At 36.7% G+C, this 144,179-nt stretch overlaps 2 protein-coding genes across 2 annotated transcripts; one reads left to right on the top strand and one right to left on the bottom strand.

Moving 5' to 3' along the window:
- Positions 1–49,701: 49,701 nt before the first annotated feature.
- Positions 49,702–91,082, top strand: LOC105034220 (transcriptional adapter ADA2). Its single transcript, XM_010909276.4, is given in 14 exon segments — positions 49,702–49,961; positions 55,826–55,881; positions 62,616–62,794; positions 69,958–69,979; positions 69,982–70,022; positions 70,119–70,244; positions 70,338–70,413; positions 73,087–73,150; positions 73,236–73,291; positions 73,470–73,535; positions 76,178–76,400; positions 77,581–77,791; positions 90,134–90,460; positions 90,711–91,082. Coding segments are annotated over 14 exon segments (1,707 nt in total). The 5' UTR covers positions 49,702–49,908; the 3' UTR covers positions 90,918–91,082.
- Positions 91,083–93,518: 2,436 nt separating this feature from the next.
- On the bottom strand, positions 93,519–124,713 carry LOC105034212 (mitochondrial import inner membrane translocase subunit TIM50). The gene is made up of 10 exons (XM_010909267.3): positions 124,309–124,713; positions 121,257–121,345; positions 120,874–120,910; positions 118,481–118,542; positions 118,261–118,374; positions 105,129–105,233; positions 104,951–105,049; positions 95,605–95,761; positions 95,413–95,515; positions 93,519–93,921 (listed from the first exon to the last, which is right to left on the bottom strand). Exons 1-10 carry the CDS (start codon positions 124,574–124,576, stop codon positions 93,876–93,878), a joined length of 1,080 nt encoding a protein of 359 aa, XP_010907569.1. The 5' UTR covers positions 124,577–124,713; the 3' UTR covers positions 93,519–93,875.
- Between the last annotated feature and the right edge of the window lie 19,466 nt (positions 124,714–144,179).

Raw genomic sequence — 144,179 nt, 5'->3', positions numbered from 1 at the left:
CTTCTGCTCCACTTTCTTTTGAGCTTTATGTCCCAAAGTGAGGCTTGAAGCAAATGGTAAAGGGCTCAACAGCCCTCAGGTCACTAAAGACCTATTATGTAGGGTGATCTTCCCTGCTAACCAGGAGGCATGTCCAGAGGTTGGTGTCCCTACCCACATTTGTGAAGTAGTTGATTTTCTCCTTTGGATAATAGTTCGCTTCTTTATTTCTTGTTCATATCACCAGATCTTTCAACCTAATCATTGTCTAGTTTTCAACTTGTCCACCGTGCTATCTTCTTCAACGATACCATCAAGAGGCTGCAGCAGCTCTTGATTGAGGTGGAGAAGTGGATCGGTAAGGTGGAGGCGAAGCTAGCCCAAGAGATGACTAGATTTAATGAGAGGCTAGTTAGGGTAGTAGAGTAATCCAAAAGCACCAAGGATAAGCTCCGAATCTCCCTCATCGAGCATGAGAAGAGGGAGAATATGCTGGAGGGCAAGGTGGCCAAGCTAGAGGGCCATTGGCCTTCAGAGAGTAAGATCTTGAGGTTGGAGGTTGCTGACCTCAAGGGTAAGCTTCAAGAGGCTGAGAGGACCTTTAGGATGGTCGAGGAGTACCTAACGTTGGATTGTGGTCAGCTGGATTTGGCTGAATATGGAACCAAGCTTATGGGTAGCGCTTTGAGGACTACTATGCTAGGATATATTGATTTGTTAACTAACATCGAGTTATGGTTAGCTAAATTTGGTTGAATATGGATCCAAGGCTTATGGGTAGGGCTTTGAACACTACTGTGCCAGGATATAGTGATTTTTTCTTAATATCGACTTCAGCATCCTCGATGAGGATGTGGCTTCTCCTATCGTCGATCTTCCCATCTTGACCAATGTGCCAATTGAGGAGGTGCACCCATTAGTTAGGATGAGTGCTCCCCAGGGTCTTGAGGTTATCCCGCCCGATGAAGGGAGCTCGAATGTACTGACCTTGGGATTATCCCACTTCTAAGTGAAACCGAATTTATTGACCTTAGATCATGCCTCCTTGGCTTGGAGTCTTTTTTTATGTCATGTAGTTGAAGTTTGGATTTTGAATTTGTTTGCTTTTGAGTGAGCTTGAATGTACTGACCCTGGGGTTGGGCCTTCCTAGCATGAGGTCTTTCTTTATGTCGAGTTGCGAAAGTTTAGGTTTCGATTTTATCCACTTTCGAGTGATCTCGGATGCATTGACTCTGAGGTCGGACCTCCCTGGCCATGAGTTTTTTTTTGTATGTCGAGTGGTTGAAGTTTGGGATTCAACTTTGCCCACTTTCGAGTGAGCTTAAATATGTCAACCTTGAGGTTTGGTCCTCTGGCCTTGAATCTTCCTTTATGTTGAGCAGCCGAAGTTTGGATTTTGGCTTTGTCCGCTTCCAAGTGAGCTCAGATATGATAACTCCAAAGTTGGGCCTCCCTAGCCTTGGATTTTTCTTTATATCAAACGACTGTAGTTTGGGCTTCCACATTGCTCATTTTCAGATGAGCTAGAATATGCTGACTCAAAGGTCAGGCCTCCCTAGCCTTGGGTCTTTCTGTATATTAAGCGGCCAAAGTTTGAGCTTCGATTTTGCTTACTTTTAGGTGATCTTGGATATACTGGCCCTAAAGTCGGGCCTATTTGGCCTTGGGTCGTATGTGCATCAAGTGAATGGCCACTTACGGTGAAAGTTTTCCATAGGAATGGGATTTCTATTATGGTCACCAAGATCTAACAGAAAGAATAGAAAGGAAGAAATACTTTATTAAATCTTGATTCATTCAATATAAAGGACTTGATTGATAATAAGCTCATAGATTTTTTGAGTTCCAAGTTCTCTGGATTGACATGCCATCTAGATGGCAAAATCGGTAGGTTCCTTGGCGCACGACCTCTTCCTTGGCACATGACCTCTTCTATCTGGTAAGATCCTTTCTAGTTCAATGAGAGCTTCTCCTTCTCTCGAGGTTGTGATACCTCGATTCTTCTGAGTACCAGACCAAAATTTGATCACTTGTCACGAGCAACCAAAGATAAAAATTAACTCTGATTAAACTATTTAGTAGAATAGTATGAGTCAGATATCGAGTCTACAGAGATCAAAAGCTAAGTTGTATTCAACATAAAATAAAATTTAAGAATAAGGGGTCTATGATTTATTTTTGATAAGAATAATTTAAAGAAAGTTCTTATAAAATAAATATGGAAGTAATTGACTAAAAAATAAATTAAAAAAAGTTGTATGAGAATAAAAGTCTCAGGGTTTCGATTTCATCTTTAACTACAATCTTGATATTTTCTTTTGAAGTAATCGTTATACTTAATTAAGATATTTTATGATCAGATTTGAGTATAACTTATCTCCCTCGAGTACAAATCATATCTCTCGATCATGATCCATCTTCCTAAAGTATAAGTTATTCATACTTGAATCATAAAATATCTTAAAAAGAAGACAAAGAAGTCTATAAGTAAATCCTTAAGATAGCTTATTTTGCTCGAGCATAAATTATATCTTCTGATTACGATCCATCCCTAGGGATGCATAAGCTATTCAAGGACTAACTATATAAGCTTGAAGTATAATAACTTGAGAGCAATTCATGAATAGAATCAAAATTTCATTGCAAAAGAGAGTCTTACAAGATTTAATTACATCAAAATAAATATATAAGAATATTCAAAATAAATTACAAGATTGAAAAATTAAATACTTTATCTACTCCTTCGAAGACTATGCCTCTAGCCATGTATGATGTCGATTCTGCTCGTCATCACTCTCTTCATCTTCCTTCTTGCTGAAATATTAAAGAAGATGCTACGAAAAGGTGAAAGAGGGATTGGAGATTGAATTTATTGGATCATTTCTATGTTGAGATATTGGGACTTATTTATAGGTGCTAGGAGGCATAGAATTTAATTGAGTAGGCAATATGGGATTAATGAAAGGATGGAAACAAAGATTGGTGGCTAGGTTTTTTTTTAGTAAATTTGTGAGGGCTCTTAAGGATGGAAGGTTGAGATTTATTTTAAAGATTGAGGAACGATGGAGAGAAAGGAAGAGGGGGCGCTTGCTATTTGGTGAAAGGAAGAAAGGGGTGTTAGGAATTTAAGGCGTGCAAGAAAAAAGGTGTGAGGAGTTGTTACACGAAAGAGAGAAGGGAAGGGGGCATTGGATTAGTTGGAGTGCATGGAAAAAGCTTCTCATCATGTGGCGCTTCTTTTCTTAGCCCTTGATTAAAAGAAGCTTGCTTCCTATCCTTTGGATCTTAATATCTCTAAGATTTTTATGAGGTGTTATCATAAATCTTGATCGTTAAGTGGAGCATTACTTCTAAACCATCGGATTACTAATTTGATTAGCCCTTCAATTGGTTGCTCCTAGCCTCTTAGTTCTTCAATTTTACTTTGAATTTGAACCAATTTGGATCTTGATTAGATTAATCTCTCAATTTCCTACAAAAGAAGATAAAAAGTATCAAATTCTATATAATATGGATCAATTTATAAGGGATTTAATGCTTTTATGTCCTAATTAGTGCACTTATCATAGATCGTCGAGGTGAAATATCTTCTCTTTGATGTGAAAATTATAGTAGTGTGCTACTCTCCATTGGTAAGTCACCATCCAGATCTGAGCTAATTTTTTCACTTCTTCTAGAAGGTCCAAGTTGGTTTGTAGTTGTTCTAGATTGTCCTGTTCATCATAACTTTCCACTCGGAGAGAGGGCAGACCAATCTCCATAGGTATGGCAGCCTCTATCCCAAATGTGAGGCTGAATGGTGTCTCCCCAATCGGGATCTTCTGGGTGGTTCAATAAGTCCACAGCATATTGTATAACTCATTTGCCCATGTACTCTTAGCTTGGTTTAGTCTCACTTTTAGCCTTTACAACAGAGTCTTGTTCATCACCTTGGCTTCTCCATTAGCCTGTGGATGGGCCATTGAGGTGAGGCAATGGGTGATGCCAAGCTCGCTACAGAACTCCTTAAATTGGTATTATCAAATTATCATCCATTGTCTGTAATGATAGTTCACTGTAAGATGAAACAATAGATGATTGACTTTCAAATAAAATCTTAAACCTTTGCTTCAGTTATTCAAGGAGATGGTTCCATCTCAACCCATTTTATAAAAAAATCAATTGCTATAAGCAAAAACTTTCTTTGTCCAGCCTCTTAGGAGAATGGTCCAAGGATATCCATCCCCCACTAGGTGAAGGGCCATGGAGCATTGATCGGTATTAGTAGTATGGAGGGTTGTCATTGGATGCTCGTATGTTGTAGATATTGGCTACACCTTCGAACAAGATTAGTGGCATCCTGTTATAGAGTTGACTAGTAGCATCTCTATCAAAGGATCTTGTATGCTAGTGATCTATCCCTCAAGTGCTTATTGCAGATCTTTTTGTGTACTTCTCATAGTGTATAATCAGCCATGGAAGGTTGTAGGCATCTTAGGAGCAATATGGAGAAAGATCTTTATAGAGTTTATCCTCATACAGAATGAAATAAGTGGCCCACCAATACAATCTTCTCACTTCATCCCAATCTGATAGTAATTTTTTGTGGCATATATAATCCACAGTCAAGTTTACTAGCTTGGTCAAAGTTGTACTTGCATTATCGACACAGGATTTTTGATACTAGGCTCTTTCAATACCTCAAAGGATGAGATTTTCTCCAAGCCCGATACTCCTGAGGTGGCAAGCTTTAAAAGTAGGTCAGTCCTGATATTCTCCATCCTTGAGGCTTGTTCAATACTAAAGCTTGATAGTCCGTCCATGACTTGTCTTACTTTCTGTAGGTATTTGATCATATTCAACTCACGTGCCTCATATTTTTCTCGTACCTATCCAACAACAAGTTGTAAGTCACTGTAGACCTTTAGCTACTAGACTCCTAACTCTTTTGTGATCTTGATGCCGGTAATGAGGGCTTTACACTCCACCTTATTATTAGAGGTTTGGAATTTGAATCATAATGCATACTCCATGATCATTTCTTCTAGATGGGTGAGGTCCAGGTGGCTCCACACCAAATTGAGTTAGAAGATCCGTCAATATATAAGGCTCAACCATCTTTTTGGAACCTTCTCCTTTTCATCCATCTTCGATTCCCTCTTCCTCAAGAATGACACATTCAAGGATGAAGTTAGCAAGGACTTGCATTTTGACTAATGGGTTAGATTGATACTTGATATCAAACTCTTCGAGCTCCAGTATCACTTGGCAAGTCGACCTGAGGTATTCGACCTGTAAAGGACTATCTTCATGGGTTGATCTGTTAGCACGACTATTGGATGGGATTGTGCATAGAGCCACAGTTTCCTCACTGAAGTTATCAATCCATAAACTATTTTTCCTAATCAAGAGTATCTCATCTCAATGTCCTTAAGAACTTTACTTGTATAATAGATAGGCTTCTATAGCCTACTTTTTTCATGAATCAAAATTGAACTTACTGCATTAAAAGAAACAACTAGGTATATATACAATACCTCTTCCAGTTTTTGTTTGCTGGGGAGGGGGGAAGAGCCTAGATGTTCCGTCAATTTATCAAAGGTAATTTGGCACTCATTAGTCTATTAGAACTCTTTAACAAGCTTTAGAGCTCTAAAGAATGGGAGAACTTTTCTACTGATCTTGACACGAACCGATTGGGGGTGGCTGTTTGTCCAGTCAAGCACTATACTTCCTTCACCATCCTTGATGGGCTCATCTCTTGCAAGACTTGGATCTTTTCAGGGTTGGCCTTTATTCATTGCTGTGATACCATAAAGTCAAGGAACTTGTCCGATGTCACTCCAAACATTTCACTTGCTAGGTTCTATTTGATTTAGTATTTCTGGAGGGTTGTGAAGGTCTCTATGAGATCAATTACCTAATTTTCAACCTCCTGATTTCTATCAAGTATGTTGTCAATATACACTTGTATGTTCCTCCCCAATTTAGTCATGGAAGAGCTTGTTCACCAACCTTTGGTAAGTGACTCTTGCATTCTTCAAGCTGAAAGATATGATCCCATAGCAAAAAATACCATTGTTAGTGGTAAAAGCAGTCTTCTTCTTGTTCTCAAGTACTATCCTAATTTAGTTGTAGCTTGAGAAGACATTTATGAATGTGAGGGGATGATGGCTGGAGGTAGCATCAACAAGCTGATCAATCAGAGGCAGGGGGAAGCCATCCTTAGGATAAACCATATTGAGATTAGTGAAGTTGATACAAACTCACCACTTCCTATTCATCTTTTTCATCAGCATGACATTAGCCAGCTACTCTGGATAACCAACTTTTCAAATGAAGCTCGCTTCTACAAATCTGCTCAGTTCATCTTCAATAATCCTCTAATGCTCAGGGGCAAAGTTTCTCTTTTTTATTAGATTGATAGGTATTCTAAATTTATATTCAATCAATGGACCATCACTTTGGGGTCTATCCCTAACATATTAACAGTCGATCATATGAAGACATCAATATTTTGTTGAAGGAACAAGACAAGCCATGCTCGGCTTTCTCCCCAAAGTTATAAGCCGATGTGAATGACTTTGGTTGGGTTGTCATCTCCCAATTGGATTGTGGACAACTCTTCAACTGTTCCTCCCACCTATTCTTTCAATTCATCTCGCATATCTAAATCCTTGATGGATAAGATTTGTGTCTAGCCATTTACTTGGAGAGTTGCCATATAGCATTCTCGAGGCGGGACCTAGTCTTCTTTGACCTTGTGCCTTGTTGGGAATCTCCTTAATAGGTGATAAGCTTACACGATGGCTTGGAGGGTGTTTAGCCTTGGTCGACCCAAGCTGGCATTATATACTGATGGGACCTTGACCATCAAGAATTTTAGTGACATAGGCAATTATTGAGGCTTTTGTCCGATCGTGACTAGCAAGGTTATGATCCCTTCTATCCGAACTGAGTCCTCGATAAAGCTTATCAAATGGGAATTTAATTTTTACAGTTGATTAGTGGAGAGATTCATCTTATGAAAAGCATTGTAAAATAAAATATCAGCCAAGCTTCCATTATTCATCAGAATGTGGCATATATCATAGTATGTAATAGTGAGAGATACAACCACCACATCATCGTGCGGGACTAGACCCTAGCTTGGTCCATATTAGAAAATATAATAACATCCCCAATCTTTGGCTTTTTCTGTGTCGAGTCTCTTTCTACTCTGTCAGAATCCTAGAGGGTTCCATCTAACCATCTGCCAGTGATCATGTTGATTACGCTAGTAGTAGGGCGGTCTCCACGTTCTCTTCAGGAGGCCTAGGAATGTTCTAGGCTTCTCATCCACATCGCTATTTAGTATACCTGCCAAACCAATATCGATGGATGAGAGTTTCAATTACATCCTTCAATTGCAGGCAATCCTCAATATCATGTTCGTGGTCCTTATGGAAATGATAGTATTTTTTTGTGTCCCTCTTCTAGGGTGGAGATTGCATCTGCTTTGGGGGTCGTAGCTTTTTCCACCCTCTATCAGTATTTAAGTACTTGGGGCATTGAGAGGGGTATATCTTTCAAATCTTCTCAGTGGACTTGGATATTGATGCCTCCAAGGTGGGGTTCTTGACCTTCGAAACCTCCTCTCTTCATAGTGTGTGCTCCAACAAGGTGAGTCCTTTCACTTCTTACTTTGGCCTCTCTTCTTCCCAATAACGCCCTTTGAGGGCTCGTCGCGAGTGTTCATGGCCTCCTCAATATTGGTATCTTATCTGCTTGGACTAATATTTTAGTGAAGTCTTTTAGCTACCTCTTTTTCAAAGAGAAGAGGAATGAAATTTTGTAAAGTCCGTCCTTCATCGCCAACATGGTGACTGACTAGTCGATGTCCCAGACCTCCAAAGTTGCCATATCGAAAGGGCTCACATAATCTTAGAGTGATTCTCTCTCTATCTCTATCTCTGTTTGAGGTTCATGAGGAAGTCTAACCCCCAGCATCACTTTTGGCTACCAATAGAGTGCTGCGACAAACAAATGGATAAGCTGATCAAAAGAGTGGATTGTGTTGGATTGGAGATCAAAGTACCATAATTTGATGGTCTTTTAGAGGGTCGAACGAAATGTCTGGCATAAAGTGACAATGGAGGTGCCATGGAGCAAAATAAGGGATCTGTAACTCTCCAAGTAGTCAATCGGGTTAGAGGAGCCATTGTATGGCTTCAACTAGGGCACTTTGAATCGTGGGGGAAGTGGTTCATCCATTATCTTCTGGCTAAATGATAGATCCATGTTAAACTGAAATTCATTGATTTGAGCACATCCCTTTAGGGCCTCGATTTGCTGCTACATCTCCTGCAATTTTCTCTTAAGGTTGTCTCTTCGGAGCGGTGCCTCCCTGAAGGCCAAGGGGAGACGTGTGCTAGTGTAGAATCTCTACTTGATTGGAGAGTCAGGGAGCACTTGCACTGGGCTTGACTAAGTTCCGATGGCAAAGTTGGAGAGCATCCACAACGAGCTTGATTAGGATTTGACCGTCTGGTTAAAGAATGCCTATGATAAATTTGACTTGGACTGTGATCACTGTCGTGGGTGATCAAAATAAAAAATCTAACTCAAACTATATAGATAGGATGGGTCGGGATCGTATCTTCAGGGACTTAGGACTGAGTTATATTCGAGTTAGTTAAGGTTTTAAAAAATTTTACTTATAACTAATTAAGTTAGAGTTGAAAATAGATAAGAAAAGTGCAGACTGCAAGTGAAAGAAAATTTGAAGTAATAGAAAAAAATGTTCCTTGGAGATTTAAATTTTTATTTTTAATTATAATCTAGTATTCATTCCTTAAGCCAATAGATCTATGATCGATTTTCAAGCATAGCCTATCTCGTTGAGCATGGATCGTATCGCTTGATCATGATCTGTCTCTACGTAGTCATAGGCTAATCAAAGACTCGTATCATATTAGAAAATTAACAATATAATATTTCAAAAAAAAATTCACTTTATTCATAAAGAAAAAAATATTACAATTATTCAAATATCTACTTACATAAAAGAAATATACAAGATCTAAAAATAAAAACTAAAAATTATTTTATTCGACAGATCGTTCACGAGTCGAACTTGCTCTCTTGCCACGCTTTTCACTCATTCACTGGAGTCAGACTCAATCACTGCTGACTTTTTGGAGAGTGTATAGAGCTGCTCCCTTCTTCCTCTCCCTCTTTGTAAGGCTTTGAAAAGATTCTAGGATGATTCTCAAGGTGGAGGTATGGAGCCCTTTTTATAGGTGTTAGAAGATGTCAAATTTATTTGGCTAGACAATATGGGATTAATAGAGTCAAAGATGGGTGAGGTCTCCTAATCCTTCATGAATCCTCATGCTTCCCTTTTTTCTTTTTAGATTTTAGTGCCTAAAACCCTAGCCGCCCAAAGTTCTCCACATCTCCCTTTCTGTTTTCTTTTAAAACTCTCAAATCCGTGCCTTATCGCATCCCAAGCTCTCATCCCAGACTCATGCCTGCTTCTGCACCATTGCCTTTGCACCCACCTCCCAAAGACCAAATGGTTTAAACCGCATCTCAGGCCCACCTCGTGCGTCTGCACCTGCTTGGACCCACTCAGACCCACGCCAAGCTCGTGCTCGCATGAAGCCACCTGTGCTCGGATCCGAACACTTGCGAACCCGCGACACCATGCCCAAACACCCCTGGTGCATCGTGATAGACACCATGCGGTCCTGTTACCATGCACCGCACGTGGATCTCGCAGTATCCTCCCTGGTGAGCCGTGCATGGACCGCACGGTCTTGTTTGGGCTATGTCTTTGTGGGCGGGTGGTTTTGTGTTGGGCTGCGGCTCACTTTGGACCGGATTTGGGTTGGATTTTGGAGCCCTTTGAGTCTCCTTTTGGCCTCCAATTTGAGTCCAATTTAAGTCCTTTTAACTTGTGAATTGGGCTTTTTGAATTGGTAGACATCTGTCCTGTAAAAGGTAAAAAAAAGTATCAATTTCTAAAGAATAAAGATGAATTAATCTACAAATTGATGCTTCTATTGATATGTTTATTGTACTTATCACACCCCCCAATTTGAAATTTACTCATCCTTATGTAAAGAAAGGATTTAGAGTTAAGTATTGTTTAGCCTAGAGTTTCGAGTTTCACCAGATAATTTTCGAATGGGCCATTGATATTCAGTAGAGCATGAGTGAGTTATGTCGTTGGGATATTAGTACTAATCAATATGGAAGTTAAGTCAAGAGCACTAAATCATTTTTGAATTTTTTTTCTAAATTGCCCCTACTTTTATCTCTAAATCATCTAACTTTTGTATGGACACGTGTAGTATTACTTCCATTCTTCATTTATTATTTCTTTTATATTTTTATTTTTTTTATGTTGTACTGCTATTGAGTGTGCTAATCCCTTAAGTTCTCTGTCTAATCCATATAGCGAGTTTTCAGCCCATGACATCCGAACCAGATGGCTTTAGGGCACTAGGTATAAAATATCTTTCGAATTTACTAGCTCGAATCAAACAGACTATGAGTTAAGACTAGTTTTACAATAGAGCTTCTTTATCCTCCATCTTTTTTGATGAGAAACTTAATACTTGCTTAGGCAAAGAGGTCCGATTACTCAACATGAAGTTCTTGAAAATTATTTTATTTTAAAAATAATTTTTATTTTATGAAAAAATGTATAGTTATCCTACGCTAGCTCATAAAAAGTAAACTCTTCTTTGATGCTGATAGGAGAAATTAGAAGTGCTCACAGAAAACTGTTTATGTTCTAGACTTAACTATTGAACCTATGATTGATTTTGATGATTATCAAAACTTGAGTAATTAGCATTCTAATCATGTATTTCAAAGATTGAATATAGAGCTTTCTAAGTGATAAAGATTAAAAAAATATTTGCAAAAATAATTCTTTCAAAAGAAGCTAAGTCAAGGTAATTCAAGATGAAATTTTAAGTTTCAGACTTAAAGGAGTTGACCACAAGAAGAAAGGAGCCGACCTCTGCATTGCAACGGATTGAAAATAGAGGAAAATTTAAATTCAGATAGTTTAGGAGTCGACCCCAATGAAGAGGAGTCGACTCAAACATATTGGAGAAATCTGATATGCAGACGAGCTGACTCGAAGAGGATTCGAGCTGGCTCTCTCAGAGAAGATAGAGAGGTATTTTTTAAACCCTCTAGATCAAACTAACTCATGACAAACTCGAACCGACTTGAAGTCACAAAGAATCGATCCCAAAGAAAAAGGAGTTGACCCCAAGCATGGGGATAGCATAACGGCTAGTTTTCTGTAATATCTCCAACGACTATTTTTTCACTCTAACCGTTAGTTCAAGTCCTCCAACGATTCAAACTCACTCTCCAATTGTTGTCAAGCCTATTAAGGAAAGCAAGAGGAGTGGATTAAAAAAAAAAATACATTCATGAGTGAACTTCATTGAACATATTTGAGAAAAAAGAAAGAGAAAAATTTGAGCATCAAATTCTGAGAACATTGAAAAGCAATCTTCCATAACATTTTCATCAACCTCTCCAGCTTTAAAGAAAAGTGATCAAACTTCAAAAGAGTAATCTTTCAGTCTCTTCTTCATGCATCAAAAGGTTCTTTTCTATTTTTCTTTTTGTGCTTAAATTTCATATCTTATATTTTGTTTTCTTTATAAGTTTCTTTGGAGAAAAAAAATCTGAGGATTAGGCCCATCCAAGTCTAAAATTGGACTTTATAGATTTTGATTGGTGAGCCCGTAAAATCAACTGGATTGATTATAAGTCCGAAAAATAATCGATGTAAGGTTGTGGTTGGTGATCTTAAAAAATCAACTAGATTTATTTATGATCTCGGATAAAATGAACATGCTAGAATCGGACTGATTATAATAGAATTTTAAGGAGATCTTGAAGAGTGACGTTGGCGTGGAGTTGCACCAAACCACTATAAATTTTTTTATATTTGTATTGTGCTCTCTTTTATTTACTTTGCTTGCTTTCAATTCTTGCTTTATACTATTTTAGACTTTTAGCTATTGCATTGCTTCTCTCATATTTGAAATCCGCTATTGCATGTATCAGGTACCTCACAATCACTCAAGTTAAACCTAAATTGAAGCACATATTTGCTTAGACTTTGATTTAGTCAAAATTTTTAAAAAATCCAATTTACCTCCCCTCTTGGATTGCTATCTTTCTGGGCAACAATTAGTATTAAAGCCAGTGCTCTAATATTTGATTGTTGATTTAGCGATCAAAGAGCAAAAGATCATGACAACTTCGGTTGGTTCATCATTTGCTAAGGGCCAATCCACATCTAGACTGTCTCTATTTAGTGACACAAACTATATTTTTTGAAAAACTAGAATGAAGATATTTATACAAGCTTTAGATTATGACAAGTAAAAAATCATAACTAGAGGAACACACACATCTATAATTATAGTTAATGGTATGTCTATTCCCAAATCAAAAAAGGATTGGATTGAATATGATAAAAGGATGGCTCAATTAAATGTCAAAGCCATCAATGTACTTTATTGCTCTCTAGATGTACATGAATATAATAGAATATCTATATGTACATCAGCCGAAGAAATTTGAGAAAGATTAGAAGTTACTCATGAGGGAACAAGCTGTTAAAGAGTCCAAAATTAATTTATTTATTCACAAATATGAAATATTTAAAATGAAAAAATATGAGTCAATTTCTGATATATTTTCTAAATTTGCTGATATTATTAATGTATTAAGTGATCTTGGTAAAACCTATACCAACTGTTGATGCAGAATTCCGCCGACATTGGAGAAGCTGGAGTTGAGAAAATTGCGTCCGCCGTCGGGACCTGCAAGGAAAGTCTAAACCAGAGTTGAGGGTGCTCCGGCAAGACCCTCCGACGCTCAAGTCAGTACTCTGCCTCAACAGAAATGGAGCACTCGAATAAAATTTTAGCAGAGTTTCGAGATAGAGGAGCTTAGAGAAGAATGTATCTGGAGGTCCCTTTTTATAGATGGAGAGCGTAACTGATTGACAGTGACGTCTGTAACTGCCTGGTAGTGGGCCGTTCGGGGCCACGTAGAGTTTGTTACGGAGAGTAGTGGCGTCAGGGGGCCGTTCAGGGCCACGTGGAGTTTGTTATGGAGAGTGGAGTGATGTCCGTTGTCGCGATTTGCCAGAGAGTGGAGTGGGGTAGTGGCCATTGTCGTGACTTGCCAGAGAGTTCAGGTCAGACGGCTGAAGCTCGGCTGGAACGTCTAATGGAACGGACTAGCTCTCGATCTCAGCAGTTTAAGAGAGGCTCGGATGTTTTCGAGATTGCTGACGAGTCCACTGTTGTCGGATGTCTTGGGCGCTGATGCTACAGGCGGAAGTCATCTGCTGTAGAAGCTCAGACGGAGACTTTCTGTTGGAGAAGTCCGACAAGAGTCCGATTACTAGAGAAGTCCATCTGTATTTTGCCTGATGTAGAAGCTCGTCTGTGGACTGTCCATCAGAGAGGTCTGATTTCATGAGGAATCTGATAGAGGATCGACCGATAGTGGAGTTCGGATGGCGTTGTGGAGGTTCATCCACTGGAAGAGTCTTGAGGACACTGTGGAAGGTCGAATGTTGGAGGAGTCCAGAATTTCATTCTGTTGTAGAAATTCGGACGGAGTCCGGCTCTTGTAGGAGTCTGGATGAAGTCCACTTATTGTAGAAGCTCGGACGAAGATCAGTTGTCGTGGAAGCTCGGATGGAGACTTCTTATTGTAGAAGCTCGGACGAAGATCGATTGTCGTGGAAGCTCGGATGGAGACTTCTTATTATAGAAGCTCGGACGAAGATCGATTGCCGTGGAAGTTCGGATGGAGACTTCTTATTGTAGAAATCCTGCTACTAGAGAAGCTCGGTCATTGACAAAGTTCGAAAAAAGTTTGAAATAGAAATCCGACTGGTGGAGCCCGTCTGTTGTAGAAGTTCGTCTGGGATCCATCCACTATAGAAGTTCGGCTAGGATCCGGCTTTCGTAGGAGCTCGGATGAACTCCGGAAGGCGGTCGACCGTCGTAGAAATTTGGATGGAGTCTGGTTACTGTAGAAGTCCTACTGTTGGAGAAGCTCGGATATTGATGAAGTTCGAAAGAAGTTCGGAGTAAAGTCGTTCGTGGCCGGAAGAAGTCTGGAAGAGATTCGGAGAATAGTCGATCACTGTAGAAAATCGACTGATAGTGAAGCTCAGAAAGTGTCTGAAGCAGCCTAGTAGATGAATGGAGGAGCTCATTATCGAAGAAGTTCGGATGGTATTATGGAAGCTCGGACGGTCGGGGGAGTTCAAAAAGACGCCACACAATGTCAGAAGCCGGAAGAGCCCTGGAAGGGTCGGCCTTTTATGAACTTCGGCTGGGGTTATTTTATACCCAACACTAACCATGAACTTGTGTGTAAGGTTTTAATGTCTTTACCAAAAGAATGAGAAGCAAAAGTGACAGTCATACAAGAAGCAAAAGATCTCACCAAGCTGTCTTTAGAAGAGTTGATAGGTTCACCTATGACTCATGAGTTGAACATAGCTCAAAGAGAGGAAGAGGAAGAGCCAAAGAAGATGAAGACCATCACTTTCAAATCCACTACATATTATATGGAAAATGATGAGTCGGAGGAAGAAGAAGATGAAAAAAAGAGTGAAAATGATGAGGACATAGCGCTACTTAAAAGAAAATTTAAGAAGTTTCTCGTGGGGAGAAGTATGAAGAAGAAAGAAAATGAAGAAGAAAAAGAAAGAAATGTCACATACTACAATTGTAATAAGAGGAGACCTATAAGTCAGATTGTCTCTTACTCAAGAAGCACCCCAAAAAGATCAAGAAAAGAGCAATGGTTGGTATTTGAAGAGATAATGATTATCAAGTTTGAATGAAGAACAGGAAGCGGCAAATCTTTACCTCGTGATCATTGAAGATGAGGTATATGATGAAAACTCCTTTCAATTTATATTTGATGAATTACTTGAAGTCTTCAGTGATTTAATGGATGAATTTAAAAAGTTGAGACTGAAAAACAAAGAACTTAAAAAGTCTAATCAATCTTTGGATAAAGAGAAAAATAAAATATTAATTGAAAAGGAAGATATTTTGAAGGAAAGGGAAACATTAGCTAAGAAAAAAGTGAATTTAGTAAAATCTGAAAAATCTTTGGTTGATAAAAAAGAAAACTTTTAAAATCAAAAAAATCTTTTTTGAAAGAAAATAACAAACTAAAAAAAGAGATTGAAAATTTGAAATCCATGGTTGAAAAGTTTACAATTAGATCTCAAAAGCTTCAATCTATTTTGAACAATCAAAAGATTGTTTTCAACAGTGCAGGAGTTGGGTATAATCCTTTAAGAAAATAGAATTTTGTAAAAAAATAAGTTTACAAAATTTTTACTTGAAAATTATTTCATTAAATGCTTTAAATGTAACCAAATTGATCATTAAATTTTAAAGTATAACATTAAAAGAATTGGCCATACATTAGTCAAACAAATTTAAATTTTAAAAGGAACCATGTACTCTAATCACTATGGACTCAAGATGACTAGGATACCAAAGTTTAGCAAATAATATTGTAGGTGTGCTAAGGATCCAATAGAATGAAAAGAGAAAATTGTTATAAATGGATGCCTTGGGAATGAAGTTGGATAGGTGATGATGGTTGGTAAAGTCCAAACTTTTTTTAATATCATGCCATCATCATTTGCTGAATATATTTTAATTAATTAATTAATTTTGATGATTTATTAGTGCTTGCAATAATTGTGTTCCATGATTTGAATATTTGGACATATTGATTTTACATTAAATTCAAAATTTACATGCATTCTTCTATGAATCATGTGTAGTTAATATAAGCATATGCGCTCTTCAAGATTTAGCATGTTTTCTTAACTCCTCATGTGTTGTTATGTACTTAAAAAATTTAAATTAAAATAAATTTAATTATATATAAATCTATTTGATTGTAAAAATGATAAATAAATTAATTTTTGACATTCTCCCATAAGATGCTTAACTATCTAATTTTTTCTAAAAATTTGCATGGTCTAAGCACTTGAAGATAAGACACTCTAATCATTAGAGATCAAGTACATGATATATTAATTTGCACTGCATATTAAGTTTTCCCCTAAGGATTTGAAATTTTCATAATTGGACCAAAACACACAGAGCCTATATCTAGATTCCTCTCATTTGATATCTCTGATTTGATTGATTATCTTGTCTCCAATTGATCAATTCTTGATGCCTCAAACTTTATTTGAATGTCAATCTTGCCCCCCCCCAACTTGATTGCAAATTCATCAAAATTTTCTAAGTTAAAAATGCTCTGTGAAAAGTCAATCCCAGTTTTACTGGAGTCGACACCTATCTGGAGTCGACTCATTTTTTAAATGGAGTCGACCCCTTTGTCAGGGCAGAATTTTTTAAACAAAGAGATATGTGTCTCTATTTATTTATTCTGTTTCATTTCTTTCAAGCCGAAACCCCCTTTCAAAATCTCTTCTCACCAAATCGACTTCTCCCACTCAAATCTCACTCAATTTTCCATGGATTTGCCCTCCCATGGCTCCCGTGAAGAAAGTAGCCAAAAAAGGGAGGCATTCCTGCTTGAAATATTCAAGACCTAGCCGTTATCCTTCACCTCCTCCCATCCATGAATGCTAAAGCAAGCAAAGAAATGATCTAGGGCAGCCTTTTCAGTCAGTAACAGATCCTTCTTCTCCACCTTCAGCACCGTCTCAGCCGCCTACAAGACCTCCCCCCTCTCCATAGCCAGTTCTTGCTCCCTCTCCACCTCCAGCAGCGTCTTCTCACTTGTAGGTAACCCCCTCTCGATCCATCACCTTATCTAGGGTTGTATGCACTAGGAGAAAGGTGGATTTTGAGTTTTTGGAAAAAGGAGGCTTTAATTTTGGATAGAAAAATTAAGAGATTAGGTTGAAAATTTTTGTGTTCACTAAATGTTTTGACCTGCCCCAACCTTATAAGGGAGTTTTATGCTAATCTAAAATCAGGGCATGGTACACTTGAAACTGAAGTAAAGGGTGTCAAAATTATGTTTAATGCAGCATATTTGGCAAGAATATTAAGAATGAGAGTAGAGGGCAGTATATCAGATAGATTGGAAAGGAGATTAGTTGGTCTTAGTTATATTTTAGGAAGAGAGGTTCAAAGTGAATTAGCAGAGGTGAAAGCAAATCAGTTGTCCACCGAAATGCACCTCCTACATCATATGACCAAAGACTGATAGATTTGATTTTGTATCTGGGTGAGATATCTGCATTATGTACCATGCATTTGAGAGATTCTCTTAAACCTTCCGGCTTTGATGATCAAATTAATGGAAGACACAACAGGTAGGTCGAAGGCATCTCTGTCCTATGGGATGGCACTAAGCTAGTATTTTAGAAGCATGGGGTAGACCTTGAAGGGGAGACCACTTGAGCCCTCTTGCACACAGATACTTATAATGAGCATTCACTTCTTCGCATGAAGTTTCAAAGAGATGGAGCTCGTTGGATTCGTAGAGATGAAGACTCAGATGAGGATAAGGCTCCAACAGTAATATCGATGACAGATGTTTAGACCAAAGAGCCAGTAGCTCAGGCAGGGCAGACAGAGGAAGACCATTCATATGCATTAGATAGACCATCTACTAGACTGAATGAGGATTCACTAGTTGAGAGGGTCTCTTCAAGGATTATTGGAGTGGTTAGCATAGAGATTCAATGACTTACTTTAGAGGCCATTTCATTGCTTAGAGAGGAGGCTACACAATTGGTTCAGGAGATCTCTACACGAATGGTTCAGGAGATCTTTGCAATTAGGGATGCTCAGGGGTAGCCATCTGGAGATGCACATCCATCTTCTCCATCTCAGACTGGATCATCTTCTTAGAGCGATCTGACCCTATCTTTTAGGATGCTGAGACTCATTTTGTAGAGCTATATATCTTCTAACAATCCATATAGGATTTATTTTGGACTCATTTTGGTCTCATATATTTTGGATGTACTGATCACTGTTTATATTCTCTATTTTTGTGATTATATTTTGAAAATCAATGAACGAAAGTGGACCTTTTTTATGAAAAGTCTAGTGTGCAATGATTATGATTGATTGTGTAAATATGCTTATAAGCTTGGAAATTCATAAGTATATGCTTTTTCTATAAAATAAAAAGGGAGAGAAAAATGTATAACCTAAATATACATAATTTGAAAGAAAAAGAGGAAGAAACACAAGAAAACACATTTTCTAGCTCTAATTACTAAAAATAGGAGGAGAAATAACTTTTGATCATAAAAAGCGAAGATCATTGGAATCTTAAAGGAAAAAAATTTCTTGAAACTTAATGAGAACAAAAATTATTGATGATCATTTTCACCTTATTTGTCTTGATCTATTTGTTCTATTCATTTGACTTAGTTTTGAAAAGCACTATTAATCCTTAAAAGACAACTCATTGATAAACATTTATATTTGTGACACTTTTCATGGTTTAAATGTATCATTCTTTTTTAAACATTTAATTGGTATTTTAAAAATATTTTGCATCAATTGATCCTTTTAAAATTGAAAAAGTCTTGCATAATTGATACCAAGCTGAATTTTGAAGTAATTTTGAAAATTGATTTTCTTTGATCTTCAATTGACATCAAATTTTCAAGAAAAGTATCATTTGATTCCATTGGTATCAAGAAAACCTTTTAAAAGAAGACTATTTGGCTTGAATTAAAATCGATTATTTCCACCATTGGTATCAAGATACTCCTTCTTAAGAAAACTTTTCAACCTTGGTATCGATGATATCATCTTTGCCGTGCACCTCATTGTGTTATGTTTTGGCAAAAGAATTGAATAATTGGTCTCAAATCAGTTTGCATTGAAAATATTCCTGATATGATATGTTTGAAGCAAACTATGGAAATTAATATCCTATTCTGAACTTGAATGAGTGATATTTTCTTAAGAAAGGAGAATAGAAAATCTCTCAATGGTTTGCACGATCTATGCTATCAATTCAAAATGAATTATCAAAATAATTTGTTATTTTGATATGAATTTCATTGATTCATCTTATTTAACAAGCAATTGATATCAAAATGATATGATTCATTGATTTTGAATCTCTTAAATTTTTCGAGCTCACAAGTGGTTTCATCCAAATTTAAACGATTCATATAAATTTGATAGGAGCAAAAGTATAATCTGCTTTAATCTAAATTTGATTCAAAATTTGATTTGTGATTTGAATTTGATTTTGATGATACTTTCTAAACCTTGAATCCTAATCAATAAAATTAAAATGATCTATCTTCAATTCTGGTTTGAATTTGATCGATTTGAATTTGAAAGGATAAGATGTATTTCTGCTTAAAGGGCAATACCATCAAGCTTATGTTGCTCAAAATTCCATTGAAACACTTTGTCTAAAGCAAAAAGATGAGAGTACCAAGATCAAATTAAATTGGATACATATCTTTAATTCATTCAAAAAGGGGAGGAAAGTTTCTAAACTCATAAAGGAGATAAAGAATTTATGAAATCTGAAATTAAGTTAACTTTTGAAAGGAGAGAAATACTCTTAAGTATGTTTTGTTCACATAAAATGATCTGAATTTGATATATTTAGTGCATACTTTTCAAAATGAAAGGTAAATCCATGTTAAAATTAAAATAATTAATCAACTTCTGAAATTAGAATATGCTTATACTTGATTTTGATTTTGATGGTTCCTTTTAAATCTTTCCTTGTGCTTTTTGATGCTGTCAAAAAGGGAAAAAATATGTGGATGTTGAGTATATGCTCAAAATATTGGAAATATTTGATGTGATCATACTTAAAAAAAATCTCAAAATGATTGATATATTGAAACTTGAATGCTTGAAGTATGAATTTAAGCTAAAATGATACATTCAGGAAGCTTATGATATATTCATGAAGTTTATATTCATGCGTAGTTATGTTTATCACTTTATGATTCATATTAGTAATTTAAAATTGAAACACTATATGCTTTTATTTATGCACATACTTAAGGTTTTGTCATCATTAAAAAGAGGAAGATTGTGGATTCCATAATTGATTTTGATGATTACCAAATCTGAGTAATTAGCATTCTAATCATGTGTTTCAAGGATTGGATATAGGGCTTTCCAGGTGATAAAGATGAAGAAAATATCCATAAAAATAATCTCCTCGAAAGAAGCTAAGTCAAGGCAATTCAAGATGATATTTTAATTTTCAGACTTAGTAGAGTCAACCTGTCACGCCCCCGACCCGAGATTGTGAATCGAGGGTCGCGACAACCGCCGCATACTCATGAAGAACTCTCTCCATAAGCATGCAAGGCATCTCATCACGATATCAATGCAACGCAGCAGAATAAATTCAAATAATTATTATTCAACTATAATTCAAGTAATTAAATCAAATGTCTTACATCCAATAAAATTTTACTAAAAATAAAATAATAGATCTAAGTTCAATGAAGTTGACAATGCTAAATCTCGCCTCTAAAAACTCTGTCCCAATATTTCTTCCCACGTTCGAAATTAATTATCTGAATCTGAAGAATAGAAAGAAAGGTAATGAGCTAGACAGCCCAGTAAGTAACAAGCATCTCTACCAGATATTTCAGATATTATATAATTTTATTGAATAATGCTGCAAATAAACATAAGAGTATATTTCATGCTGATTTAATACAAATCCAATATTTTCAAATATTCACATATAATATAATCATAAATCTGATTCGATTCAAAACACTCGTAACTCAACAGCCTCGACTATGACCAACGTTTAACCCTCATTGGCGGGGTCCACAGAATACCAGCGTACAACCCCCACTGGCAGGGTCCAGAAATATCAGTGCACAACCCCCACTGGCAGGGTCCACAAATACCAGCATACAACCCCCACTGGCAGGGTCCACAAAGTACCAACGTATAATTCCGATTGACGGGGCCCACTGAAACATAGTTAGGCTGAGAGTATAAATCCGATCTATATCAAAATACTTAGTACCACAATATATATCATAATCTTTTACTAAACATGTGCATAAATCGATATACCATAACATTTCAAAAGCACTTTTCTTTCAAAACATAATTTCATAAATTATGCATAATTTCAGAGAATGATTATTTATTTTCAGAAATAAATATGGAATATCTCGAGAAGATGATTCATTACTTACCTTTCACGGAGCACTGAAAGAACAGATCGACTAACTTCTAGGAGATTCTTCGGTGCCTATTATCCAAAATTATATTTTTATATTAATTTTAATTCAAAATTAAATCTAACAAATCCCAAAATCAAAATCTCGCTTAAAATCAGACCCGTCTCTAAACTCGATCAGAATCATCAGATGAAGCCTTCCTCTACGCTAACCCTAGAGGAATAACTTTAGAGAGAGAGAAATCCATCAAGAGAGAGAAACAAGCTAGAGAGAGAAAGTAGAGAGAGAAAGTCCAATTCCAGAGAGAGAAAGTTAGGGTTCAGACTGAAAGAAGAGAGAGGAACTCTCTCTCTCATCAATTTCAATTTTTTTTAATTTATTTATTTATTTATTTATTTACTTACTTATATATATGTATATAAATATATATATATATATTTATTATTATTATTATTATTATTATTATTATTTCTTTTCTTTTCTTTTTCTTCTTTCTTTTTCTTCTTTTTTTTTTCTTTCCTTTTCTTTTTCTCTTTTTCCTTCTTTCTCTTTTCTTTTTCTTCTTTTTCTTTTTCTTCTTTTTCTTCTTTTCTTCTTTTTCTTGGTTCTTCCCGTGTCGGAACAGGGGACCTTTGGTCCTCCGGCCTTGATCGGCCGTTCGGGCCATGGCCGCCACGGCGGAGGCCGACGGCCGACGGGGCCCACTCCCCCGATCACGGAGGAGCGTGGCCGGCGATCGATTTCGATCGCCGGCGCCGAAAAATTCAAAGAAAAGAGACCCAAAAACAGAGTCTCTTTTCCGACTGTAGATCGGTGACACTCGTCGCCGGCAGCCGCATACAGGAGCATGGGAGGAAGGAGAAGAAAGAGGGGAAGAAGAAGGAGACTCACCTTGGCCTTCGGTGACCTCGTCAGCGGGCAAATCACGGCGAAGACAAGGTGGTGTCCACGGCTCTATTTCGGGAAAATCGGAGAGAAGGAGAGAGGGAAGAGGCCGATGTCCGGTCTCAAGGGGGAGAGGGTATTCTTATAGAGAGTCCTAGGACTCCGAGGGGTCCTAGGATTCCCGATTTGCTTGGGTTTCGCCGGAGAAGAAGACTCCTACCGGGAGTCTTCTTCTCGATTTTACTTTGTTTTTTTTTTTTTTTTGGGCTATAACACAACCCCAAGAAGAAAGGAGCCGACCCTTGCACTGTAATGAATTAAAAATAGAAAAAAATTTAAATTCAGATAGTTTAGGAGTCGACCCCAGTGAAGAGGAGTTGATTTTGGCACGTTGGAGAAATGCGGCACACAGGCGAGCCGACTTGAAGAGGATCCGAGCCAGCTCACTCAAAGAAGACAGAGCTATTTTTCAAATCCTATGGATTGAGCCAACTCATGACAAACTCGAGTTGACTCGAAGTCACAAGGAGTCAACCCCAAAGAAAAATGAGTCGACTCCAAGCATAGGGACAGCATAATGGCTAGTTCTCTGCAACATCTCTAACGGCTATTTCTCCATTCTAACGATTAGTTCAAGTCCTCCAGTAGTTCACACTTGCTCTCCAGCCATTGTCAAACCTATTAAAAGATGGAGAATCAATTGGAAAGCAAGATGAGTGGATTAAAAAAGAAAAAAAATATATTTTTCATGAGTCAACTTCATTGAACATATTTGAGAAAAAGAAAAGAGAAAAATTTGAGTATCAAATTTAGAGGACATTCAAGAGCAATATTTCATAATATTTTTATCATCCTCTCCAGCTTTAAAAAAAAGTAGTCAAGCTTCAAAAGAGCAATCTTTCAGCCTCTTCTTGGTGCATAAATGAGTTTTTTTTTATTTTTCTTTTTGTACTAAAATTTCTTATCTTATATTTTATTTTCTTTATAAGTTTCTTTAGGAAAAAGAAACTTAAAAATTAGACCCGTCCAAGCTTGGAATTGAACTTTATAGATTTTGCTTGGTGAGCCTATAAAACTAATTGGGTTGATTGTGAGATCGAAAAATAATCAATATAAGATTGTGGTTGGTGATCCCAAAAAATCAATTGAATTTGTTTATGATTCTGGATAAACAAACATACTATAATCGAGCTGATTATAGTAGAATTCTCAAGGAGATCTTGAAAAGTGGACGTAGGTATGGAGTTGTATCGAATCATTATAAATTTTTTTGTGTTTGTGTTATGTCCTCTCTTATTTGCTTTGCTTACTTTGAATTCTTGCTTTATACTGTTTTAGATTTTTAGCTATTGCTTTGCTTCTCTCATATCTTAAATTCGCTAATGCATGTATCAAGCACCTCACAATCACTTAAGTTAAACCTAAATTGAAGCACATATTTGCTTAGATTTTGATTTAGTTAAAATTTTTAAAGAACCCAATTCTCCCCCCCCCCACCATAGGTTGCTAGCTTTTTGAGCAACATTAACTTTTTATTGACTTTTCTTAATACTTGATCTCTTAGTATCTCACAAACTCTTTGATCTATTTATTAATTTACTTTAAAAAAAAATATTTGGTTCAACTCGATTCTTGAGCATAATCGGATATCTAAACGCTAAATACTAACTTATTCAAAAAAATTTTAATTTTTTTTATTATTCTCCTTCCAAACTTAATCAACATTGTTCTCAATGGATAAAGAAAAATGAGGGGTGCAAAAAAGGGATAGAAAAGAATTCACCTGACTTAATGTGTTCTTGGTTCAGCATGGGTCATGAAGCTTTGGTTCTCTCTCCAGCCTAGCTACCTGTCTTAAAAAGAAAGTAAGCAAACTAAAAAGGTAAATTGTGTGTAAAAATTGGATTGCCTCCCAAGAGTGCTAAGTTTAAATTCTTCAGTCAGACTTTTATTAAGACTACTTCTAAAAAATTAGATTGCCTCCCAAGAAGTGCTAAGTTTAATATCTTTAGTCAGACTTTATGAGGGAGTTTCACTTATAACTAACTTCGATATGTCCCTCAAGATTTCAAAAAGACAAGACCAATTAGGATGTCTTGTCATCATGACAGTAAAACGTCTATAGAATGTTCTGCGATGATTAGCTTAGATCAATAGAGTGTATTGGATAAGTACGCTATACCAAGATCTAAAAATATTATCATAGTTTTTATGATGACTAAGAAGGGATTGTGTTTATTGGGCTGACAGTTTTGTGTTGGGCTGTGGCTCACTTTGGATCAGATTTGGACTAGATTTTGGAGCCCTTTGAGTCTCCTTTTGGTCTCCAATTTAAGTTCAATTTGAGTTCTTTTAACCTATGAATTGAGCTCTTTACATTGATAGGCATCTTTTCTATGAAAAGTAAAAAGAAGCATCAATTTTAAAAAAATAAAGATGAATTAATCTACAAATTGATGCTTCTATTGATATGTTTATTATACTTATCAGGCTGCCAACTTGGTCATGGCTAGTTGGTTAAGCCTACCTTCGACTGTGTAGGTGAGACTACTGACTCTGTGACGGTCAGGTTGGAGGTAGACTATTAGGGGGTTGCACCAATTATGGGTGCACCATGGCCAACTGTTGTATCTCTCGAACCACGATTGCCAGATTCTGGATTTGTTAGACTAGATGGTTGAATTATTATGATGTAATGATGCGGGAGGTAGTTGCACTCCATCCGGGCTTCATAGGGATGTGGTGGAATGGTGGGAGGCATTAGATGCCCCTTACACAAAGCATTTGATGTTCATCTTTGTGACTTCATTATTGCAAACTTTTTCTTCCAAGATCGAGGATGAGAGGACCCTTTCTTTAGTACCAATCTATTATTATAGGCTCTCGATTGGATCGTGATTGATCTATTGTGACTAAGCTAGTCTTCAAGATGAGGACTTCGGTCAATACCTACAAACAAACCTACTCGTCGAGACTTACTTAAAGGGTTCCCTCCTTTCCTCTTTTGTAGACGGAGGGCTAAATTCCTCTTTTGGAGGAATGGTAGCCGGTCATTTCATAAATGTATATGTGGGGTGAATGCATAGTGCTTATTTTGTTATGCCAGTGATGGCATAGTGATCTTGATGATCTTTTGTCCTTCCCATGAAATTTTGAGAATTCTTTATGTGGGGTGTCCATCGGCAATCTTGGGATGATATAGTTCTAGTTCTACATCGAAGATATTCTAATTGTATAGATCATATCAGCTCTTATGATAACTGATTTCATCATCATTCGAGGTTAATTCTATATCATTTATGATTTATTTTTAAAAATAGAAAGAGATTCATTACTGCAATTTAGGAGGCATAGTTGTATGCTGAGTTGCCAAGCCAGCGGTATGGGTATCGATAACATGGGGCATGCGGTATCGATCGTCGAAGCATTTTTCTCTCTGCTAAGGGGCAAAGACTTATCCTTTAAATAATATTTAATTATTATTTAGACTAGGTCCAATGGACCATGTCAAATCCCATGGTGAATAACACACCACATTACCCTTGTATTTCACCGATTGCACGTTATCCATCGTGCAAATGCTCTGAGATTTGCCTTGATTCACTTAGACCTAGTCCATGCAATAATCAATTATTATTATTATTATATATAAAAATAGGGTAGCTTGCATGAAATTTTGTCAAGTGTCAACTTCTCATGAACTTCTTTCCCTTCAAAAGTTAGACATTTCTACTTGTTAAGGTGTGTTATTTTTAAAGAAAAAAACTTCACCAGAAATTGACACTTTGGAGAAATGAGAATTTGACAAAATTTCACAATAACCAATTGACTACACACATCATCATGTGCATTCAATCCACAACTAACTAATCATTAATTATCTTATGTAATTTCCAAGATTATTGTTATATTATAATTACAATATATATGTATAAATATATTTATAATAGTTAGATTTTTTTAATATAAAATAAATATGTAGATTAAATGCAATAATTTTACTTGACTATTATACTTAAGCGAATTTGACTTGACTGTTTTAATTGCATCAGGCTCATAAATCTAATAGCTTAGTTTCACTAAATTAAAACTAGAATGTTCAATTACATATTGTGAGAAAAGTAAAAAGCTAAATTGAGAATTTTTCCATTTTATATCTTAGTGTGAATTTTAGTATGATGGTGTATTTAAATCATAAACATAGATTTGTATAGTTTTTTTTAAGCTATAATATATTCTAATTGTTATTTTTTTAATTTGTTAAGGTGTGTAATTTTTGGAGGGAAAAAACTTAATGGAAAATTGATACTTTGGAGAAATGAGAATTTAAAAAACTTCATAATAACCAATTGACTACATACATCACCATTACACATATTTGCATGTACATTCAATCCACAACTAATTACTCATTAATTATCTTATATAATTTCCAAAGCTATTGCTAGTATCTATGTATTTATTTAAATCTATATGGAAGACTTAGTATATAAAGGCATAATCTAAACCCTCTTTCTTAGTTGCTGAAACAATTACTTTTTTTCTTATATTGAGTAATAAGTAACTTATTTATTCTATAAATGATATTTTATATATTCTATTATCTTTATGTTTTTCTCTTTATATTGGCATATATTCCTACCAACAACATAAATTTTCTTTTTGATAGAACATGGCTAGGAGGATTGATTTTGTTGATGAAATCAATACCACCAAGAATGAATGGAAGATCTGGATTTGTATTATTAGGATGTGGACCATCTCCTATTTATTCAAGACCTGATAAATAAAATGATATTTCTGGATAAACGGGTAAGACATTAGCTTAAATGAAATAATTTATTTATTTGTTTATTTGTCCATATGTCTTAAACAAAATTGCTTGAATGCAAGATGGGAGGATTTAAGCGACTATCAAATACTCATTGATAAGTAGATTTAAGAATGTTCTCCATAAAGGAACTGCATATATCATATCTAATTTTATGATTGATGATAATAGTGGTAATTATAGAAGCACTAGACATAGATTCAAGCTGAATTTCATGAGTGACAAATGTGACTGAATGTTCAAATGCAAAGATTCTAAAAGAGGGATTTACATTTGTGCCTTTTACTGAGATTGCTTCATCAAATGATGACACTTCCTTGATTGATAAGTATGAACATAATACATTTGAAATAAAGCAATTGTTTTATGCATTCCATATATAGATTTGTATTTATAGTTTTTTCATATTTTTTCAACTTTTTTTATTAGTGTGTCAATAGATGTCATTGGATATGTTGTTCAAAAGGATAACATGATCGAAAAGATTATTAATGGCAAAAAAACTAAATGAATAGATATTCTTTTGGAAGACTTGGAGTAAGTTGTAGAATATGAATTATTACTTTTAATTATTCTTAAAAATCCATAATTTATGATGTGGATTTTAATATAAATTTTTTAATATGTAGATAGAATAGACTTATCTGTATCTTTTAGGATCACTTTGCTGATTATATACAATTATTTTTGGATGGAGAAAGGATAGATCCTATCATTGTGGTTGTCCAAATGAGAAGGATAAAAAAACTTAATGGTAATCTCTATGCATATACTTAGATATTTATTATGTGAAATAATTTTTCTTGATCATTGACATAGTTTGACATACTGCAGGTGGGGTAAGAGTTTCGATTGCAACTTTGTTACAAATGTGATGATCAATACCGACCTACAGACAATATATGATTACAAAAAAAAAAGTAAGATCATGATACTTATCATATTTAACATTACTCAAGAATCAATCATACTGATGCAACTGAATTTAGTAACTAACACAAGCTAGGTACTGTGGATGAGTCTTATTCATAAAAGATAAGTGAGATATCTTCACAATCTAGATACACACTAACGGACGAATTGCTTACACTTATTAAAAGAAAAATAATTGATGATCTTTTAGATTCCAAGGAGACAAACTATGACTATGTATCATGCATACAATAATTGTGACTATTAATAAATTATTAGATATTAATTATCAATTATTTTGATTTTGTGTCATCGGGTTTGTAGCTGTGTGATGTTGCCACAGTAATTGAAGTAGAAACAAACTATGGTTGGTGGTATCTTTTATACAGAAAGTGCAGCAAAAAGGTTGATATTGTGGGTCCAAGTTTTTATATGAAAAGTGTGACAAGTATTACCCGAATGCAATACCAAGATTTGGTCTTAAAAAAATAAAATTTTTATATTGTTGATAATTAATTATTATATCCATAATTAATCTTCTTAAATATATAGGTTTAAGCTTCAAATTAAAGTGATAGACTGTATCAAATCAACGTCTGTTATTCTCTTTGATCATGAAGCTACTCAAGTACTAAAGAAGACTGCAAGTGAAATTAGAGAAAGGATCATGCAAGTAAGTTTAAGTACCACCATAAATATCACTATTAATATATAGTATTGAATGTGTATTAATTAAATTAACCTTTTTCATCAGAATGGTGAGGATGATGGGTATCCAAATGACTTGAATGAGATACTAGATTAGAGGTTTCCCTTTAAAGTTCATATCAAAGATCAAAATATCAACGAAAATTGGCATATCTTTACTGTCACAAAGATCTCCAGTGATGAAGGGCTTATTGAACAATTTCTTGCAAGCTCTATACATGAGTAGATTTGTCAAATTATAAAAAATGATTATGGAATGCTTGAATTAGTTGTCTTTATTACCTTAATAAAATTTTATATCACTCACTAACCACTATAGTGTGATACATATTTGTTTATAAATTGAGCATGATGAGTTTATATATCAAGATTTTGAAAATATAAATGAGACCACGCAAGATGTTGCTGATAACATGAAGGTAATTTATGATTTTAAAAGATTGAATATTAATATATTATTATTTAAGTATTTGAAACAAACTTATTGATATATAAATTTATTTAATTTGTTATAGGATTCAACTTCGTATGAAATTAAGGTGACAACTCCTATCAAGACTCCAAAGAAGAGATTATCTGCAGAAGCTGAATTAGATGGTGCAATTGATATGGAGTCTTTGACAGAGGATTCTACAACTAAAATGTCAACTTCTAAGCTTTAAAAATTCATTAAGATTGAAAAAGATTTGGCTCATGTATCATAATCCTTCGTGTATTTTTTCTAACTTTCCATCAGTGTTTTGATCTTGAGAGATTATTTATGTCTTTAGTTTGAATATGAAACTTTGACAGTATCTGAACATATATGATGAATTTTTAATGCTTATTTTATAAAATTAAGCTTATTACTTTAATCTATTATATTGAGTTGTTGTTAAATAATATTTTTATGGTTTATAATATTATCAAATTTATATGAAATAAAAGATTGTATCTTTGGATGTGATGCAGTTTATCTCAATTATAATTTGTTTTGGCTATGTTTAAAGGAGATTGGTGCGACTTATAGGGCAGTTGGTGCTGTTGAATTTAATATTCTTCATGAAGTCTTCTCACAAATATTTTTTCCATCCGCAACTATTCAACTAGATGGAAAATTGACCATTTTCAAAGGGATGCTAGCTTTGCTATCATACAATCAGAATACATTAGATGATTACTCAATTGACATATAGATCATGGGCATTGAAGAAGGATATAACCAAGAATGGACAAAGTATATTTTTATATCTTCAGTGTTTGCTCGTGCTATACCTATATATAGACTGGATGATAGTGTGGCATTTCCTATAGAGGATTGTAAAGAAGAAGATTATGGGAGTTGGTCAAGTGAAGAAACTATTTGCGATCTAAGTCTATATAATTGTAACATCAAGAGGACAAAATGCATTGCCATGAAGGAGATAGACACTTTGTTTTAGTTTCATAACATTTGCAGCTATCATGAGACTCTGATCTCTATTTGAATTATATTTTATCCATGTCTTTTTTTCTTTTTTGCAATTTTTATGTTTGAAGTTTTGAATTCTCCATATGACGATATTGGATTGTGAAGTATCATTGGGCTTTTTTTATTGTATTTGTTTGGTATAGAACTATCTTTTTGGATCAAATTTTTTAATTAATGAAATAGACTATCTATGATATATCAAATTTTTTTTTGTTATAACTATTTGTGAAATATCTTTTTTTTGTTACGAGTGATAAAGCAGACTAATTAATTTGGCCTCTACATTACTTTTATCTATAAAATAAATTATAAAAACTTTATATCTTTTAACTACAGCATGCTCTACTATTGTTAGTATGTGTACTTCTAAATCAATTGTCATTTATGTCTTATACAATAACTCAAGCATGAGGATGCCAAAACCCAAACGGTATATAACTATGGATTTTACTATAGTGCTCCAAAGGATATTTTGATCTTTTTATTTTTTATTTATTTTTGACCGTCAGATTAAATATGAATGACTTAGATTTCAGTCCGATGGAGTATTCATATGCATGGTGGATGCAGTAAATATTCCAAAGATTAGGACTATTTCATGCCATAATCAAATTATTTTTTTCCAAACAATCTTTTCCTTCTCCATGGGCCACCGAATGGGGGGCACAAAGTGGCAGCAGACGCCAGAGAGGGTGCGCACAGAATCGAGAGTAGAGCAGGTTGGTGGCGCGAGCTGCTGGAGGGTTGGTGGCACGGAGGAGGTGTGGGCCATAGGGGGGTGCATGCAGAAGGGTGGAGGAGACTCAGAGGGTCGAGTGGTGGTGCGAAGGAGGCACAGGGGCCTAGACAAGGGAGCACAGAGGAGCCGCGGGTGGTGTCGAGGGTCGGAGAGGTGCGGGGTTGGTAGCGCGGAGGAGGCAGGGCTGTGGGTGGCGCACATAGAAGGGTAGAGGAGACTCGAGGGGCAAGATGGTAGCACAGAGGAGGCGCAGGGGGGCAGGCGAGGTGAGCGCAGAGGAGCCGCAAGTGGTGCCGCAAGTGGCTCCGGGGGTTAGAGAGGTGGGAGGTTGGGCACGATGAAGCCACGGGCAGACAAAGAAGAAAGAAGAAATAATAATAATAATAAATATTATTTTTTTAAAAAAATAATAAAATATATTTAAAAATATTAATGTGTAATATCATAAATATCCTTTATAATAAAATATTATAAAGGGGCATCGTAGCAAAATCCATATCACTATATGAAAAATGTTTGAGATTTAGTTCAAAAGTGTTATGGAATAATGTGAAGATATTCTCATTAAGGCACTATGGAATTAACTATCTCATGAAAAATGATAACTATTGCCTCAAGCTAATATTCCATTCTTATTAAGTTTTTCATTTTTATATGCATTAAAAATGCTTTGAACTTTTAAACTATAGGTTTCAATGCGCAGAAGAATTAAAACCTTACTAACAATGGATTCTTGATCACTACCCTTGGGGCAGTGTGGAATGGCCTTATCTCATTTCAACTCAGGCAATAAACAAAAATGAAATCATTGTTGGATAAAAAAAGAATTAGAGACCTTCCATCTTTTGTTATTGGTGCTAACTTTAATGAGAATTTAAAAAAATTTATAATAATCAATTAACTACATACATCACTGGGTGCATTCAATCTGGAATACCATATTCAAAGGAGTTATTTATATCTTTGAGGACTCTTCACCTTTCCAATCATTTTTTTTCTACAAGCATTATTTTTATAAACCACCCATTTAAACTTCTAACAATGTGTACTTAAAATGATGTTTACATTCTTTGAACTCACAAATATATTTGCTTTAACATATGTGCATTAGGTTATTGGAGAATATGTAATAATGTATCTTCGATAACTTGATAACATTAATTCATTGTAAAACACAACCCTTTCCATTAAAAACTTTAAATTAAATAATTAACCAACATATTCCCATGTATATATATATATAAACATATGAGGTTTAGAGGATATTTTAGATAAGTTAGTATAGCTCTTTAACTCCAACACATCAGACCTTCCTTACGGCACTAAACATCCCATCTACATTATTTAATCTTCAGTAGCTAACCTAAAATAAAATAAAGAGGTATTACATTGTATGCTGATTTTTTTTATTATTTACTTTTTAATATTTTGCTTAAATATGATCTAATTTTCTATTTATTTAATTAAAAATTTAAAAAAATTGTTGAAAGAAAATATATAGCATAAATTGCTAAATGGATCCGAGAAAAATATCAAGACAAAGAAGGATCATGCTTCAGAAGGAGAAACAATTGAAAACTTCAATCGAGTTCAAAGAGTTCTATTTTAGAACTTATAATATTTTTTTCCTAATTTTTTATTTAATATCTCTAACAATTGTTATCTTTGCATGTTTGTTGTAGAAAATGTATGTTTTCAATGTCCGCATCTAAGTTTGCATCTAGAAATACTATTGGCAGCAATTATTTTCAGAATACTCACATGGTTAACACTTCACGAATGGTGCTAAGAGATATTAAAAATAATAATTAAAATAATATCATATATTATGCATGATACAATGTGATTATAGAAGCACTACGATGCTAATAATTATTAATTTCATATAGTTCATAATTTCTTGGTTGATGATATCAATTGGACCACTTGATATAAAAGATCAAATATTAGAAATAGTGGTTGTAATTCAAATACTTATGGATTAACTACTACAGAACAAAAAATGAGCATGATTGTGCTACCTCCTTCAGAAGAGAACCATACCAATATGAAGAGATCAAAATATAATGATCATCAAAGTTTACTCAGCGTTCCTACAATAAGAGATAGTCAATTTATCAAATACAGCCATTCATTGATTGTTGAACAACATACTATAAAAAATAGAAGAATGCTACAAACTTTTGGAAAGAATATTGATTCAAGCAATATTGAATTAATTTCTTCTAAAGTTCACTTATCCACCACTGATGGTAAGTACTCTTTCTTATGAATTATATTAATTCTCATAATTTTTTACATTCACAATTATCTTATATAATTACAAAAAATTAAATTATTATATGATGTGTTTATGTGATCTCAAGGAGTTCAAATAAATAAAGATAAAGATGATATTGAAGCATGTGCAGTGGACGAAGATAAATATTGATATTTATCTGAAATTCTTTAAGCAAATATGAAATATTAATATATGTAAGCATATTTATATTTTTTTTAAAAAATAATGAGTAGGAAACATTATTGGATTAGATAACATCAACAATGATTTGAAAGTACAAAGTACATCAACATTTTATGAAACTCAAGTTCAGACAGCTCCTAATGGTAATCAGTATTAATCAATTTGCTAAATATTTACTACTTGTAGTCACAAATTATTACCGATCATAAATTTATTTTAATAATAATTAGAAGCATCTAAATCCAATCATCTTATTTGTTTATAGAAAATGTTTCATATAGCATAAATGATATTATCAATACTACTGTAGAAGAAGAATGTATGTCTTAAATATAATTATTTTTACCTCTGTATAATAACGAAGTAAAATTATAATGCTTATAAAAAAAAGTCTAACATCATGGTTTCATATTATTTGAATTAGATGAAGAGTATATAGACACTTTTGGTATAGGCAATGAAGATAATAAGTTTTTCACTACTTATATCATAGATTTTATTAGCATCTCATATATGAAAAATAATATTATTTTTTTTCAAATAAAATGATAGAGTATTGGGATATTGGAGATCCAATATGACCTTGTGAATTTTATAAAGCAATGATGTAGTATGAAGAAAGGATAAATAAGCATTACAATGCCTCAACTCCAAGATTTTCACTATGCTGCATGCAAGAAAAAGTTTAACTCTCTAAGATGGAAGATCTATCAGAAGTTTTAAGTAATCTTTTATACAATAGAGATGCAAAAAGTAAGCATTTCATTGAGAATATTAGATATACAATATAATATTTTTTTTTACATCAATGGGTGGAAAAATTGATAACTCAATGAATGAAGAAAATGGGCCACCTGTGTTTAGATTGCATGGTTAAAATTATCATATGATTGGAAGTCTGCTGCAAATTGAAGGATCCTCTCCAAAATTTGCATAATTATACATATATGACATCGAAAATGAGGTGTCAAAAAGGATATATGCTGTCAGGTATATTATAATAATCTCTTTATTATAGTTTTTAATTAACTTATTGAAGTTTCCTAACTATTATATAAAATGGATCTTTCAGATCGAAAGATAATTCAAATATGCTGCATGCTAAAATTATAGAGGATTTGAAAATATACTTGATCAGCATAATATATTAGTCAAGTCATTCAAAATGGTCAAAGATAGATTTGGCGATTGAGACTTTTCGAATGTAAAATTAAAACTCATAGGAAAAGGAGACCGTGATAGAAGGCAATATATTCTTCCCACTGCATCTGAATTAAAACTCATAGGAAGAAGAGACCATGATGGAAGGTAATATATTCTTTCCACTGCATCTGAAGTTGCAGCACTTGTAGTTGAAGATTGTGATTCATCAGATATCATAGTGGAGACTAAAAGTGGATTGTTAAAGCGAATTTCTAAAATACATCTCTCTTTCATTGCATTACAGTATCCCTTATTATTTCCTAAAGGAGAAGATGGATTTAGAGACAATATCAAGCATAATGAGATAGGCAATAATTCTTCTAGAAAGAGAACAAAAGTGACCATAAAGAAATTTTTTGCATACAGGATATAAGATAGGGAGAATGAAGTTTCAATAATTTTGATTTTCAAAAAATTATTTCAATAATTTTTGGTTGATGGTTACACAATGGTCGAATCTGACCGACTATCATATGTCCAAAATCATTAAAAGGAATTAAGAGTTAAGATGTATAAAGGATTAACAGAAGTAATTTTGAGTGGAGAAACACAACCTGCTTCTCAAGAAAATGTGTAATCTTGCCTTCTTCATTTACTAGAGGTGCTCGATATATGATACAAAATTATCAAGATGCTATGACAATATGCAAATGGGTTGGATATCTTGATCTCTTTATTACATTTATATGCAACCCAAGATGGTCAGAAATAATTAGATTTATATGAAATAAAGGTGTTAGACCTGAGAATAGACTGGACATCTTTTGTAGGGTCTTCAAGATAAAATTGGACCAATTGATCAAAGACATAAGAAAAAAGTAGGTCTTTGGAAGGGTAAAAGCAGGTGTGTTAACTAACTTGAATTTAAATAAATATTTTTAGACAATAACCTTCTACTAGAAAAAATCATATTTTATTTTATTTTTTTTTTACTGTGGTTGCAGTGATATACACTGTTGAGTTCGAAAGCGTGATTTGCCTTATGCTCACATCTTTTTTTTTGCATTCTGAGGATAAATACCCAACTGGTGAAAATATTGATCGTATTATTTCAGCAGAGATTTCAGATAAAAGAAATGATCCAAAGCTTAACAAAGCGGTGAAGAACTTGATGATGCATGATCCATGTGGTCTTTCTAATCGAAACTCGTCATGTATGAGTATTGGAAAGTGCTCAAAATATTTTTCAAAAAAATTTACAGAAAGCACAACTGTTGATGTGGATGGGTATCAAGAGATAATGAAAAGACTATCAAAAAAAATAGTGTTTCTTTGGATAGTAGATATATTATTTCATATAACCGATATATTCTTTTGAAGTATGAAGCACATATCACTGTTGAGTGGTATAATTAGTCAAGATCTATAAAGTATTTTTTCAAATATGTGAACAAAAGTCATGATTGTATAACTGCAACTTTATATTAAAGATCTATAAATAGTGAAATGGAAGAGATTGTAGATGAAATCAACATGTACTATGATTGTAGGTATATATCTCCCAGTGAGACAACATGAAGGATTTTTGATTTTGATATTCATTACAAAGATCCATCCATTGAATGATTATCTTTTCACCTACTAGATCAGCAAATGGTAATGTTCGGTAACGATGAGGATATAAACTCTGTAATAAAAAAATCAGGAGTTAGTTGTTCAATATTCCTAGCATGACTAGAAGCAAATAGGAAGTATCCAGAAATAAAAGAGTTGATATATGTAGAATTTTCTACCAAATTTGTTTATAAACCAGACTTGAATGAGTGGGCCCTAAGAAAGCATGGGTTCTTTATTGAAAAATTTTTTTATGTTTCTTCAGGTAGTGATGAAATGTACTATGAGAGGATCATGCTGAACGTAATAAAAGATTTTAAACACTTCAAAGATTTAAAGATCATGAATGGCATTGAATATCCTTCATTCAAAGAGACATACTATGCACTAGGATTGTTGGATGACAGAATACATCGATGGAATTATAGAAGCAAGTTATTGAGGTGGCACATCTTACTTGAGATAGTTCTTTGCTATGTAGTTGCTGTCTAATTTTGTTTTTAAATCAGAATTTATTTGGGAACATACTTGACACTATCTTTCTGAAGATATTCTTTATAGGCAAAAGATGTTACTCCAGTATGAAGGTACTATCATTGTATACTTTATTTTAACTTGAAATATTTTTATTATTAATAATTGATTATAATGATTACTATATATATTACATAATCTTTTGTATTACAGGTTTACAACTGAGTGACAATGAATTAAAAAATTTTGCACTTGCAAAGATAGAAAATATTTTGCGAAACAATGGAAAAAATCTTTGTAACTGCCCTCTAATGCCTCTTTCAGAAGAAGAATTTTTTTCACATGCACTGTTGGTGCAAAAATCTGCTTGCGCCGGAGAAGCTGGAGTTGGGGAAGCCGTGGTCGCCGCCTGAAACTGCAAAGGAAGTCTAAACCGGAGGTGGGGTTGCTCCGGCAAGACCCTCCGACGCTCAAGTCGGTTTTCTGCCTCAACAAGAATGGAGTGCTCGAACGGAGAATTTAGCAGAGTTTTGAGATAAGAAATGAGCTTATAGAATAACGTATCTGGGTCTCCCTTTTTATAGGCGGAGGAGGTAACGGATTGATGGCGACGTTTGTAACCGTCTGGTAGTGGGCCGCCCATAGTCAGGAGGAATCTACTGCAAGGAGTAGTGGAGTAGACCCGTGGCCATCACTGGGGCGTGCCACGTGGAATCTGCCGCAGGAAGTGGGGCGCGGATGCTGTCGCATCTTGCCAGCGGATGGGAGAATCGTGCGATATTCGTCGCAGGAGATGGAGCAGGATCGCGGCCATTTATCGTGGCCTGTCAGGTAGTAATGGAGCCGCGTGGGTGTGGGATCCGTCGTAGGGAGTGGAGCAGTGTTGCGACCGTTACTGCGGCCTGTCAGGGAGTGATGGAGCTGTGCGGAGTCCGTCGCAGGAAGTGGAGCAGTGTTGCGACCGTTACTGCGGCCTGTCAGGGAGTGATGGAGCTGCGTGGAGTCCGCCGCAGGAAGTGGAGCAGTGTTGCGACCGTTACTGCGGCCTGTTAGGGAGTGATGGAGCTGCGCGGAGTCCGCCGCAGGAAGTGGAGCAGTGTTGCGACCGTTACTGCGGCCTGTCAGGGAGTGATGGAGCTGCGCGGAGTCCGCTGTGGGAAGTGGAGCAGGATCGTGGCCGTGATTGTGGCCTGGGAGTGCAGATCTGTTGGCTGAAGCTCGACAGCGGTCGGAGTCCGGCCCCCGTAGGGGTCCGGGCGGAGCCCTCCTTGCGATTGGGGTCGTGGGTGGAGCCCGGCTCTCGTGGGAGTCTGGGTGAATCCCATGCAGTCAAAATCAGATACAGAGTCCGGCTCCCGTAGGAGTCCGGACACGACCTACCAGCAGCTGACGTTGTGGACGGAGCCCGGCTCCCGTAGGGGTCCAGGCGAAATCTTCCTTGCGATGGGTGGAAATTGTCGGCGGAGTCCGGCTCCCGTAGGAGTCCGGACGAAGGCTGCTTGCAGCTATCAGGGTTGAGGACGAAGCCCGGCTCCCGTAGGAGCCCGGGTGGAGTCTCCCTGCAATTAAAGTCAGAGGGGAGGTTCGGCTCCCGTAGGAGTCCGGACAAGGCTTACCAGCGGTTTGATGTTGAGGACGGAGCCCGGCTTCCGTAGGAGTCCGGGCGGAGTCTACTTGCGGTTGGAGTTGTCTGCAGAGTCCAGCTCCCGTAGGAGCCCGGACGAAGTCTGCTTGTAGCTGTTGGAGTTGAGGACGGAGTCCGACTCCCGTAGGAGTCCGGGCGGAGTCTACTTGCGGTTGGAGTTGTCGGCGGCGGAGCCCGGCTCCCGTAGGAGTCCGGGCGGAGTTGTCATGTAGTCGATTCTGCTGAGAACTTCGGCTGTGGGTATTTTATACCCAACACCAGTCTCCCTACTTTCGAGTTTGAATTTCAAACGAAGGAAGTACAGAGAGAGAGAAGGGCACAGCCGAAACCATCCCTTCGAATCCTGTGCACTACCGCCTCCGGATATTTTGGCATTAAATGTGCGCATGTCGGAGTCTTTTCGAATCGGAGCGGTACGAGGGGACGCTTCGAAATTCTCGCAGGTACACTGGTCTAGGTACGGCGCAATTATAATTCTGCCAACCGTCAGCCGCTTTTAGCCGCCTGCCAGAGGGAGTGGGACACGTGTCGGATGCGGACTGGCCTGGGGGGATTTGCGATCATTATGGTGTCGGATTCCAGGGTCTATTTAAACCCGTCTTCCCACCTTTGGGCGTCCTACTCCGTTCCTGAGTTCTCACCAGCGTCTGTCTCCTCTTCGAGAGTCCTGCTTCAGTGAGCGTCTTCTCGAGCCGTAGCGTCTCCTGTTTTCATCCCTCAGGTCCCTCAGAGTGATATAGGTTAGTGCCAACCTTCTTCTCACCGCCTAGGGGCTTCTTTTCTGTCATTACTTTTTGCATCCCTCCGAGTTAGCCTGCGGTCTCTCGCTCCCCCTCCTGTCCGCCTTCTTAGGATCCTTTAGAGTCCCCCTTCGAGACTACCCAACATGTCTTCTGGCTCTTCCGCTCCCGGTAGTTCCGGGAGTTCTTCTGCTTCAAACCCTCAGGTTCCCGTTTCTGTGGACGAACCTGCGTCTGGGGCTGGGCCCCGCCCGATTTTCGCATCCGGCGCCATTCCATGTTCCTTGACTTCGGAGGAACTCCTTCTGATAAGGGTTCAGTATGGAGTTCCTCTGGAGTACGACCTGGAGCTGTCAGGCCCCTCTGACCGGGCCAGCATTCCCCCTCCCGGTCGCTTTTGTCTGTACCAGGAAGCGTCTCGTGCCGGACTCCGGCTTCCACTTCCTTCCTTTGTCGCTGCCCTCTTCCGTTTCTTGGACATCTCCCTCGCTTCTGTGGCCCCGAACTCCTTTAGGTTTTTGATAGGATTTCTCTCCCTCTGCCACGTAGTCGAGGTCCAGCCGTCTCTCTCCTTATTCAGGCACTTCTATACCTTCAAGCGCCATCCTTCGACGAAGGATTGGTGGTACTTCTCCCCCCAGTTCGGCAAGAAGGGGTTGCTGAAAGGCGCCCCTTCTTCGATCCACAATTGGAAGGAGAAATACCTCTTCGTCCACTGCTCGACCTTGGAACTGGGCCTGCCCCCTTGGGGCTCTCTGAGGGATTCTGTCCGCCGGGCTCCCAGCCTGGGGGAGGACGACCTCCAGGCCGCCCAGAGGCTTCTAACTTATCCCGCTCCTTCCCTTCCTAATCTTCTGAGGGAGCAGCTTCTTTTCAACATCGGCCTGAGTCCCCAAGATCCAGCGAGTATTCATCTTATCTTTTCTTGCCTTTCTTCTCTTCTTCTCTTTACCTCTTCTTCCTTCTCTCTTTTTTTCTTCTTTTCTTCTTCTTCTTTTTTTTTTTTTCTTTTTTTTTTTTTTGACTTATGACTCTTGATTGATTGGTGTTGCCTCTTTTTTCCTTTTTTCCTCTCTTTTTTAGGAATGGACGCCGAAGCAACGCGGTTGCTCGCCACGGGCATGAGGGCCCACAAGAGAAAGGCGCTGCGGCCTTTGGGTCGGCGAAGAGGGCCAGGGCGGAGGAGACGAGCTTAGCTGCGCCCGTCCAAGCGGCCCCGACCATCGACATTCCCTCGGACACCGAGCCAACGGCCCCCCAGGCTTCTTCGAGGAGTCCGCCGATCGGGGCCCCCGCTCCGGGGGTTCGCCCTACGGTGGCGCCCACCGCGGAGAAAAGAAAGAAATCGGTGGCCCGAAGGGCGGGTAGCCGCCGAAACGCTGCAGACGAGTCCCTCTGCTCCGAGGAGGGATCGGAGAATCCCTTCAATGATAGAGATCTGATCAGGCGGCTGATCGACGGCTGCATTCTGTCCGACGTCGTGGAGAGGATCGACCGCGCCGATCCCGAGCAGCGGATTTGGGACTCTTTGGGGTCCTTCCTCGAGGTAAGCGGATCTTTATTTACACGGCTACTCGACCTTTGTTCTAATTCTCTATCCGTCCTTGCAGATTGGGCACCAGCTCTTCGCCTATATCGAGGCGGTGAGCCGCATGAGGAGGGACATCCTCGAGGCGGAGAAACGCTGCCAGGCCGAGGTCGCTCGCCTCCAAGCGAAGATGGCTGAAGTAGCCGCCCTCCAGGAGGCCCTGGAAAGAGAGAAGCAAGCCCGGGAGGAGGAGAGGCAGACCTTGGAGGAGTCGGCGAGGAAGGCGGAGGCCGAGGTCACCCACTTGGTCGAGCAAACTCCGGTCCTGGTCTCGGAGGCCAGAGCCCTTGCGGTGGAGGAATTCAAGGCCTCCACGGAGATGAGGGACCTGAATGTCCAGTTCGGTCAGGAGGCGTTCATCAAGGGGTTCGAGCTCTGCCAAGAGAAGGTGGCCAGCAAATTCTCCGAACTCGACCTCGGCTTCCTTGAGGAGTCTGAAGACGAGGCCGGCCCCTCGTCTGCCGCCACCGCAGTCGCAGCCCCCGTGCTGAGTTCTCCACCTCCCGCCCCTGAGGTCTGAGACCTCCGATCTTTGTACTTTTACTTCGTCGTAATTTTTTTTTTCCGTTTGTCTTCTTCAAAAATCATTCAATAAAGTCGAATTTCTTGTTGTGGACGGCTTCTCCTTCCCCTTTCTCCTTCTTTCTGCTTTTCTTCTTGCAATGAATCGTTCTTTGACGCTTTTACCTTCCGATGGCAGTGTCCTGCAGAAGCACTCCCCTTGCCCCTGGGGGTCCCGCTGAAATCGACGATCCAGCGGTTGAAAAAGGAGGTCCTTCATCTGACGAAGAAGTTGAAGAAGACGGAAGGCGAGCTCCGCAAATCGAGAGAAGGCCATTCTGAAGCCGCCGCTGAGGCCGCCCACTTTCGGAGTCTCCATGTGAAGGCGATCATGGATTACAGCCGGAGGAAGGCGAACTTCGCAAAAGAACTCGAGGAATGCAAGAAAAGCACTAGCGATCGAATTTGGGCCCAAGAAGCCAGGATCAGCGCCCTTAAGGTGGAACTGTCAGCCGCGAAGAGGAAGATCGGCCAGCTGGAAGGAAATTCATCCCGACTCTTGGCCCGGGTCGATGATGAACAGAAATGGTCGCAGAAGGTCTTCGACCTTCAGAAGCAGCTTCAAGACGCCGAGATGAGCCACGACGTGCAGCGGGCTAGCTGGCGCAGGCAGGTGGAAGAGTATAAAGGGAGATTCCGGACGGCGACCGATGAAGTCATTCATTTTCAGAGGCAGCTGGCTAACAGGGCACAGCTTACTTCCGCCCAAGATTCTGAAGAGCTCCAAGCCCTGAGAGGCACTGTTGAGGGGATTTCTGTCTCCCTCGGGGAGAAGACAGCCGAGCTGCAACAAGTGAAGATCCAACTGGCACTTGAGCGGCGGGCCGTCGCGGACACGAAGGCGGAGTCCGAAGTTTTGAGGAAGAGGCATCGAGAGGCGGAGGCTGAGAGCCAGCAACTTCTTCGGGCGCTCCAGGACGCGCTGCGGAAGAGGAAAGAGCTAGAAGGAGAAAAAGAGAATCTGAGGCAGTCCTGGTTGAGGGATGAAATAGATAACTCTAGGTCGGAGGGAGCAGGACCTCCTTAGAGCTCTTTTTGTCTTTCTGTCTTATCATGTAGTTACTTCCTTTTTGTCGTTTTGCCCTTCTTTCCTCGGCCTTCCTAGCTTTATAGTGTGTATATCGGAAATGGAATAAAAAGAGCATTTTATGTTACCTCATCCGTGCGCTGCACTAATATCGCTGTCTGCCGAACCTTTCTTGCCATTTGACTTGCCTGGTGTAGACGTCGTTGGGAGGGGGCTTTCTCCTTTCATCTGATCTTGTTAGCTGGCCAGGTTTCGCCACCATTAACCCTTGCTGCAGAAGTCGTGGATGGAGCCCGACTCTCGTAGGAGTCCGACTGAAGTCTTCCTTGTAGGCGGAACCCGGCTCCCGTAGGAGTCCGGGTGAAGTCTTTCTTGTGGACGAAACCCGGCTCCCGTAGGAGTCTGGGTGAAGTCTTCTTTGTGGGCGGAACCCGACTCCCGTAGGAGTCCGGATGAAGTCTTCCTTGTGGGCGGAACCCGGCTCCCGTAGGAGTCCGGGTGAAATCTTCCTTTGCATCGTGAACAAAACCCGGCTCCCGTAGGAGTCCGAGCCTTCCATTTTGCTCGAGCCGGTGTGAGGTTCTCCTCTCGTTACCAACCTGGCTGTGGGGGCGCGTTAGGGCACTGTAAGGTCTCTCCCCCCATCCGGTCTAAAAGAACCGGGCCTTCGACTTTGCTCATGTCAGGACGAGGTTCTCCTCCTGTTCCTGATATGGCTGTGGGGGCGCATTAGGGCGTTGTAAGGCCTCTCCCTCCATCCGGTCTAAAAGAACCGGCCTTTGACATTGCTCATGTCAGGATGAGGTTCTCCTCCTGTTCCTGACATGGCTGTGGGGGCGCATTAGGGCGTTGTAAGGCCTCTCCCCCCATCCGGTCTAAAAGAACCGGGCCTTTGACATTGCTCATGTCAGGACGAGGTTCTCCTCCTGTTCCTGACATGGCTGTGGGGGCACATTAGGGCGTTGTAAGGCCTCTCCCCCCATCCGGTCTAAAAGAACCGGGCCTTTGACTTTGCTCATATCAGGACGAGGTTCTCCTCCTGTTTCTGACATGGCTGTGGGGGCACATTAGGGCGTTGTAAGGCCTCTCCCCCCCATCCAGTCTAAAAGAACCGGACCTTTGACTTTGCTAATGTCAGGACGAGGTTCTCCTCCTGTTCCTGACATGGCTTTATTTTTGGAGGGATCATATCCAGTCATAATAAATCCATGCCAGGTGGGAAGAGCACGTTAAGTAGAAAGGAAATTAGATTCAAGGTGAAATCGTAAGTGATACATTTATAGTTTTCCCGCTCCTCCTTGAGGCCCTCCGGTGATGGAGTCGATGGTCCAGATGGGAGGCCGGTCCCTGGGTTGCTCCTCCCTTCTCTGCGGTTCAGGCTGTGGAAGGGCTCTTGGCCGGTCTCCTCTACCCTCAGGTCTGCGGCGGATGAATCTGTCGAGTCGACCTCGCCGAATGAGCTCCTCGATCTCGTCTTGGAGCTGGATGCATTCCTCTGTGTCGTGGCCGTGGTCGCGGTGGTAGAGGCAGAACTTGTTGGGGTTGTGCTTTCCGGGGTGTGTGCGCATCCTCTCCGGCCTAGGGAGCTGCTCCCTGACCTCCATTAATACCTGGGCCTTCGAGGCGTTGAGGGGGGCATAGTTGCGGAATCTCCCTGGTGGGGAACCCCGCCGAACCCCGCGGTCCGGGCTTCTCTGCCTGCGTGCTCGGGGTGGAGTATGGGCGCGCTTATGTCCAGGAGGGGATCGAGAATGCGGTCGGGCTTCCTTTGGCCTTTTCTCAACTGAGGCTTACTCGAATCTCCCACTTGCCGCTCCCTAGCTGTCTCTTCGTCCTTCATTTTGAAGGCTTCTTCCGCTCGGGCGTATCCTTCAGCCCGAGCCAGTAAATTGGCAAAATCTCTGGGGTACTTCTTCTCCAGGGAGAATAAAAGATCATTCTTCTGAAGGCCACATTTCAGAGCGGCCATGGCAACTGATTGGTCCAAGTTTCGGACCTCCAACGTCGCGATGTTAAAGCGGTTGACGTAGGCCCGTATGGACTCCCCTTCCCTCTGCTTGATGTTGATGAGGGACTCCGAACCCTTCCGGGGGCACCGGCTGCTGACAAAATGGGCCACAAATTGGTGGCTCATTTGATCGAAGGAAAAGATGGTACCCGACTTCAAAACCGAGTATCAGTTCCTCGCTGCTCCCTTCAAAGTAGACGGGAAAGCCCGGCATAAGATGGCGTCAGGAGCGCCGTGAAGCAGCATCATCGTCCAGAAGGCCTCCAGATGATCAACCGGGTCTGAAGTCCTGTCGTAGCTTTCGAACTGGGGAAGTTTGAAGTTTGGCGGGATCGGTTCCTGCATGATCATTTGAGAGAAGGGAGGGTCAGTGCAAATATCCTCACCATAAGCGGGGGGCGCGTGGCGGAGTTCTTCAATCCGTCGGTTCATCTCCTGGAGCCTCCGGTCCAGGAAATCCTCTCGACTTCGAGTCTCGAGGGTCCTCTGGCAGAGCGGGGGCAGGGATCTTCCAGGGGTGGAGTCGTGGTCTGATTGAGGGCTCTCTACCCTCGGATTTGTTTTCCCGGGAAGGACGGGGCGGCTGGCCCAGGTGGCCCACCCCGCCGTCGGGTTCTGGCATTCCGGAGATGCCCTTTCCGGATGCGCCGACGCCTGCGGTTGCTGCTGCTGCATTGTTTGCACAGCTTCAATGAGGCCTCTGACCTGCTGTGCCAGCAAGTCAAATTGCTCTGCGCCGACCACCGCCGCTGGAGGAGGAGGAGGAGGCTGAGAAACAGGAGGGGAGGCCGGAGCCTGAGATCTGGCTGCGGAGGCCGTGGACCGTCGTGTGGACGCCTTGCGCGGAGGCATCGAGCGTGGATCTCGCGGGGGAAAATTAGGAGTGGATGTCGGAGAGACGATCGGAGGCGGCTCCGTTGAACACTCCTTTAAGAACAAGAGTACTGCGAAGGCACAGCCCTTCCTCTAGCGCCAATCCTGTTGGTGCAAAAATCTGCTTGCGCCGGAGAAGCTGGAGTTGGGGAAGCCGTGGTTGCCGCCTGGACCTGCAAAGGAAGTCTAAACCGAAGGTGGGGTTGCTCCGGCAAGATCCTCCGACGCTCAAGTCAGTTCTCTGCCTCAACAAGAATGGAGTGCTCGAACGGAGAATTTAGCAGAGTTTTGAGATAAGAAATGAGCTTATAGAATAACGTATCTGGGTCCCCCTTTTTATAGGCGGAGGAGGTAACAGATTGATGGCGACGTTTGTAACCGCCTGGTAGTGGGCCGCCCATAGTCAGGAGGAATCTACTGCAAGGAGTAGTGGAGTAGACCCGTGGCCATCACTGGGGCGTGCCACGTGGAATCTGCCGCGGGAAGTGGGGCGTGGATGCTGTCGCATCTTGCCAGCGGATGGGAGAATCGTGCGATATCCGTCGCAGGAGGTGGAGCAGGATCGCGGCCGTTTATCGTGGCCTGTCAGGTAGTAATGGAGCCGCGTGGGCGTGGGATCCGTCGTAGGGAGTGGAGCAGTGTTGCGACCGTTACTGCAGCCTGTCAGGGAGTGATGGAGCTGCGCGGAGTCCGCCGCAGGAAGTGGAGCAGTGTTGCGACCGTTACTACGGCCTGTCAGGGAGTGATGGAGCTGCGCGGAGTCCGCCGCAGGAAGTGGAGCAGTGTTGCGACCGTTACTGCGGCCTGTCAGGGAGTGATGGAGCTGCGCGGAGTCCGTCGCAGGAAGTGGAACAGTGTTGCGACCGTTACTGCGACCTGTCAGGGAGTGATGGAGCTGCGCGGAGTCCGCCGTGGGAAGTGGAGCAGGATCGTGGCCGTGATTGTGGCCTGGGAGTGCAGATCTGTTGGCTGAAGCTCGGCAGCGATCGGAGTCCGGCCCCCATAAGGGTCCGGGCGGAGCCCTCCTTGCGATTGGGGTCGTGGGTGGAGCCCGGCTCTCGTGGGAGTCCGGGTGAATCCCCTGCAGTCAAAATCAGATACAGAGTTCGGCTCCCGTAGGAGTCCGGACACAGCCTACCAGCAGCTGACGTTGTGGACGGAGCCCGGCTCCCGTAGGAGTCCAGGCGGAATCTTCCTTGCGATGGATGGAAATTGTCGGCGGAGTCCGGCTCCCGTAGGAGTCCGGACGAAGGCTGCTTGCAGCTGTCGGGGTTGAGGACGAAGTCCGGCTCCCGTAGGAGCCCGGGTGGAGTCTCCTTGCAATTAAAGTCAGAGGGGAGGTCCGGCTCCCGTAGGAGTCCGGACAAGGCTTACCAGCGGTTTGATGTTGAGGACGGAGCCCGGCTTCCGTAGGAGTCCGGGCGGAGTCTACTTGCGGTTGGAGTTGTCGGCAGAGTCCGGCTCCCGTAGGAGCCCGGACGAAGTCTGCTTGTAGCTGTTGGAGTTGAGGATGGAGCCCGGCTCCCGTAGGAGTCCGGGCGGAGTCTACTTGCGGTTGGAGTTGTCGGCGGCGGAGCCCGGCTCCCGTAGGAGTCCGGGCGGAGTTGTCATATAGTCGATTCTGCTGAGGACTTCGGCTGTGGGTATTTTATACCCAACATGCACAAAATAGACTCATTCATGCTTCATTATGATAGGTCATCTTTGTCTGTGGAACATAATAGACTTTTGTCCAGTCTAACTGAAGAATAAAAAAAAAATTATTACACAGTAATGGATGCTGTTGAAAAAAATAAAGAAAGGATATTTTTTGTTTATGGATATGGAGCTACTGGAAAAACTTTCATTTAAAAAATTTTATCTGTTGCTTTGCGGTCCAAGAAAGAAATAGTTTTAGCAGTAGCATCAAGTGAAATAGCATTTCTACTACTTTCTGGAGGTAGAACTGCACATTCTAAATTTGTAATTCTTTTGAACCCAAATGAAGACTCTACTTGCAATATCAGATAAGGAAGTCCATTAGCTGAATTAATCATTAAGACAAGACTCATCATTTGGGATGAAGCTCTCATGATTTATAAGTACTATTTTGAAGCCTTGGACAAAACTCTAAGAAATATTTTTAAGTTCAGTAATTCAAGAAGTTCAGAATAGCTGTTTGGTAGTAAAATTGCTATTCTCAGAGGTGATTTTAAGCAAATATTATCTATGATCCCAAAAGATCGTAGACAAGATATTGTATTGGCAACCATTAACTCTTCATATTTGTGGAGATTTTGCAAGGTCTTGATCTTAACAAGAAATATGAGGCTTGAAATAGAGAGTTTCAATTCTAATCAAACTGAAATGAAAAATTTCTCTGACTAGATATTGAAGATTGGAAATGTCATTGTTGGTGAGCATAATGATGGTGAAGGAACAATTGAGATTCTTGATGACGTCCTAATAAAGGACATCGATGATCCACTTACAGCAACAATAGAGAGTACATATCCATATCCTTAGAGAACATGCAAGATCCTATCTATTTGCAAGAGAGAGCTATTCTTGCTCCTACTCATGAAGTAGTAGATCTAGTAAATAAATACATGCAACCTTTAGTGCCTCGGGAAGAAAAAACTCATTTGAGTTCTGATAATATTTGCAAATCAGACTGCAATGTTGACCATCTAGATGACATACATACACCTGAATACTTGAATGAGATTAGGTGTTCCGATGTTCCAAATCATGAGCTGAAGTTGAAAATTGGAGTCCTAGTTATGTTATTGAGAAATATAGACCAATCTCTTAGGTTGTGCAATGGGACAAGATTGATAATTACTCAATTAGGAAAATATATTGTGGAAGCAAAGATATTTTCTGGTAACAATGTGGGGCATAAAGTTTTTATTCCTCGCATGATTCTTACTCCTTCTGATTCAAGATTACCATTTAAATTTCAAAAGAGATAATATCCTTTGGCTTTTTCTTTTCCAATGACAATAAATAAGAGCCAAGGATAATCTTTTTCACATATGGGATTATACCCCAAAAGACATATGTTTTAGTCATGGATAACTATATGTTGCAATATCTATAGTCAAAAGTAAGAGTGGATTAAAGGTACTCAAATGTGATAAAAAAGGATAATTTTCAAATACTATAAGAAATATAGTTTATAAAGAAATATTCTAAAATTTAAGCTAGCTAGGTATGACAATATATCATTTAATTATATTTCATTATCTTAATCTATAATCATATTTATCTTTTATATGTGATGACAATATTCAAAATTTTATCTATCAGGTTATGAATATATTTTCTCGATTGGCATGTGGTATTGGATGAATGAAAAAAAGATAATATATCTTGTTGAATCATTTACATCTAAAATATATATATATATATGTACACACACACACACACACACACACACACACACACACACATATATATATATATATATATATATATATATATATATATATATATATATATATATATATATATATATATATATATATATATATATATATATATATATATATATATATATATATATATATATATATATATGTATGTGCATATGTATACATATATATGTATATACATATATATCTATATATATGTGTGTACACACACATATACACACACACATATAAATATACACACACATATACATATACATGCACGCACGCGCGTGTGCATTCACACACATATATATAAAGGTTCTAAAGAGTTATTAATTTTGTTATATTCCCTCACAATTTTTTAAAACTGAAGTGACATTTGCAATCAATATTTAATAGAAGATACTATTTTTAAATACTGAATTAGATGGTACAATTGATATAAAATCTTTAACACTTATATTTGTTGCAACTTTCTACCATTGTTTTTTATCTTAAGAGATCATTTATGTCTTTAATTTGTTTTTGAAACTTTGAACATTCATGATGAATTTTTAATACTTGTTTTGTGAAATTAAGCTTATCACTTTATTTTACGAGATTGAATTATTGTTAAATAATATTTTTATGGTTCAAAAAATTTATATGATTTTAATGTTTTACTTCATTTTTACGTGCTTTATCTTCGAGCTATTACTGTTATAAAGTACTAGATCATTCAAGCTAGAAATTTATTAATCTCATATTAAACAAAGTCTTATTTGAGTCAAACAAAATTGCATTATTATATAAAAAAATTATTCAAACACTTTTTCAATTGTTAAATTTTTGCAAAAAAAGTTAGATATGTTTTTAAATATTAATCATATGAAAGTTATTTTGACAATAATATTAATTTCTAAGTGTTAAAAAATGCTAATTTTCTTGAAATATATAATTATATATAAAGATATTTGAAATCATTAGGTTTTAAATATCAATTATATGAAAAATTAGTGTTGAAAAAAGTTAATTTTCTCTTTGAATTATATAAAATATAAAATGATATAAAATATTCTTTAGATGCCATGTTAATTATTATGAACCATAAAAATATTATGTTACAACAGTAATATGTGAGCCTAATCTTTTTCAATTTTTTAAAATACTATCATAATAGTATTCATATAAATACTATACTATATGTGTGTTGTTTTTATAAAAATATTCACGTGTTAATAAATTTTATTTTGTTTTTGATTTTAAACCATTTATTGATTCTATTGTCTAAAAAAAAAAATTTAATAACACAAATTCAATTATGAAATTTGTCAAGCTCTCGTGCGATTGGGTGCCATACTAGTTTCACATTAATAGCACCAGAGAGGCCACCGTATCCACTTACGTGGCCGAATCATACGGACACGTGCACATACCGCCTTCTCAATGGTGCCAAGTGTATCAGCCCGCGGGACATGTTCATCAAAAACGCAGACGGCCTTCCTTCACCTGAAACGCCGCCACCGTAGATCTATTCACATGGTCGGAACCTCCGGAGACTCGCGGAAACGCAAACACGGAGGCGATCTAGGGTTTGCGTTTGAACCCTCGCCCCAGCGGGGCCGTACACCCCCTTCGATTCCGTCCCCATTCCCGTTCCAAGATTAGGGTTCGGACAATCCGTCCGCTTCGAGCAGCGATGGGGCGCTCCCGCGGAGTGCCCAACACCGGCGATGACGAAGCCAACCAGAGGTCAAGATCTCTTTATCATTATCTCTCACGTTCTAATTTTGATTCTTTCTTGGAGGTTATTCGTGTCTACGTGATGGAGTTTGTGGTTACCGGGAACTTCGGTAGTTTGATTGCGAGAATTTTTGCCGAATTTTGTGTTTTTGAGTTGGCATTTATTAAAATTAGGATTGTGGTTACGAATTCTACATCGCTATTTGGCTAATTGTATATATGCTGAAGTTGTAAATCTTCTGAAAGTGTTATCAATTGATTTCCAGAGGGATTTAGTGGATGAAATTATATGGAGTGGAAAGAATTCTAGACTAATATAAAATTTCTGAGAAGTAATGGATTAGCAACCTAAAAGTAATTTGATTGGTTAAACAGAGGCATAAAGTGATTTTCTTGCCATTCTTTTCGCGATGGCTATGTCTTGAGAGTAAAGGAGACTATGACCCTGCAAGAGTTGATTTAGTGCAAATCTTGTCCCAATAGTTTGCATCGTCTTGCAAATGCACTATGAGGTACTCTGATAAATGGTAAAATTCATAAAACTTGGTGGGTTAGGTTGAATTCATAGAGACACCCAAAAAGTGGTCTTGCCAGTTTTCTGATGGTGACATATTGAATTATACTTTATGTTTAGAAATTTAAATATCTTTTCAGACTATCAGAATTCCCAAATATACATTAGTAATTCAGATATGCAGTTCCCGTGAAGATCAGTCTATTAAATTTGAGCAGGCTATTGATACATTTTCAAATGAAATCTAAATTGAATGAAAATTTAGGAGTTCAAACCTAGCCTGATTTTCAATTGACTAATTTGATTAGCCACTCATTGAGACATGTTAACAGCAAGGCACTTTCTGCTTGTGTTGAATCAATGTGTAGACATGTTCCTAGTATTACTATGAGAAGGGTTTTAGTAGAGGGACATCCTATCCGGCTCATTATTTTTAAAATATGGCAGTAATGTAAACTATCAAATGCCATCATTAGTTTGTTTTGCTTGTAGTCAAGAAGCAATATGAATGTGAAGATGGTGATGAGAGATTATTCATGAAGTAATGAGAATCATTTTTCAGAAATCAGCTACATTTGTTTAGCATGAAATACACAACAATGGGGAGAATTAAATGGTTCATATGAGAATTTAATAGTCCTATGAACCAACATTTTATTTAGCTCATGACTGCTGATACATATATCGTTTTCCTTCTCAACACATACTGTTGAACTGAGGAGAGAAAGAGGGAGGGGAGTCAATTTTATGTGGTGTATTGGTATGTATAAAATTGTTTATATATTTGATCTATCATGATGTTATCTAATATTTTTGAGCCATTTTGATCTGGATCGCAAGTTCTGGATCAACAGCAATGAGCCTAAATCCGTTATTTAACAACTAACTTTGTTGTTAATTTTCTAGCATATGAAAAAAATTAGTGGTCATATGAAAAAAGTTAGTGGTCTCATCAATCATTTTTTCAGAAAATTCAATTCAACCAGCATCAAGTAATACAAAGGGGAGCAAAAAATTCCAAGGCATTATATTCTCAGCCAATTTGTATGAGTTCACAAATCCTATTTACAACAACCTTGGAGAGAAACAAGAATGTTTGGAGAATATTTTGTGATCTCTTTCACTCATTTAGTGTAGAATAAAGCCTATTTTGTAATACAAACATTGACAATACAAGAGAGAAAAAGAATATCTAGTCATTCTATTCTCAAGTGTATGAATTCATATTCTATTTAGAATAGTCTTAGGGAGTAAACAAGCCAAGTTTTTGAAGGATAGTGTGATATAAAAAGAATTGGATCTGGTTAACTAAAGATAAATTGGATACATACCTCTAACATGATAATGTACTGGTTCACTCATATTCTTTCGCCAATCCATTCTTTTGGACTTTTTGTTATTTTTTCTTAAAAACCCTATCCTTCCACAGTCCATGACATCATTTTATTTGACTGGTACAGTGAAGAGCAGACCGAGGCACAATAAGTCCTATAGGCCCAATCTTACATGTTCAGTGATTTATATAGATGTGATTGCATTAGTTAGCACACCAGTTTCCTTTTACGGTATGCGTCATAGCTGTTTTCTTCAAAGTTTAGAATCTTGGTGGGGGACCATGTATCAGTATCATGTTGTTACAATATTAATATGCCTGGTCGGAGGGTCAATTTGGTGTACCAATAGGCTGTATGCCCCCTATGCCAAATAATGGTTCAATACCATTATGGCGGTATTATGGTATGTACTGATTCTACAGACATGGATTTCCTTAATCTAATGAATCCCACACCTTGGTAAAACTGCTAAAAATCAATATTGAGAAGATGAACCGGATTACAAGGAACTCTGGAAAAGGCATCTAATAGCAAACAGACTAGCAGGGAGTTTGTATAGATAAGTTATTTTGGTAGGTAAAAAGGATGTGTGGGAGCTAGCATAGTACTTACAGTTTGAGGGCTGTGGATATGTCCAGATGAGAAGGAAATCATTTTAAGGGGTTTATTATATTATTTTTGTACTATTGTACTCATAAGATACTTAATGTTGGTTATCACATTTCAAAGTCTGAAATCAAATGTAGCAAGTTAGGGTGTTGATTGTTTAAGAATCATGTATGCTTGTATATCTCAATTATCAATACAAAGATATTCATAATATTTTTTTTTTATAATTTGCTAAACAGTCAAATTTTGTTTGTTCTTGCAAACTGTATTGATGTTTTATGGCGCTTAGTAATGTCCCTGTCTCATATCATAGTTTGCAAGGTTGACATACACAAATATGTACATCTCTTCATTTAGGAACGTTTATGAATGACCTGCAAGGCATAGGTAGAATGAAGGTTTGACAAAAATTAGGGGCTTACTTTACCTTTGTCACTAGCTATCTGACTTCAGAAAACCTAATACATCATATATTTTTGTTAATCCAGACGATCAAATGATGAGTAGTCTGCAAGTGCACTATGTGAATTAGATTGTTGCCGAGGATGTAAGCAAACCTATTCTAAATGTCTTATGGGTTTTCTAGACGCTTTTTGGTGGATCTCTAAGTGATTTCCGATGACAAACATGAAATCATGCGGAAAACAGGATATGCAATGCAAATTTTGACAATATATAAAAGTTGATAATCTCAAGATAGTCCAAAGATGTGCAGGAAGAATGTAACTGCAATATTAATGATTTTAGAAACTATTATCTTTTTAAGAAGATTTTACAGCAGATGAAAGCACTGAAACATGACATATGGAGAAAAATGAATAGAGTGAATGTGTAGGGGAATGAGAGAATTAGGACTGCTAGAAAGGAGCCAAAAACATATGAAGGCGATAGCCAAATCTTGGGTTTCTTCTTTCTTTTCAAGTGTATTTTCAAGGAGATTGTACGACAGAATAAATAATTATAATATAATATAAAAAGGAAATAAATAGAGTGAAAGGTCAAGAGAAATAGAGAAGCAATTGGACTTACAAAGGGGAATAAAAGATAGACTTGAAGAAAAGGAAAGGTCAAACCTTGGTCTTTTTCATTATTTTCTTTCACCAAACAAATTAATGAATCATGCCGTCTATTGGCTAAGGGAGTTATGAGACTTCAATTGTTGGTAATGTAGTAGTACAAAAATGGAAAGTAGATTTCCTGAAGAAATCAGCAACCAACCACTAAATAGAACACAAATCTCCTAAAGTGATTAACATGCAACCCTTTATCATCAAACTTATTTGACACCCAAAAGAAGAAAAAAGAATAGGTGGTAATCTATATTCCATTTGCCACTTATGGACTCTGCCTTGGACTCCGATGCAGGCTGCGGTTGTAGTAGCTCTTTTGATGTTATATTGTCCTAAATAATAGCTGATGACTTTTTACTTCCCATATTAACAACCCAAATTGAACAACTCATCATGGAGAACTCCTTATAGCAAAGCAGATTTTGCCCTTTCAAAGAATTTATTGCTTTGGGATTTTTCAGAATTTCATCAATCCAGCAAACATGGTCCAAACAGGCCTATGTAACTCCGTGATTCAATGATTGGGATCCTCCACTTGTGTAATGTGCCTTTGGGTATACACTGTACCCTTGCATTCAACTGCAATAGATAATCCTCTACTATGATTGCATCATGTAGATGTATTTGTGTGTGTACATGCATGTGTGGATAATTTCTGGTTTTATTTAAGTTGTCTGAATCCTTTTTTTTTTCCACTTTGTGTGATACTATTTCATGTTATTGGTTGTTAAGAGGGTTTGTATTCTGGTTCTAGCTGTAAATAATTGAAGTTTGTGTGCATCATCAATATGATTTGAAATGCATTGTGCTTAAGATACATTTTTTGATTTTAGATGTTATTTTTATAACTCCAAAATATTTTCCCCTAAAGAGCCCACAGGTTTGTTAATGTTTGTCTGACTATTACTCATTCTACATATGCTAAAAAAACATGCTTTTGGATTGGTTGATGTGGAAACGATGTAAATATCTAAGTTATTGTATAAATAGAGGGGATGTTGTATTAGAAAACATCAAATTCTGATTTTGGTGTACTAGAGGGCGGGCCTTGATGCAATGGTAAGGTTGCTTTATGTGATCTAGGTGTCACAGTTTCGAAATACGGATACAACCTCTCTTCATGTAGGGGTAAGGTTGCGTACGTCTGATCCTCTTCAAACCCCGCAGTGATGGGAGCCTCATGCATTAGGAGACCCTTTCTCTGATTTTGGTGTACTACGTAGAAAGATCAAAACCCCGTATTTCTGATTTTGGTGTACTAGAGGGCGGGCCTTGATGCAATGGTAAGGTTGCTTTATGTGATCTAGGTGTCACAGTTTCGAAATACGGATACAACCTCTCTTCATGTAGGGGTAAGGTTGCGTACGTCTGATCCTCTTCAAACCCCGCAGTGATGGGAGCCTCATGCATTAGGAGACCCTTTCTCTGATTTTGGTGTACTACGTAGAAAGATCTTGATGTAATCTAAGAATAATTGTGCCAACAAATTGAGCAATGTAAATGTGACATATCACATTTAGAGTCACAACCATTTATGAAGAGATGGGCCCTAGAAATTTATTATACATACTTGGAGAATATTTCTGCTAAGCAATTTAGCTTCCATGTTGTAGACAGAGTTCCTCTGTATGACAGAGAAGCAAGTTAGTTGTTTGGAGGGAAAGCAAAATGACAATAACATCAAAGAAATTGATTTAGGCACTTTGCAATTATGCAAAAGATGCTTGGTTAATGAAAGTCAAGCCTTTTCTTTTTCATTTTTTTTTCTGAGGTTGGGGGGAGGGGGTAGTAGGAGGCCCTAAGGCCTTAAAATCTATTTAAAATAGCATCCAGAAAAGCCAGCAATTACAAGAGGTGATAAGTTGAAAGGGAAACAAGTTTTATTGAGATTGTACAATTAATCTAGATACATTAAGTCATGCTGAAGTCTCCTATAACTACTCTTCTCTTACATGTTACAATAGTCATGTAAATTAAATGACGGGAGATCTAGCATATTGGTGATTTTTTTTGTATAAAAAATATTGGGTATTGTTGTTGGTGGTTTTATGCATTCTTTACTCTTATTAGAAATATTAAATTTTACACTTTACCATTTAAATGGAGCGCTGTTCTATCATTATTATTGTCCTTCCCTTCAGTGTGTTCTCAAATCAAGCATTATATGAGGTTCACATCAATTTACAGACAGTTTTATGATTTTGAAGTCTCATGCATTAAATACTTGTTACCGGATGATGTAGTCACATCAAGTCATAGATTCAAAATGATCACAGTTTATTGCTTATTGTCATTTCCTCTTATATGTTTATGTATCCAAAACTCATATTGTTTATACTTTTGTAGATCGAAGAGAAGACGAGTTGCTTCAAGTGGAGAAACTTTGGAAAACATGGCCGCAGGTTTTCTTGCCATTGAACTTATATAAATTACAGAACATAAGGATTTCTTCAAGGGCTGCACTAAGCAATAATTAGGCAGCCTATTTTTGTTCAGGGACCTGAGCTTGTCATGACAAACAAGATTTTAAATCCCGTGGGATAGGACTGTCCTACTTTTTCCATAGAATGAGATGCACAGCCGTCCCGCCCAGTCTCGTCCCAACATTTGACAGAAACAGGACGGTCCTATCCCGACACATGGGACGTATCCCGTCTTGATGTTCCACAGGACGTCCCGCTGGGATTTGTATCCTTGGTGACAAATAAACACACATCATGCATTAGGCTGTTTGTTTCCTTTTTTATTTTGTTTCTAGTAGAGGGTATTTTCTTTCAACTATCTTGTGATTATATCTTTAATTACAAATATAAAAGGTTTGTTATGAGAAGCATATTGACCTAAGATATAAATCTAATTGCTTAAATATTGTAATTATGTAAACTATTAAAAGTACATATTTGCATATTCACCCCTATTAAAGTGGACTGGTGCTCATATACTACTTCAGAAGTATGAAAGTCGAATATATAACCCTTCAAAATTGAAAATTTGCATGTATGCCCTTACAGCATAACAACATCCTTCACAAAATTAAAGTAGTGCTACTATATTGTTCTACCCTTTTATCCCTTTAAGAAATATGTAAAAATTTGTTTCATTAATTATTTCTCAATTAGAAAAATGAAAAGTGCATGTGTATAATAGGCAAGAAATTTCAGATGTGAATCTTAAAATTTTTAATAAGTTATATATCATCGTGGTCAGAATAAATGATTGACATGTTGATTGCCTTTTAGCCTAGTGTAACTACTGTTAGAATTATGAAAATCAGTAATATGAAATAAAAGGCATATATGCAATAAACCATTCATTTTATCCTACATATTAATGGTGGTTGAGTTTTAATTGAAAATGAAATGACAGAGATTTTAGATTTACCAGGATTAGTTGAGATAATGCTTAAAGATGCATGATTATAGATGAGCCTCGACCTTGAGATTCTCTATGAGTAATTGGTGATTGGTTACAAAGTTGTTCCATTGGTTTTGAGACAAGTAAGCTTACATGGTATCAGTGGGAGCTCTAGTGAGTATAAGCATGGTAATGAATTTTGACAATTAGTGGTGAGGGCAATGGGCGAGAATTTGTAACAAATGTGGCCAACCTTAGAAGAAGGCCTCAAGTGATATTGCATAGATAATGGCAAACTGATAAAATTGTGGGGCAAGTTCTCTAAAATGTAACTATAAAGGGGTAAGCTTGTTGATGTAGATTGGCAGTAGGATTTAAATTTAACTGATAGCAAGGTAACTTAAGATGAAAAGTCTACTGGAAAAATTTTTGACTAGTGGGGCTGATATGGGTAGGGAGGGACCATGAATGGTAAGGGTAGAGAGGGAGTAGCCAAGTTCTCAATTAGGGTATTTTGGGACATTGAATGATGTTAGAAAAGACCAATGCATAAAGGCTAATGCTCATGGAATGACTGATATCAATTTGTGAATATTTTAAGTCTATGGATCATATGAGCTAATTGATAAATTTGAATCCTGAGAGGTGATGAATGTAGCTGATGGGACATGAAGCATATGTGGATTATCCATGATGAAAGACAGACTTGGTGCTCAAAATGTGAATGTAGCTGGTAGAAAATGAGTGGTAGACACGGTTAGTTCGACAAAGTGAAAAGTTTGAAACGAGCAAATATTTAGGAACCATGAGAACTCATAAAATGTTTTAGAGGCTATGAAGCAGGTTTTGATCATGTATAGTGAGAAAAAATGTAGGCTCTGCAGAAACTAAAACAAGACAGAAGTGCATAGAAGAATGATATGGCTGGAATTTGAAATATCTAACCTGCAATAGGTGGGGATCCAAAATGGATTTCAGATCTGGAAAATTATATAAATTTTGAATGTATTTCTGATTTCTATGCAGAAAATTATTCAAGAGAAACCAATCTATGCTTCCAATTACAGTCATTTCCATGATAATGAGGCTCTTTCTTGAGTGCAAATAAAGAATGGAAGCATTATAGACCAAAAAAAAAAAAGGAAAGGGAAATGATAGGAAGAGCAACAACACTCATCAACATTCATTTTTGCTGAAATAGCTGGTTACATTCTCTTGTTCTCCTTTTATTATTCCTAAAGATATGCAAAGGCTTACCACATAGGACTCTTTGTTCTATTATGATATTTCTGTATGTTTATCTTAAGAATTCAATAAGAAGAAAACTATCCTTTGGCTTTGTAAAAATAGAAAAATTCAAATCTCAGTAACACACAACATTGGAGGTCACTGTACTCAACTCAATACATAATTGTAATGCTTAAAACATTCAAATCTCAGATGTGATGAGAAGTAGGACCTGTAGGTAATATTCCTACTCAAAATTGGAAAAAGCTGCAAAATTAGCTTCAATGTTGAATACCAAAATTGTAAGAATATACACAATATCTAGCTAGCCTTTGCCCTAAAGATTTGAATAAGAAACTCTGAAGTTTTTATGATACAACAAACAACTACAAATTAAAACCAAAACAATTAAGAATAACTTATTAAACATAGCATGAATCTAAACTACATTAAGGGATTAAAGCTATTAAAAAATGAGCCAAAATTGATGTGTAAGCAAAATTATCTTTTGCTCTTTGATAAAATTATCTATTGCTATAAAATTGGGAATCTGAGGGAATCTGTCATTCTTAACTAATTAGCAAAATAGTGGAATGAAAAGATCCTTCATATGAGCAAGAGATGGAAAACTTATAAAGGCTTATCTTTGAATGTTTGGTAAGTGATGTAAGACAGTCTATGGGAAAAGGGGATGTGTAAGGATTTAGGGGAGGGTTGAAACCTAAAGGTGGTGAAATTTCAGGTTGAGACATGAATTTTCAATAACATCACTAGCAAGGTCATGTTTTTCAGGGAAATAGGTAATGGACAAGTACTATCTAACCTAAGATGAGGATTCTACGGTTTAAATTGGGAATTTGAGGGTAGTTGCTGTTGAACAATTGAAATCAAGAGCATTGTAATTTTCTGGGAAAAATCTGGTGTGTATAAAATAAGAGGTCTATGAGAAATGATGAATGCTTTTGATAAAAAGGATTGCAAGAAAGGTGGTATGCAACTATAGAATTGAAAGAAGAGAAAAGGGTAAACAGAAGAGAAACAATAGTATCAGATGCTCTGAGACCTAGGAATCAAACATAGGGTTTTGAGGGAAGCATACATTGGGTTTTGAAGGTCTCACTCTTCCATTGCAGAATCACACCACAAGAGAAAAAATTGAAGGAATCATCCATTTCTTCATTAATTGTCCAACTCTGTTACATAAAATATTAAGACCCCTATTTGTAACAAAAGAAATCCTGATAGGTCTTTTTGACTTCCTAAAATGCCCTTGTAACATGGGGTCAGCACCCATGAACGGTACCATGAACAGCATGCTCTGTACCTGGGAACAATACTGCTACAGTTCTTTGTCATCAAGCTATTTTTTGAAATATGAGATCTTTTAATCTCAGCCTTGATTTTGAATATCCCTACTAATAACTAAAAAGAAATAGATATAAAAGGAAAAAATACATTATATTGACACCTAGAACTAGTTCTAAGAAAAATCCCTGAGTTGCAGTCTTCAGTGCACCTGACATGGTTTTGGATCTCCATCATTGAGAGTCTGAGACAATTCAAGTGTTCGTTTCCTTCAAGCTCGATGATGGGACTTAAAGGGTCAAGGAACACTAAAACACAAATCCACTTGGCTTGATGTAATCAAGCTTTTGGAAGAGCACTACTTTATAAATTAAAGTTGGAATAGAACTTGACACTTAAAATGCTTAAAATTCCATTATTTGAAGAGGATTAAGAAGCTACAAAACCAAAAAATGGAAGGGAGGAGGTGGTGGAAGCAAGCAAGGATTCTATGCAATGAGGGATTTACTCTTATCAGCACCAACTAACTGTGCCAAGTAAGGATTCGGGCATTGTATGCGGGTGCAATGCCCCTTGTACTAGCTTGGTATGTACCATGCTAGTGCTTGTTCTTTGACACTGGCACTACATCATTCCAAGCCTCAGGATGTGGCTGAAACTCTGTTAGTGCCATATTCTGGTGAGGCATTAGCATGGTGCATACCTTGCCATTTTGATTGTGTTGTCCGGCACTTTAATCCATGACATGGAGTCATAGGGTGTCTGCATTGAGCAATCACAATATCATACTATCAAGGTTCAAAATCTATGAAAAATTTATGAGTATTTGTGGGTTTAAAAAGTGGGCTCTTATATCGGACAAATAAGTCTTTAAAATATTTGGACATGATGTGTGAAGCTAGTTTGATCATGTAGAGGTATAATTTAAGCGGGAAAAGGGTCCACAAGTCATTAACAGGAAGGTTGTAATGGTAAGTGCCTTTTCCTCTTTAACAGATTATGGCAAGTTACTAGCTTTAAGCCCAACTGTAAAGGATAGGTAATGAAAATGTGACCGAGATATGAAACTAAGATTCACTAAGAAATTTCAACTCAAATCAACAGCAGATGGCTGATACTGGAATTCAGGAATTACATTATTGCAGAGTACAACAATAAGCTCAAAATTTGCATGGGAAGCTGGGAGAGAGGATTTTGAGAAGATTGGAAGCATGATAGATAGCTCCTAACATGATTGATTGGTGAAGAAGGATCTGCAAACTAATTGAAGTTTTGGGACAAAACAAGGATTAACGACGTGGTTCATCCTGGTGATATTGTACACACCTGAGAGATACTGGGTCCTCGGATGCATCTAGGATCCGGGGTCTCTGTAGTCCAGGTTGTCTCGATCTGTCTTGGTGAGAATGGATCAGTTTGTTGGTTTGTAGCACTGGGGATGGCATGGTGCTCTGAAAACCAATTTCTAAATTTATTTTATTCTGCTCCATCCTTGTTTTCAGCAGACATTGAGGATCAATATGTGAACATCTTGGTACAGTCCTGGTGCCATACTGACCTGGCCTCAGATAGTGTGGGCCTTGGTATCAGGATTTAAACCCTAGGGACAAGAGTGCAAGGTTATGGTTATTGTAACAACTAATAAGATTTTGTGTTGGATTGAAGGGAATATACTTGGCATTGAGTTAAATCTTGTCATGTTCAACTAGGACAAGTACGATCATGGAGAGGAGAGGCATTTCTTCCAATCTAAGGAAAAGAGGTCCAAGACTAGTGGGAGGGAAATTGAGTTCTAAAAGACCTATCTGGTGCAAGTTGGATATAATGCTTGAAAGATGTTTGATTCCCTGAGATGACCCATTTTTACAGAAGTGGTGATAAAAAGGTGACTTTGATGAATGTACTGGGAGGTTCAAACAAGAGATTCATAAGCCTCACTAGGAAATGAAACAAATCTCAGTGGGTTCTTGTGAAGTTCAACAGCTGGCCAATCATAATTTATGGAAATTGGCTATCCTTGGCTAGGCCGGTGAGATGATGAACCAATAACGAGGGTGGTGCAACCGTTTGCACCATTGGCAGTTCTCTCCCATCCATGGCCTAGTATCTGACTATCTTAAAGACATTCACAAAGATTTTCATATGATGTCATTCTTTGATACCATGTAAGTTGGTGAAAATACTTGAGTAACTGTGTGGTTATTGAGACAGCCAAAATTATGGTGTTATGAAAAAACTCACATTATGAACAGGACACCAAGCTATAAAAACATGGTAGAATATCATTTTAAGACTCTATGCCATGTGATTGATGTTAGGTATCTTGGATAAAATCCCAAAATGTATTAGCAATAAGCAAGGTTTTAAATCTTATGGGACGGATTGTCCCGTTTTTTTCATGGAACAGGATGCCTCGCTGTCCCGCCCCATTTCGGTGGCAGTCTTGATAGATATCCTCCATCTCTCTTCCCTTCTTCTTTCCTTTCTTTTGTTTTTCTTTTTCTTCTTTCTTTCTTTCCTTTTTCTAAAACATATCCCTTCCTTTATTTCTTTTTCCCTTTTCCCTTTTTCCTTTTCCTCTTTCCTTTCTTTCTTTTTTCGTTCCTTTCTTTTTCTTCTCCCTTCTTTTCTTTCTTTTCTTTTTCTTCTTCTTTCCTATTACCTTTTCCTTTTCTTCATCTTTCATTCTTTCCTTTCTTTCCTCTTTCTTTTTCTCTCCCTGCTTCATGGGTTTCAGGGTCCCGACCTTGTCATGGTCCTATTTTCTCACAGGAACAGGACAGGACGGCTGGGACGCTAAACATTGGCAGTAAGCATTTTGTAATTTGTATGCGCAGAATATGTACATTATGAAATGTGACTGTACTAGGATTAGATATGGTTAGTTTTGGTATAAGATGTTTCACCACAGAAGGCATTCAAGTCAAAATGCTTACTCAGGTGTAATATGAGCTGTCAAAGTTTGATTAGTTCAGGAATTGCAGTATTTGCTTAGATTACATTGCGAGTCTCTAGTTTCTTGTGGTAATGGTGGAACAACTGTTTGTCCCTGTTTGTGGGAAATTGGATTCCATGTATATTACTGACCACAAAGATGGAAAATAGAATTGTTTCCATTTAGGAAATGTTGGGTCTTTCCATTTTCTTCTCCTTTTCGTTGTACCACGTATAACATTATATATAAACTTAGAGACATCGATCTTCTTTTATGTAAATCTAATCTCATGGTAGCTGTGTACTGTTGAGGCAGGTCCTGGAGCAAGTGAAGGGAAAAAGGCTTTGTATCACTGTAATTATTGCAATAAGGATATATCAGGGAAGATTCGTATCAAATGCACAAAATGTCCTGATTTTGATCTTTGTGTGGAGTGCTTTTCTGTAGGTGCTGAAGTTACTCCGCACAAAAGCAACCATCCCTATAGAGTTATGGTTGGTACTTCTTTTACCTCTTTTTCATATTTGCTGCTTGTACTTAACAGTAACTATTAATGTAGCTTGAGAAATTGTTTTTGACAAATGTTTAATAAAGGGTTAAAAAGTTAGTCTTGAATTGTTTTATATTGCTTAAGTTTCACTGTTGAAACCATCTTACATCTGAATCATTTACTTGTCTGTATGTAAAACAAATAATAGTCATATTTTGAACTATCTAAATTGGTAGAGGCTCCCACATGTATGTAAAACAAATTTTTATCAGTTGTCCTAAATATGCTTAACTAGAAATTATAAAATATGAAGATGGGCCTTGGCACAATGGTATGGTGCTCCATTATGACTTGGCACGATAGCAGCCTCTTGCATGTGGGGTTAAGGCTACATACATCTGATCCTCCCCAAACCCCATAATTGTAGGAGCCTTATGCATCAACAACTTAATCTAATAAGAATTTAGAGTAACAATTACAAAAATATATCTTTTATTCAAATGCTATAAATTTTCTTAAAGCATCTCATGCACTCAAAAAAACTCATCCATTTGTACGTACTGAATATTTTTTATTTATAAATCAAAAGATTCATGTCAAACTAAAACATAAATATCTATAATAGCACATGTCAATAACTAATTGAAATAACCACAGCTTTCGATTTTTAAATGAATGAAATTAAGAATCATTAAGCAGAACTAAAATGGAACCGTTAAGCAGCACCTTCCATCATTGTTGGCCGAACTACTTTGAAGCCTAGAACCGAACCAATGGGGAATTGGGACGGTTCGCCTTGTCGGCTTGGTAAATAGGCCAAACCCTCTCTAACCTTGGTTAAATTGGCTCTAATCTCCATTAAACCAGCTCTAATCCCCCCTTCCCTGAGCTCGGTAACAAGCCTCCATTCTACCCTCCTTTGGGCTTGTGATCTTTCGAGACCCCCCCTCTGCCCATGCTTGGTGTTAGTAAGCATCTTCCCTCTCCCTCTCTCCTACCCTCCCTGACTCTAGCAAGGGGTTCCATTGCTCCAGATCCAAGGAGTTTCTATAGATCTTCCTTGGTTTCTCTCGCACTGTTGGAGCCCTAACCAAGAACCATAGGGAGGTCTTGATCTAGCCACCATGGCCACGGCTGATGCACTTATCTCCATGAGGGAAGCTTGGACAGTGAGCCCTTCCTCTCGACCTCACTCTCCCTCTCTTCCTCTCCCTCTCCCTCCCTCTCTGACTCTCTCTCTTCCTCTCTCCCCCTCTTTGGCTCCTTGTATCAGTATGCCCTAGAACGACATGGTATGCACCCATGCACCCATATCGTGCCGAACCGATCATCGATCGAGATGACTTTTAGTATTGGTTTAGCGAACCTTGCCTTTTATAATCTCCTCTTTCTGATCGTCCTGGATAATAAAAAAGATATCAATTGTTTCACGGTCAAACCGATCATTCGTAATGCTTGGTATCTCTAAGATCATCTAATACGCCATGATTTTAGTAATCTTTCACTCATCTTCTGTCTTGTCTCAGCAAATGCAGCACCTAAACCAATTGCCTGAAAATCTGTAAGTCACATCTTCAGTCTTGACATAATAGTTAGTGCAACTTCCATGATATATTCACCCAAGGCATCAATGCTTTTTCTTTGCTTGTTTCTTCCTGGACATTCCCGTTCTCGGCAGTTGGTGTTTCTGTGGCAGTTGAGGTAACTTCAAAACCATCTGGTCTGAAAATTTGATCTACAATCTTGTTCAAGTTATCATTATTCCCTTCCTCATTCAACTCCTTACAAACATCAGTAGGTGATTTAGTATCTTCCTTTCCAAAAATTATACTGAGCTCTTCAGATTTACACTTGTAAATATGCATCTTTGACTAACTAGTCAGCAGTCACATTTCATTGTGTCATTCCAATCAAACCCACTCATACCTCCATGATATGTTACATGGATTTAGGTCCCGGTGGGATGTCCCATGGGACATCGGAATGGGGTACCACCCCATGTGTCAGGATAGGGTCATCCCACCAACATCTCACGTCTTGATTGGGATATCTCATCTCAAGTGTCGGGAGGGGGCACGACGGTGGTGTGTCTTGTCCCACTGGAAGATCGGGACAGCGCCATCCCATGGGATTTAATATCTTGTAACATATCATTCACAATGTTAAGTCCTTTGAAGTCTTGATTCTCGATTCAATATGCAGTGTTTGGTTTTGCATGCAGGGAGCTTCTGCTCCATTGCCATTCCAATATCTGTTTTAACCTGAATAGGGACCATTATCAGCCTTAGAATTATTAGCATTAGTTAACCCCAGAGGTGCTTCAACTCAAGCTTGATCTTTCTCATCTGTCAACTTACTTTTATTTTTGCCTCTCCCTCCTTGGGCTTGGGTTTGTTCTGTTCAAGAAGATATTCTTGGCAATCAGAAAATACTTTAAATAATATCAAAAATTAAGAAATATTATATGAAATTATCATCTTAGCCATAATTACATGAGTTAAATAAGACAAAGCTCATCCAATAGTGGGTAGACATCAATAAAACTGCAATTACCATATTGAAAAAACAGTATTAGTCAGCACAATTGACAACTATAAGAAAAAATAAAAAGTTCATGAAAGAAAATGATACATGTAATTCTACAAACAAAATTTATTAACACAAACACTTGTTCTTAGTTATTACATAATCATTTCCATAGAAATCAGATTGAAATAATGCACAAAAAGTTTTGCTTAAAACGCAGACAACTTTATCTCTGCTTCTGCAATCATCAAATTATATAAATGCCAAATTATCCTTCCATGCACTCCATGGATCTGATGGCTTAACGATTGTAATTGGATCACCATTAATTTCTTTGGACATTTTTTTGCACTTCCACCTCTTCCTCTAATGAGTCTATATCTATTTCTCTAAAAGAGTTATGAAGAAGGCAACATGTCATAATGATTCGACTTTTTATCTTGATTAGCTAGGAAGGACTCCTCAAAATTCCTTAGTGCAGCTTAAGCATGTGAAAGCATCTGTCTAGCATGTTTCGAGCTCCTAAATGCTTCATATCAAAAAACTCTAAGTCTTCACCATTGTTTGGTTGGTTTTCTTCCCACTCTAAATTTAAATGGTACAGATGCCTTCCAAATGGTGCAAGGAGTCCCTCTCCATTTCTGTTTCTAGCATCCACTAGGTAGTGGTAACCTAAATTCAAAACTAGGTTGAGTAAGATGAACATATATAAGTAGCACGGAAGATTCAAATCAAGTTTCATATATTAAAGATGTATTGTTGGCTATCAAATCTTACCATGTGGGACCCTTAACCTATTTGTGTTACTTTGTAGCATCTCAAGGCCCTCTATCATCAGCTGCTGACCTCTCCCAACCTGGTAAAACATAGATGAATTGCATATCTTGCGAGTAAACTCCTAAGATACTGGTAACAGTTTCATTTCTTTTTGGTGCTCGGTATATAGTCATGTTTTCTTTTGGCACACTTACCTTGATGTGTGCCCCATCTGGTGCTTCTAGACAATTCTAAGATTAAAAGAATTTGGTTCAATTTTTGTCATGTTTAAAATAGTTAATGTAATTAATTGATCAAAGAGTCTTTTAGCTCAAACCATTTCCATGTTTCATCTATGGAGTGTGCAGGAATTGGCTCAGTTCACTTGAGCAACTCTCCTTGTAGTCTTTTGATAGCATGCAAGATATTATTAAAATACCTACTTAGTGCCTCCCCTTATCCTACAAATCGGAATTTGTGAACCCTGTTCTTAACATGACGGGCAAGGATATGCAAGAATACAGAACCTCCATGCTTATACTTAGTGTCTCTCTTAACCGCCCGATGGTTCCAAGCATGAAACATAATTTATTGCATGTGTCTATGCATCCTAAGTTGTTCAATGCAAGTGACATCTCTCGCAAATACTAGTTGATTCAGAGTTTCGGATCTCTGAACAAACCAAGGCGCATATCTAGCCTTAGGGATATGCTTCTGATAACGTGATTGCATTATGAAATTGAGTAGGAGGCAAAAAATCAATTCACTAGATGCATAAAATCCAATCACAATACAAGTAGAGCAAATTCTCTTCCTTGTCACTTTGTTCTTACTTAATTTAGGTGAGCCATAACTATATAAAAAAATTGGCTTCATGCAACTGTAACGAGGGACCATAAAAATAAATATATAAATTGCTCTTATATAATAAACAACAAAATCAAGAGGACATTAGAATAATGAAAGCAAGCAAAAGAACAAAAAGGAGCAAAATCTGATTTGGTATCAAATTGATGTTGTGATCCATCAAATTGAGTCCACCTTTGAACTTTGACTGGTTAAGCAACCTACGAATCTCTGTGCTTAGAAGAAAGTGAAGGGTAGGAGAATGAAAAAGGATTCTTCTTGAGTATTCTTGGAGGATGAACATGAAGCAACTAATCCATTGAACATGGCAGTTTCGTTGTGGTGACTGCTATACATCACCATTGTAAGCTTTACTTTAGTTATGGGTCAACCGCACCTTTGTGTTATGGGTCAAGTGCACCTGTGGTGTTCATTGAAGTAATGAATGGGAATGCAGGAGAGAATAACAAGAAATGATAGGATCTGTGGACTTAGACCTTGACAACAAATATCCTAGGGACTGTGAGCATCAAAATATTCAAAACAACCAATTTCTAAGGTTGTCCATAAGTTATCATTACATTAATTTATTTAAAGCTGTTAGAGCACTAGGCTTCCATTTCCTTGGAGAAAGCATGCTAGTCAAGATCCTATAATCATAGTAAAGATATCATAGGGAATTAGGGATCCTCTTTAGAATTTTGCCTAACGAGATGGTCCATGATGGGCATTTAAAAATCCTACATAAAAGATCTATGATATGTTTAGATTAAAGGATGATAAAAAAATGTATTTTTTATCATGCTAATGCTGTTGTTTTTGCCTCCTTTGCTATTCTATATCTTTTGTGAGTATGATATTTTGCACATGGAGAGAAGCATGCGTTCCTAATCTTATTGAATTAGTAGAAACTTGACTAGCTAGATTCTTTATAGTATAGTTGAATGTTGTGTCCCATCAAATAAAAAAAGCAAATCAAATATTATTAATAACATTTATGATGTCCAAAGATGCTGAACAAAATGCACTCAAACCCTCTTTAAAGCAAGAAATAACATTATAAGCTAGGTTCATGAGATATGCTTTTTCAAAACATAGGCCACACATGTGGATATATATGTTGGCTCCTTTCATCAAGCCTTCTAAGTAGGTATTATAAAGAAATTGAGCCTTCCAAGTCTGCTATTAACTAAATCAATCCACCTAACTTGGGATTAGACCTGTTCATAGGTGGGGCGGCTTGCCTAGTCTACTTAAGCTTCGAGCCGTTTGAGCAGGCTTGGGTCTGTTTATTAAACAATCCAGACTTGGGCTTGGGGATTTAAGCCAAGCCCGAAATATTTTTAACCCTAGGTTTTTATGATCAAATCCTAGGTTTTGTTGATATGTAGACTTAATGAGAGAAGATTTAGAATCTTAGGGTACCTTATTGTATTGAAATTGCTGTTGGAAATATTTAGTTATTCATATTAGCATTTTTAGTATTTTTAGAATTAAGAAAAAATGGCTAGGAAGCTTGAGGCCTGGTGCAAAGGCTGAAGCTCAAGCAAGAGCCTTATTCCAGGGAACCAAGCATGGCCTAACATCTTTGTCTCTATCTTAATTTTTCGATGCTCCATTTCATGGTGGTCCTCTTATAATTATTTTAGCTTTTATTCATTCTCAAAATGCTTGCTACTCTATTGTAGAAATTCATCCGTTTATGCCCATCTATGTGAAGGTATTCTTTTGTGTGTTGTGAAACAAAAAGCAACTAACTACTCTTTGTTCTCTTAGTTATCAATATTGCATTATCTCTATGATCCAGTTAGTGTTGTAATGCTTGGTACCAAGGTTTTGAAAACTGGTTCTGGACACTGTTCCGGTCGACTAGCGGCACAAATTGGTACGGCTTTGTACTGGATTGGACTGGCACGAATCGACAAAGGGAGGAAGGGACGAACTGGGGAGGAGGAAAAGAGAGAAAGGGAGGAAAAGAGAAGAGAGAGAGGAGGGGAGGGAAGCAGGTTGAGGCGGCGGAGACGTCGCCGGTGGCCCTCGGAGGGCCGCGGTGGCCACTGTGGCTCTGTGTCGTCTGCGGGAGAAAAGAGAGGGGGGGGAGGAAAGAAAAGGATTGAGGGGGTCCGGCGGAGAGGCTGCTGGAGGGCCTCCGATTGGCTGTTGTGGTCACCGGGCGGCGTAAACGCTACCTGCGGCTCCATGGCCGTGAAACGGGGGGCAATTGTCCCTGTTTCATGGGCTTTTGTTAAAAAGCTTAACAATAATGAAGCCAGCAATGAGTTTGTCGGCTTCACTGTTTCTGAGTTTTTTTAAAAAAAATATTGAAATAGCAAACCCACTATCGGCTTCATCATTCATCATCGTTTTTAAAAAATACGACACAAGGAACAGGGATGATAGCCCTTGTTCTGCGGCCGTGGCTTCGCCCGTGCATTTTTCGCTGCCCGATGGCCACGACAACCACCCAGCTGCGTCGGAGATACTTCTCTGCCGCCGTCCCTGTTGTCCGATAACATCTCTCCCCTCTCTCTCTTGGTGCTAAAGCCCCTATCAGACGACATTGAGCGTGGACGTTTCTGTGGCCCTCCGATGGCCTTGGCAGGCTAGCACCACCCTCCGACGACGTCGTTTGGCATTTCTCTCCCCTCTCTTTTTTCTTTTTCCCTCTCTCTCCCTTGGCATTGGCGTATGCCGCTTTTCAAGATGAAACCGTCCCGATTTTCCACCGATCTGGGTCGGCACGCCCTGAACTACCTTGTTCGGAACGGTTCTGAAAACCATGCTTGGTACCATGCTTTAGTTTGACTTGTGATCCTGCATGCTTCAAACTTTTTAGTTAAATATTCACCCAGATCTTATTGTATAAGTTTAGTTATATTCTGCAAATAATATACACTATAGGCCTTGTTGTTTCTTACTATAAAGAAGTGCTTGAGCTTATTTGGCCTCAGCAATTTGTTTCTTTGAGATTCTTTTGCTGCATTAAAGCTGGTATATATTATTGTTCTTGTTTTGTTACTCAAATTAATCTTCCAACAGGACAACTTGTCCTTCCCCCTTATTTGTCCAGATGGAATGCAGATGAAGAAATACTACTTTTAGAGGTACTTGCAGTCCCATTAGCTGTATAGTTATGCAGAGCCCTTGGCATTTCAAGTGTAACTTTGAAACTAGTCTACATTTATTTGAATTATCTTTAGGGAATTGAAATGTATGGACTGGGGAACTGGGCGGAAGTTGCTGAGCATGTTGGTACAAAGAGTAAGGTGCAGTGTATAGACCATTATACAACAGCATACATGAACTCGCCTTGCTATCCTCTTCCGGTACTAACATTTTTTTCATTCTTGTTTATACTCCATTTACATTATCAGAAAGCACGCACCTTCTGAATTTCCTTTTCCATGCATATTTCATAGGATATGTCTCGTGTTAATGGTAAGAACAGAAAGGAACTTCTTGCTATGGCTAAAATGCAAGGCGAGGGCAAGAAAGGTTGGTAACTATTTTTCGAATATATCAATCCCTTTTATGTTCACTAATTATGGAATACATTTTCTGACATAATTCCTATATTATTTATATGACACTTAATGGGATGCTCTCATACACACACACACACACATACACATATATGTATGTATATATATAGATATATGTATACATATATATGTATACATGTATGTATGTATGTGTGTGTCAAAGTTATGGTTTGCTGTACCGGTTGGTACCAGTGCATATCGACTGTACCGTACTAGTACTGGACCAGATTGGGGGTGTACCAAGTGTTGGTATGCTGATTCAGCCCTTGTAGCAGGCATGCCAACATGGTAACCATCAGTACAGGGTTCGGGTAATGAGAAGACTAACGTCAAACTGTACTTTTTAAATGCTATAAAGCCAATTGTCGTTTCGGTTTCTATAGTACTTTAAGAGTTAAATGAATAGGCTATGAAATGTGCTTTTCCTTTTAATAAGTTCGTGGATTTCTGGTAAGTTTTAACAATGACTTAAAAGTATTAAGAAAAAAAAGTTTAAGGGCTTTGAGATGTCAAAGTGCTAAGGTTGCATTGAGACCTGAATGTACATGTTAAACTCATCATCGTAGGTCATCAGTAAGTTTGCTTGTATGCACTTGTGACAACAAGTGAAAATAATATATAACTATAAAAGTAATCCAGTGATTTTAATTCAATTTCACTTACACATCAATTGCCTTTATCGGCAAAAAAACTGAATGCGACAGCATCTACAAATTTCTCCATTTTGTTGGGACCATTGCTTCAAAATTGGACCATTTAAAACTTTAAACAATGGAGGTTTTATGCTTGTAGGTTGTAGAGGCATGTTAAAGTATTTAGTGCTGATTGATCATATGATATGGCTCACCTTATGGTTAACTGTTAATTATGGAAACATCAACTGTTTTTTTTTTTTTTTTAAATTTTTATTTTAAAGAAATGGAACCCTGAGGATTACAAGGGCCTTAAATCTCCTAGCTATTAATTATAGTCCTTAATTAAGCTTGTCTCCTCTCATCGAGTAGCATTCATATATCAAGAATTATAGTTTTTTAAGACAAGAATATATATTATCAGTATTCCATGTTTTTATCGATCTTTCTGCTTTTTGTATTTTCTAGGAAATACAGTGTGGTAACACGGTACCATAACTAGCAGTCAAATATGTTGTTTTGTAGAGCAATAACTTGATTGAGAATTTCATGTTCTAGTGGGCTATGTATGTTGGCTGATGTGCTTAAAAACTTAATGATGGAAATAGCAAACATTGTCAAACTTCCTAGGCAAAGCTAGGTGGCGGACACCCTTGATGGCCAAGGCTAGCACCTAGGAACCTAGGTGGTTGCTTGGGAAGGAAACCACTTGAAGTCTTATTTATGAATGCCTTTAATGATATAGAAATTAGTATGTAAAAAATATTGTATATGTGCTCTTTTTCCACAATGTATCATCTACATAAAATCTTTTTTCACACTTAAAATGTCCAATGATCAAAATCTACAAGGAAAGCACTTACAGAATTACTGCCATTGCAATAACCAACAAGCTATAGGGCCAAGCGAAGTATCCACACCCATCATGGATTAGAAGAAGGAAGAAGAGAATGGTAGAGAAGCAGCAGCTAACAAATTGCAGGGCAATAGTGAATACAGAAGAAGAAACAAAAACATGAAAAGCAGGGGAAGCATGGGCAAATGAAGAAGCAATAGTAAAAGCAAAGGAGGAAGGAAAATCGAAGGAAAAGGAAAAGAGGAAGATGATGAAGATTGGTCTAAGGCAGAAACATGAAAAGTGGAGAAATCTTGGACAAATGAAGAAGCAATGGTAGAAGAAAAGGGGGAAGGAAAATCGAAGTAAGAAGGGAATGAAGAAGAAGAAGATGCTGAAGGTTGATCTAAAGAAGGAAGAACTGACAAGGATGAAAACAGCAAAAAGATATGTACATTCGTGACACTAGTGCTAGGTGATTGCCATCATTGCTGCTGCCCATCACCTTCGGGTGATCCAATAATAGCCATTGACCAGCCTACCAGCAGTTGCTGGGTTGGTGGTTGTGTCCATTGCCCTCCTACCTATATGTGGTTCAATTAGTGAAAGAAAAAGGAAAGAAACCCTTTGTTTAGTAAAGCTTTAGATAGGCTTGTCATTTCAGCCTGGCTCAATTTGGCCTAGGCGCTTAGCTGACTATCTTTGATACTTCTTCCATAAACATGTTTTTAACATTATTTTTTCTTGTTATATATACATGCTGTCTATGAACCCTCAATTGTAGTTCTTCATGCATATGGGTGCATTTTCTTCTACCAACTTCATGTCAGCCATAATATAACCGAGCTTGCTACTTGTGAATTGTTTTTGGAGAAGTGGTACTTACACCCTTGAACAGAATACCCTCTTTTTTTTTTTTTATACTGGGTTGTTTCTCTAAGTAGGTTTTCTACAATAGCCATGACAGCAGACCAGTCTTGAAGAAACATAGTGTGTGGGGTCAGTTTGGGATTCTTCTTCAGTGTCATGGAGGCATTAAGTCAGGATTCCTTCAAAAGCTTACTCTTCCATTGGAGACTTGCAATATACTGTTAAAGCATTCAACCTTGAAAATTTTGCTGAAGTCTCACCAATTGTTTGGTGCCATTTATGCTGGCAGGAGTTTCAGTGCTTGGGGATGTTACACCAAAAGAAGAGTCTCCATTCTCACCTTCAAGGGTCAAGTGTGTTGTCTGCCGTTACTTACTTTTTTCTTCTTTTGCAAGTATATCTTTTCCCTAGTGTTTTTCTTTTGTTCATGCATGATAGGATTGAAGATGTAAGTGGAGAAGTTGCAGCTGGCAGATCACCAAGTTTAGCTTCTGGTAATATTGATATTTATCTTTGTGTATAAATTTACTTGTTATCTTTTTGCATCATTAATTTAATGTTGGAGCTATTCATATAATGACATTTGATGTGTTTTGTATCTGATATCAAGGAAATATTACCTAATCTAAAATTGGTGTTGTTGTCTGTAACAATATAGATGATTGACTGCAGGTGCAAGTAAGAAGGCTTCAAACATGGGACAACTCAAGGATGGCTCTGATGGAACTAAACTGGAAGGTTGGACATCAACTCAAGATACCACAATAACATATTACTTTACATTCAATTTTTTCATTATCACTTCCATATAGAAGTACAGGTTGTTCAGAGCCCACAATTTCTTTTATCATCAGAAAGATTTTTATTCTTCAAGTAACTGCCTGATCTTCAATAAGAGTTGAGACTATGATGACTTGCTTAATCATGAAAATTAATAATGCAGATACCAATGGATCCACTATCCTTGCTTTCTTGTACACCAAGCAACCACAATATTGCAGATTCTATTTGATTTTAGAGACTCCATTCTTGCTTGACTGTCCACCATCTGCTTGAATGGTTCCAGCCCATAAGTTATCAACTCTCACATTTAATATTATGGTTAATTTAGTTATTGCTGCTAACATTCCTAGGTTTTTAAAGCTGAAACTTTAAGCACTAAATGATGTTGCATGACACTGCTTGCACTCCATATATACAATGTTATGCTTATGTTGGTTCAACAACTCTTAAGTGGCTAATCAAAGAACATATTGTTAGTGAATTTTTACATTCTCTCTCATATTTCCTGACATGTCACAAAGAACACATCTTTTAAAGTTACTACCATGAAACAACCTATCATAGTCTAATTGTCTGTACATTCATATAATCTGATGCTTCATATAAAGAATGCCCCTATGTTAGGTCTTTGGATTTTATAAGAGTGAAATTCTTTGGGACATTGTGGCATCCATGCTATGTGTAAGGTATTACTTCTAGAATTGCAAATACTTACTACAAAATCTCTGGAGTAAAATAGGAAGAACTTTGATTATTTTTTGGCATCTTCATATGTAATTACATTATCTTAATCCCTAATGTGTAATCTTCATCTCTGAATTTTTAAACTTCTATTACCTAGTCTTGCCATCTTTGTATTTTGTCCTAGGAGAGGATTTCTGTCATCTACTGTCGACAGTCCTATCTTTCATTTTCTTACCGTGCTTGACATTTGATAGAGAGAGCAAAAAGGGTTTAGATACTGATACTGATATCGATTCTAGTCCTGAGGCATGCTGCTTTCGTATTGAGACAGTTTTGAATCCATCTTGAAAAACCATTACAAAATTGAACAAAAAATAAAAAATAATAAAAACAAAAATAAATTAAGAAAGAGGTTTCTTGGGGCTTAAAAGTTGAGATTTTCCGTAAGACTTGGGTTTTGAATCAAATTCTCTCACATTAGAAATCACCATCAATTGGAGACCATTATACTTTGCCTAGAAACCCTAGTTAGCTACACAGGAACTGCTCGGTGAATGAGGTTTTGTAAAGCCAATCACAAATAATGTGGACAAGCATTGATGGTTATGGATATTGTTCTTCTTGTTTAGGAAAGATGGGCATGATAGCGTTCAGTCTGCATATCCTCAACTTCCATGACTTTTTGGTTCCTCCAAATTTTATGAAGACTTGGACAAAAGGCTAGCAAAACTAGTGTCTAGAGGGCTGAAGAGAACATGTACAGTCCCTATCTCCTTGTCCTCCCACTCCCTCCATCAATCCAAGGTCCATTTTGGCCCATTCCCAAATCCTCTGATAGAGACCATTCCAGTAAGCTAATAGTCTACACTCAAATGAGCCTGCAACCGGAACCATGTTTCTTTTTCAAAAAATTCCTATCCCACTTGCAATATTTTATTTTAGAGAAACCTTCTGAAATGACTTGAATTGTTGCTCAGTCATCCACACCATATGCTTGTATTTCTTCTGCTGAATTCCCAACTCACTCAGCAAAGGCATCCTCTGCCCTGCTTCCTCCTTTTTGCATGAAATGCTTCTGGACCCAGAAGTGTCTTTTTCCTGTTATTAGTATTTTCCGCTAAAATGACAGACTATAAAAACCATGAAACTTTTGCCCTTTCCCTTTCTGATTTAAGTTTTAACTACATACAATCATCATAGTCCATTGTTACCATCTTGATTAGATAATAGAGGAAGATAACTGCAACCAGAATGTTGGGCCTTATTCTTCTTCATCAATCACTATTATTTATAGATGCATCGGTAAGAGAGTTTTGATGTGTTAAAAGTTGAAAATGCATTATAATAAACTATAATAGATGTCACTGCATTCATTGCATATGAAAATTTACCCTTTTTGTTTGTTTCTACTACAATTTATTTATTTATCATTTTTTTTGGTTTTTTACAATCATCTCACTAATATGCTAATCATTTCTATAAAACTTGCAAATTTATATCTTTTAAATATAGAATGCCAGAAGATATAGGTTTAAAATGTGCTGTTTCCAGTACAAGATATAGGTTCAAAGCATGATTTTTTTGATATTCAATCTGCAACTTTGTCTTTTTTTTCATTTTCTTGTTCTCGGTCTTTCCTTGATCGTTGTCTTCAACATCTATGAAAATTTGTTTTGAGTTCACAATGTCCTGAGGCTGTTACTTTCTGGTGATCACATAACCTTATTTTAAAGGACAGATATCTGAAAATGTTTTGAGACATTAATATGCTGCCTGTTGGAGTAGCAATTTATTGAAATGCTATCACTTAGATAATTGGTGAATATTAAGCAATATTTTGTTTATTATTTAATCCGCTCTGTATTCTGCATCTATAATTTTGAAGTTATATATTAATAATTTTTCACTGGCAGATCCTCATGTGGATAGAAGTGTTGGTGTAAAAAAACCTAAATACACTGGAGATGAAGGCCCATCTATGACTGTGTTAAGTGGCTTTAATCCCAAGAGGCAGGAATTTGATCCTGAGTATGACAATGATGCTGAGCAGGCTCTGGCTGAAATGGAGTTCAAGGAAACTGACACTGAAACTGATCGTGAACTGAAGCTGCGTGTATTGCATATTTATTTGTCAAGGTGTGTTCCCAGTGATTGCATTTATCACATACGTGCAACTCATATTAATTTTAGGAGGTAAAGCTTTTATCATAGCACAGCAGTGTATTTGTGTGGGACCTGTGGGTACAACAGTAGAATGTTCCTAGATTGTGGTTATAGAGCAATGATCAGTTGACCATTTGGTCCTGACACTGCATAGCAAACTGGTGAAGCAAGATTCTGTAAATGCTGTCCTTTTGGCACTTCAGTTGCTGCACTAACTGGTGATACACTATACTAGTTGTCATACTAGTTCTAGACAAGGTTGCAGGTTTCGGCATGCTGGTCCAGCTGGCTGGCATGTACCTTGCTATGTAAGTACAGGCAACCAGCACAATTACAGCATCACGTTTATTAACTCCACACACACACACACACACACACACATATATATATAACAATGATATTCTAAGTATTTTAATTAAATCTGATTTTGCTCCGCATGAAATGTGATCTGTATATCTGATGTACAGCTTAGCACCCATATTTAGTCAATTGCGCACTATGATCTTCTTATGCTTACAATAAAACGTTCCTGGAGGCTGTGATATTAAACAAAAAATTGTAAGCTAGAGCATCAGAAAGGCCATGTGCTTTTGCTGTTGTACAAGAACAACCTGTGAAGTTCTGTGAACAATGATAAATTTATAGAACTCACCAAACCAAGAGATCTTTCCGATTTATTTTAATAGAAAATCTCCATTAAGTTACATGCTTTGTATCATATGTATGCTGTAAAAAATTTTTATAATATTTTATATTATCTAGAAGTAATGTGTGGAAATATTTACATTCTTGTGTGGAAAAACTGATGGCGCTACTAATCTGATATCTCTGCTCTTAAGACCATTTATGATATCTGATGGCTGTGGTTGCATAAGATGCATACTAGTTGTAGCAGTGTGTTTTCTCACTGTGATTACATTTCAGCACTGGGAATGTGTAGTTCTGTTAAGAACTGCTTTAGTTCACATCAACATTATGTATGCTATTTCAAGATATCAGCAGAGTTTGTTATGTTTGTGAAAACATTTTTTTTTTTTTTGGTATATTTTAATAATGTTTGACTAAGGTAAAAGCATCATTCTTGATGATTGTGGAATGTAAAAACTTTAAAGTGAATTTTTTCATTACTTATATATTTGAAGTTTCTTGATAGGCTTGATGAGAGGAAAAGAAGAAAAGAGTTCATATTAGAAAGGAATTTACTTTATCCCAACCCATTGGAGAAGGAACTCTCGAGTGAAGACAGAGAAATATATAACCGTTACAAGGTTTTCATGCGTTTTCTCTCTCCAGAAGATCATGAGGCCCTAGTTAAGAGTGTCATTGAAGAGCGTAAAATTCGGAGAAGAATTCAAGAGCTTCAGGTGCGATGTTATTCTGTAGATAAATTCTTATATATGGCTGCTTATTTGCAACCTGTTACTTGGTTGTTTCTCTTTCAGTTCTTAAATGTCCAAAATTTTTCATGACTTGTAGCCTATTAGGAGGAGGAGATCCCGATTTTTATGTTCTCTCCTGATTTGACAACTATTATTCATTGACAATAATGTGTTGCTCATTGATATATATTTCCATGCTCTTGGCTTACTAAAAGTTTTCACCTAATATTGATGAATTGAAGAATTACTAGTAGCCAAGTGCATGCCCATCACTTTATGACGGTAACTTATAGAAAGATCACCTAAGTAAGTTTGAAAAAAATTATGTTATGTATTCAAGTTGATCCTTACAGAATAAGAGGTACTGTTCACAATTATTTTATAACTATAAAAGGGCGTTTTTTGAATTTTGATTAAATAAATTATTTTCTTAAAAATTATAATAGTACAATAAGTATATAAAATTGAACTGTGTTATTAATTTTCAAGTTCTGTGGGAGTTGGTTTTCCAAAAATGAAACCTTGTGCACAGACATAGTTGGACAGGAGCTTTAATAGAGACTTATAAGATTCTCTTGCTTGAGCAGTATCTGGGAGATATTTTATTTAGGAGGTGTAGGTTACTTATACTTTAATGGTATTAGATAAAAGGAGAGGGAATCTCTCCTTAAATAAAGTGAACTCATGCAAGTGCCAGTGAATGATTACTGTGCGGCCATGCATGGGAAACTTGTGTTGTCAATTTAATACTCCATTCTCAGGTCATCATATTAATAGTACTTTCTTTGTGCTATTTTCGATGATGGAAATTGAATATGGCAATACTGAGACAGAGAGATCAGTAGGAATGGATTCATGATGGCGTCATATTTAATGTTATTAAATAAATAATATGTTGACAGATGACCCCAAGGGCACTTCCATTACTTTTGTATTTTTTGCCTGTTTATTGTGTAATGCCAGCTGGTTAAACTTTTTGAATTTCAAATTTTTTTCTGAAATTGCTGATATTGAATCTTCCTTGATCTCTCCATCTTAATAAAAAGTCCACAATGAAGGTAGGATTGTCAAAAAATGGAATTCAAGCTACTTTAGTTTAGCTTGAAACTTTTGGCTCAGTATGAGCCTGCTAACTAGGTAATGAGCCAAGGTGGAGCATTGCCTAGCTCTTTGGTGTCTGCTTCAATTAAGTTGGAAATTTAAGTAACTAATGAGTTGACGTACACTATATATCTGGTTGTTATATACCTAGATTCTGAGTGTTTGTGTTGGTGGGCTTGCTGATCATCCACTGGAAATATTGTCATGCTGTGTCATCTGGCATGCTGCATTCCGCTGAACAAAAAGGATTTAAAAATACCATTTTAATGAAAAAAATCGAGGAATAGTGAATAGGCATCATTTGAACTCATGTTGAGTGTTAGTATTGGCCCAGATGGTACACATGCCATCTAGGTTGGCCGACACCCAAAACATGTTATATATAAATGAAAAATCTGATTTATATTTATTGATAAATACTAACGTGATGTAGATAAAAACATTTGTACTTCAGCTATAAAATTGTAGATTGAGATTCTAACTTTGGAAATTAGCTCAAGTGATACATACATAAGGACATATGTATGTTTGTTGATACATGTATCTGGACATATGTATATTTTTTGATACATGTATCTGCACACGCCCATGCGCAGGCATATATGCATGTATACATAAACGTATGCAAACATTTACATAAATGCATGCATATATGTAATATATGTATGTAATATATGCATACATGAGCTTTTGGGCACCTGGATTCTTCAGTTACAGCTCCCGCCAAGTCCCTTGAGCAAGCTCTTTGTGAATATCATAAGATTTTTGAAATTAAATTGCTGCCTAGAACTTAGCTCAGTTATAAAAGGAGTCGAGCTTGAGTTAGTTCTAGCTTGCTCAAGCCTGGCTTGTTTACACCCATAAATGAGAGTGGTTACAAGTTTTGGAGAATGAATGATAATATCCAAAAGGATTATGTGTTGTAAAAGGAATAGAAAATCTAATCCTGTCAATATAGTGTAGGCTTTCAAACAAATGTTGTCACATCATTAAAACAATTGTTATTCTTATAGATGCCCTATAGGTATTTGCTAAGTGGACTTGTAGATAAATAGAGAGAGTCCAACCCGAGTTTGGGCGCAAGGGCAAATATGGAAATAGAGAGATTAAGAGATTATTTAATGATTCACATAACTAGGAAATGATGTGCCCCTTAAAAAAGCTATAAACCATGCCCATCTATAAACTAAGAGGGAAAAATAGGAATTTTGCCCCTCAAAGCAGCCTAACCCTTTGCCCTCGTATTTATCTTAGCATACGCTATACTTGAGAAGTAGCTTCTCTCACTCTTAATAAATTTGCAATTTGGACAAAACTCTTAATTAATGCTCTTTATACTTGGCTAGAATTCTCAGGATATGCGAGACCGAAGATCTAGGAAATAGATTGATATATTTGGCCAGAGTAATAAGGTAAGGGGGAGAGAGAGTATCTCCTATAGATTTGTGTGATTACTAGTGAGATTTGGGAAATAAGCATGAGATGGTTTTTTAAGAAAAGAAGCAATGATGTGTAGAGAGATTAAGGAATTTAGAGATATCAGGCAGTGTTTTAAAAGGAGGTTGTGGCATGTTGGTGGTCAAGGGATTGCATAGTGCATGTTCGTTACATGAGCCACACAGAGTGCACAAGTTTTGCATTTTTGAATATTTGAAATCAAAGTGCGCCATTCTGAAGTGTACCGTATCATATTGGGCATATTGTACCATATCGATATTGAATTGAATCTTGGTATAGAGACTTAGGGAGCATACAGAGTCTTAGTATGCCAAACCGACTCATGTATTGGGTTTACCGACATTGTATTATTAGCATAATACCAGTACGACATTGGATATCTAGATTGTGAACCTTATTTTAAATAAATAAAAAAATAAAATATTGATAACAACAATATATTTTATAAATATAAGTCATGTTAATCATAATAATATCAAACAATGATCTAAGAGGGTTACCATATCCATTGTGGACTTATTTGGCCACTTTGGATCGCTCTAGACGATGTTTGGGGGTATGATCCCCCACATATGGGACTTGATCATGAAGCATAATTGCTAGAGGCCATAACTTTATCATGCGGTGTCCGTTTTCAGTGTTCATGCCAAAATGAAGCTCTTATGGTGTGCTATGTGGGTATGACTACCCCTAATGGGTTTGTCACTTCATAATTACACAGGGTGTTTGATGATGTTTAGGGTTTGAAAGTTGAAACCAACCGATCGAAGTAAAACTTCTCGTTTTCACTAATAATTTGATTGGGCATGTCTGCCATTTCGGGAGGACAATAAGAGAAAAGGCAAAAATGTGTGCTAGTCAGGTACCTGCTGGATTAGTTTCACTCTTATGTAAGGAAAAATTTCCTTACTATTTTAGGAAGATTTTCCCATCTTTTAACTAGAAGTGGAATCTGACCTGAAAGTCAGTGCTCACTAGTATAAATGGTGGCTTTGTTTGTCAGCTTATGAATAAATAATGAAAGCAATTGGAGCTTGATATCTTACTTTTGATATTCCTTATCTTTTCTATTATGTTCTGTGAGAGGTCTGAGTTGAGCAGATTGAAGGAATTGCTTCTTTCTATGGTCAGATCAAACAGTTATTTCCTGTTAGTGCTTAATGCAACAACTATAACATAGTTAACGAGTTGATATTATTGATAGTTACGTACCTTCCTAGATTGAAGAATATCTAACCCAACCATCTTTTTGCACATTCCCCATTCTCATGGGTCTGCATCAGAGTGGGCCACATATGTGGTCACACAATACTAAAAGAGCTATCTATGTGATTGAACAACGGTAAGTTGGCCATGAATACAGTAGGATAACGGTAATCTTGTCATGTAGTGGCCATATATAGGGAATGTTGTGTGCTTAAGGGACTGTACATGCATATGCAGCTACATACATGGCCTCATGCACTGCATTTAAGCACATTGATATCAGGATAGATGGAAAAAAAACTATAATTCATAACTATGGTTATGTCTTATGCTTGGGTACTTAATGAGGGTGAGCCTTGTCATAATGGTAAGTTTCCTCCCTTGTGACTAGAATGTCATGAGTTGGAAACAAGGAATCAGCCTCTCCACAACTGGGGGTAAGGCTGCGTATTTCTGAGTTATGACCCTCTATGTAAGACAAAAAGGAGATGAAAGAGAGAGGTAAAGGGTAGATTGGATCCCAGGCAAGCATGCATTGAGCTAGAGTGATCACATTAGAGCACCAATGGGAGAAAAGTAATGATGCTCTATTTACATGCAAAAGTCTGATTTGAAATAATTGGTTCTCTCGTAAAGTTTGTAAGACAAACTAACAACTATTTGGTAGAAAATCTGATAAACAAAATCTTTTAGAAACACTCAAAACTCTTATTTTGTAATAATGTAGTATAATATGTTTAGCCACTTGCAGACTAGATTGACCATTATTCACTTGTTTATATTTGATCAACATAGTTAGAAGTATTGGCTATATGCATACCGTGTCATGTACGTATAACAGGATGCACACAGTCTATTCTAAGTGTATGTATTATCTTATTATTCTCATTAGGTGGTTAATTAGTTATATCAGAGCATCATTGAAATCTGACACTGGATTTGGCAAAGTGCCAGCTGTTATGCAAACAGTTGGCCTAACCATAGGACCATGATTAATCTCTTCATAGAGTACTGCCGGATTGTCCATTGAAGGATTGCGACAAATCAACTATACTACTATGACATTATTTATTAGGGTTGGAGGACCCCAGCCAATCTTTCTTTGCCCAGAAGGCCAACAATGCTGCAAGCTACCACTACTAGTGTTGTCTTGACTCTATCAAGCATTTTTGAAGAGGCCTTTTTGTCCTTACTGTGTAAGACTTGTTATCTCAGCGAAGGACTGTCTGATGTTCTCAGCCAACTACTCTGACTGGTTCCAACTTGACCTGGATCAGCTATAACTAAGATCTTCTGTGATGTTAGAGAACCTCTTGTTTGGTAACTGGTGCACCCTATTCTAATTTTTGTTTTCATGTTGTAGTTTGGCTGAGCTTTTCAAGTGAATGTTTTCTAGTCAGTCGTACACTTGATGATCTCTTGTGCGGTTAGCTGAATTTTGTTATGACAGTCTTGAATATCTAGGTGCCATCACTCTTGCTTAAATGCTCTTGACTATCTTCTGTTTTTGCAATGATTGAAGGCTTAACTGAGAAAGTTTCGCCTTCATGCTGCCAAAGTGCACCATACGCAATCTGGATTTTGAATCTTCACAACATTGAGTCACTGAAGTATAGCTCTTAGCAAGTGGTTGCACAAAGGATGTTTGAGTTAATACATAGATGGTTTGATCTAATCCATGTTTTAAAGATAACCATACCAGCTGATTATAGGCCCTCTTATGTTAAATTGTGCAAAATAACCTTGAATAATAATGACCGGAAGATAATGTAAGGAACTAATTGATCATGTACATTCAAAGCACTTGCACCTTAGCAGTATAGCACCAAAGTAAGACTGCAACTATCACTCCCTTTAACACCCTAAAACTCTAGGATTAAACAATCAACACTTTGCTTAACAAGTTTTAACTGGTTATAAAGCACAAAGTAGACCAGGAAATATGGAAGCAATTGAGTATTGTAGCAAAAAAAAAAAAGAAGAAGAAGAAATGATGATGATGACTGCAAAGGAACTGGCTAGGGCATTCTGTCTTAAAAAATAGTTCAATGAGAATTGGAGTTCAGAACCGTGAATGATAGGTTACTAGTCCGGAAACAAGGCAAAACCTTGATTATTAGCAAGCTGAATATGTAAAGATGTAAAATTGGGTAGAAGACATATCCCGAATATCATCTTATCAGAGTCAACATGGGTTCTTAGAAGATGAAGGCATGACTTAATAGCGGTCCATAGGGTATTCTTAGAGAGAGAAAGTGGGTGAAGAGAGAAAGTAGAGAAAGTAAAGAAAGAATCTTTGTATTTCTCAAAAGAGCAGTCTATGATCAAAATCATCAGAGATCATGTCAGGATGCTCAATAAGGGTTAATGGTGATCAAATCTATAAATATATGGTAGGGGTTGGATTAGGATCTAGAATCCACACGGATATCAAAGTGAGTCCAGACCTTTCTGAAAAGATCGTCTTAGGTTCATACGGGTTTCGGAAATTAGATAGAGAGAGAAAGAGAGAGGAGAGAAATTTTAGAAGAGAATCTTCTCTTTTTCTCTCTTTTCTTTTCGTTTTTCTTTTCTTCTTTTCTTCTTTTCCTTCTTTTCTTGGCCGAACAGGGGAGACATGGGTGGTTTGTTGCAGCTGGTGGTCGGAAGATCGGGGATGGGTAGCGGCAATAGGCGGAGGTCCAGCGGCGGCGGCTGACAGTGGTGGGGCAAGAGACAGCCGGCGGCTAGGATCGTCCGACGAGAAATCAAAAAAGGGGAGTGGAAAAACAGGGCACCTAGGGTTTTTCTTCATTTTTGGTCGTTGGCCGTTCGTCGGCGGTCATGATCTCACCGTGGAGGATCGTGGGGAGGCTAAGGGTCATGATCCAGGAGTGTGGCACCGCGGGCGGTGGCGCTGATGGCCGGAAAAAGGAATAAAGGTCTCAGCCAAACAAAGGAAAAGCAAGGTCTTGTTTTATGGTGGATTTTCGACGAATCCGACGGTCCCTGGCCGTGCATGATGGCGTGGGAAGAAGGGAAAGAAGGAGAGGAAGAAGGGAGGGGCTTATCTCGAGCTCCAGTGATCTCTCCGGCTCCAATCTCTGGTGGGCATGGGTCTAAGAAAATTAGTAAAATGGAGAAGAAAGAGGGAAGAAGAAGAGAAGAGGGCCGGTGCTTGTCATGGGATCCTTTGGAGGGGGAGGTGGAGTTTTATAGGGTGGAGAGGAGGTCGAATCCTTCCCGGATTCGACTTCCTCTCCGATGGGATCGGTGGAAGAAGACTTCCAGTGGGAGTCTTCATCATTTTCTTATTTTTTGTTTCTTTCTTTTTGTTGTTTTGTTTCTCTTTTTTCCTTGGTATGCCCTAAGATCCGTGCAAGGGGTGAATTTAGGGTTGGGTATTACATTTTATCCTCAAAAAAAATTGTCCTCGAAACTTAACATTCTTAAGTTTTCGAATATTGAAAGTACATAATCCCCATGCTGTCCTTGAGCTTCCAAATTATCTACATCTTAAAGTACTTGATCCACAAGTCCTCAACATAAATAATTATATGATATTTCGAAACTAGATTATTTCTATCTGCAAGATAATGAATTTCTTTGATCTCTTAATCTTAGCTTAAAATACCATAATTCCTTACCGATGAAATTGTTTACTCTTGACTAATTTCATCTAAAAATCATAATCGACCCTATCTATTCTTAATAAAATAGAAAAAATCTGTAGCATGAGATGCTCACCATAATCTACAACCTTCTTTATCCTTTTAACTTCTTATATGATGTAACAATTAAATTTTATTGCAGAAAATCTTCAAATCCATTCAAACAAATGGAATAATAATGTCAAAGTGAAGAAAAAGATATTTATACCTAAACATTCTACATCCGAGCTCAACCAAAGAATATCAATCCACTAACCTTAAACTTAAAATGCTCAAAATTCTTCTGACTATTACTATAACAAAAGAATCAATCACCAAAGATAGTACTGCAGCATCTAGATGAGCCCAAGGATCAACAATTTTATCCTTTCATTATTATTAAAATCCTTTCTTTCTTAGAAACTAATATTTTCCATCATAATATCTTTTGAATCAAAGAATTAATATTTCCAATCAGCTCAAACCACTACACTTCCGCGGCATGCTTTGATCTAAATTTATAAAACTTTATAGGTTTCGCAAATAAATTATGATAAGAAATACCACTTTACATTAGAATCTAAGAAAGATCCAATCTTTTATTCATTATTTTTTTTGAAAAAAAAATAGAACTTAGAGGAAGAGTTTCTTCATCTTTACTATACCTCCAACATATCACATCATCATTAAGCCTTGATCCACTTTTCATATTTGAAATGATTCATAAGCTTCACCACTCATCTAGAATCCAATATATCTACAAATAATTTGAAGTGAGTTAATTGTAGATTTATCTGACAATCAATAGGATGATTTCAAATCAACCTTTCTTTGTAAAATAATTAACTCAAATCTCCAATAAATTAAAAGATCTCAAATCAATGTCATTGTGAGTAGAATCAATTCGGTTATTTCTTATGGACAGCTCCCTTCATGATGACCCTTGCATCAATAAATAAATTGACATGAAATCTTGTCCCTTATTTGTTAAAACTCATATAAATCTTTCAAAAATTTGATAATAGCAAAATACCTTAGATCAGCTCCAAAACCTAAACTTTGACTTGAAATAATCAATGCACTCTACTATATCCAACAAACTTAAGAAAGATCAAGTAATCTAATACAAAAGATGGCAATACAAATTATTAAAGATTTCACTAAAATATGTCTCATACTCTCACAATAAAATTCAATCCACCAATAGACCAAATATATATATATATATATATACATACATACATACACATACATACACATACACACACACACACATATATATACACACACACACACACATGTATGTATGTATGTATTTATATGCAAGTTTTATACATAATCCTGTTGTAGGTTCAATGTTTGAAAAATATTTATCTCTTGTATGATGTAATTCTTTTTTAGGCCATATCCTAAACAAATTTATTCTAATAAACCCAAAATTGTAATGATCAAACAATTAATATCAAAATTAGAAAAGCCATTATGATTTTCATCGATATCAAGTTTAGAACTCCAAAATCATTTAAATAACAATTGATCAAGCATGCTCAACATATCAATATATTCTACTTTATTCCAGAGTCAACATCTCTCATACGTAGATCAAACTCTACTTACTGAAATGCAAGACATAACTTATCAATTTTATTATACATATCGTATGCTACTTATACATAAATTTCATTACCATATCTATTGATCTAAAATTCAAATTTTGAGCCCCTATGTTACTTCTATCATGTTCCTAGTACTCAATACCACATAAATCATAGTTTTTAATAATCATAACCTAAGCTCTGATATGACTTATATCATGCCCTAGTCACTTATACCGTAGTCTCGAGTGATCATAACTTAGGCTCTGATACCATTTCTATGACGTCCCAAATTCGGGACATAACATGACCATGCTACTAAGGGATGGAGCCCACGATAACACGAAGCCTATCCATCAGTCATCTAAAATCTATCATAAATAGAATAATAAAAAATTCAATTTCATTATTCATCATGTAATTAAATCAAAATTAGTTCAGAACATCTAAATCCATAATCAAATACAAAATCCTGATCTCATAATTCATAAATAATTACTACAAGTCCATAATCTCCAACAAACTAGGCTTCAGCTATAAAATCTTCAGGTTCGCTAGTGTAGACCCTCAAATCTGAATCATCCTTCATTTTTAATCTTATTTATCTGGATAGAAAAAGAAAAAGAAAAAGATATGAGCTACACTAGCTCAGTAAGTGAGACCTACGCTTCCTTACCAGATCAAGTATAAGTTTTTTATGATAATACAATATTTAAAAAATAATAGATATTATAAAATAAAATATTTCATAGAATATATAATAAAACAAGTCATAAGTACAATCATGCATGCATAAATTCATGAACATTTCGTAAACATGATTCATAAATCATTTTTGTCAGATATTCGTATCATGTTTTCAAAATATTGCTCACAGATATTCGTGCTAAGATCATTATTATATCCGTGACAGGGCCGTGTTTCTTAATTGACAAGATTCTTGTTTTATGTCAATTTTGTACCCGTTGGCAGGGTCATGTTTCGTGTGAATGCTAGCTTCGGATGTCGACTTTTTCAAAAGGATTCGTTCATAGTTATTTGAGAGCTTTTGAAATTTTTATATCTTTTTCTTAAAATATACATATACATAGATGAAAAAATAAAATTTATCCTTCATAAACATGCTATTTTCATAAAACATATTCATGGAATCAATGATCATAATAAAACTTGCTTTTTTTATATCACATATGCCGATCCTTATTTTATGAAAAATATGATTTCATCAAGAATAGATTATTTGCATGAAAAATATGATAATTTAAAAATAAATAAGGAGGGTAAGATTCACTTACCTCGTTCGCCTTAGATCTTTAGACTTTGTTAGAAGAATCGACTAATCCTATTAAAATATTAAAAATATAATTAATTTTTATTCAATGAATTCAATAGAATTAAATCATAAAAAAGAGGACTGTTGATCAGATGGCCGGTCCAACAGGCTGTCTGGGCACGAAACAATTCAGGCCCTCCAAGCTGAGGATTAGATCAAAGCAACTCGATTAAGAAATCGTGGAGCATGGATTGGATCACGACCAAGATCGATCAACAGAGTTCATCAATAGTGGATTTCAAAGATACTAGACATGTCCGGCATGAGTTTGACATATCACACGAATATCAAAGCAGATTCAGATCATCTTATCAGAGTCAACATGGATTCTTAGAAGAGGAAGACATGACTTGACAGGGGTCCATGGATATTCTTAGAGAGAGAAAGTAGGTGAAGAGAGAAAGTAGAGAGAAAGTGGAGAAAGAATCTTTGTATTTCTCAAAAGAGCAATCTATGATCAAAATCATCAAAAGTCATGTTAGGGTGCTCAATAGAGGTTAACGATGATCAAATCTATAAATATATGGTAAGGGTCAGACTAGGATCGAGAATCTGCACGGATATCAAAGTGAGTCCAGATCTTTCTGAAAAGACTTCTAGGTTCATATTGGGTTTCGAAAATTGGATAGAGAGAGGAGAGACTTTAGAAGAGAGAATATCCTTTTTCTCTCTTTTTTTTTGCTTTTTCTTTTCTTCTTTTCTTTTCTTGGCCGTACAGGGGAGACATGGGTGCTCCGTTGTAGTTGGTGGCTGGAAGATCGGGGATGGGCGGCGGCAACAGGCGAAGATTTGGCAACGACAGCCGATGGTGGTGGGGCAAGAGGCAGCCGACGGTGGGGATCGTTCGACGAGAAACAAGAAAGGGGCATGGAAAAATAGGGCACCTGGGGTTTCTCCTCGTTTTTGGTGGTTGGCCGTTCGCCGGCAGTCATGATCTCACCGTGGAGGATCGTGGGGAGGCTGAGGGTCATGATCCAGGAGTGCAGCATCGCGGGCGGTGGCGTCGGTTGCCGGAAAAGGGAATAAAGGTCTTGGCCAAGCAGTGGAAAAATAGGATCTTGTTTCATGGTGGGTTTTCGGTGAATCTGACGGCTGGTGGCTATGCGCGATAGCGTGGGAAGAAGGAGAAGAAGGAGAGGAAGAAGGGAGGGGCTTACCTCAAGTTCTAGTGGTCTCTCCGACTCCAATCTCTGGTGGGCATGGGTCTAAGAAAATTAGTAAAATGGAGAAGAAAGAGGGAGGAAGAAGACAAGAGGGCCGGTGCTTGTCATGGGATCCTTTGGAGGGGGAGAGGGAGTTTTATAGGGTGGAGAGGAGGCCGAATCCTTCCCGGATTCGACTCTCTCCGATGGGATCGGTGGAAAAAGATTCCCAGCGAGAGTCTTCTTCATCGTTTTCTTTTTTTTTTTGTTTCTTTTTTTTTTGTTTTGTTTCTTTTTTTCCTCGTCATGCCCTAAGATCCGTGCAAGGACGGAATTTAGGGCTGGGTATTACAGTAGTCCAATGACCAAAAAATATCAATACAGGGAGAGGATGTATCCAAGTCCATGGCTATGTCTGCCTAGGACATGGTCTTGCTAATATCCTAGCTCAAGTTCTTTGGCTGAATTAACTGACAGGTTCTCACATTGACATACTGCTTAGTTCCACCGAATTAGCTTAAGTATATTAGTTTAGGTGATTAATTTAATTATGACTTAGCATCTTTTACTCAGCATGTCATTTTTGTAGGATACATACCTCATATATCCCAAGGATTTACAAATTTACCATTCAGTGGAGGATTCAGACTAGAGTTGTTTATGCTAATTGCATGCTGAAGGTTTGCTTAAAATGCATGACAGGTCTTACCACACAAATTCTACTTACCCATAATATGCACTCAAGCGATAATCTTTTACATAAAGAAATTCTGGTCGTTAGAGTACATATGGCTGATCTGATGCTAGTGCTATCTGAAATCATTTTCCTTTCCATCTTAATTTTCTGCATCCTTAATTGTCAGGAATGTCGTGCTGCTGGATGTCGTAGTCTGGCAGAAGCAAAAGCATACATTGAGCAGAAGCGGAAAAGGGAATTAGAGGCAAGTGCGCAAAAATCAAAGGAATCTAAGGAAGGTAACCAGGTTGTTGCAAGTAGTAAAGTAATGCAAAAGACAGCACGGCCTATGAACAGAGAAAAAGGTGAATCTGATGGCAGCCCACGAAACACCATTGACAACCACAAAATAAAAGGAGGTGCAGGGTTAGATTCTGGTAGTAAGGATTCGCTCTTTACTTCTGATGATTGGGATATTACAGGACTTCCTGGTTCAGAGTTACTGAGTGAACATGTAAGTGCCCCTGGTTCTCATATCATGCGAGTAGCTGGTATCTTGTGCTTTTGAAGTGTGGATATTTACATTGCATTGTAGTACTCGGCTGCATTTTATCAGTTGAATCATCATAATTTTGTGGTGAAATATTCTTGTATCTCACTCCTAACTGATATTGTCTCCCTTTGGCGATGCCTATTTCGATTGTTCTTCTGAGTACTACTGAAACTTGGCAATGCTTTATTGACATTAAATTTCTGTTTTACAGGAGCAACAATTTTGCTGTCGGAATAGATTGCTGCCTAGTCACTATCTTAAAATGCAGGAGAAGTTGGTGGAGGAGATATTTAGGGGTACTGTTGTCAAAAAATCTGATGCCCATGGGTTATTCAAGGTCGACCCTGTCAAAGTGGACAGAGTTTATGATATCGTGATGAAGAAGTTGGGGCAGCATGATGAGTCTGCACCTGTTTAGTTTACTTTCAGTGTGCTTTATTTTAAAGTCCAGCTTTTCCCCTCTCACATTTGTTTGTGTTTTGACTCTTTTTGCATAAGCTGTTATTAAAATATAATGTTATAAACGTTTATATCCATTGTAAGTTGACCTGCATATGCCTAATTTATATTCTCATTATGATAACTTTGCATGGGTTAACAAAGAACTGCCTCGGTGGCGGAATTGTTCTAATTGTGCAAGTGTTAAAGATGTTTTTTCTTTCTAACTGATTTTCAGGTGTATTTCAATAAAAGGAAAAGCAAACTGCTAATGGATAACATGAGCACTGACGATCTTTAAGTAGCTTCAAGAATTTATTAGGAAGGAATGTTATTGTTTGTTGTATCAAGGACAATTTATTAAATTTCAGTTAATCCATCAAGGAGTTGATATATCCACAGAATCAAATGGATACCTCGTATATTTACAGATGTTCATGGGTACTTGTCAGTTTGCTGCAATCCCAAGTGATTTGATCTTGCAGTCATAATTTTGCTGTATCCCTAGGCGGTTTGTTGTTGTGAATGTAATGTTCTGGTGTTATGACTTGGGAGATCTTGAAGGAGTTAATATAAATCCAGAAATTAGTTGCATAGACATGGTGCTTAAAGAAAAGGGGAAAGTAGGGTGATCTTAAGGCATTGCTTGCATATTTGCAGTTCTTGTCGGTCTGCAGCAATCGCCGAGTGATTTGCAGATCTTCAGTCTGGCAGTTCTTACAAGTTTGCCGCACCCCCTAAATGGTTTATCATTCTATTTTATGGTATGTGCAAGTTTGCATCAATAGGGGAGGTTATATTGGGAAAAATAATGTAATGAGGTTTGAGTTTCTTGTTTCTGTGAGTTAGCACAGCCTTCCCGGCTGCGCATTATTCTAGTTGGTGTGTAATCATCATTCATTTAAGATGGCATGAGGTACTCTGAACGAAGGCGATCTCTACAGCTCGCCCCTGTTCTCATGCACAATATGAAGGAAACGAGAGGGTGGTTCCCATGCAGCAATGGCTGTGAAAGTGAAGAGAAGCCAATCAAAACTTTTAAATATTAAATTATGATTAACAATTATCGAGGAATCAATTGTTGTATGAAATTATGTGATAAAATGAGCCTACCTAATAAAACGTCATGAGATAGAAACATGAAACCGCATCAACCCAGCGCTAATTTGGAGCTTGTGAGAAAACAACTCAAAATCCCCTTCAAAAGCCCTTTTAGGTCTGTAATCATCATTGCCTAGCACCCTTTTGTACTCGACTCTGACTGCCTCCTCCGGAAACTACAGAGGCTCCCCCTCGTAGCACTCTTGCAGTCATTCCCAAAAACCACATACGTACCATCTTCCATTAAATACAGTACGGGTGGCTTGCCTCCTCCGTCACCTCAGAAATGGCATTAACAAAACCGTACACCAACAATAAGACCGAATACGAAGCCTTTGATTACTGGTCTTCAATTGGCTGTTCTTATGAAGCTCCAAGAGCTTTGTATATATGGGGACTCACAATTGATCCCAAGTGGAAAGAGTTTAAACAATCAGAAAGCTTGAACTCGTTAAGCATTAAGACAAAGTTCGGGAATAAATCCGTAGAAAACATAATGATGATTAGTGATGGGACATTACATGGTACTATATTGTTAAAACAATAATAATATTATAATAGCATAATATTGTCTAATATCCTAATACTACACTATATTATTATATAAACATTATTATATTATATTTATTATATTCTTTATACTTATATTAGATTACACTACTTTGCAAATGAAATTTTAAAATAATATCATGCTATCGTAGTATGCATCATTGTCTTAAACTGTATGTTACATTATCTTACCCCCCCCCCCCCTCCCCCCAAAAAAAAAAAAAAATTGTATGTTAAAACACGTCCGTTATCAAATCAATACTTGAACACAATGAGCCATAATAATCTTTATTTTATTGTCGGTACTTGAATTTATTTTATCCCTCATCTGTGAGTTAGCCAAAACACATACACATGATATACAGGGGTTAGAAAGTGCAAACTCATCCACGCTGTTCAAAATCTATCTTCAAAACTCAATATGCAACTCAATACCATCTTCTAAAACCTCCTCAAACTCCCTAACACAAGTTAACAAAAGGTTGGGTTTCATAATATCTTTAGCCAAATGCAAATTTGGTTTATAACCGATAATAAAACCAGGTCTCGTTCACACCTGGTTTCATTTCCATGAAGCCAAGGCTCACCAAAGCCCTTTCCAACAGAGCCTAAGAAAAAGAAGAAAAAAAAAAAAAAAAATCTCTCACCCGCTTATTCTGCATACAAAATGTTCGGCTGCCTTGACATCCTTTCCAAACAGTACCAACTTCCTCGGATGGAAGCCGAAATCCTCCGTAATTTCGATACAGGTCTCAAATTATTACAAATCACAATACTATTCAGAAAAATAAGCACGCTACGGTATCATCTTTAAGTTCTTTTCTTTCAGCCTAATCGGTGTGAAGATTGCTAAAGCTTCATGCTTGAGGCAGCAATGACCAGCCGTATCCTTGGACGATGTGACCAGATAGGCAAACCAATAATCAGCAAATAATAAAAACTCCAAATCCTTCTCTATCAAGGGCATATATCAGTAGAGATGTGCACTAATGAGATACATTCTAAACAACGAACATGTGACCAAGGTTGCCAATGCCAATGTAGCAAGAAGCTTTGTGGAAGCCACTCGTGTTCATGTAGCTATTACAACATAATTAGTATAACTTCAACATATTTTTCACCAACAACAGTCTATGAAATAAAAAAATATGCTCTCAAAAAAGAAAAGTGGGGTGAGGAAAGAGAACATAGAGGCCTCAATATCTTTCATCGAAGTTGATGGGTTAATCACATCTCAGCCCAAACATCTCAAGAAAATGCAATGATGTTTCTCAATCTGAATGCAGATTCATCGACGCCAGAAACGGTTATGTTGCCTCTGTTCCTGCATCCGCCTGCAAAATAAATTGATAAATGCTTTCAGATAGGCAACAGCCAATTGTTTCAAGCAAAGGACCAAGCGTTGTTACCCATTAAAAAAGAAAAAAAAAACTGGTATTTGTGCAAATCCTAGATACTTCATGTCATTCCATTTGTAACAATTTTCTACATGAATAAAAAAAAATCAACTAAAAGATTTTATTGCATGTACATAGCGCTAACTTCATGGATAAACGTACATGTTTTCATAGCAGTTCTCAACTTGCATCAACCAATAAAAAGCCAGTTTGATTAATTCTGCATGATCTGATAGGATGGGCCAGGAGAGAGCAAGGGTGAAGGAAGAACTGGAGAAGGAGAGGGAGGAATACGGGAGCCCAATCCCCATGGAAAAGGGGGAAAAACTGACCCCAAGAGGTCCTTTTTATTTCCCAACATGATCGAGGGTAGGTGATTTTTCCTCTCTGCTATGCTTGGGCCCCTGACCCTCCATGCCCTCTCTCTCCCCCAACTCCCTGCCCCCCCGCGTCCTCCCTTTCCGCCCACACTCTATCCCACCCCATCCTACTGGATCCTGCAAGATCAACCCAACAGCCTTGAGGGCCTGTTTAGCTGTCTGGGCCCAAAATCCCATGGGATTCATGGGATTAGGCCAGTACAACTTGGAAAATTAATTTGGGGTAGGCTTGTTTAGACAAAAACCGAGGGATCTTTGGAGCAAGCTGGCCCGAATCTCATAAGAAGGAAAAAAAACCTCAGCTATGGGATTCAGGCCGGCCCACTCCAAAGGCCCCTGGAATTTTGTCTAAACAAGCCCAGCCCAGGCTGATTTTCCTAGTTGTGCTGGTCCTATAAGATTTTGACCCAGACAACCAAACAAGCCTTGAATGGTGCTAAATTCCTGGCCTAGGCAAGAAAGAAAGTTCTTGCTAGGTCAGTAATAGCATCCAATGGTAAGGGACCTTGGAAATAGTTTAGGCATAGTGAAGTAAAGGATTTAAGGGAGATTGCAGTCATCATAGGGTATACATTAGAAGCAAAGTGCCAAGAAGGAAAATAACCCATAAATAATGAATAAAGAACTGATAAAATAAAAACCAGAAAGATAACACCATACTGGTGTCCATACAGGTACCTTACTGGTTCAGTACAGACCAGTATAATACTGTATGAATATGAAGTTACACATCCATGTACTGGCACAGCAAAAATAAGGGTATTACCTATGTGTCAATACAATAACAGTACAGAGGCATACTGCTTTTGGTAGTTTAGCAATATGATCTGCTACTGACCAGCATGTAAGGGCACTTAAATCCTTGATCGGCACTAATAACTTCTAATTCTGTAATTGGAGGATGAACAGAAGAAGACTACTAAGTTTGAAATATGACAGTTTCCACGTGGAACCTGGTTTTTTCTGATTTTTATATTGGTGAAGAATTGAAAGCTATTGGCTATGCCATTTCGGACAGGAGCAGATGTACAAGAAACAGAATACATACCTCTGGTGTTCTTTTGAGCGCTCAATAAATTCGCTTGCTATGTCATGACCTTGATAAGAAGAAAGTACAGGTCTTATATCGGCTGGTCTGTGGATAGCAACATCTGCAGCGAAAGATCTATTTTATTCCAGACTTAGGTAGCTTAAATACTATAAAGCTATTTACATGGTTAAGAAATTTAAAATGGCTCACATTCAAGAAATGGAATAAGATCCAGCAGTGCAGTATCATCATTTTCAAGTTTCCAGGGCTTAATTGGTACACAGTTCTCTGGCTGAAGGCTAGTTTCTAAAGCATGCCCACTGACATAAATAATTCGTGAAGGATCTCTATTCAGCTTCGCTAGGTCCTGTAAGAAGCTTCCCATCATACAAGAATATGATATTTGTGTACCAAGAGAAAACAAAGTGTGTGGAACAGCATAAATTTAGACATTACAGTAAGATCATGGAAATGATTTAGCACTTTCAAGTAACTAAGTGCATGCAAAATTGAGTGTCAGCAGGAGTTGTGTTGTTGTAGCTTCTTCAAATAAAGAGATAGCAACAATATACAACAAAGTGATATTGAGTTCATATTCACATGGCAGTTGTGGATCACTGCTCTCATTTGTATAGGAGTTCATCTAAGTCCCCCCCCCCAACCCACAAAGAAAAACAAAAAAAAGGAAGAAAGAAACCACCCCATAAATCCACAAAAAAAGAAAAAAGAAGAGTTGGAAACAAAACATTCTTCCAGTATAGCTAGTTTGGAAACTTAACCAGCCATGTTCAGAGGTGTGATCAATGTATTAATGTGTAGTGCTGACACCAAGCACAAGACTAAGTCAACCCTTCATCAAGTATATTATACCAACAATGACATGCCTATGGTGCTCATATCCGTGGATATCGTTCCTTTTTTTATTATTTTTTCTAGCCCACCATGTTCAAGTCTATCAAAAAGAACTATAATGATTCATGCATGATTTTGATACATAAATTTGAAGACCAATCTTCTGAACCCATTTACTTAACTGGATCATGCTATTTACAACAAATGTGCCCCCATGTATTGCGTACTTATGTCACATATTTGCAAATGCCTCCATCGAATCATTGTCTCTGTTTGCATATTTAAACAATTGCTCCTCCAGTTACACAGTACTAAAGCCAATAGTCATCATTACAGACTCATTATGACATCTAGGAAGCCACATCCTGCAATATTGGTTAAGCCATTGCCAATCTTCAATTGGTATTTGACTTACATACCACCCTCTAGATACACCATGGATACTTGCAGATATAACAGGTCTCTCTTTCTCTCTCTCTCTCTCTCTCTCTCTATATATATATATATATATATATATATATATATAAACAGGGGCTGGGGGTGGGTTCTCTCTCCTTTTGTTTTCTGAATGAATGTTTGACCTTCTAACGGACATAATGGATGCTTAAATTTTAGAGTTCATGATAATATTGTGATATGAAGTATGCATTATGATGTTGATGCAATTGTAATAAGTATGCTTATTCTTCGTGGATGCTTCTCTCTCTCTCTCTCCACACACACACACACACACACACACACATATATATATAAACAGGGCATGAGGGGATGGGTTCTCTCTCTTTTTGTTTTCTGAATGAATGTTTGACCTTCTAATGGACATGATGTATACTTAAGTTTTAGAGTTTATTTTTTTAAAAAAATGTAGAGCTTATGATACTATTGTGATACAGAGTATGCATTATGATGTTGATGTTATTATATCAAGTATGTGTTATTCTTTGTAGATGCTTCTCTTATATCAGGTATGTGTTATTCTTTGTAGATGCTTCTCTCTATCTGTCTGTGTGTAAATTTATTTTCAACAATATGGTATCCTATGTTTTGAATAGTTGTTATATTCATGCATCCGTATCACACCATACACATATGTAGTATATACGTGCATGCTTCTTAGCTTCCATAGCATCTATTTGCATCTGTAGCTTTGCCAGAATCTTATGCCACACTTAGCTGAATCCAATGATCTATATCTTGCATTCACAGGGGAAGGCATTTGCATAAGTCCAAAATATGATGCCTCAAATAGAACTCTGTGAAAGATCAAATGATGCTTGGGTATCTGGCCTCCAATCACATCATTTAGTGCTAATCTTGCTTGCAAATGAATAGTGTAGCAAGTGACTGGAGAATAATTTTTGGTTGCTGAAACTTCTCTGCAGACCATTTTGCCGATAACCTACATCACTCATGTTGTTCTAACTAAAAGGGTAAGGACAGAAGCTATGCTAGCATGCCCATTCTTGAACCAAGCTCCCACTCCTTTGCTTACTCTTGTTTCCTGTTCAACTACAGCATGAGAAATAATTCTAATGTTTCCCTCAATTGGATCTCATTCTTTCTTGGAACTCATGTTTTTCTAACTAATAGGGTAAGGACAGAAGCTATGCTAGCAAGCCCATTGTTGAACCAAGCTCCCACTCCTTTGCTTATTCTTGTTTCCTGTTCAACGTCAGCATGAGAAATAATTCTAATGTTTCCCTCAATTGGATCTCATTCTTTCTTGGAATGTAAGGTTAATTTCTAGCTCCTACAGCTGATACTATTGCCTAGGTCACCATATTCTGGACAGCCATACAGCATGCCTGACTCAGTCTGGAACCCTACAACTGTTGCTTACACCACATTGAATGAGGACACATTTCAAAGCTCGAGCTTCTTACTCTATTTATTGTCAATCTAAAATCAACCATCCACTCTTTTGATCTGCTCTTGGGATTACATGTTCTCTTATTTGAAGCCGTGTCTACTCCCTGGCTGTTTTATTGTTGTAGTGCTCTCATCTTACTGAATGTGCTCTTACTTGGGTGAATCCAACTGTTATACCCACCTCTAGCTTCCAAACCCATTCACATTCAACTGGTTATTTAACCTTATAAAACCCTATTTTTTTCCATCCTTTGAACCATAAACTGACCACCCTGTCTTTAACTAAACCTTTGATTATATTTTATCTCACTTATCAATCTATGCCTTAGAGTTTGTTGCACTATTTTCGAATTATTCAAGCCTTTAATGCTCTCATTTGAGAGCAACAGTTAGAACTGTTGTCCACCATAAATTCTTGATGCCAAAGATCCTTTTGCACTAACCCAACTTGATCACTTCTTTTCCCAACATGACATTTCAAGTCCAATATAATATTCTTTAGAATCATCTTTGCCACCAACAGTTTCTTACTGAATGTGTATTCACATTCTTGTCATCATCCACTTTGTTTTTCTTTGCTCCTGTCTGCATGCTTGTATGTGTCCATGGACTTCTTCCTGTCAAGTCATCATTTGATTGGGAAATGTCAATAAAGACTCCAGCAGCATATCCAGGAGGATTTCATAGATTATCAACCACAAACACACACATACACTAAATGCATCTGTCCTTATTCTGATAATACAACTTTCCTATAGGACTCAACCAAGCATGGCAAAATTGACCTGATCGAGAAAGCTCAACCTCAGCCTAACCTACTCAGGTCAGGTTTTGATAATGGGTTTTCCTTAGTTCAGGTTGGGGGTGGGTCAGAATTTCAAACCAAAAATTTATAGGTCGGTTATAGGTCAAAGCTTTGACCCAACTCAAGTCATAAAGGTAGAGTTCTATTTCAGTCAAAATAATTTAGGTTGGGTTGAGTCATGATCTTGTACCAGAATTTTTTGAGTGACTGGTCTTTTTTGATACTAGTGACTTAAATCATTTCGGAAATTAGCCAATAAGAGCTGTAAATATTGGATTTGATAGGCCAGCTTAGGTTTAACAGAGACTGAGTCTTGCAAAATAGATTAGGTTGGACCCAAAATGATCCATCATGGGTATAGGCCGAGAGGCCTTGACCGATATCAGGTCAAGTCGAGTATGGGACAAGGTTTGTATGTTGTCCTTACTTGACCCAACCTAAACTCGACCTAACTCAACCCATTTCACCCAATAGATTCAACCATGTTAGGTTGAGCACTATACTTTTGCATCCTATATTAATTATCTTGCATGATCTAATATGGCATGCAGGTCCTTGATTTGGACAAATAAAAGTCTGACATATCAGTTTATAAAGCTGCATCCCATTTGAAGGGAGACATTTGACCTGTTGCCCCTCTATGTAAACAGATACATACATATAGGTGTATATCTATACATACATATCTATGCACGGTTAAGCCAGCATCCTTCTGATAGTATTGAAGCCTCAACCCTACCAATCTAAAATTAACAAAGGACCTTTTAAATTGAAAGTCCACACCATGACATGATCTATTATTTAGAATACTTAAAATTGAAAAAAGGGCTTCTGAGGTCTCATGCATATACATCAAATGGACACAAAGGAAAATCTCAGTAGAATTAGTGTGCTAAAATATATACTGCACACATATAATTTGCTTCAAAGCATTAATCTTGATACAGACATCAAAATTAGTTATTCATTAAAAAAAAAAAACTATTTGGAAACTGCTAAACTCGAAATCATATAAAAAAAACATTATATTATCAATAAAATTGTCCACTTCAAAGACACTCCATGCATAAGTAGATAATCAACAGAATCTTAGATTTTTGCATATAGGCATTTAAAATATTATAAAATGTGTCTAACAAAGTGAATTCTCAATTTAGATGTTTTGTCATTAATTTTGCATCAGCAGCATTTAGGCTTCAATCCTGCTGACAAGATACTAAATCAGGTCTCTTAACCAAAGATGAAACTCCAGCAACCAAATGAACCCTTCAATTTCCTTCAAACCACCACTATCCTTGGAGAAATCAGTATCATTTTGCTGAGTGAACAAAGGGCTTAACTAAGAAAAATCTAGAAGTAGAAATTCCACCGCGCATTCAGAAACTTGAAATAAGAATTTCCTCATAATAGTTTAGCTGCGAATAACTAAATACCATCTTTACACCACAGTGACTCCAACCAACTCATACATGCAAGATACACTACATAAACGAATTAAAATTGTGCACATATTATATTCTAGCCTTGTACATTATTCAATTTTTAAGCTAAAATTGACTTTACAAGACATGACACTTGTGTTATATGTAGGGGTGGCAATCGGGTCGAGTCGGATCATAAATGGTCAGATCATATACGAGTCGGGTCAGAAAATATCAAAACAGAACCCGATCTGTTTATTAAACAAGTCAGATTTTCAAACCTGAACCTGACCCATTTAATAAACAGATCATCCGACCCGATCCGTTTAACCTGTTTACTAAACAGATAACATGTTTAACCGACCCGATCCAACCTGTTTAACCTGTTTAAAATAGAATCTATTAGTCCAATCCAATATTCCAACCTGATCTGACCCGACCCGATCTGTTTAATCTATTTAAAACAGAATCTATTAGTCCAAGCCAACCTAACCCGATCTAACCTGTTTAACCTGTTAAAAAAATCAGCATGCATAATTACTAAATAATTAGAACAATAAAAAAGGGAAGAGGAAGAGGAGGCTCAGATTTATTATTTAATCTATAGCTAAATCAAAACAACTGCAATCGGTTGTCTGTAGAAGCAGGCCGTCCAAGATTGTTGCCATTTGAAATAATTGAATCAGCAAAATTTAATCCAAAATCATCACAGCCTCTTCATACAAATCTTAAAACAAAAATCTGAAGATAGGTATTAAAATTTAAATCCTGGCATGCTACAAAACTATAGCAAGTTGGGCTACCACATAATGAACAGGAAATGCTTGCTGCCAGCATTCATGGAGTTCGAAGAGGACAGAAGATAGGAAAATCTAAGGATCAAAAGTTCAGAAAATCCTTTATCCCCAATTCTTTTCAATCCCATCTAACATTTTGAAAAAGCAAAGAAACATGCATCGAAGGGCAGGTAAGAGAAATATTTAAATCCTCGATCTCCAAACAATAGATTTCTCATTGTAAAAACAAAACCACAAACAGATTGTCGATGTGAAATCACTTGAGACTCATGATTTAAGACAATAAAGAAAAATCAAACAAAAAAAAATCCAAAAATAGATTTCTCATTGCAAAAACAAAACCACAAATAGATTGTAGGCGTAAAATCACTTGGCGCTCATGATTTAAGATGATAAAGAAAAATCAAACAAAAAAGATCCAAAAATAGATTTCTCATTGCAAAAACAAAACCACAAATAGATTGTAGGCATGAAATCACAAAAATAGATTTCTTAGATTTAGTATTTAATCCGCAACTAAATCAAAAAGGGGGAAAGGGGAAGAAAGCGACATAAGATGATAAAAAAAATCTAAAAAAAATAGATCAACAACATGTAAGATTCTTATTTGAATAGATCTCACAGTTTTTGGTTGGGGAAGAAGGCGTCGGCCACCGAAAGAGAAAAAGGGGGAAAGGAGAAAAACCCTAGATCTCGAGGACCGGCAACAAAGGATAACCAGCGACGGCCAAGTGAAGACAAGCTCTTCTCTTAAGGATGGGTGACGAAGGAGGACCGAAGGAGGAAACCAGCCACCGTTGGGAAAAAGCCGGGAGCACCGACTAGGCGGCTACCAAAGGAGCCAAGGAGTAGAGGAGCCTCAATCATCATTGAGAGCAAGCTAGAAGCACTGAAGGAGTGAAGCCGGGGAGTGAAGGAAGAAATCAAGAAACCAAACCCTAGAAGACGGACCTGAGGATAAGAGGAAAGACCGAAAGAGTCGAAAGATCGAAAAAAATCACCTGAGAGACTGAAAGTGAGAGACAGAAAACGAAAGAGAGAAGAATATCAAATATATACGAGAGCCTAAAGAGTTTAAGCTACGTGGGTTTACGGGTTATAACCCGACCCGACTGGATCTGTTCCAACCCATTTATTAAACGGATAAACAGGATAAACAGATCAGCATCTAAAACCTGAACTCGATCCATGTATTAAACGGGTCAAACGGGTTGACCTATTTACAACCCAAACCTGTTTAACCCAAACCCAAATATGTTTATGGTAGGTCGAATGCAGGTTGGGTTGGTAGGTCGGGTCATATTTTGCTACCCCTAGTTGTATGACAGGAAATATATGATAAATTGTTTATATCAAATATTATAAGAATGTGAAATTTTAGCTTTGGCTTAATATAAGGTTAATAAGAAAATGAGGGACCTACTACACAAGGCTCCCACAATTGCAGGGTCCGGGAACAGACATATGTGATCTTACCCCTCCATGCAAAGAGGTTGCTTCCGTATTTCGAAGCCTTGACCTCCAGGTCATAATGGAGCAACCTTACCAGTGTACTAAGGCATACCCTCTAATATGAGATTTAATATTTAAGACTAATATAGTTCATGTTTAGTCGGACTTCACTTCATTTCTGATTCATGACTAAATTAGAACCATTTCCAATTTTATATAAACAAACCTAATTGATCTCATAATCATGATCCAGGGTCATGTCTGCACCCATCAATGCATTAGTTTGAGCTAAATTACCTAAATCCACGTTTATTTCAAATTTGGACCAAATATGACTTAAAAATTGGATTCAATCTGGTTCACTTTAAGTCAGCTTAAACTCCAGTAAAAGTTATAAAAACAGCCTCTCTTCACGATCTGCAGGCCTAGATAAATTGGGTTGGATTATAATTAAATCCATTAATTAAGTTGGGCAATCCTAGTTCATAAAGCAATTAGGTTCTAATTGGTGTCCGATGTCAACACTGGATACAACGCAATTCAATCAGGTCAAGTCTGACTTGATCTAGGTTTGGCTGGTACTTGGCTACAGGGTATAAAATGATCTCAGTTTGCTGATGCATAGTCTGGCAAGAACTCAGTCCAAGCTGACTGACTCAGGACTTGGAACACTTGAACCTCAAACATTGATGGACGTACACCCAACCCGAGCCTGGGTTTTAAGGAAGACACAACTGCTTATTATTTAATTAGCTTGGTCAAACCAAGTTCCTGTTATTAGGTCACTATATTAAAAATACTGCTCTCATCTTCAACCTCCGGTGCTTCAATTACTGTTCTTCCACGGCAGCTAAGATTTAGTTCATGTAGAAAACCAAGCAATCTGCTAGGACATAGGAGGATTGTGCAGTGAAGTTTTAATAAAAGGAATCTGTAAGAGTGCTTACATAGTGGATAATTCTACTTTACAAGTTATTTATTGATGTCCATTGATTTAGAACCTTTTTTTTTCTGTCTATTGTTCAACATCAGCTTTAAAGTCTTATTCCTATTAGAGTTTGAATTGTTTTAAAGACACTGAACTTCAGCAATTGTTTTGCTATGAATCTGATTTTTATTAAATGATCATAACTTGTATGATTTTCCAAAATCTCTTCTAAGCAATGGTGACAATTACCTTGGGAAACCTGGTCCTGGTGTTTCGAATGATTAACAATTGCATTTATACACCAGCTATGTTGCCCAAATCGAAACTTATATGGCATCAGACAGTTGTTACTGACAGTCCTTTTAGCAATTATACTTCTTACTAATGAAATATCTAATAGTCTATGGATTGAACGAAAACTTCCAATCAGTTAGTGACCCCTAACCAGCGGGTCTAATAGGTGGTTATGAATAAACCCTAGTCAGAAGGTATAATAGTTAGCAGCAGGTATAATAGTTGTCTAAGTGTATCCTTAGATAATGGGCTTATTGATCAGTGAACCCATGATCAACGGGTATGGTAATTCCTTTTAACCAATTGGTATTGAAATGATTGTAATAAACGTTATAAAATTTTGGAGTATTCAAGTATTTTTCAGTGCATCCCAGAATTTTTAATTTTTAAAAGTGGTTGCTTTCAGTGATACTATTCAAGGTGTATATCTTCATGGCATTAATCGGTAATGTATTCTAATGTTTCCAAAATGAATGATATTAGTAGGTGCACTTATTTCCACAACTTTCACAAAACACATTTTTTGTAATTGTTCAAATTTCAAAAACAATTGATTCGTATTGATCCATTTTATCTTTCTGTAATTTTATATTGTTCACTACTTAATTTCATCTTTTCTTTGTTGGTGTCTACATTTGCTAGATATATATTCTTAGCAAAAAGTGATTGAAAAGGAAATTTTGGTCTTAAGAAAATCCCTTTGAATTTCCTTTTGCAAAAAAAAAAAAAAAAACTATCAAAGCTTTGGAAGACATCCACTGTAGTCTTTTCCTTCATGTGCCTTCCACTAAAAAGCTATTTTTGTACTTTTAAAAGAAAAAGGTGAAAACAGGAAAAACAGCGAATACCCATATGATCCTCTTAACTGATTTCTTCAAATATAGCGTGTTTTTAATATGATATAGCTTGAAGATCAACATGATAAACTCATGATCATAAATCTGTATGCTAAGCAGTAGCTGTATTCTTTTATAAGGAAAAAAGAGACACCAAAGATATAATCATATGAACTCCAATTTCCAAGTACAGAGAAGGATTATAGGAGGAAAAGAAAATTAATTTTGGCTTGAGCAATAAAGCAAATCCTTAAGCAATAGCAAGATGGAAAAGCAAAGAGTATACCCAAACAATGGCTTACCCGATAATGCTTTCCATTCAGATATCTGGTTGCTGCTCTTGACAGCCGATATCGAATGCAACCTTTCTGATCCAACCTCTCAATAACAGGATCAACATACTGCAAGCAAAACCAATATGAAGTTAGAAATGTTGGTAGAGGGTCTCCAATTTTGAAAAGCAAATGAAGTCATTTTTACCATATTCAGCTGATCTGAGTAGATGACAATTTCGTAAAACTTTGCAAGATGTTCTAAGAAAGCATCAACTCCAGGTCTTTTAAATGTTCTCCACCCTCTGTCACGCTTTAAAATAGAAGTAATTTATATTAGGCCCTTCAAAATCCAAATCAAATAAAAAATAAAACAAATATACAGGGCGCAAAAAACCTAGTGGTTTAGCATGTTCAAAACTCATTGAAGGAATTAAGGCTTTAGATGTTACAAAACAAGCATCAATCAGTGCAGCACAAGATAAACAGAAGCAACAAGCAGAACCTTCAAAAGATACGTAAACTTATAATAGGCACTATGGGGAAGAAAAAGAAAGAGTGATGCAAACATGACAAAAAATAAAGCCAGCAAGTTTTGACCAACTTGCCAACCAGATTTGACCCAGCAGACTAAGTCCAAGGCATGAGCAAGCATTGTCGCATCCATGTCAGTTAACAGGTTTGATTAAACATGTACAGCAAGTTAGACGAATATTATGGTAGTATATGCTTGTATGTGGCAATTCTATACTCATAATATCAGATGGTGATGTCCAATTTGAATATTAAAGAACTTTTAGAAAGGCTAGGACAACATGAATGGCACATCCCCAAAACTCAGGATCTAGATAATTATATAAAAAGTTTAAAAAAAATATATATGGGAATCCGGGTATGCTTTCTTTTTTTTTCTTCATTTACACCTAGGTACATTATCTTCCTCTTTTGTAGTGTGGCAGAAGCATGGTGCTTTTTTGTTATGGCAAAAAAGGCCTTCCATGCCACATTATATGCTCTTTTTGTTAGACTATATAGGATTACACCATATAAACAATATCTTCTTCTAAGTGTTACATAAAATACGCTACCTATACATGTATGTATAGATAAATTATGTTTTCTATGATGTATAAGTAAACAGATTGCACGATTCGTGCTTGCTTTCATCAACCTTCTTGAAGCATCATGACACTAAAGCATCCCCAGACCATCATCGTGACCTCTGATCATCACAAAATCATAATTGACATGATCCTTCATTTGATAATTAGGTCTCCTAAATTCCTGAGGGCCTGTTTGGGAAATCCAGCAGAATTGGGCTAGATTTCCTATTGGATTCATGAAGTAGGTAGTCTATTTGAGTAGGCCATATCAGTCCAACACCTTCCCAGCCCAAAAAATCCTATGGAGGAAAAAGAAAAAAAAGGACCCATGGAGGTTGTTTTGTTCCTTCCTGTGGGCCAACAATCCCACAGATGGGATTTAGGCTAAGATTATGATGAGCCCTTAGAAAAACATGGGCTGGGCAGGTTAACAGGCCCGATTTCTGTAGGAAATCCAGCCCAAGCCTGCTGGATTTCCCAACAGGCCCTTAATGGGGTGACCATGAAAACTTCCCTAATCTACTGATGTCAACCAGTGGGTTGCTGAAATTAGCAGTCAATAAGTGTTGGGTCACTGAAAATAAAATCTTCTACCCGAAGCTCAAATACTGTTCTTCTGTAGCTATACGATCTATAACAGTTGTCAAAGCTTGATTTCTCTACATCATTTGAATACAGAAGCATCACTAAATTACTGAAGACCTCAGATATCTTTTCAACATCCACCCTACTCAATTGTGGACTGGATATCATTACAAAGTTCCTCAGCGTTCAAGCTTGCTGTCAAGATCCTTAAAAATAACCTTACCAATCATTCTGGATATTAAAACCTAGGAAACAAAAGAGTTAGCAAACATCCAAGAATAGTGATGTCTTATAGTTTCAAATTTCAATGTTCAGTACCTGACAAAGGACATGATATCAAACTCTATAGGGTCTCATGATGAACTTTCCACTAAATAGAGGGTTATCTTCATGACTTTTTGCTTGCATCAGATTTTTTTTCTTTCATTCCGTCCCAATTTGTCCAGCAGTCTTCTCCAATTACATCATTGTGCAGTTAATAATTTGACTTAATGAATTTTCACTTATATATCTAATGTGTGATACCTCATCTATTTGTGCTTAAGTAAGCAGAGGAAAAGAATGTGATTAAAATATGATATGGAGGATGTTGTCAAATGTAATACAGTTTGTTGGTTTTGATCACTAGAAAACTCTTTCGAATTAGATGTAAGAGAAAATGCATCACTAACTGAAATGTTCTCCGGGATTGCAATCAGTTCTCATCAAAGCCTTCCATGTGCCGGCCCCCCCCCCCACCCCACCCTCCACACACACACCAAAAAGAAAAAAAAAAGAAAAAAAGAAGTCGTTACCCACAAAAAAAAAACAGATGTTAGCTAGCGAAAGATCATTGAACCATAACTATTTCCACCGGAATGCTTCACACTAGTTAAGGCACTCGCTTCCTGAGTTTTATCATACAATCTATCAAATGGTGTCTGAGAAACGTGCCATTGAGTATCAACTGTTGGGCATGTGTAGAAGTTGGCAGAGAACAATATGAGGATCCTTGTAGGACAAATTCACCACTTGTTATATTTGTTACATGGATTACTAGAAGTTCCCACACTATATAAAGGGCTGTCAAACAAACAAGCCATTTGTAAGCAGCTCAAGTTCCGCCTGAAATTTAGCTTGGTATTTGGCTTGCTTGATTACTAAATGAGCTTAAGAAACAAATGAACCAAACACAAGCTAGACCAAGCTTTCTCGTGTTCAACAAGATATATACCAAAATATAAATAAAGAGTCGAGTAAATATTTTTTACCATCAGATCTGATATGAGATTTTTTTTTTTTGTGTTCATGTGTATTTGATAAATACAAGCCCAATGTTATAACGTGCCCTTCTCTTGTTTATCTCTTTCCAAGAAAGAACTAAACCCAGTGCAGTATATTAGTACAAAATGAGAATAGTTATACTGCCATATGGAGCAGAGCCAATATATGGGAAGACCAAGCTCGTCAAGTTCCATTACCAGCCGCACACCCCCCCCCCAAAAAAAAAAAAAAAAAACAAATGCAGGACAACTTAGAGATGGTCAGCTTACGCATCAGTGGACCTAACAATTAGGAAGTTAAGAGTTTTGATAACCTTTAACAAGAAAACAAGTTAGGACCAAGGTTTGCAAAATCAGTGTGGTAACCTGAGACAGATCGGGGGACACACGGTATGGTACAATATGATACTGTACTGACACACAATAAGCATTCCGATGCCAATCAGGTTTCAGTTCCCCAATCTAGGGTTTTCCCTAGATCTAGAGAGGGGGGAGGGAGGGAGGGAGGGAGGCCAACTAATCTTGTGTTTGGTCTAGATTTTGAGAGAGAGGGGAGGGGCACAGGTCAGCATCCTACCGGTGACTATTAGACCAGTGGAGAAGATGGTGGAGAAGGTTGGCATACCACCAATGGCCCAAGCAGATGAGGGCAAGTAGGTGCCAGGCTCGCTCAATCTAGAGGACGATCGGCTGGACAAGCTTCAGTGACGAAGGGCGAAGAGCCTCCATTGGCAGAGCAGAGCAGAACACAGAGAGAGAGAGAAGATCAAATGAATGAGGGTGCAAGAAGGTCGCAAGCTTTTTAAGGCAGGTGCTAGCCAAAACCAAGCCAGATTAAGCAAAACCAGGCACCTATTCCAAATTGATACGATGAACCAATTTAGTTCCACACCGATTTGCATCAATACACCCTAAATCAGGTGGTTCCAGATGGTTCTATGTACATGGTCAACAGTGAACAATCTAGATTAAATGGAATGGGAAGCTTTCTAGTTACTAAGGGTTAGTCTTTGGTGTTAGAAAGAGCTTTCTTAGGATTTTAGGGTTAAAGTGGAAGGATTTGTATTGGCTTATAATTGATTTCCAGGATATAATTCAAATTCAGCAAACCTGGAGAGAGGACTATATGAAGAAAGTGAAGAAGAGAAAGGGAAAAAGCAAGAAGATAGAGAAAGGAAAGAAGGAACTAGAAAGAGGGGGGAGAAAGAAAGAGAGAGAGAGAGAGATGAGAGAAGCAAATATCTTTCTCAGCAATACAATTTCATACAATTGAACTCATGATTCCTGCCTATCGTTTTAGCTATTTCATACACTATATATAGCTCACATGACTCAGTGACAAAGTAACCAAATAAAAAAAAGGATAACCTAGAGACCAACTAATTTAAAGGCTTGCCTACCAAGTAACTTATAAGTTACTCAAGGGCAAAGTAATCAAATATATTAAAAACAAATAACTTGAGACCTAGGCAACTTATATGTTAAGGAACATAAAGACGAAGTAATCTAATATAATAACACAAAAATAATACAAACTCATTTTATGATTAAATCTAGACAATTTATAAAAGCTGCGATTATTTCATTGATGTTCCAAACAAATGGGATGAGGGCTTGAATCATTATGGTATAGCTTTTATTTGGGCTTGAATCATCATGATATAGCTTGTGATATACGATCCAAGTCCTTGACTTCATTATATGCTTCCTCTATGTGGATCCCATCTTCGAGATCTTAATGTTGCTTTGATGCTTGATCCACCTATGTATCTCCAAGACTTGAGTACAAAGACCAATTTAAAGCATTCTATGATCAATGATTCAGATCCCATGTGACAACGCTGTCCTAATCTTTCCATGAAATGGAGTACAAAGTTGTCCTGCCCCATACTGACAAATAGGTGGGGGGATGTCCCGAGCAGTGTCAAATGGACACTAAGACAATGTTGGCATGGTCCCATCTTGACACTTAAGATCAAGGTTTGCTGAACCGGTACCGCCGACGGTATGGTTCGGTATGATTTCATACCGTACCGAACCGACGACCCGAACCGGAAGAAAAAAGAGAGAAATTGAGAGAAATAGAGAGAGAGAAAGAGGAAGAAAAAAAAAAGAGAGAGGGGAAGGAGCCGGCGGGGCCGCCAGACGGCCTCCGACTGGCCGCCGTGGCCGTCGGAGGGCGCCGTCCACGCACGCGGCGCCGCAGGCGTGAAACAAGGGCATCGCCCCTGTTTCGCAAATTTTTTTAAAAACATGGTTTTAAGTGAAGTCGGCAAACGATTTGCCGGCTTCACGATTTTTGTTTTTTTAAAAAAATATTCTTAAGTCGGCAACTCGGTTGCCGACTTCACGATTTTTGTTTTTTTTTAAAAAAAATTCTTAAGTGCCTCTGTTTCGCAATTTTTTTTAAAAACATGGTTTTAAGTGAAGTCGGCAAACGATTTGCCGGCTTCACGATTTCTGTTTTTTTAAAAAAAAATTCTTAAGTCGGCAACTCGTTTGCCGACTTCACGATTTTTGTTTTTTTAAAAAAAAATTCTTAAGTCGGCAACCCAGTTGCTGACTTCATAAGTTTAAAATTAAAAAAAAAAAAAAGAAAAAATCGAAACAGACGTCGTCTGTTTCGAAAAAGAAGAAGGGGGCGGAGCCGCGGAGGGGCTCCGCCCGCTCGACCCCGCGGCTCCGCCCGCTCGACCGCCCTCAGGCCGTCGGCTCGTCGGCCACCGGGAGCCTTGCAACGGAGGCACCGTCTGTCCGGTAGGTTCTCCGCCCCCCTCCGAGCGCTCTCTCTCTCTTTTTTGCTCTCTTGAAAGCCCTATCAGGCGATACAGGGCTCAGAAGCCCTCCGACGGCCACAGCCGGCCACCGTCGGCCTCCGACGGCTCCCACCTCCCTCCCCTCTCTCTCTCTTTCTCACTTTCCATTCTTTATTCTTCGGTACCACCGGTGTACTGATTTTACAGGCCGAATCGTGCCGGTTCCCCGCCGGTCCGGTACGAGATGGGGTGTACCGGCCGGTTCGGCACGGTATGGCAAACCTTGCTTAGGATGGTGCCTAATTACCGACATCCGCAAGACATCCCATGAGGATTGGAATCCTTGCTTGTGATTGTACTCTTAGCTGGTTGTTTTGGTGCCCTTGGATCGTCAAACATGAAGATTTTGACCATTTGATTGATGGTATGCTTTGATGAATCCACAAAATCAATAAAGAATGGATCCTTGAAATGTTGTGATATGATCATAACCTCTAAAAGATTGTAATCCATGCCTTGTTTGAAGGCAGTAGTCTTTGGTGCTTGCATGCTTCTCAATTGAGTTCTTAGGACACCACGTATGTTCAATGGCAAACTCTTTACATGAAGGATCACCTTTGGTAGCATCTTGGATGGGCATATCTTAGATCACAATATTTTTGTTTGATGGACTTTCAACTACAAGACTTTAGATTCAGGATGCTTCATGTGGTTGGACTTGCTTTGTAGCTTGATGATGATTAAAGGCTAAAGAAGATTACCCTACTTCAAAAGATTATCTAACATCTAAAGCTGTTAACATTGTCTACAGCCGAGAATTCATTGACACCAAAACATTGTTGAGAGCAAAGTTCACCGTCTCGGTACCAAACCCCGTATTGGTAAAATCCTGCTTAATGTCAGTACGCAGTTCGGTATGGTATGATAATGTCGGTACGCTCCAAGACAGCATACTAGTACGAGATCGGTATGGTATGGTATGCCCCACACCGGATGGTATAGGGCGGTACATCCTCATGCATTGACAAAGAATCTCGAACTTGAAACTTAATGCATTATCTGATGATATGATGAAAAGAGATCAATCTGAGTATAGAAATGTCAGGAGAAGAAATGATGGATACAATAGGATTTTTTTTTTTTTTTACCATGATATGAAACTAATGCAGGACAATTTAGGGGGTTGCGTACTAATGTGTTGGTGAACCTAACAATTAGGAAGTTTAAAGTTTTGGCATCTCTGTATGCTCGTTGTCCTCTTGCAGAAAATAGGGCAGAAGTGAACAATCTAGTAGACTGAAAAGAAGAGGGAAGCTTTCTAGGTCCTTCCTATGTTTAGTGATACTGTTTGGTGGCACGAAGAGCTTTCCTAGGGTTTTAAGATAAATACAGAAGTGTTGGTATTGACCTATAATCTATTTCCAAGATGTAAATCCGATTTCAATGATCGGGGAGAGGATTGATGAAGGAAGGGAGAAAGAGAAAGTGCAAAAAAGAGGAGAGAGAAAGGAAAGAACACACTACGCAAAGAGGGTGCAAAGAGAAAAGAGAGAAGCAAATGTCTTTCTCAAGATGCAAACACAAAGGGCCCATTTGGTCTGCTGTAAGTGGGCTGAGCTGGAGTCCACTTTGCCTTAGTGACTTTGCCTCCCCTTGACCTGAAGCAACTTCGGGCCATTTCTCACTAAATTAGGCCATGACGGAACCACTTCAACTCTATTTAGAGCCAACTAAATACTAGTGAACAACCCTTGGCTTGAACTAAGTTTGGATGCCTAGTTATAGGCAACCAAAGAAGCTTATATAAAGCAAATCATGATTCAAGTCTATCCCTTTAGCTGTATCATATGCTACACATACATACATATAGTTGGACTCAAAGTCCCAGCAACACGTCCTATGTGACATCGGGACAAGGTACCATCCTAAGTGTCGAGATAAGACCGTTTTATCATTATTTCAGCAATCCGATCAGCATGTCTGGGAACATCACCTATCACAAGAGTTAGGACCGCAGAGGTGTTTTTTTTTTTTTTTTTTTTGGCGGGGGGGTGGTTGGGGTGTTGGTTGTGCTGCGAGGGATGAAGTTGTGCCACACATCTTGTTCCATGAAAAAATCAGGACAACCCAACCCACGTGATTTAGAATCTTACATACAGATACATGCATGAAAACACGCATGCACGCGCACATATATGTATACACCCCATAACTTAGGGACTAAGTAACCACATAAAATTTAAAAAAAAAAAAGATAACCTAGAGACCAAGTAATTAAAGGCTTGGCTACTATCTAACTTAGAATATAAGTACTTAAGGACCAAGTAACATAATATATTTAGAAATATGTAGCTTGGACCCAAGCAACTAGTATGTCAAGTAACTTAAGGATCAAATAATCTAACATAATAATTCTCAAAGAAAGAAGCTTATTTTATGATCATAGCTGAACCATTTATAATTCAAGGGTGGCGATTGATTCCATTGGTGCTGCAAATAATTGAACAAGGGTTATTCATTGTATAGATCAAAGTCTGCAGTATCGAACTAGCACCTATACCAGTTGGCTAACAGTATGATCATATCATGCCGTGCCGTTCCAGCATGAATCAACAATGGAGGAAAAGAGGGAGAAGTGAGAGGAAGAGGGAGGAGGAAGGGAGGGAAAGAGCAGGAGAGAGCGGCAAAGAGCAAGAGAGGCTGAAAGAGAGAGAAGAGACTTAAAAACATTCAGAAGAAAATAATAAGTGAAGTCAGCAGATGCTACCAACTTCGCTTCATACATATATAAATATATATATATATATATATATATATATAAAGGGGCTGAAGCCCTTATTTTGGCACTACAAAGGAGAGAGGGCTTTCGAAGCCCTCTCTCTCCCCTCCCTCCACTTCTCTCGCTCTCCACGACCCTCCCTCTCCCTCTCCTCCCCCCCTCCCTCCCTCTCTCTCTTTTCCTCTCTTTCCTTCTCCCTCTCCTCCTTCCTCACTGATTTTTTGATCTAAAGGCCAGAACCAAAAAAGACGGAATTGGAACCGAGACCTATGCTAGCTGACCGGCAATACAAGCCGGTACAGATCCGTATTGGATCGAACAGGCACGAACCAACAAACAGGAGAAGGGAACCGAAGAGGAAAAGAGAGAGAGATAGAGAGAGAGGGGGAAGAAAGAAGAGAAAGAAAAAGCCACCAGAGAGGCCGCCAAGGAGCCTCCCACCTCCGCTGGTCATCGGACGACGCAATTGACACCTGCAGTGCTGCAGGCTTGAAACATAAATGATCGCCTTTATTTCACGGGATTTTTTTTAAAAAACTCTGATTATGGTCAAGCCGGCAATGGATTTGCTAACTTCACTATTCATCAGTATTTTTTAAAAAATCCGATGAGGGAACAAGAGCAATCGCCCCTGTTCCACAGCCGCAGCTTCGCTTGCACGTTTTTCACCGTCCGATGGCCATGGTGGCCACCCGACAGCCTCTCCACCAACTGCACATCACTCCAACACCATCGCTCCCCCACTCTTTCTCTCTCATTTAAATATCTTATCGGAAGACACCAAGTCGTGGAGGCCTCCGTGGCCCTCCGACAGCCTCAGCAAACCACTGCCGACCTCCGACGGCATCATCCCATCTTCCCCTCCCCTCCTCTCTCCCCCTTCCTCTCTTTTCCTCTCCCTCATCTGGTATTTCGATTTATCCATCCTAACCGTCTCGATTTACCATCGGTACAGCTTGAAACCATCTCGATCGACCTCTAGTATAGCTCAGTATGCTCCGAACCGGATGGTTGGGAGTGATACCTCTGACCTTGATATAGATTGTGATACAAGATCCAAGGCCCTGACTCCATCACCCACCCTCCATGGTAAAAAGAGAACTATTGTAGCATGTTTGATATTATGTCATTCACCACAAATATTTGTTCAGGTCATAGCCCTGTGCCCTTGGTCCCAATCATAAAATAAAAGGTAAAATAAACAAGTGAATAGAAATGAAATGTTTGGAAGGATTGGGAATTCATATATCTAAGCTATTATACCACTTAATGCTTCCGCTCCTCCCACAATCTCTCACACACACAGTTAGCAGTTGTAACCACATAGTAACACTGCTATTTCTGCTCCTCCTAGAGTCTCTCACACACACAATTAGCAGTTGTAACCACAGTCACACACCGCTATTTCCCGTCTATGTGCCCCTTGGCTCCTCCCTCCTTCCTCTTCTACAACCATAACCACACCTCTCCATCCCACCCTTCCTCGTCTCCCTCTCCTCGTATCCTCTATATATCAGCTCACATAGGTGTTTAAACCTCCAATCTCCATCCCTCCTCTCCAACTCATGCCAAGAAAAAGGTCGATATGATCTAGCTTATTTACTTACCATCTCATTGTTCTTGGGCAACGAAAGTCCAAGGATGTTTTAGGGCTTTTCCCATCTCTATTTGATATATTAATACTACCATACTCAATCAAAGCCCAGTTTTGATCTTGGGTTTAATGAGATCCAACATAGCCACTAGAGGGAGAGTTACCAATTTCTTTAAAAATCAAAAGGAAATAATGAGAGGAAGGGAAGAATGGTTTCTCACAAAAGAAAAATAGCAAGTGGGGGGGGGTGAGAGTCCTGTTCTTAATATAGAGAGTTATCCTTGAATCTCATTTTTGTGTATTGCCCTTCTAAATGTTTTCAGAATTAAAAATTTAAAATTGATATGCTTAGCAGTCTTGCCCTCCAACAGCCCAAGGGATTTGTTCTCTATGATCTACCAAGCACCGGGAAAGTTTTTGGCCTGTTTGGCATTGCTGCCACTATTCATTTTTTGTTTTCCATTCAGAAAACACAGAAAGTGAGATTGGAAACTTGTTTGGTTACCCATTTTGCTTTTCAATTTTCTAAAGATGCTTTCTAAAAATTCTGAAAAAAATAAAAGCTCTCAGGAGTGGCTTTCACTTTCATTGAAAACAGAGACCATCCATAAACACCACTCCATTGCCTTTGTCACCACTACCGCCACCACTGCCACCACTGCCACCATAGGCCACCCCCTGACACCCGCCACCATTGTCATTGGCCATCACTGTTCGCAGTCAGCTGCCATCGCTACCACCACAACCCAAGTTGACTACCAGGCCAACTCCGGTTTCGATTTCAAGGCAAAAAAAAGAAAAGAAAAGAAAAGAAGGAAACTAGTTTTGATTTTTCATGAAACTAAAAACTGAAAGTGATGCCAAACAAAACCTTTGCTTTAAACATAATTATATTTCTGAATTGATCACCAACAATTACATTATCATGCTAGATTTAGGAATGAAGAAAACAATAATGGGTAATAGCTGATGATCATTAATATAATCTTCTCTTTAATTGATTTATATCTGTCAGTTCTTTAACTGGTCATATATGTGGTATTATATAATGGTAATGTAAAGATATAGATGATGATACAAATTGTTCAAACTTGGCAATCAAGGAATAATGTCATATGGTGATGTAATTAAGAAATGATTTATTAGTAAAAGGAAATGACTTATTCTCTTCTCTACTTGAATTTTTATTATATATATTATAATAAAAAAGATTATGACTGTGATATAATCATCAATCAACAGACAATGGGACCACCCTACATGAAATTTTTTGTCGAACACCATGCTTGAAGCTGAGTTAAAGATTAGAGCTGCAATTTTAAACTTCACAGATATCAGATATGAGAATGGAGAAGCAAATGGAGAACTAGGGAGAGAAACCCTGAGAAGACAATGAAGATGAAACTAAAGTAGGAGTGGGTACAAATTTAAATTCAAGCATTTTTTTTTTTTGTCCAGTAAATGTGATTTTGATTTGTCTTCTTTGGTTACCATTATTGAGAGAGAACTGTAGTTCCCACACTATTCAAGCCTAGGTGAACCAAACTCAAGTTTGCTTGGCACTTGAATGACCTGAACTTGAGCAATGCAAGCTAACCATGTAGCATGTCATGTTGAGCTCGAACCAGGCCAAGCTTATTCATGTTTGGATCACTTACCACCCCAAATTCACATAGTTTAATGCTCAAGGTATTTATTTTCTAACTATATAATATTTTCTATATTTATTATTAACACTCAGTGTACAATCAAACAAATGTTCTAATAAACTTTCAACTCGAAAAGAACAAAAAGTAATAAGAAAATCAATACAAGTAGAATCGGAAAACATGATCATTATCAATAAACAATTAATCAGCAGTATACAGAGACCAAGACAGATATCTAATTCGATATGTGAACATCTAATAATATATTCCATAAAAATATATTTATTAATCATATACAAATATATTATAAATAAAATGTTACTATATTTATTAATATATTAATAATTAATAGATTCTATAAAAATATATTTATTAGTCCTATAAATTATTGATCCTATAAAAATATATTAATTATTATTATAGAATTAATATTTTTATTTATACTTATAATACGAATATTTATTTTGATTAGAAAAATAAAACAAATTGAAGTAATATATTAAATATTTTATTATATAAATATAAAGTATAATAAGATATTTTTACTCTAATTTAAAATTATCATTGAATCATAATATGACAATAATATGATTAATAATATATGATCATGTAATATCTATCATAAATATAATATATAATATTATATATACAATATTGATAATAATATATTAATGATATATTGTTATACCAATTTTTTTACAAGACTAAGAGATATTTTTGTCCTTATATTTCAGTCCATGGTCACTGTCTAAAGATGATCTTGAATTCCCAACCTCGAGGATAGATATCCCAACATTGGGTTGGGAAGTGATTTGAGGAGTGAGAATAATTTGAAATCACTGCCACGTAGGAACATTATGGTGCAACCAAATGCAGTGATCTCATCACCTCCACCCACATCATCCTTGATCTTAGATGGATCACCCCATACCAAACATCCCCATTTGGTACATCGGTCATGTGCTTGCACCCTAGCCATGTCTTGGATAGCGATCATTAATGGCAATTTGTGGATGTGTGGAAGCAAGTTTATAACACTAAGGAAATTGGATACAAAAGTCCAGCACACTAAATTGCAAACGAAATATATAACAAACCACGAAATTAATGTACAAATGAAATTTTAAAGTAGCTTTTTAAAATGAATCAAGAATATCATTAACCAAAGTCTAGAATGGAGTGCTGGCTTAGACAGACTTGAGTGATATAATAATCCACCGCACCTCTGTTGATGCATCCCAATGGAAAAAAAAAAGGGAAAAAAAAAACATGAATCTTCAGTTAGCGACATAATAAGTGAAGAAAACTCCACATATCAATTGGGTTGAGAAGAGAACTAATTGTGCAAGTTTGCTTGAACTGCAAGAATCCACAGAAATCAATTGGGCTGATAAGAAAAGTGATTGTGGAAGTTTGCTTGCAATGTGAATACACATTGTGACACATCAAGTGCAACTCTGGAAAAAAATGTAAGTTTGTTATGTTGAATATTTGATAAATGAGCTGGTGCCAATAGAAGGAGTGTAGCAACAACTTTATTGTTGGCATATATTCTCCTTAACACAATATAAACAAACTAACACTATCTCCATGCAATGGATAAAAAAGTTACCTTCCAGTCAGAGTATACCAAAGTCTCATTGAGGTCTAGAACAAGAGTAAAGACACCTTGCTCTTGAGGATGCAAGTCTGGAAGAAGCTTCTCTGATGATGGTTCAGTAAATCCCTACACAGTGTAAATGAAGCAGAAGTGATTGCAAATGATAGAAAAAAAACTGGGCAATCTTGAGGAATTGAAATTGCTAGGCATAAGTAATGAATATGTTACATACCCGTACTTGTTCTTCAATTTCCCTCCTAATATCCATGTATAGCTCTATAGTCTTAACAGGAACTGCATTGCCAGAAAAAGTAATGCTACTAAAACTGGATGGGCAAAAACAAAATCCACTACCATGTTGATGTTACTTGCAACATGCAAGTTGTACAGCAACATGTACCACTATAGATAATAAATATTGGGCAACTAAAAAAAATCAAGTTCGTACACCTGAATCAATGCTCATGAAAGAATATCAAGAATAAATTTTAGGATAAAAAACAAGGATTGCCGACTTAGAACCCGATCCCATACTAGCCGGCTAGCAGTACGAGTCAGTATGCCCCTGTGTCGGACCATACTGGGCCTGAACCAACACGGAAACAAGGGATGAACCGGAGAGGAATGGAGAGAGAAAAAGAGAGGAGGGAGAGAAATGGAGGCTGACAGAGACGCCAGCGGTGGCCACCGGCGGGCCGCCGAGGCCTCTTGGGCTCCAAGGTCCTCTACAAGAGAAGATAAGAGCAGAGAGAAATAGAGAGAAGGGGGAAGGGAGGAAAAAGAAAGGAGGAGAATGTGGCAGAGAGGCCACTAGAGGGCCGTCAGATGGCCCAAAGCACCTTGTTGCTGCCATGGATTCAAAACATGAGCGACGCTCCTGTTTCGTCGCATTTTTTTTTAAAATACGATAAATAGTGAAGCTAGCAATGGGTATCGGCTTCGTTATTTATCATCCTTTTTAAAAAAACTGATGAAACAAGGATGTCACCTATGTTTCGAACCCACGGTGACCATGGGGCATTTCTGGGCCGTTTGGTGACCACAATGGCCTCCTGCCTTCCCTCCATCTTCCCTCCTTTCCCCTCTCTCTATCTCTCTCTCTTCTCGCATTGCACAGAGGACCGTGGAGCCTTGGAGGTCTTGGCAAGCCTCCAACGGCCTTGTTAGGCCACTGTCGGCGACCTCCGGCCTTCCCCTCTCCTTCTCTCCCATCCTCTTTCTCTCTCTTTCCTCTATTTCCTTCTTCCTCACTCTATTTTTGCCAGCATTTCGAATCGAATGTTCGAACCGCACCAGTTAGCTGCCAGTATAGTTCAGCATGCCCTGAACCATCCAATTCAGGTTGGTTTGGCGAACCCTGATAAAAAACATTATATCCAAATTAACTAATATGATTCATAGTTTTTCTATGGCCCAAATTTCTATCAATAGTTTATATATAGTTGTGCCATAAAATGGGAGCTTGAATAAAATGCTACTTAAGCATCTAGGTCTAGATATGTGCATATATTAGAGTATGTACACTGTGAAGTTTGTACTCATGTAGTTTTATTTTCACAATTCCATGATTGTCACTAATGGCCATCCCAAACCCTGAACCATAACTTGAAATTATTAACTCATTCTTAGAGTTATGGCTCCCGAGCAAGACAAGACCAAACATAGCTCGACAACTCCTATGATGGATGCTCACCCTACTATGGAACTTCCATAAGTTGGAGTCAAAATCCCATAAAAGCTTTTGGCAACAATGAAATTGCTATGCATCTTTAAGAAATTTGGTGGAAAGTGAATCACTAAATTTATTGGTACGGTTAAGCTTTTGCAACAATTGAGAAACCATGTAATATTCTCCAATACCTAGAAAGGGTCTAAGTGATTATTAACAAATATGAAGGTCTAGCACAAGGAACTGCATCATTCTATGAAGCATATAACAAAATCCATACAAAAAAGGAATATCTCCAATGAAGCATTGTTATATAACCTAAAACAAACATTACCAACACTGCACCAACATAGTGTTGGCACAAGGTCCAATACCAAGATTGCAAACCTCGAACATCTTATAATCACGCCAACAGCATTCAATGGAAATTTATATTCATAACAATTTTGAAACCTTTATTTAAAAAACATAGACTGGTGCACCAGGATCAGATACATGAATAATTTATCTTCTATCCCAATATTTTTAGTTCTGAAATTGGGATCCATGCCTAGTCCAGTAATTTTACAATTAACATTATTTAGCAGCAAATCATGTATTGCCTTGCATTACTAATTTCTGAATGTGCGACTAAGCACAAAGTGCAAACAAGAGTCCTAAAACCTAATAAAGTTCAAGCACACAATATTCATTTATTTTCCCACAAACCAGTTTGTAGTGTTCAAAAATAATCAGAACATGAACAAACATGAGACTGTAAATGGGTCATTGCATATGCTCTTATCATAGATTTCCTATCTGAACTCAGTTCATAAGAGGGAGAAAATTTCAACAACAATTTACATATTACAAATATGAAATGGGTACAAATAGAGAAAATAAAATATCACATTCGTGCACAAATGAAATATGCAGAGTGAAGGAAAAGATAAGGTATGATACATCATTTGCACTACCTTTCATTAATGTTGAGTAAACCAAAGCCTGAAATTTCTGCATGAAGAAAAAATGATGGAATTACTCTTCCACTAAAAAATCCATGGACAAACGAACTGTAGTCACAAACAATACTAAATCAAACAGATACTAATAGTTTTAGACGACGTCAAAAAAAAAAACCAGCCAAATATAATCATACACAAACTAAATGATTATTAGAAGGAAGATGGTTAAAACTGAAAAGAAAGATAAAGAAGAGAAAATTTGTTCCCCAGTCTTGAATGATGACAAAATAAAAATATCCAAAAGAAACATGTAATGAAGACTTGGCAGCAAAGATTCCACCAAGTTTGCACATCTCCTTCAAACTACTAAATATATATCTAGAAAACATACTTACTTCAAAATCAGATGCACCATCCCCTACTGAATATTTTGAAATTGCCCGCAAAGTCCTTGCCTTCTGTTCCACTTCATCTAGAGAATAAGCTGTCATTCAAAGAACATAAAGTCCAGATACAAAAATTAGGACTTGGGATGAGAGATACATATAGATGAAGATAGATGGATTGTTGAAGTAGTCAAGGTTTAAATTGGATTTAGTTCATTTGCTATTTTCATCGAGTCTTATGGAATAGGTTAAGTACCTCTCTTTTTTTCTTTTTTTTTTTTTTTTGGGGGGGGGGGGGGGGGGGGGCAATGTCTGTACTATTTTTATAGTCATTTTTTGTAGTGGGTTTCTAGGTCTTTTCATGAGTAGCTTTATCATCTAAAGGTCCTACTTTAACTCTAGGTTAGATTAGAAAAGTTTTAAACTGATAGGATTGTGATCAGGAAAGATTTTGATAGCTCCTATGGAATTATGAATTTGCTATCTCAGAAAAGTTTTTTATTATCTTTGCCAAAAAGCTAATATATTTGATATGATGGAGTTTTTGATTAACTTAGAGACCTATTTAGGACTACAAAAAGGCCTGAGCCAGCTCAAGGTCCATTGAGTTGGCTAGCTTTAGGTAGGGCATTGGGCCCACCTAGAAAAAGTACATGCAAGGCTGAGCCTTAGAAATCAAAACCCAATTGAGTTTCAGGCTGAATTTGGGTCAATACTTGGTCCGACATGCAACCCGACCTGAAGCCCAAGCCTGATGCCAAGCCTGAAACATGGCCCAAACCTAACCGGATTGAACCCAGACCTTTATCATAATCCAATCCCAATAGATCCCCACAAGCTTATTCCAGCCCTACTCTTAACATCCATTCCGTGCAATGATGCCCTTGTTCCATCCCCTCTCTCCTCTCTGGCTCTCCTAAGTGGATGAAATAGTGGATGGTTGATCATGGATGATGATCAACAAATCATCCCCTTCCTTACTCCATTTGGCTCCCATCTCTACTCCTCTCACCCATTCCCACCCCCTCCTTCTAATTCCTATAAATACTCTCTGTATGCTCTCCTTCCTCCCCCATTGCTCTCTTCCTCTTCTTTCTCCCCTCCCCCACCTCATTTCTCAATCTCTTATGTTGTAGCACAAAGCCGGAGACAAAGGGGCAGACTCTCTTTCCATCTGACTTAAGTCAAATTAGGCCCGCTCAAGCTCTAGACAAGCCCAAGTTCAAGCTCAGGCCAGGATTTTGTATGTGAGTTTCAAGCTTGGGCTCAGCTAGAAGCTTAAAAATATTTCAAGCTAGGCTTTGGCAAGAGGAAAGCCCAACCCAACCCAGCCCTTTTCTGGGCCTAATTTTAGTCAAATAGTATAAGCTAGTGTCATGGATCCATTAAAGGAAAGTAAAGGGCTTTTATGATTAGAAACATTGTTTTAGGGTCATTTAATTGTCTATAAATACAAGTCCACTAGAAGTGACAAATTAGATGTAATTTATAGATTTTATTGAAAGAAGTAACTCTATTATGGATATTTTAACCTTTCTTATTGCGTCTCTTCTAATTCTTCTTCTTCTCCTCCTCTATACAGGCCCTTCTTCTCCTCCTAAATTCAGAACCTTTTTTTGCTCTACTACTCTCCCTTGTTGTTTTATCTATCATAAAAGAAGAAAACTCAGATATATCCAAATCTGAGATCTATTTTAGCATACATTTATTTGGTTTGCAGATCTAATGTTAAGGAGATGCATCAATTGCATTGCCAGCAGCCATTAATAAGAGAAATATTTAAGAAATACACATCAGATCAGAAAATGACATTAAAAACATTCCAAGCTTTTTTAAGCTCAGAATTTCATTAGTTTTCTCCTCCTCCTCCTCCTCCTCCTCCTCCTCCTCTCTCTCTCTCTCTCTCGGATTCATTAGTTGAGCTAATAACATACTGAGTGATAGCACATTTTCTACTATTCCACTATAGTCTTTTAGTTCTTGTTCTGGCTAATCAAATATTTAAGAAATACACCTCAGATCAAAAAATGAGCATTGCCAAACATTCCAAGCTTTTTTAAGCTCAGAATTTCATTAGTTTTCCTCTCTCTCTCTCTCTCTCTCTCTGAGATTCATTAGTTGAGCTAATAACATACCGAGTGTCAGCATGTTTTCTACTATTCCACTATAGTCTTACAATTCTTGTTCTGGCTAATCAAATATTTAAGAAATACACCTCAGATCAAAAAATGAGTGTTGCCAAACATTCCAAGCTTTTTTAAGATCAGAATTTCATTAGTTTTCTCCTCCTCCTCCTCCTCCTCCTCTCTCTCTCTCTCTCTCTCTCTCTCTCTCTCTCTCTCTCTCTCTCTCTCTCTGATTCATTAGTTGAGCTAATAACATTCAGAGTGTTAGTGCGTTTTCTACTATTCCACTATAGTCTTATAATTCTTGTTCTGGCTAATCACACAGTTATATAATAATTCCATCTCTAATGCAGGTGGATCTAAGCAATACCCTAAACAGTGGCCTCTCTGCACAAAAATAAATAGGACTCAAGAAACCAAATAACATCAGTTATTTTTTAAGTCTGGAAACATGTTTGTTATCATAAACTCCTTTTTTTCAATGTTTCATCGCTTAAGCTCACGACTGATCCACTGAGCATTTTCTAGTTCTTCCAGTTTCTACAAATTTATAAACTAATCTCGTCTCCAATTTTGATATATCTATATAAAACATTATAACATGGTCTCTCTTCACAAGGAATGGGGTTTAAGAAATAGGATACTTTTTTAAAAAATTATTAATATGAGATTGAGGGATAGCGTTTAGCCGTTTATCAACCAGAAAATGCCAATAGCGATCAAAGAGCACATATGATTCTTATTCAAAAGACTAACAATTAATCTATCAGATAATCCAGATAGCTCAAATTAATTCTCTGACCAAATCAAACCGGATAAAATGCAAAAAAAGAAAAAGAAAAGGGGGGGGGGTGAAAAATGGATCTAGAAAAATGTTAAAAAGATGAGAAGGAAACTGATTAGATTAGATGCAGAGCGGGAAAAAGAGAGAGAACCGTAGGTAGCGTAGGCGGTGGTTCCAATGGCTCCCGTGAAAGCCGCCAAGGCCCCGAACTTGAAAAGACCCCAGGATTTCCTGGCGCCTGGGGAGGGAGCAGAGGACTGGGGAGGCGGCGGTGGGGATTGGTCGTTGAGGAGGGCATCGGTGGCGACGATGGGCTCCTTGGGGGGTGCGGCGGCGGAGACGGTGGAGGAGCTGAAGGGCCTGCCGGTGCTTGGCTTCGTGAAATAGGGAAGGATTCGAGATCGAACGAGACGAGACATGGCTGGGCTTTCGTTTCGTTTCCTTTTCCCTCTCTTATTTCTCACTTTGCGTTTGCGGGAGAGGGAGCGTGAGAGAGGGGCGACGGCAGACGGAGAGCAAGGGTTTTGGACCGGGTTTACCTTTTATGTTTTTCTCTCTCAGCGGCGCAGGAGATGCCAGTCTATGCCATTTTATGTTTTTTTTTTTAATATAAAAATATTTACCATATATATATATATATAATAAATTATATTTAAAATATTATATAAACTTCTTGGATTTTCAGCATGTTATTATCGTAACAATTGTTACTTTTAAGCCATAAAGTAAATTACATATTTGTAGACCAGAGGATGGATTTTATTAAATTTCAAGACAACATATGTATCACTTGGCTTGGATCTGAGTTAAAATTAAATTATAAATATATATTTTTATATATATTTTTATAAAAAACTAAAAATATATTTATTTTTTATATTTTATTATATAATTTTATATTATATTCTTAGATATATTTATTTCAATTGCTAGATAAATTCTTTTGTAATTATTATAATTTTTATATGATAAATAAAAGATCACTATTCTATAGCATGTAGTTATTTATTTATATTTTCAAAATCAGTTCTATTGTCTCAATTAATATAATTAATATATAAATTTTATCTTATTAATGATAATATGAAATGTAAGAAGAATTTAAATCTTGATATTAATAATTATATCCATATAATAAATTTAAAATTTATTATTCTGTAGCCTACAATTAATTAATATGTGACTTTAACTAATATATTGATTTGGTTAATACATGAATTTCACCTTAATAATTAATATATGTAAAAAATATTTAAATCCCATCATTAACATTAGTTTCCACTTGACGTATAGAGAGCTTAGCATAAGCACAATCTCTATTTTAGTGTGTGTGAGGAATTAATATATTTCTATATCTTATGGGCCAATAGATTTATAATGTATGTAGAACCTATTGACCCTGGCCAACCTATTTTGGAGGCTAGGTTATGGATCCACAATTCAACCATATGTTGGATGGGCGAATATATTTATGATTAGGCTACAATGTTGAACCTTGACCCAACTTGCTTTCACATTTGGGTCATGGATTTGGACCCAAATCGATCCATTAGCATATCAAGTCAAGTTAGTTGGGTCGGGTCTGTGGAAAGAATTTTAGAACTTATATATCATTTGGATCAACTCTGGGTCAAGTACGATTCAGACGCAATATGGAATATTTAGGTTTTAGATCAAGTTAGAATTAAGTTGCGATTGTGATTTCGAGACAAATATCTAACTATTTTTTTATAGCTAAAAAATAATAATTGATAATTAAATATAAAATCACTAAAATTTTAAATAAAAGAATAAATTTGAATGTGAATTTTCATTCAAGAATATTTAATTTTGTTCAAGTAATTGATCATCCTTAATTTATAAACTATGATTTTTATATTATATATATTGATATACTAGAGGTATTATAAATAAAAATATATCAAAATAAATAATGAAATATGGATGCTTAAATAAAAATATGAAAATAGATAAGAGGAGATGTGGTTGTTGAGATAAAAAAAGAAGAATTAGTTTAAATGAGAGTTCATTCAATGAATTGAAAATGATATTTAAAGTAAAGAAGAAGCTTTATATAATTTAGATTTTCGGATCGAGCCAAATCAAGTTAGGTTGGGTTGGGCCCAGTTTTCATTGACTCAGATGAGACTCATATATATAGCGAAAAATTCTTTGTGCACCGCAGGCAGTGTAGAAAATCCGACATGGAGTGCATTGCTTTATGTAATTGATCTACGTAGCCATCACTTTTCAATGCACATTTAATGTCTACAGTTCTGATTTTTTATTTAAAAATTTTATATAATAAAAATATTTATATTTTTTAAAAAAATTATGATATCCCGTGGCATATTATAACTTTCTATATGTAAGATGTCATAATATGATCCAGAAAATTATGACATCCTATGATATATTATGATAATCTACGTCAAATTATGACTTTCTATATGCAGAATGTCATAATATGGCCCAGGATGTCATAATATAGAAGAGATATTTTTGTCCGACCACTTTTCAACATGCATTTAATGTTTGCAGTTCTATTTTTTTATTTAAAAATTTTGAATGACAAAAATACTCCTACTCTTTGAAAAAATTATGACATCTTGCATCAAAATTATAACTTTCTGCATGCAGGATGTCATAATCTAGACATAAGATGTCATTATTTTTTTCAAAGAGCAGCCGTATTTTCGTCATTCAAAATTTTTAAACAAGAAAGCAAAACTACAAGCATTAAATGCGTATTGAGAAGCAGTGGCTACGTGAACCAATCATATAAAATAGTATGCCCTACGTCAGATTTTCTACACCACCCACGGTGCACAAAGAATTTCTCTATGTATAGTAGGTCAGGTCTAATTGGATCTAATTTTTGAACTTAGCCCAACCCATTGGTCTTCAAATACAGTTCAAATCAGATCTAACTAGGTTAGGTCACAAGTTGACTGACCCATTTATAGCCCTCTTTATGATGAGATTTAGAAGCTCTTATTGTTCCATGTCCCTCTTCTCTTTCTAGTTCTTGTATTACTTCAACTCCCTCTCTTTACTCTCAAACCATTGCTATTGGACTTCCCCTCTCGAGCATGCCAACAAGCCCCTAGTGCTGTCGAGCTCCTCTCTACAACTGTGACTCAATCTTTATCAACATCTCTCACATCGTCGCCTTCAGAGTCCTTCATTGCCATCCTTCCCTTTCATTATCACTGGCCCTATGTTTGGTTGGGATTATGAGAGGGAGGATAGATAAGATTGGAAGGATAAATAGTCCTCATCCACCATTTGGTTCAGTAAATTTTAGGAAAGATGGATGAAAAAGGGGATTGCCCATCCATCTGGGCTCACAAATTTGCATCCTCCTAATTTGAAAGAATGTAGAGAGGATGGATGGGGTATGTGAGGGATAAATTTTTATGTAGACAAATTTGTCCATCATTAATATTTTAACTAAATCCTAATACTTCTTCAATAGCTCATGCCCCTTTTCTTCTTTCCTATCTCTTCCTTGCCGTTCCTCTTCTCCTCAAGCCTACTACCATTGGTAAGATTTGTTAGCCATTTTTTCCTCTTTTTTTTTGTTTGAGTTTGAAGCCTTTTGTTATGAATCCCATTCTTTTTTTTTTATGATCTAAATGTTATTTTTTTCTACTTGCTTTTATAGTGATTGTTGATTAAATGGAAAAATATATATTGTGTGGACCATATGCATACTTCATACATGGCTAAGAAATATTATAGGAAGAGGGGAGCCTCCAAGCACTTCCTTATTGATGATGAAGTGGAGACTCTTTTTTTTTTTTGTTTGGTAATACATTGGGTTTTTGGGAGCTCAAAAAAAAAAAAAAGAAGAGAAAAACATACACGACAACTATGAAAATCTGACAATTAGAAATGGGGAGAACTCTTATGCTAGCTTGCCATCCACCAAAACTATTGATTTATGCCTCAAATCCTTGTGATAGACCATAGTTGGGCCTATATTTCAATATCTGTCGAGAAAATATTTGGCTTGTTAAAGAAATCTTCTGAAGATGATCCTTGTGGGCCGATTGACTAGTTTTTCTTTGTTGTTTAGTTTTGCTATTTTTATTCTTCTCCTTCCTATCAACTATGTTCTCCCTTTTGTATGAATGATTCCATAATTTATATTATTTTTGTGTGCCCCCTACCTAGGATGATTGTTTCTCTTATAAATTCTTTTTCCTTCTAATAAATGTTGGTGGCTTTCTTGGCCTCCTTTTAAACTAAGAAACAAAAATCTAGCAAATGAGCGATCTTGTAGCTAAGAAGTAATAAATTTTTAAGGGTATACTTTATTTTTTTATAATAATAATAAATTTATTAAGAATATATTAAACAAAGATCTTGACCAAATAGTGCTTTGGAGGATAAATTTTCTTTTAAAATAATGTCCTCAAAATCTCTGTTTAAAAGAAAGGCAAAAGAAAGGTAAGAAATCAATTTAGATTTTCAAAATGAGAACACATTTGTCAAGACATTGCATAAAACCATTATTGAAATATTTAAATATTCAAATTTTAGTATCTTAAATGATATTATTCTATTTATTTATAAATCATTCATTTTATAAATAATTATCTTTTGAAATATTCTTTTAGGATAATATATATAGAAGATAGTTGGAATCATAAGTGGGAGAAAGATAGGGAAGCTAAATAGAAAGAGAATTCTGAAAATAAATGATTTGATTGGATAGACTATTCTTTATAAGTTATAAATATATTGAAATAAAAATAATATATGGTTATAGTTCAACTTTTATGCCTTATTGTCTATGCCACATATTTAATGAGAGGTTTTATTAATTCAAACTATATAGATAAAGCAATCAATAATAATATTGGAGAAAGAGAAAATAAAAGTCAAAAATTAATAAAATGGCTTTCTAATAGTGAGTCTTACTGTGATTTACTCCACATAGGGCCTCATGCATTTGCTAAGTTGTGTAAATATCTAGAGGCATCGGTTGGCTCAAGGATGATAGAAACAGTTGTATTGAAGAGATAGTAGTCAATTTTTTTTATATTTTGGCACATAATAAAAAGAATTATACATGCTCATTCTTTTGGTACCATTTACTAAAAACTATAAGCAGTCAATTCTATGAAATGTTAAGAGCTATTATTACATTAGAATATCTATTTCTCAAGCAGCTAATTGGATTGACAGTTTATCTATATATATGGAATAGTAGTAAATACTATCCATATTTTAAGATAAATACAATCTTACAACTCACTTTTAATATTTAATTATTTTAGTATATATATATATTTATAATAAAAAAAATTATATACCATATAACTTTTAGAATTGTATAAGTACAATCGATGGAATACATATTCATGCAAAAATGTCTAGAGTAGATGCACCATGATATCATGGTAGAGAAAAGTATCCAATACAAATTATATGGTTGCATGTAACTTTGATATGAAATTTACATATGTATTACTTAGATGCAAATAAATTGCATCTGATTCAATGATTATCAAAAATACTCTTTTTAGAGATGATAAGCTTATATTACCTAAAAGTAATGTGAAGAAGCTTCCCTAAATTATAAATTATACATATGATTATTATTTATTTCCATATAAGTAAGGTTTGATGACTTTTTTCCACTTTAATAGGCAAATGTTATCTAGTAGATTCAAGTTTATATACGGAGTAGACTCATTACATCACATAAAGGAGTGCATTATTACTTGAAAGAGTATTCAAAATATTCTCTAGAGAATCCTAACAAACTATCTAACTTGCGATATTCTTTATTATGTAATGTTATTGAGAAAGTACTTGGTATGTTGAAGAAAAATTTTTTCATAATTTCAAGCATGACAAAATCTCAATTGAACAAAAGCTTGTGCATAGTAAAATACCTACTAAAGCAAATGCTACAAGAAGAAAATATGATGAAGATGCTAATCAAAGAATAGTAATTAGAAATAATATAGAAAGATACACATGGCACGATTATGTTACCAACTTAGCCTCAAAAAATAAAAGCTATTTATGGACTTTGATGTATTTTACATTTTAAGATTTATTTGTGTTACCTATCTCAAAACATGAAAATAATTATGTTTATAATGATGTTATATATTTTTATTATTGAACCACTAATTTTGTGATTTAATTTCATATTCTAATTTGCTAGATTTATGTGTATTGTTATGATATGCACTTTTTTGAAATATTGAAGAAATTAGAAAATAACAAGGAGGGTTTCAATGAACCTCCACAAAATTTTTTGAAATGGAATGATGAAATGGATGCTATTTGCTTGATGTATTAATAGAAAAATAAATAATAAAAATAAACCAAATGATATTTTTTCAGCTATATCTTACAAAAATATTATTGATATATGTATTGAAAAGTTTCAAGTCCTGTTGACCAAGCTAATATTAAAAATTATATGAAAGGGCTAAAGAAAAAATTTGATATTATTTATGATATTTTCAAGGGCTATAGTAGATTTTTATAGAGTCTATTGAAAAATATTTGAGACTGAGGATAAAGTATGAGATCTATTTAACTAGATTATTTAATTTTTATTTTTTATATACTTATATAATATTATTTTTTTTATTTACTTATTCATTAGGTGAAACCCAATATAAATAAGTGGAAGTACACAAAGATCCAAAATTATGACAAATTGGATAATCTATTTGCAATTGATAAAGTGACTAGTAAAGGTACTGTATCACATCCCTAATTTGAGATTGTAAATCAGAGGTTATGATAACCACCACATACTTATAATGGAGGCTAGAAAATTCTAACCTCTATCTCTTATTAAATGGTCCACCCCCTCTCCTACTTTTTGCCATCATTGAACAAGTACCAACAATTACAAACCTATTATTCTTCTCTCCTTCGTGTTGCCATCACTCCTAATTTCATTAAGTTTGTTGCCATTGTCATCAAAGCTAGGTAATAGGCCTCTCATTTGCATAGATCCTCCTTTCTTGTTTCCAACCCTATGTAAGGCCTCATGGTCAAATGAAATTTTCATCGAAAATTGACCGTCCTTGTTCACTCGCTATTTTCTTTACCTGTTTCTTTTGATTTTAGCCATCATTGCATGTTACTAAAGCCTTTGTATTGATGTTTTGGGATGGAATGTTTGAGTTCAATTGCTGATGAGCAAACTAATACTTGAATCAAATCAAGCTTGATCCCCTTCTTATGCTTTTTCAACCAAATCCTTGTTTCAAAATTTTTTTTTCATTCTCTAGCCATCGATTGTCTATCATCATCAAACACTACCATCCATCATTACTATATGCCACCACTCTTTGGTCACTACCATTGCTAGACCCGCTTTGCCCTTTCACATCCTCTACCTTGAGAGAGAAGCCTTCATGATTCTCTCTCCTTTTTCTCTTTCTCTCTCCTTTCTAGTCCTTTATCTCTATTCTCTTTCTCTCTTTATATGGTTTAATAGACATGATGGAAGATCCCAAACTACTACTTTATGCATTTGAGTTAAATCCCTATAGAGCATCCTAAATTAGCAATACTACAACCATCAACATGTTAAACTTCATCTCGATTTTTGTCGGGCATCCTGAAAATCTATCATCAACAACCCCAATCATGCTATGATCCTGATGAGGCTCTTATTTTATAATCCACTAATTGAGTCATATAAATTTGAACCACTCGAGCTATTAGATACCATCACCTATCCAACCTTGTTTATTTTTTTTCTCTAGAATTTTTTCACCTTTAACCATTATTACTATAATTTTTCTAATCATTGATCTTGATTGCATATGGGTGCAATTGACCAGATAAGAGACACTAAGCTAGACTTTTATAACATAATCCCTCATAAAGTTTTGAATATATCTAGTCTATCATGTAGACTGTAGATTAGATCAATAAAAAAATTTTATATTAACATTTTGAATTAAAGAATATTCTGTAACTAGCTCAACCCATTACTCCTCAACTGAAGTTAACTTTCCACCTACAACTCACATGTTAGTAATAAAAAAAATATTTTTAAAAAAACTTAAAATAAAAAATAAAATAGTTAATCAAAATAAAGAAGAATCCCAAGTCCAAACTCTAAACCCCACGACCACCACTGATCTTCACCATAGAATACTATAAATATGAAGCGATCACCACAATCGATTAACAGTTATCAAGATTCTACCTTGCTACCACATCAAATCTAGCTAAAACAATCGATTGATTAAAAGACTCGAATCTTGAACCCTTTTCTTTTAAATCCCAACACCACAACTGATCGCTATCATGGGACACTAGAACTAGAGCCACCAATGATGATTATGAGAAGCCTATCCCACTATCAAATGAAATTTGGATAGTGCAGCATATGTTGCCTTGAGGCTAGGTTTTAAGAGATGCTTAGCTAACTCATTCAGCTATTACCATTGCAAGCTGACCATCATGTCAAATCTATTTACAAAGCTGCTTTTTTTTTTATAACATACTTGCAAAGCTTCTTGAAAAATGCACATTTGTTGTTATTTTCAAATAGTATTGAATATATATAATGCTACTTTCATACATATTCTCTTTATCCTTATGCTTGGTGATGTGGGTTTAAGTTATACTCTTTTCTTGCAAAGTTGCTTTTTTTTTATAACATACTTGCAAATCTTCTTGAAAAATACACATTTATTGTTATTTTTAAATAGTATTGAATATATGTAATGCTACTTTCGTGCTTATTCTCTTTGTTCATATGCTTGATGATGTGCTTAGGTTTAAGTTATTCTCTTTTCATGTATTAAAATCTTGATGTCAACTAGTTACCTAAGTTATTAATTATCTTTACACTTTGAGGTGCCCCTTAGACTGTTATTCAAAGTAGTATATGTTTTGGATAATTTGCATCAATTTTTCTTGACTACACTGTAAGATACTATTTGATTTAGCTATCAAAATATTATTGCTTCACATTGGATGACTGCAGGTAATCTTCATTTTTAGTTATCTTTGAAGCTGCTGATTCTTATACAGTGCATGTGTAGTATTTGGCTTCTATGTATCTTTACTTCATTGATCCTTAGTTCTACTTCAATTTTTTTTCGATTACTGCACAGCTCCTATAATGGATGTTCAACTGGTCCCTTTGGTGCTTCATCGTTTGCTGATTTTTATAGTACTATTTTCATATATCAAGAGTGACTTTTACTTATCATCAAGTTGGTCCATGTTCCACTTCTTCATAACATGTCTCTCCTATACTCCTTACTGTATTTTTCTTCTTTCGGTTCTACTTGTTCAGCTTTTTTATTTCTTTATATTTTCTACTTCTTATCTAATAGTGTTTAGTAGTTTACATCTTCTCTTGTGGTGGTGCAATCAAATATTCTTGTTATGTATGTATTCCTATCTCTTTAGTCATTGTATCTTTTTCCTACTTCTGACTTTATCTTCTTGTTGCCTTTTACTTTATGTTAGCAACAGTGAAGACTATTTTAGGTTATATTAGTGTTATATATTAATAAATTTCTTTTTACCAAAAAAATAAGCTACCTAAGTTAATTTATAGTTTCTTTGTTAGATCAATCTTCTATTGAAGTTAGTGCATATTTATTTTTGGCATTAGCCTTGTGTTAAATCTTAGAAGTTTACTAGATTAAAACTTGACATTAATTTGGTTTCATAAATGTTGTGCTTACTATATATAGATTTTGATCTTGAGATTTTAGTGATATTGAGGCCTATGAATTTAAGAAAATATCATCAATAGTAGTACAAGAAAATCTTGAGAAAAAGAAAACCTTTAATTTTAGGTTTCTAATCTATAAGCTAATCTAATGCAATGCCATAGTTTAGAGATTCTTCAAAATTGATTTTGCTATTGTGACCATGATATTGTGTGGTGTGCTGAGTAAGATTAATATTTTAAAATTTTGCTACTACTTGTGAACTTAAAATTATTTTTCTATTCTTATCTAAGTTTAGTCCCTTGTATTGAAGCATATTTAAGATATTCTCATCTAACTTCAAAATAAAATTCTATATTTAAGATATTGATTAATGATATTAAAAAGTCATTGCATATATTCTGTTTTCATAATAATCATACTCCTTTGAAATTTTATAGCAAGTTTATTTTTTCAAAGATGTCTAAATGATAAACTTTGTTTTGCACAAGTTAACATGATAAGAAAAATTCAAGTTTGGGTGTTGAAAGTCATGAGGAAATAGTAGGTCTTGATAATGATATACAAGCTATTTGCCTTGACAATGATAGAAAAGGTAAAATTATATATCAGGTCATAAATAAATAAAAAAATTGTAGGAGTGCAGACTCATCTAATATTTTAATCTATCATAAGGCAATAAACAAAATTAATAGGGCAACTTGTGCACAATAAAAGGGAGGCTTATCAGTTATGTGGTAATTATATGAAATCATATGTCAGGTCATAAATGAAAAAAAAGATAGCAGGAATTTAGACTCATCTAGTATTTTAATCTATCATGAGTCAACAAAAAAATTAATAGGACAACTTGGGCATAATGGAAAAGAGGCTTGCCAGTTATATGGTAATTATGGTCTTTATATGGATTTTAGTATTTAAAGAGAAAGCAATCTTATTTTGTTGGAACAAACAATATCAGGATAAAATATTATTATTACATACTCTCTTGCTAAAAGTGATCTATTTCGTGTTGATCTACTCACAACCTCCATACACACTTCATCATATCTAAAAAATCTCACATATATCTTAAAAAGTCATGTTAGGATATGAACCAAAACATAGATCTATATGCACAAGATACCATGATGATCTCAGGTCTAAGAATTGCTTGTATAACTCCACTAGAGAACCATCTTTTGACATGTAAGTAGACTCTATAAGATATTCTTTTTGTGGATCAATTCAGTGAACTCATTATCTAATGAGCACCCACATTCTTATATTAGTGTCTCTACATAAGTGATTATGATATCAATCATCCTCTCCATCGAGTGTATATAGGATATGTCAGTTTTATCAGAATTATTAATCTCTGACTTAATAATTCAAAGACTGAAAATATTTTAGATTAAAATTTTAGGTCTTATTGGTATGATCCCATCATGATCTTAAAATCATTATCCTAATCTATAAGATTCATCACAATCTTTAAATAAGATGTAGTAAATGATAAAATAAAATATCTCATTTTATTCATAAATAAATAATATCAAATACGTGAGCTGAAAGATATTACAAAAAAGTTTCTATCGCATCAACTATGCGATTGACTTGTGGGGCCCTAATCTTTCAATCTTCCATTTGTACTAAAATCAATCGCCCTTATATCTAATACCCATACAATCAAGGTGGTGATTAAACTGCTGCTGAGATAAGGCCTCAGTGAATGGATCTACTATATTATTCTTTGTATCTACTTATTCTGTAGTCACATCTTTTCTCTCAATAATTTTTCAAATGAGGTGGAAGCATGTTAGGATATACTTGGATTTATGATGAGTTATTGGTTTCTTTGCTTGAGCAATAGTTTGATCCATTATTATCACAATAAAGTGGCATGGATTGTTCAATCTCTGAAACCACACCTAACTCAGTGATAAAATTCTTCATCCAGACAACTTTCTTAGCAGCTTCACTAGCAGAAATATACTCTACTTCAATGACTGAGTCAACTACAGTCAGCTGTTTAGAACTCTTTCAACTCACTGTTCCTTCATTCAGAGTAAATACATATCATGATATGGATTTATTATCATCTGAATTAGATTGAAAGCTAGAACTATATAGTCTTCTAGTTTTAAATCTGATTTATCATATACGAGAAAAATATATTATCCTTCTTAAGTACTTAAGAATATTTTTCACAGCTTTTTAATGATTTTCTCCTAGATCAGTCTGAAATTTGCTAGCTATGCCTAGTTAAATCACATCCGATTTGGTACATAGTATGGCATACTTAATAGATCCCACGCTGAAGTTTAAGGGATAGAACTTATTCTTTCTCTCTCTTCAAGTGTCTTACACTATAAGAAAAAGGACAATTAGCAATGCAAAAAAAAATATAGCTAAATATCTAAAAGTATCAGTAAAGACAACTATGGACTCAATTTGCGTCAGCAAATAAGCATCAAAAAAAGTAGGATCATTAATTACATATACCAATGCTTGATTCTTATCGTCGATAAATGTAACATTTAGCGACATAAAATAAGAGTCAATAAAATGGATAATTTATCAATATTTTTCTTTAAGCATCGATAATAATTTTTTTATCAATACAAAATTTGCATCACCGTATGATGTTCCAGAATCTAGCATGCTCTTTATCGATGCAAAATTTGTATCTCCATAAGGTGTGCCACCTTTATCGACACAAAATTTATGTCGGTAAAAGCAGTCATTACCGACGTATCTAGATAAGCATCGATAATTCAACTCTTATCGATGCTTGTTTTGCATTGCTAATAGTTATATTTTTTTAAAAAAATAATTTGATTTTTTTTATAAAATTATTGATTTTTATATATCTTTTTTTTGCAAACTTGTATAGATAAACAAACATGTATATACAATATATACTCACAAGACCATCTTCTCCATTCACACAATTCGATGGTCATAAATTTAGAATCAAATTTATCTCACTTTAATAATGGTACAATCTATATATATGCTCTCTAATGTTCCAATACATTGAGAATATTAACTTTCACAATCATACATATACCAAAACAAGTGTGTGTGTATATATGCAATCGCATAAAATGTCATGTAAATTACTATTTACATAGATAATATAAACAACTATTCATATAAAAATATAAATATATGTCTATACAAAATTAAACTCCAAGCAAAATTAGAGTTTACGGTCATACCAAGCTGTATCATAGATCTGCAATAAATTAAAAAATATAAAAGATTAAGTTAGCAAACTAATTATTTACTAGATGATAAAAATATATAAATTAAAAATGATATAAAATAATATCGATTATAGGAGGACACCCATCATCATCACTAAAGTCGTCATCATAGACGTCAACAGGGACATCAGGGGTCGGCGAGGGTGGCATGCAATGGTATAACTCATCGAGCTTTATCCCAAATACTTTAAGTTGGGATGTAAGCTGAGCATTGATGCATTGTAGGGCTGTTATATCCTCTTGAGATCTACAATGCTTCTCCTCAGCTCACTGCATCTCCTCCTCATGTCTCCTCTGTACTTCAAGTAGATGAGCATCACAAGAAATATGTGATGCTCTAGGGGAACTGGGGGCCACAATCGCATATCCCAATCCGTTAATATAATTGGATCTCCTATCAAGCACCTTATCACAAATATTGTCATCTGTGGATGGGGTGGAGTCTTCAGGGATGGACTGAAATTGTATGTACATCATTTGCTCCTAATTAAAGAAAAAAAAATAAATAAATAAATATACTCAAAACTCTAAATTTTATATTGAAACAAAGAACTTAATCAATTATATACTTACATGCCTCTCCTTAATCTTAGGAAGCCACTCCCTTATTGACCAATGATGGATCTTCTGGTAGACTTCTATCTGCCTCGACAGTTATCCTGTCTCGATGTTTCTTTAAAATTTATGAATGTAAGTACACAGACACACATACATATTCTAAAAAATTCATTAGAGATATATGTAAGTGCTTTTAGTAGCTCATATTGGTGCTGCATAATTGTCTTTTATCCGCCATAAGGCATGACTGTCAATCTCAACTGGTTCTCCTCGCACACAAGGCCTAACAAGCAAATGCATTCAAGATATGAGTTAACATATTACAATACCATATCAATTCAATAATTCATATTTTCATTATATATAATTGTTATACCTTGTATGTAGAGTCCTGATACTTGTTGCATAAGAGATTCCAATAGGGGCATGAAACATTCTTATGGGGTGTCTCATGTTTCGCCGCCACCCTATATATATTGGAGACCTCCTTCCTATGGCTATGGAGCTCATATCTGAACCCCTTAAGTAACCTCTTCATATGCTTAAGGATAGCCTCCTGCACACACAAGGTATCGATCTCCTCAATATCAAAGTCGTATTGCACATATAATATACAACATATAAAATTTTAAAAATAAATATTAAGTAATTATCAAATTAAGTATAAAATAAATAGAAGAAAGATCTATATTTAAAAATACAACATAATTTATATTTAGTTACTGTAAATAGCTGAGGAGAATCTACTTCTATGGCTTCATAACATTCTGTCAGTCGAAAATCATCAAGGAAGCATACGTCCGGACGATGATGCTAACCTCACACACATACGAATCCCTGATGTAGCATTGAAGTGGTATAATATAGCCCGATGGGATGACGACCTTCATCCTTTGCTCAGGATGCGCCCTCTTCCACTCTTCCAACTTCTCATTTCTGGCAGCTCCATGAGCCTGCCTAATCATAGTGTCAGCTGTAATAAAAATAAAAATTTAAAATCAATTATTTATACATGATAAAAAAATTAAAATAAATTAAATATATAAAATAATAAGATATAAAATCAATCTGTCATAGTAGAAGATGATGTACCCACCCTAGAAGGCTACCGCTGAGATGAAGAGGCACTGACATCTTGATGTGGGTTCTCCCTATGAGATCATCCACCCGATGGCATGCCTGTATCACATAATATATTAGAGATAATATAATATAGATAAAATTACATTGATACTGAATGATATATGAAATGTAAGATATATGAGTTTTTTTGAAAAATTATATATTAGTTTTCAATGTCTATATCTTCATCAGGGGGATTATCAATATCTTCGTCATCCATAATCCATCAATGTATAATCTTCCTCATCATCATTTATGAAGTCGTTGTCATTATCATCATCATCCTCCGACATATTCAGATTTAATTCACTAACATCGACATTGTCAGATTGCAGATCATCCCTAATCAAAGGAGATGTGCTTTTACTATCTGCATTGTACTGTCTCAAGTTATCTATATTTTATTCTTTCTGAAAGAAATCTTCAATTATTTCTACAACAGAAGAACAGATATGTCGTAAACACTCTTTGGTATAATCTTTTGTACAACATGCCATTCACCCTTATATCTTATGTCTTTTAGGTCTATTACCTGCTTTGCCTGACTAGTGAGTATGAAAAGATCGGATTGATACCAAGTTCTCACAAAGTTGATGCTTATGAAATATGTATTTTTATGAATACCGATCCTATTATTGCTGATATCCCATCATTGGTATTTAAATAGATAAACAAATCATTTTAATCCATATCTTACTGTATAATGTCCGTTAGGATGCCATAATATTTAATCTCATTATCTCCATCGATTCTCAACGTCAGAATTTCACTATTTTGGGTCTGTCTCTGCATATCAAAATCTCTTGTATGAAATCTCATGCCACCAACAATACATAAGCTATAACATGAAACCCTAGGATTGAGGTGGCATGCCAAATCATATAGTTTCTCTATTGCACCATCTTCTTTATTATGATACATTAACATCATCTATAAGAACATACATATAATTTACAATAAATCATTTGCATACATTGCATGTAGTTAGAAGTTGAATAAATTTATTATAGTGCTGACACATTGTTTGAACCAAGTTGCGAACTTCCTTTAATATCGTCCCTCGACATCTTTATTATTTTATCGCAATAATATGTCTTTGTGCTCTCTACAATAAATACATGCTTATTAGTTACTTTACCTTATGATAAGTATATGATATTGATTATGTAAAAGTACTTACTCCATAAAAAGATAGATTTCTTTGCAATTATTTAGTATATAGAAATGCGCCTGGTCATATTTTTCTATGTCCATATGTTTGCATTTTCTTCCACTAATAAGATAAATATTAGCCTTGAAAATAGATAATGTAAGTTCAATATCGGCTTACTCCCTATTTGCATTGTGCTTTTCACGATTGAATCATATTTCTATATCATCGAGGTACATCGAATAGAATGTAAGATAATCTATGAAAACATAGCTTCTACAATTGATCTTTCTGGACGTGTCTTATTTTGCACATATTGTTTCAACTTATATAAAAATCTACACATATAAAATGATGAAAATAAATATAAATTGCACACAATTAGAATTATAGTAGTTATAAATTAAGTAAAAAAATTAATTTTTGTAATATTATTATCGCTCAATAGGATACATCCATCGATACTGAATTGACTTGACAAGCAAAGTCTCTTTTAAAATATGAACCACCAAGTGTACCATAATATCAAAAAATGATGATGAAAAAAATTTTTCTAGCTTACACAAATTAAAGGCCATATCTGATTGAAGCTTCTCAAGTATATCAACTTAGAGCTTCCGACAACATAATTCTCAAAAAAGAAATATCCAATTCAATTAGTGCATTCTGTACCCCAAGGTTAGAGAAGCCACACATCATAACGGATATAAGACACTGCATCATAATATGAGAGTCATGATTCTTTATATCTGAGATATTGCTGTATTTTAAGTTCACACATCTTGAAATGTTAAAGGCAGAATCATCAAAAAAATTTATAATTTTTAACTACTCACAAAAATTTCTTTTCTTATCTTCATGCAATTTATAACTTACAGTTGGCATTAAAAATTTTTGGCCATCAAGGGGCACCAAGTGCAACTCATGCCATAATCTCATTCTTTCTAGATCAAGTCGAGAATTTGGATTATTCTTTATTTTTCTCTTGATGTTAAGCAGTGTCTCAATAATATTATCATAAATATTCTTCTCAATATGCATAAATCTAAGTTATGACGATGTAGGAGATGTTGCCAATAAGATAATTTAAAAAATATGCTTTGCTTCGTTCAATTTAACTCTGATTCAGTATGCTTTTGATTGTGATTCCAAAAAATTTTATCGAATTTGACATTGCCAATGGCCTCTAGTTGTGCTAATATATCATCTTTGCTCATCACACAAGGTGGCCCACTTATCTCTGACTTTCCATTGAAGCATCGATTCTAATGGGTTCTCCAAGAATGATTAGATGGTAAAAACTGATGTCAACATATATAGATAATTTTTATTTCATGCTTTAGCCTAATGGAACACCTATCACCATTGCAAACTAGACATGCTAAATATTCCTTTATGCTCCATCTAGATAGGTTATCATATGCTGAAAAATCATTAATTATCTATATTATCATCGCATGCAATCGAAATTTTTTTTTATTGGCTAAATCGTATGTTACAATACTAGTCTCCCAAAGTTCCTTCAATTCATTGATTAAGGGTCATAGATAAACATCTATCTCATTATCGGAAGTTGTAGATCTAAAAATAAACAATAATAAAAATATAAATGGCTCTTTCATATATTTTTATGGTGCAACATTATACGGCATTAGCATAACTGACCACATACTGCACGCATTGCTTATGATCCTGAATAGATTGAAACCATTAGATGCTAGGTTAAGACGAATGTTGCATGGGTGTCTAGCAAAATGAGGATATTATTGTCAAATTTTCTCCAAACTATGGAGTCAGCTAGATGACTAATGATGTTATCTTTGAAAATCTTCATCTCATGATGCCATTTTATTGTCTTGATGGTCCTCGATGACTGATAAAGTCTCTGAAGTCTTAGAGTTAATAGAAAGTATCTCAAAATCTTATGAGGCTACTTCTTATCCCTACCAAAGTCTTCAACATATCTTGACTCACCACATTCTGAGCAACAATCTAAGTATTGATGCTCTTTATAAAATAATGCACAATCATTCTTGCATGCATATATCGGTGTATTATCCAATTTAAGTTTATGTATATACTTTTTTCTTTTGAATATGAATTTGAAAGTTTTCATCTTTCAATAATGCTTCCTTGATTAAGTTTAATATATATTCAAAAGACTTTTGACTTCAACCAAACATGATTTTACTGTGAAGAAACTTTATCAAGTACTCAAGCTTAGAGAACTTCTTATAATTTGAATACAAGGGCTCCTTCGCATCTCTCATGAGTTTTTTAAAATATCCATCATTTATATAATTCATACTGTTAAGAGAGTTGTTATGAGTATTTTCGTCGGGTACAAAATTATCCCCATATTGGGTTGCATATGCCCCTTCATATAAATCATCTAATATATCATTGATGCCAATTGATCCAGGCACTTAACCTGAATGTTGGTCTCTTATGTTAGTAGATGAGTGTATATTCTTCATACAAATTTCAAATAGTATACTTTGAATCCATACTCCAATTAAATAAGTATTCCAATGCTACATCTGTAGGCTGGAAGTAGTTATTATGACATCTCTGATAATAGGGATGGCAATGGGTAGGGTTTGGGTCGGGTAGTATACTACCCATCCCAAACCCGAACTTAATACCCTATACCCAAATCCTACCCGATACCCAATCGGGTAAGAAAAGAGATACCCATCCCCATACCCAACGGATTCGGAGATACCCGTGGGTAACCCATTTCTCCATACCCAATCCATACCCGCCCTATACCCAACCCATACCCATCCATTCTATATCAAAAAAAAAAGTAAAATAATTTTATACATATTATCAATCAAAAATAGAATTACCAATTATATATATATACATACATACATACGCACATACACACTTCTAACACACACACACATACATACATGCATACATATATGCATGCATACATATACATACATACATATATATAATTATATATATATAGAGAGAGAGAGAAAAAGAGAAAGAGAGAGAGATCATATATATGTGTATATGTGTGTGTGTGTGTGTGTGTGTGTGTGTGTATATATATATATATTCGGATATGTATATATGTATATGTATATGTATATATATATTCGGATATGTATATATGTATATGTGTGTGTGTATATATATATATATATATATATATATATTCGGATATGGGTTCGGGTATTACCCATATCCATAGGTTCGGATCGGATTCGGATAGAAAATGCACTACCCATACCCTACCCATACCCGTACTATAGTTTTCGGGTTTTACCCAAACCCGAACCCAAACCCAAACCCAGTCAAACCCTATTTTTCGGATTTGACCAGGTTCGGGTAGGGTGTATACCCATCGGGTCGGATTAATTTTGCCATCCCTATCTGATAAGGATATTTGATTCTATTGAGATCATTAACTCTTTTTCGTGCAAATCTTATAAAATTTCTATCATCTTGTCGGTATTCAGGTAAGATGATAGAGCGGATATTTATCCAACTCTTATCGATATTTTCCATCCATCCATAAAAAATATTCATCATTAAAGTATTTGTTATAAAAAAAGTTTTACAAATGCATGACTCTATCCATTTCAACTCATTACTAACAAATGTGGTCCTATCCATTTCTGAAAAGTAATAATCTTATTATTGTTATTACTCGATATTTTATTTCATTATTATAAAAATTTTGACAGCATCTCTCCATGGTTCTCCAAGTATATGATATGAATATGATGCCTATGCATCCTATCTAATATATACATAAAGAATAGAGGAGAGATAACTGTTGAATATCGCATAACCAAATAAAACATCAACTAATAATAATAATAAGATTAAAGCTTTTCCAAACTATCCAAAAGTGGAGCATCCAAGAGTCCATCATAGGAACGACTCTTAAATGAAAATCTATGGTTCAATATAATTTAATTATCATCTTGGAACATACATATATTAATGAATTCTTAATTTATCAAAAAAGGATAACTCTCATTGGTTTAGTTGCCATTTTTATGTTAACATGAATGGACAAGTTTACAGTGATGAAATTATGTGACGCTTAAGTTTTGCATCAAAATAGGACAAGTCAATGAAAATAATATGGATGGCATATTTTTGTGCGAGAATGACATGGAGGAAACTTGTTTAAAGAGATGGAATTGAACCATGCTAAGGATAAAATAAGATTAAATGCAGACCAAGAAAAGCATAATGGGAGTCATGGAAAAGATTTATTGCTTAA

The sequence above is a fragment of the Elaeis guineensis genome, chromosome 2, assembly GCF_000442705.2.
Source record: "Elaeis guineensis isolate ETL-2024a chromosome 2, EG11, whole genome shotgun sequence".
Lineage (NCBI taxonomy): Eukaryota > Viridiplantae > Streptophyta > Magnoliopsida > Arecales > Arecaceae > Elaeis > Elaeis guineensis.
Note: the sequence above shows the minus strand (reverse complement) of the source record. Positions and strands in the feature narration are given on the sequence as shown.

Bases quoted from the DNA above. Each gene is read 5' to 3' on its own strand.
- LOC105034212 (XM_010909267.3), bottom strand. From the start codon at position 124,576: ATGTCTCGTCTCGTTCGATCTCGAATCCTTCCCTATTTCACGAAGCCA. The intron at 120,911-121,256 runs GTAAGTATGTTT...TTCTTCATGCAG, and splicing joins ATGGTGCATCTGATTTTGAA to AAATTTCAGGCTTTGGTTTA. The intron at 118,543-120,873 runs GTAGTGCAAATG...CTGGCAATGCAG, and splicing joins TTACTCAACATTAATGAAAG to TTCCTGTTAAGACTATAGAG.